A 144,179-nucleotide genomic window follows, 5' to 3' on the forward strand; every position below is an offset into this window, starting at 1 on the left:
AAAGAAAGAAAGAAAGAAAGACCGAGCCACAGGTGCCAGGCTACCATCAGGGAATGTGGTAGGGGGAGATAGGCTCCCAAATACAGAGTAGTTTGTATCTGATCAGAAGTGCAAAGAGCAATAAGTCCAATGAGAGCAGATTATGATGGTAACTTTAACCAAGAATCAGAAGATCCACTATGAGCAAGACTTGCTGATGATGGGAAGAAAGAACTCACTTTTAACAGGAAGAAACGTCAGGTGGAACCAGGCTGAGCCTTTGGCAGCCTAACTGAGGGACGGTTCAGGCAGAGCCCTTCAGCAAATAGGAATTATTAATCTATAAATGCATTCATTTTCAATATTTACATACCACATACAATTGTTTATACAGTTACAAATATACATGCATTTTAACAGTAAAATATGAGAGGATTTGTCTGAACAGTTACTGTTACCCAGAGCCGTTCAGTAAAATGAATTATCGTGCTTTAACTTCAACTTTCTGCATAAACACAACTAAAACTTTTATTCTCTATTTCTGAATTCAGACTCTGTATCTGCCATTGCTGTAAAAAAAAAAAAAAAAGATTGTCCATTTCAGTGAATCTGCTGTGTTTATATTTTTCCTAATCATAGCTCTTTAGCTAGCCATTACACAGTACGCTATCATATACCAGCTAGCTCAACTTCAGTAACCCTAAATGTTGCTGCTGTTTATTTTGTCTGCCTTTCTTTATGTCAGAACTGATACCAGAGCTGTACATTTAAAGTTTTCAGAAGTCCCTCAGTCAGAACATGGTGTATCATCTTCAGAGAGCTAACTAGAGAACTAAAGAGCTAACTTCATAAATCCTGTTTTTCATAGATGCCTGAATGTTAAACTTTATTATTACATCTGGTAGAGCAGCCACACTGATCATTTTGTTTTTATTTATGAAAGAATGTAGATGGTTTTAATTCTCAGGGATTTGTTTGAATTTTGGGAACTGACGCCAAACTTAAAAGGCGGCTAGAAATGACGTAACTCTTCCATTCAATGGGTCTTGGTTCAGGGTCACCTGATCCAGCCCTAACTATATGCTTTATCAAAAGGGAAAGTTGAACTCTAATCTTGAAAGTAGAGAGGGTGTCTGTCTCCTGAACACAAACTGTGAGCCACCAAGCTGTTCATTTTTTACCACAGAAAAGTACTGCATTAACTGTTCAGCCACTCAGAGATAAATATATATGTATAAATGTGTCTGTAATTCCTGAATAGTTAATGTGGTACTTTTCTTAAAATTGTAAGTCTGCACTTCAGTCTCAGCTTGATAGGCTGATTTCAAATGTGCTGCAGTGGTGTACAGAGGCATCCCCCCTACGGAAAACGTTATGGTCTAAGAATAGTGGAATTATACATTCTAACCACACGGTGGCTCTAATCTCCCAGTAGTGTAGCCAAACTATGTCATGCAACAGGTTTTTAACCTCATTGTTACAGGAGAATGCATTTTTAAGCTGATTTGGCTTTGTTTGTGGCCAACAGCGTGACACCTAGCACCTGCTAGCTGCACTGCACTCATGCTGGGCACTGATCAGCTTCACTACAACAGTTTGGACAAGGTGCCTTTTCTCAGGAATGAGAACTTGTTAACATTTGACACAGGAAACTACAGTAGCGTAGAGCTGCTATCCAGGCAAAAGAAAAATAGAGATATATTATGTTATAACATTAAAAGTTTATTGTTCTAACAATATACTTTCACATTTGAACAATATACAATCATGTTGGTACGATATACTTTTCACATTTGAACAACATAAAATCACTTTACAATATACATAATTATCACGTTATAACAAAAAACCTTTCACGTTCTTACATAGTAAGTAAATAAATATTAAATATTATATTGTACGAATGTGATAATTATGTATATTGTAATAACGTGATTTTATGTTGTTCAAACATGAAAAGTATATTGATGTGGTCAGTTAAGTATCAGAGGGCGTTGTTAGTCAGTTTCTACTGCTTTAGTGTTACTGACATGAATAACAGGTTTCGCCTCCATCCGTCTCTCTGCTTTGGTTTTCTTTCTCTCTCCTATGTCAGTTGTTATTGTCTGTGCTTGTGGGCGGGATTCATCCTGGATTTCCACCTCTGGCCCGATAGACCTGCAGTAATCACACACCTGTCTCCGATGATCTCATCAAGGCCACTTCGTCAGGCAATGGCTGGCAGCCAGTCTTTTCTAGAAGGTTGAGCTACTGTCAGTGAAACCCTGGTTGCATTGTTGCTATGTAGCCACACTGTTTCTGCGCTCCCTGGATACTCACCATGTGCTTCTTCTGTTAGGATTCCTGAATTCCCTTCCCTGGTGTGTTGCTGGAAAGAGAGTGTTAGTTGTGAATAACTGGATGTTTGGACTCCCTTCCTTCCTGGAGCAGTAGTCTCCGCTTTTGTGTTTTTTTATTAATAACCTCACTTTAAATAAACTGAACTGAACAGGTGCAGTAGAGGGGCAACAATGAGACAACCCCCAAAACAGAAATGGTTTTACAGGTGGAGGCCACCTGACATTTCTGCCCTCCATCTTTAAAGTGTCAATACCAGCACTAGTATAAGTAGTTCAGAGTAATACTAGATGCTAGATACATTGTTACTTTTTGTTTTTCCAAGTGCAGTATTTAGCCCAATGATTTGTGTTAATTAGTTGTTTTGGAAATGGAAAAATATACCTTCAAATATGCACTATGAGAAGTGTCTGAAGCTTAGTGTGTGGACTGTTATGTCTATATTTTCCTACAGTCCATTTAAAAAACAGAGGAGGATCCAAAGTGCTTTAAAGAGAGGCACATTTCCATTCCAGCTCTGCAAAAAAACAACAGTCTCAAGTTGCACAGAAAAACTGAAAAGTGTGCTCTTATTGTGTTATTGTAGAAAGTAAAAATCACAGTGAGTAAGTACTCGTTAAAATGTGTTGAGAAGCATGCATACATTTATATCTTAAGCTTGATAAAAGTGTTTTCCTATTCTGAGAAAGTGTTTTCCATTAATGTGGAAAATAAAACCAAAATGATAAATTATTTACATCAGTGATCACAAAAGAGGACGGCTATGGCTCTCATAATCCCATTCAACTGCAGCCAACAGTGAGATATGCTGTGTGTGTGTGTGTGTGTGTGTGTGTGTGTGTGTGTGTGTGTGTGTGTGTGTGTGTGTGTGTGTGTGTGTGTGTGTGTGTGTTGTGCTTCTGCGGTCAGACACATTTGCATAGCATTTGTGTTTTGTGCTGCCTTTTGAAAACTTGTTGACATTTTGCTTAAATGGCTCCAGTCAGGATGAATTTACCCTCAAATACTTCCTCTCCTAACAGTTCATTCTCTGGGATCACAGTAAGCCGCAAAAGCCACTGTCCCACTGCAGCCACAGCTGCGGAGCAACAGCTCGGCTCAGAATGGCAAAGGCAATGACTGCAGAGTAGGGCAAACAGTTTTGTCTTCAGAGTTTAAAAAAGAAAGGTAAAAACAAAATCATATGATCAGAAACTGCAGATATGAAACTAAAGTGTTTCCCATTTCCCAGTCTCTGCGGTAAACATTCCTGTCCTTCCCGCACATACTGAAGGTAAAATGATTCCGCACTGATACTTTGTGCCAAGAATGTTTCCTTCATTTCCTTCACTGCATGGTTTGGGTTGTGGTGTGAATCTTTCACATTGCATCCTCAAATGCCAAACCGTGATATTTACAAAACTCCTGCAACACATGGGATCAACGTCAGAAGCATTGATGAGTCGTTGTCGTGCATGTGTAAAGAAACAATGTGTTGAAATAGTGGAAGGAAGTAAATAGTCCTTCCCAACTGTAGTAGGTGTGGAGCAGTTATGTCCAAGTTTCAGCAAACACAAGCTGGTTAGTGCTGGTTACTAAAATAACAACTCTGAGTTTCACTCTGACCTACAGACCACCACAGATGCTCATACTGACCTATGTCTCAGACTTCATTACACAACACAATATAATAACCTGTTTTTTCCTTTAACAGTCTTGTGAAGTAGTGTTCACACATAGGCTACACATAGTATATTATACTGTTTTTAATGTCATTCTAATTTTTCCATTTTATCCCAGTGCTTACATTACATTACGGCTTTGCACATGTCTTTAATTGCTGGTGTTAATTGCTGCCCTCATTACTTACTTCCTGTGCTAGCTTTTTGCTCTTTATACATTACAGTGGCAGCCTGTTTGTTTGACCTGCCCTCTAACAACAGTGCTGTTACATTGTGACAAGTCACAGCAAATTTAAATACAACAGACATTAACAAAGTGCTACACTACAAGTAAATCTACCAGCAAACAGTGCTAAACAGAGCAGATAATTAGAGAATAAAAAATAATATAACAAGAAAAGATACAACCTGTTGAAATAAAGTAATAAAAGAGGCCTATTGGGGAAAAATGACACTGTCAGAACCTGAAAATGTTGGGACTTACATACTGTTAGTGAGGGAGATGATCTTTTCTGAAGAGGGAAGAGGTTTGGAGCTGAAAATGAGAATACCCGGTACAGGCAGTGTCAGGAATCTGCATTACTAAAAAATGCTGATCACCAGCAAATGTATGCAAGACTGGTTGAAAGTGGTCTCCAGCTGCTGCTTGTGAAGTTGACTTTGTGATTTCGTTGCCCTTGTTAAAGCATCTGACACAATATTGACGATGAGCCACAGCAGAGTGAGTGATTGAGTTCTTTTATTCTGTTACAGCTTGAGTCCTCGAAGAGTGTCAGAGACCGTGACTCTGTGAATATTATTACTATTCTTAATTTCTGTCAAACACTTTCTCTTGTGTATGGTATCAGAGATGAGTGTAATTAAATGTGTGCACTGTGCAGTCATCTTTATTTAAAAAAACAACAACAAAAAACACCCCTTTATTGCCAGCACTATTGAGACAGCTGAAAACTGTACTGGGTTGTTTAACATTATGTCAACACCGAGTTTCAGCTAAATTAAACAGGAAATGCTACATGTCTTTGTGGCACCTTGCAAACCAATGCACACATACTATAGGGAGACACTATCACAATATTTCACTTTGGTACTTCATTCTGTTCACATAATCTACTAAGTCTCCCAGAATTATACTCAGATCAGACGCGTTTGGGTCTACCAGTGCTACTTTTTGCACTTATTGCTAAGTTATGGCACTGGAAGGTCTGCTATCGTTCAAACGGCCCAAAAATTATGGGCCTGACATTCATAACAGCGTATGTTGTGTAGGTTAGATGTGGTCCCAAATGTCACAAGACATCTGAAATCACAAAGTTAACAGGAGGAGGTGGTGGTTGGGGTGTCAACATTCCATTAACCATTCCTCTCGCGGGAATGAAACATCGCGAAGTTTCCTGCTATGTAGTGTTTTGGTAGCAGCAAGGATCAGGCAATCGGAGTAGCAGCGAGCCGTGGAGGCAAGTCCAAGAAAGGTGGAGACTCCTGGGTAACGTCCTGCACTCAACTCTAGAAGCACTACCGAGAGACACAACCAGGGAGGCTGCTGCCGCTGCTGAAGCGAAGACGAATGGATATACCCCTCATCTGGCTTCTTTTTCATCAGTAACTCGACTAGAAAACTCTTGGCGGTTGGCCGTGCTCCTACCTGGTTAGTAGTTAGCTAGCAGCGAGGCTGCTGGACGACAGAATCCCAGCATTTGATCGCGAGGCGCCGAGAAGGACAGGAATGGGTGAGTTTCCATGATGTGGCGCTTGTGTGTGTCTGTTTGTGTTCATACGTTAACGGCTTTTTATTTCCCCACCCAGCCCGCAATCGTAACCCAGACTGAGCTTCAAATTAAGGGTCTTAAGTCACGCTGTCAGCGTCCCCCCTCCCCCCTTTTTTATACCAGCAGGGAGTTAAAGTTAGCCAGCCTTGGAAGCTAGCCTAGCCAGCTAGCTGACTGCCTGGCTGGATAACGCCACCTCCATCCCACCAACGGATTTGGCTGTGGTTGTAGCTAATGTTACCAGGAGCTTCGAGTGAGCTCAAGTCCACACGGCCTCCGCGAAAACACTCACTGTGCTGAAAATAGCGTAGCAGCTCGGAATTCCCATTTTATTCCCACCCGGCAGAGGTAATTATCCAAACTGAGGATAGAAGTACGCAGACTGGAAACTTGTGACGTGAACCTGGCGTCTTTGGCTCTGAAAGGGTATTAATAACTTCCTTTTCTGACGTTTGCTCTAAGCCTGATGTGATTTGGAAGTTTTCCGTGGCATACTCTCCTTGACTTCCCACACCCTAATGCATGCCATCCTCCAGTTTCCTCTGCTTCGTCTTGCGTGATCGTACACCAGGGTCTTTTTTTTTAAAGGTGGACTCAATATGATAGAAAAAATGAAGTGGATTCTTCCAGACTTAAACAACTGTGTAACTGCAGCTTTTGATGTTGCACACATCTCTGTCAAGGAGAGTGTGGTGCTGCTGTTGTGACCGTCATGCTGCTTTTGCTGTCAGCATGCAAAGCAAACCTCTGATGTGTGTGTGTGTGTGTGTGTGTGTGTGTGTGTGTGTGTGTGTGTGTGTGTGTATGTGTATGTGTACAGTGCAGACCTCCCCTGTTGTATCATCAGACTGCAGCTCTCTGTAGGCTGTGGTTAGTGTAGCGGTGTGCACTTGTTATCTCTGCGTGAAATTTTACTTATTTACTGTATGCTGTAAAACCGGTTTTAAGCTCAGGCTTTTGCAGCTTTGGGTGTCTGGGACTTTTTGGGATTTTCAAGTGACAGAGATGCTTAAAAAGACCCACAGCCACAGGGCTTTTAACTAGCTTAGAGTTACTGTGTCTGACTTTGCTATGCCTTTGATCAGGTAGCTCATTCATAGCTGCGTTTGAACATGTCCCAGCTATGTGAGTGAGCCCCCTCACTCACACTGTTTGCTTTCCCTTCTCTTAGTTTAGGCTACAAGCAGTCAGCCTCAAGGTGACAGATCTCCTGGTCTTTAACTTTTAGCTTTTTTATGACAAGAAAGAAAGGAAGATGGGTTGCCTGAGATGACAAAGAAAAAGCAGTCCCCAGATATCAGCATAGAACTTTTCATTACACACATAACTGGAGCAGCAGGATGTGAATACCACAGCAGAGCCTAAATCAGACTGGACATGGGCCAAACTGTTTGATTTAATATTAAACCCAATCTCTGCTGGCCTCAGCCAGTATTTAACAGTCTGTCGTCAGTGTTGACCTCCCACCCTGGCGTTGGTGGCGTTGGGAACGATCATTTCTCTAGAGCCGTGTCTAGATATGTTGCTGTTTTTGTCAGCCTTTGAAAACATCTAAAGACAGATGTAAATGCTGTCACCTGTCAGCTGATATCTGTCACAAGTAAGGGATTAAGGTAGACTGGATCATTCATGGCCATATGGAGAGCATTGACTATCAGTGCTCTTTAACAACCAGCTTCTAATCCAGTGTTGGGGGTTTCTGATAGAACAAGCTCTCCTACATTGTGTTTAAATAGTCCTTTTTCAGTATGTGTCACTTTAACATCAGTAGTTAGCATTGATGTAAGTAGGGCTGGGTATCGTCACTGATTTCTAGAATCGATTCAATTCCGATTCACAAGGTCCCGAATCGATTCGATCCACGATTCGATTTAATTCGATTCGATTCGATTTAAATCTGGGAAATTTTGACAGTCAGAGATATAATTCAGATCAGGACATTTACATATTTTTGTATCTATAAAAAGGAAGCTGACACTCTCAAGACTTTATCCAAGGTGTGAGCATCACAGCAGATGCCTTTGTGTCAAAGTAGCTGAAGATAAAACACAGAAAAACATGTAGGTGATTTTCCTGGCCTGGGATTTTATAAAAATATTCTGCAGTACATCAAAAACGAAAGAAAACCATTAATTAATGAACATTACCTCTGACGTTACAGCGGTTTTATTAGAGACATGGCTAAGCATTTTGCATTTTGAATAATTTTAAAAAGTTTCAATTTGTTCAGTATTGAACAGCAGAAATGAGGTTTTCTTTTCGGAAGAATGTAAAAGGGGAAAAAACAGCGGCCGACAGCGCTGTAAGCAACAGTAGACTTGTGTAACAAGCAAGCGAATAATGAAGAAAGCGAAACTGTTCGAGAGAGAGAGGGGGGGAGAGGGGGAGGGAGAGAGGGAGAGAGAGAGAGCTGCGCATCGCAATGGAAGCAAAACAGTAAAAGAGTGAATTCATGACGATGTTTATGTGAAGCGTTTGGATCTTCTTTTGCTGCTGATTCGGTCAATATTGTTTGGAGAGAGATCAAACTAACAGCTTTAGAATCAGCGCATAAAGGGCGTGAACACAAAGCGCGGACCCGGATCAGCGAGCTGTCGGCTTTCAGCCCCGACTGTGAGAAAGGCGACATCTAACTGATTCTGATCCGCGGGTCGCGCTGTGTGTTTAAGTCTATGTGCAGAATCCCTGTACCTGCTCTCATTTACTGTTTGGTGGTTCTTGAAATTTTGTGAGATGTCACCAGAGATTCTGGCATTTCGGACAAAATAAATTTATATTAAAAAATCGATTCAGGATTTTAATGAATCGATTTTACGTTATCCAAGCCAGAATCGATTTTAATCGATGAATCGATTATAAAAACCCACCCCTAGATGTAAGCCATCTCAGACTGCCGGGACCTGTTTGACACGCATACCTGCTGTTTGCTTATAAAGCTACTGGTTAAGTCCCTAGTAGAGCAGGACCTGTTTAAATATTAGCTTAAAATAGGGGTCCCACTGAAGGCGAGTTTGACTAGTTGACTGAAACTTAAACTCCATTTGTGTTTAATGTGTGTTAAGGCGTCAGTAAAACAACCTGTTAAGCTGTTAAATGGGGAGAGAATCCAGGCAGTGAGTGTCTTTTCTCCTAGCAGCACACTGCTCTTTGTATCAGCCACCTCTCAGATCAGGGGGGAAGGAATGCAGTTATGAGTTTCCTCCTTACTGATCGTGTGTGAGTGACTGAGTGAAGCACGCAGCCTGCCTGGCAGTCGGCTCGCTTGCGTGGCCTTGTGTACCCCCCAACACCCTTCGTTCCTTCCTTCCTTTCCCCCCTTTTCTCTCTCCCCTGTAACATCCTCCTCTCTGTCATCAGCTTATATAAGATCCCAAAGTCTTCACCTGCGCCGTGCAAGGCGAGTCAAACCAGTATAGCTCGTCTATTGATTGTGAGCTCACAGACAGGACATATGGTGGGAATTTGCTGCTCTTTGCATTTACGAATTTGATAGCTATGAGTGTAGTTGGGATATGTATATTTAGATTGAATAATATTTTTTCCCCAGCTGAGTTGAATCAGAATGCGCAATGACTAACCAGAGTTGCAGCAGAGGTGGACAGACACTTCACCTGGTCTGGGTTCTTTCCTCTTTTTTTTATTTTTTTTATTTTTATTTTTTTTAAATTGTTCTCTTGGCACAAAGACAATAATCATTCTGACACATGCACATGTGAAAACTATTCAGTCTGTTTTGGCTTCTCTAAAATATACAGGTAACAGTTATCACCTATGTTAAGTTTGGAGGGTTAAGGGATGATTTTCCTTATGTATGTTTTAAAACCTTGTAATGAATGCTTGAAAAAGTATAATGAAGTCGTGTGGTTTAATTTCAGTTAATTAATTTAGTTCAACTTCAAAAATTTTTTTTATCCTGCAAGTCAGTACTTTTACTTGGTAAGCAAAAGGTCACTGGTTCTATTCCAGCCGGAGATGGAAATCCCCTTTGGGGTTGCGTAAGGAAGAACATCCGCCATAAAAACTCTGTCAAACAAAACATGCAGACAATACCTGCTGTGGCCAGTAGCTGCTCCTTCTTCTATAACTGGGAAGAGGTAAAGCAAAATGGACAGCTTCCTGATTGAATAGAAAACAAATATCCTATCTGTGTTAGCTCATGCCATCTGCAGTGTGTCATGGTACAGTTAAATGCAGTTTATCCTACAGCGCTAGACTGGATTTATGGAAGTATTATTGTCATGTGGAGCTTGCAGCAGATCTTCAGAGTAGAATTGTTACTGTTGCCATAGACTTGAGTTGGAATTCATTTGACTGTCTTGATTATGATATTTTCGGGCATTTGCTGATCTGTTCGTCCAATGAACACCACTTTGTTTACCTAATAAAATATTGGTGATGGTAATACAGCCAATCACAAGTCTTCAAACATAGGGAAGATGGTTAAATATAGGCCTAAATGACAGTTGGATGTATCAGTGTCTAGTTCTATAGGCAACCACTTTACAACCAGTAGTAATTGCTTCAGTCATTTTCCTGTGTTGAAGAACTTGAGCTCTGAACCCACCTACTGTGCTTTGCTGCATTTCATTGATATTGCACGGCTCCTGGTTGCTAAATCTGCATTGGTCTGTTCCTGTGTGAACACTCCTTGATAACTTCAGAACACTTCACTGGGGTATCTGGACGTTTAAAGAGCAACACTGGACTAGCTTACAGGACTACTAGTTACTCAGAGCTGACTTGCTGGGACTAAATACTTTAAATGATCAGGCCAGTAACAAAGCAGCCATTCAGTTAGTCCATCAAGAAGTGTTGCTCTTGTCTCTTGATATGAGAAGATTTAAATAGAAGATAGAAACTTAGACATTTTAAAAATTTCTTGTTAACTGCAGTAAAATTCAAGGCCTTTAGATCATCATTGGATTCAGTTTTAAGGTGTCAATATTAGGGCTGCACGATTAATCGTTAGAAAATCGCGATCTCGATTCATACTTATGTGTGATCTCATTTCCAAATGACAACGATTTAAAAAAAAAAAAAAGAAAAGAAAGGGAAAAAAAGACGACGATTGTACCGCATTTTGATCCGGGACGTAATCTGCAAGAAAACAAGCGCTCACTCTTCCTGCTCAACAAATGACAAGGGCGGAGCCTTATACCACGTGATACAGAAGCTGTGCCGTGTGATGCTAAAATTAGCAGGGAAAAAACAACGGAGAACACGTCAGGGATGACGAGAAAGTGACAGGAGAAAATCCGTCCCGGTCAACCACCCAAACATCAATAACGGGAACCTTATACAGCGCTTCCCTATACCCGTCGAACTCCCGCAGGCACAAAGACATTACGGAGGCTATCACTTATCACCTGACCAAAGATATGGCTCCTATCAACACTGTGCAAAACGAGGGATTTAGGAAAATGATCAACACCCTAGACAAACGCTACACAGTGCCGTCCCACAACTATTTTTCTATTGTTGCACTACCTGCTCTATACACGCAGCGTCGAGCAACGGTGGAGACGGAATTTCAAGCAGTACAACATTTGGCAATGACAAAATGTGAGACATTTGTTGTTTTTATGTTTATTTATTGTTTTTATGTTCAGTTTCAACTGTTACGAAGTTGATGTGCAGTTAATAAGCGCAATAAATATTTATACTGGAAAGGAAAATCGTGAGAGAATCGGGATCTCAATTCTAAGCAAAAAAATCGTGATTCTCATTTTATGCAAAATCGTGCAGCCCTAGTCAATATCCATTAATGCCATTATGGTTGTCCTAAATTTGATCCTCTACATGGGACTGGAACTGAGCTTGGCATCTAGTGGCTATTGGCTCTGTAAACCCTGACCCACTTCAACACTTTGCTGTGCAGATGTACAATTTTTGCATTCCAGTATAACCTCTGAATACACATGACACACAAACAAGAAGCAGCTGTTTGAGTTAATATTCAGATTTTAAAAGAATACATGTTTGTTAATGCAAGTCTAGTTTTAGTGTCCAGCTGGATCAGTTGTTGTAGCAAATGACCCAAATACAGCGGAGCTACATTTGAATGAAGTGGAGTCGTTTCACGTATTAGTGAATATTTAAAGACCCAGATCAGAGCTGAATGCAGTGAATTATAAAGGGGACCTGCTGAGTCAGCGTTTCTTTTATATCGCAGTCCCAAACTCTGCCGTGTGCGTGTTTCCAAAGTGGATCAAGTCCTCAAACATAAGCCGTCTCCCTCTCTCACTAATGTCACAGCAGCAGCAAATATGTCAAGAATCCTTAAGTACCGCTCCACCACGCCTAGGTGTCATCACACTGTTACCGTCACTGTTACTGTTTTTTTTTTTCTTTTTTTTTAAATTTCTTTCCTAACATTATTTTTGCTAGTTTTTTCACACCCACATCAGAGACGGCTGACTTTGCTTTCCCTGTGTGGCCGTGCTCAGTAGTCAGTAGGGCAGCAGCATGGATGTGTGCATTGTATCCACTCAGAGATGTGGTTGCATCTCCATAGAAATGCCGTCTGTTGGCTGTGAGAGTGAGGCTCCGTGGGTCTGTTGTACAGCCAAGCAGCGTTAAGTGGTTTGTAAATGTTAATGTTTCCAGGCATTCCGTATCATGATCCATATCTATCAGAGACAAGAAAAGGCCTGAGGGAAAGGGGTTTATCACACATGTCCGTAAGCGCGGTGAGTCAGCAGCAGCTGGACCTGCTGTTTTGTCTTGGATTTACACCTGGCTTACCAAGTGCAGTCTGGCTCATTCAGACACATCCTGCTGCATTTACACACTTTGTTTTCACCCACCCAGATAACATACAGAATGCTGAGAGGTGGTGTGACAGTGTGCAGTTGCCCATATCAGTACACACATACAGTTTCCCACACGTAGACTATGCTCGTTGGTTGTCTGTTTTGGAGATGAAATGGATTTGTTTCTTATGGATTTTGATGTGCAGAATCCAAATACGACACTGGTATTGTGGTCACTTTGCAGGGCGTTTGGGATGGACACCCAATTAATGGAAACAGGTTAGGGTTATGGAAATGGTGGTTAAGAGGAGATGAACACTGTTATGAGCTGTGGCACCAAACAGGAGGTGCTCTCTGTCATCAGCTGGAGCTCCTCTGTTTTGACTATTCCTACCATTTAATTGCTGTGCTTCTGGGAGCTCTTGTCTCTCCGTTCCAGTTGTGCATTTAGAGCAAGACAGTAGAAGCACTCCTGCAGCAGGGATGTGGCTGCCGCTGGCCACATTATTGATGTATTCTAAAAACTTGAGGTGCTTTTACCCCCACCACTAGAGCAGGGCGATATGGCCAAAAATATTTATCACGATATATATTTGAAAATTTGCGATAACGATATAACTGACGATATAATTGATGCGAGACAAAATACAACTCCACAACATTACTAGCGCAAAAAGGCAACCTTCCATTTATTTTCACTTAAACAAGAAGCTGGTTTTTATGTACATTAAAGCTTTATAAAAATTTAACAGTGCAAATGCAAATTCCTTGCTGAAAGTTTAACCAAAAGGCATTTCCAGTAGAAATGGGCTGACATATCCTGAGCATAACCATGTATAATATCCACTGAAGTTAAAAAGAGGTGCTTTGCAACATTAAACTGCAGTGTGCAGTACGTATTTTTCGGACCATAAAGTGCACGGGATTATAAGGCACATTAAGCGAAACAAAGCAGTCAGATAAATCAAACTTTATTAAACGAATTCTTCTTGCTTCCTCCACTTCTGTACCATTGATTCATTAATGCTGTATTCTATCACAGCTGCTCTATTCCCATGTTGTTGCAGTATATTAATGACTAACCTCGTATTGTGGATGGATTATCTCAGTTGTTCTCCTGACTGAAGTTTGGTCCGTTTACAGCATCCTGCCATGCGATTGCATTTGTCTCTAACCATGAAGAACCTTCACGTTAACTTTTATCGAGTGGAAAAGTGTTAGTGTTCGTCCTCCAGCTTCACTGTTTATGTTATGCTAACATAGCTGTGTCGCTACCGATCAGGTAGCACATCATTATATACCAGCTAGCCCAACTTCAGTAACCCTATAAACGTCACTGCTGTTTAGTTTCCTGTCTTCATTTATGTTGGAAGTGATAGCAGAGCTGTACGTTTGATTTTTTTTCAGAAATCTCTATATCATGCTTAGGTAACTAGCGAAACTAGCGAGCTAACTTCCGCTAGCTTCCTGCTAACTTCTAACTCCGTTAAATGTAATACATTTTGTTTTCATGGATGCCTGGAAGTTAAACTTCATAGTTACACCTGGTAAAGCAGCAATGCTGATCGTTTTAATAAAGATGAAAGAATTTAGACAGTTTTTAACTCTCAGTGATGCTGCAGTGTTCATTTGACCTGAAGAATACGGAGTTTAGGACCCAGATTACTCCCAGATTTAAGAGCATCTTAGTCTGACAAATACGACAATAACGACGGCCGCTTGCATGTTCTGCAAAAAAAATGTGCTTTGCCGTGTATCTGACGGACAAACACCAAACCAGTTCCACATCACTGAAGTTGCACCATTTTTACAAACCAATTCTGGTTCATCTGTTTCACTCAACAATCGGCCATGTGCGTATGAAAACAAAGGCACTGCGCATGCGAGTTTTACTCATATTCTATCGCGATATTTCATTTTCCTATTGTTGCCTAACAGTATTACCGTGAACAGTATAATATGGCCCAGCCCTACCCACCACCACCACCATCGATACTGTGTTCACATTAGTTTGGTAAATGATTCAAACTAAGGTCCAGTTAATTTCACATCATTGATGCAGTAGGATAGCTGTGCACCAGTAACGGAGCCAATCTATTGTAGTCTGGTGTCACCTGGCCATGAAGGACTAGCAGACCTGCTGACCTACATCTACACAGCAATACAAAGATGGCGAGGCACCTGTAGGCCCGTCAGCTTCCTGCTTCGGTGCTGAAAGTTGTTTGTCAACGCCTAGCAAACAGTGAGTGTATGTTCAGATGTGCTGTATGGCAGAGCCCAGTTATGAGGTGTTATGAATATAAACTGTAAAGCAGTGTAGCTGTTTCTGGGGCAGAGGCCAGGACTAGAGAACTTGAGGATATGCCTTGTCTGTAGGGCTGCCATGATTAGTTGACTAGTCACGATTACGTCGACTATTAAAATCGTCGACGACCAATTTAATAGTTGATGCGCCGTTTGAAGCTTTGTAAGATCCTGAAAGACGCAGGAATAAGTAGTAGGATTTAAGAGTATAATAACGGACTGAAACAGAAGATGGCAGCACTGCATGTCCAGGGATGCCATCTGCCGTTAAACCCTGAAGAAGAAGAAGCAGTGTCCGGTTTCATAGCTGTGACCAGATTTAGCAGCCACATCCTTCGGAGGCTGCATTTGTAGGCGAATTACGTTACAGTGACACGGCGAAGCCTGTCCAAATTCAAAGACTCCCCCAAATGCGGCCGAAAAATGCGTCCTTCATTTCCCCAGATTTGAAGGATGGGTCGGGTGTATCCGTTGTGGCCCAACCTGTCTCAGAGTTCATAGCGCGGCCCAGCCAATTCCAGTTTTCAACAATGGCGGCAGCTACTTAGTTTTAATATTACTCTTATTTCTCTTTCTGGGTCACAAAATAAACTTGTAACATATTTTCAGGCGAGAATGTAGCTGTGTAAACCTCAAATATCTGCTCGGTTTAGCAAGACATCACATATTTGCAAAAGTGCTCCGACGTTTTCGGAGAACCACCAGCTCGATAGCTAGAGGGTTCAAGGCCCACTAGAGCTGGCGAGAACAGCGAACTCCCGGGGCACATCATTTTCAAACCCCCCGCGGTCTTTCACTACTCATGTTAAACATGATATATAAGTCACTCAGATAATTTAAAAATGTCAAAGGAGCTTGCAAAGAAAAGCGTCTGGACTTCTTTAAGTTGCTTGAAGACGTTTCACCTCTCATCCGAGAAGCTTCTTCAGTTCTAAGGTCAAATGGTGGAGAGTCCCAGATATAAACCTAGTGGGAGTGACCCCCCACGGAGGGACAAAAGGACCCCCTGATGATCCTCTAATCGCCTGAGCCAAGGTGGGGAAACTGGGCGTGGGTCCCAATCAGCCAGAGTTTCGGGTGTGTTCATTGTGAAACCTGGCCCCACCTTATCATGCGAATTCCTGAGGTCAGATGGCCCAGGATGTGAGTGGGCGTTAAGGCGTCTGGGAAGGGATCTCAAAACTGGATTATAGATGGCAGAGAGTTGGTGTCGTAAACCCCCGCCTCTGTTCAAAGATGGTCGCTCACAGTGGACATAGATGGCTTCTTTCACTCCTCTTTCAAACCATCTGTCCTCTCTGTCCAAAATGTGAACATTGGCATCCTCGAAAGAGTGTCCTTTATCCTTAAGATGCAGATGGACTGCTGAGTCTGGCTCAGGCGATTAGAGGATCATCAGGGGGTCCTTTTGTCCCCCCGTGGGGGGTCACTCCCATTTAGGGTGTCCGGTGCCATGATGGCACCGGTTCTGACATAAACGGTAGTAACCAGACCGAAAAGCAGCGCACATTTCGGTGCTTTATTTCGGTGCTTTTTTTTCCTGAGCTGTGATACACTTTAGATTCTAGCCAATCATTTTACGTTTCCGAGGATAGTAGGCGGGGCCAGGTACGTACGTTCTGTTAGAGCAGAGCTACAGATTAAAAATGTCCAAGGCAAAGCGGTCAAAAGTCTGGCTGTACTTCACAGCAAAGTATGCAAACTCAGCAGCCTGCAACAAGTGCTTTAAGCTGATACTGTGATACTGTCAAAGGAGGTAACACCTTAAATCCGACGAAACACCTGGCGACGCATAGCGTTTTTTTTAAAAGCCCAGAAATGCGCCGTATTTGATAGCTTGCTGCGAGACCTCACACCGAGCACATCTACTGCGGGTGGGTTGCCTGTTATGCAACATCCCCCAAAAACACGAAGAGGAGAGTCCTGGCCCCTAGCCCTGCCAGTGTAGCAGAAATGATGACGGATGATGGTGGCAGCAGCAGCCGTTCTTCTCTGCGTGAATAGCTAATTTACGTTGAGTAGGCTAACCACGTTATTACATTAATGCATGTAAGGTGAACTAGCAAACATCATCATAGCTACATGCGGCTGTCCTCTTGTTTGATGGCAGATACTCCCTTCACCCTGGCTAAAAAGGCTAAAATGACCAAAGAAAAAGTGGAAAACAGTTAAACATGAGAGGTTTAGGACAAAGTTTGTGTTTTTTCCATTGTTTAAGCACTGCTTCCAGCCAAGAGTGATACCATATATGCCCCATAGCTGCAGAAAAGGCTAACATTGTTATATTTTTACAAAAAACAGCTGAACATGAGAGGTTTTTGGACCAATTTTGTGTTCTCCATTCTTTAAGCACCGGTTTGAGCACCGTTTGAGCACCGGCACCGTTTCAAAAGTACCGATTTGGCACCGGTATCGGATAAAACCTAAACGATACCCATCCCTACTCCCATTAGGTTTATATCTGGGACTCTCCACCATTTGACCTTAGAACTGAAGAAGCTTCTCGGATGAGAGGTGAAACGTCTTCAAGCAACTTAAAGAAGTCCAGACGCTTTTCTTTGCAAGCTCCTTTGACTACGATGACCTGGATGACTGAGAACCTTCACAGACATAATTTAAAAATGTTATTGTTTGGCTTTTTTCAATGTTTTATTTGTTCCTCAGTAAATTGGTTTGGCTGAGATTAAAGTTACAGTTTTTACACAGCTGAATAAATGTCAAACAGAGAACTGATTAAACAGAAGTGTGAAATGGTAGAGAATTTACTCCAGTATCCTGTTGTTATATTTTACATTTGCATTTACAATCTGCAAATTTCATTAAAAGTTTAATAAACTATCATCTTGTCTTTATTTTTAGTTAGCACATACCTTAAACACTTCAAGCTGTAAGCTAATGATAGTTATATAAGAGCAGGCGCACGCTGGTGCGCTTTACGTCCAATGGATGCATGATCCGATTAGTCGACTAATCGCAAAAATAATCGGTGACTAGTCGACTATCAAAATATCGTTTGTGGCAGCCGTACTTGTCTGAAAGTTGCTGCTTGATCTGAGCTTGTCCAGCTTAGGCTATTAGGAGACTTTTCTTCACTTTCAGTTTTCAGGAAACTCTAACTTTCACCCTCAACGTTACTTCATAGGTTGCAGCTGTTTCAGCCTCAGTCTTGCTGCCCCGTGGCGTGACTCTAGTGACTAGGCAGGAAGTTTGCTGATGCCACGCACACACAGTACCTGTACGCCGTCTTTTAATGCGCCCATGCTTAACATATTTGGAAAGGCATTTCCTCCAAGGAACAAACCAAGAGGACTTTGTCCACTGCTACACCAACAACTAAACAAAAACGCATTCTAAAACAAAGAACCCCCCCCCCCCTCCCCCAGTCCCACACAGATCAACACAACCATCAAACATATTACAGGAATATATAGGGCTGTGCGATATGACCAAAATCTCATATCCCGATATTAAGACATCTATCGTCCGATAACGATATAAATCACAATGATGCAACATTTTCTGTAAATTCTGTGAATCTCAGGCAGTTCGACTTCTGTGAAGTGTTTCCAGCTGGGCGTCATAGACCTAGAGTCGAGTGTTTTAACTGATGCATGAAACTATACATTTTTAGACATAGGTTGTGACGGCTGCCGTTTTCTTTGTGAGTATTTATTATCATTATTATTATTATGTTTTAAGAAAAACATGACATCTTTAAGCCACCGGGAAATGGTAGGATATTTAACAGACTTCCAATGCAACAATATTAGACGTCTCGCTAATAGGGATGTGAAGGCTATAATATCCTTTTGTGTGGAATCAAGTGTAAGTGAGCGATCAGGAATCCCGACTACAGCAATCAGAGGACAAGGATGAAGAGTTACCCCAAGAACAGTTGACATAATAGCAAAATACCCTGTCCAGAAACCTTCTAGCTCAGGACACAGAAAAAAACATGTGGCTAAGGTGACAAGGAGAGCCATGGCATTTATCACATTTATTTTCCACTTCTGGATACAATTCAGAAAGTCTAGACTTAGAGAAATGCACCCTGTGTATGACCTTAAATTGAATAAGTCCAAGATGAGCACAGGAGGTGGAAGATCGTACCCTCGCTATAGCCTGTTCCCAAGACTCCTCATGTATTCGAATTCCTAGTTCTCCTTCCCATGTACACTTAAGCTTAACATTAGAGTCCTTACTAAAAGACAAGATAGCATCATAGAGTTTCGAAATGGTTCCTCTGTGATGAGGAATAAATGATAACGTCGTTTCTCACTGCTGTTCTGGAGGTAAAGAGGGGAAATTTGGGAAACACTTGGCAACAAAATTTCGAATTTGAAAATGGCGAAACAAATGGGTAATAGGGAGATTGTAACGAGAAGACAAATTGGGAAAACTATTGAAAACACCATCCACATATAAATGTTTGAACTGTTTTATACCCTTGTCACACCACACGTCTAAACTGAAACCAGATTTTGAGTGTGTTAAGAACCACCTAATTATCCAGAATACTTAAAACAGCAAGGAAGTCATCCGCATACAATGATACTTTATGTGCAATTTCATTACGGATGATTCCCCTGAATACAGAAGGAGGTCTCAATGTAATAGACAGAGGCTCGATGGCAATGGCAAAGAGTAAAGCTGACAGAGGGCAACCTTGACGACAACCACGACCCAGCGCAAAATAATCAGAGTAAACATCATTAGTTTGAACACTGGCTTTAGGGGACGAATAAAGAAGCCGAATCCAGGAAATAAATTTATCGCCAAAACCAAATTTCTCTAAAACTGCAAACAAGTACTCCCACTCCACCCTATCGAAAGCCTTTTCAGCATCTAAAGAAATCACAAGTTCAGGAAATTCAGATAGATGCTTTGAGTAAATAGCATTAAAGAGTGTACGGGTATTAAAAAACAATTGTCGTCTCTTTATAAAGCCATTCTGCTCTTCAGATATAATTCGAGGAAGCACATCCTCTAGGTGAGATGCAATTACTTTAGCCAATACCTTTGCATCGGCATTAAGCAGAGATAATGGCCTGTAGGAACCACAGGAGGTTGGGTCCTTGTCATTTTTGAGAAGGAGCGCTATGGTGGCTTGTGTGAAAGTAGGTGGTAATGAACCCGTTTCCAAGGATTCATTAAACACAGACAAAAGCAATGGTGCAAATTTACCAATAAATGTTTTATAAAATTCAATTGGAAACCCATCTGGGCCTGGAGCTTTATTAGGCTGCATAGATGTAATAGCTTTTAATACTTCTTCAACAGATAATGGGGAGTCCAATTGCCCGGCAATATTAGTACCAATAACAGGGTTTGAAAGATTATGAAAAAATTCATTCATTTTAGCTTTATCCGTGGGAAATTCGGACTTGCACAACAAAGAGTAAAATGTTTTAAAGGTAGAATTAATTTCCAAGGGATCTGTAGTGATATTGTCATAAGAGATTTTAATACTGGGTATCACACGTGAGGAGGCATGACGTCGTAACTGATGTGCCAACAAGCGACTAGCCTTGTCACCGTATTCATAATATGAACCACGACTGCGTAGTAATAAGTGCTCAGCCTCTTTGGTTGACATAAGATCAAATTCTGCTTGCAAATCAAGCCGCTGCTTCAGTAATTCTGGAGAAGGGTTCAGTGTATAACTTTGATCAAGGTTACTAATTGCAGCTATAAGTTCTTTAAGCCTGGCATTAATCTTTTTATTAGCACGAACAGAGTAAGAAATAATTTGACCTCTCAGGTAGCATTTAAGAGTCTCCCATAGCAGAGAATATCAAACAGAATCATTTTGATTTAAGGACAAGAACTCCTCAATAGAGCTTGAAATAAATTCACAACATTCTTTATCCGCCAGAAGGAGGGAGTTAAATCTCCAAAGTGGAGGACTACGTTTATAGGTAGAAAGTTGGATATCCAATAGCAGAGGTGAATGATCAGATATTATAATACCAGAATAGTCGGAAGAATTAACACACGAATTAAGAGTTCTGTCGATGAAAAAATAATCAATCCTGGAATAAGACTGGTGGACCTGGGAGAAAAACGAAAATTTTTTGATTGAAGGGTTGCGAAATCTCCATGGATCAACAAGATCATTCTGTTTCATAAAATCTGAGAATGTTTTAGACATAGATGATGGAGTCAAATTACGAGGAAGAGATCGATCCAAGATTGGATCAAAAACACAATTCAGATCACCACCAAGGATAAGCAAATGAGTATTCAGAAAGGGGATGTTACTCAACAAACTATTAGCGAATTCAGCACCATCAAAATTCGGGGCATAAACATTTACCAACAAAACCTTTTTCTGCATTAGGGTATCAGCAACAATGATAAATCTACCATTCCTATCAGCGATAACATTGGTCGAAGAGAATTGAACTTTCTTATTAATGAGAATGACCACTCCTCTAGCTTTCGAATTAAAATTTGAATGAAAGACCTGACCTACCCAAGGGCAATATGACCTATAATGATCCTTAATGTGAAGATGAGTCTCCTGTAAAAATGCTGTCAGAATTTAGACGTTTCAAGATCTCTTAATGGGGTTACCCATACATATTCCAACTAATGAATCTAAGAGGCATGCCTGACCCAGCAATGCTGGGGTCTATATTGCCATTAACCATTCATAAAAAGGAAGAAGAAAAGAACCAAACCAAAATGCCAGTGGCCATGAAGAGCTGAAATGGGACAGCCTCCCTCCCCAACCCTAAACACAAATACACCCCAAGTCTCCACAGAGCAGAACAAAGGAGACAGCAGTGTACCCCAAAGTAGCAAAAATGATTCACCAATGTGACTGGACTAATTGGAGTCCGAATAAAAATAAAAGCGAGAGAGGGGAAAAAAAAAAAAACAACCTCTCGCCAACTTCTCTACAGTATAACAGTGTGCGCGTAACATTAAACGTTTTTTTTTTGTTTATTTTTTTAAAAAAGGGAAAAAAGAAAAAGACCCCCCCCCCCCCCCCCACCCAAACAAACAAAAAAAAATCTCACAGTACAAAATATGATTTCCTCAGATGGAGAACTTTACAACACATCAAAAGTGCATAAAATTAAAAACAAAATTAATTAATTAAAAAAAAAAAAAACAACCAAAAAAAGATGACAGAAACAAAAAACAACCCAGTCCTGTGCAAATCAATGCAGCAAGCTTGGAGAAGATTGTGCTGGACTGGTCCGAAGTTCAAGAGTATATTATATGATTCAGTTTCATTATATAACAATGAAAATAAAAGGAACCAACACACCAACAGTACAATAACTAGCACAACGGCCTAAGAAAACAATGCACAGATGGCGTTAAACCTAACGAGAGTGTGAACCCTTATTAGCATTACAGCATCAAACTGAGGGGCTATCGAGGCTCACCCAGAGATCAAAGTTTTGACATAATCACTGGCCTCCTCTGCTGAAACAAAGTCCTTCTCGACACCCTTGTATGTGATGCGGAGTTGCGCTAGATGAAGCAGGCCATACCGAACACCTTCAATGCCACGGAGTTGCTGCCTGACAGTGTTGAATGCAGCACAAGCCCGTGCCACCCTGGCGGTATAGTCGGGGCAGACTGAGATGGTCCGGTCTCTAACTTTAATCTGTCGGCGTTCTCTAGCACGTTGTAAAATGTCAACACAGTCAGTGTGGTAATGAAACCTGCATACAATGGCTCGTGGACGGTCGCCAGGCTTCGGTGCGGGTTGGAGGGTCCTTTGCGAACGATCCAAAAGCGGCTCCTTCCCCAGATCAAATGCTTCTTTTAGCAAGGAGGCTACGGCAGCAGTGGTGCACGTGTCAAGGCCCTCCGGTACTCCCACTATCCTAACATTGTTGCGCCGCGACCTGGACTCCAAGTCTTCACACTTATTTTCCAGCTTGGCTACATGAGCTGTGAGGCCCTTGATAGTGTTTTTCATCTCAGCTATATCATCAGAGTAGACAGTAAGTGCGTGCTCCATCTCCTTGACCGTACCTTTTAGCTCGGACACGGTAGAGTCATTGGCAGCTTTATCGATCGCGTCTTCACCGCCTGCAGGTCGAACTTAATGGTAGACAAAGCATCACCCAGAGTGTCCTGAAGTTCCTTTTTAAAGATGTCGGCGATATCTTTCCTCAGCGAAGCCAACAGCTTGACCTTGAGAGCCTCAATATCAGGATTAGCTTGGCACGAGGGTCCATGGTAGTCCATGGTAATATTATGTTGAAGCACAGTACACAGTACGACGGCTCACTCGAGGTATTCAACATACCTCGAGTGAGCCGAGGTATGTTGAATACCTCAACATGGTCGCGGTTTGCAAACTAGGCCTCAGTTGTGTTTGAATCCGGTTGTTCAGTCTGACGTCACTAGCCGTGTCTGGGTCTAAACTCCGCTGCAGGTCCATATATCAAACGATCACTATGGCATTACTGAGAGTTGAAAAACTGTCTTTAGTCTTTCATCTTTAATAAAATGATCAGCGTTCTGCTCTACCAGGTGTAACAACTGAGTTTAACATCCAGGCATCCATGAAAATGGAATTTATGACATTTAACAGAGTTAGAAGTTAGCAGGAAGTTAGCTCGCTAGCTTCCATGTAAATACAATATAGCATGTCCTGACTGCGGGGTTTTGGAAACAAATTAAAACGTACAGCTCTGTTATCACTTCCAGCATAAATGAAGACAGAAAACTAAACAGCAGTGACGTTTGTAGGGTTACTGAAGTTGGGCTAGCTGGTATATAATGATGTGCTACGTGACCGCTAGCGACACAGCTATGTTAGCATAATATAAACAAGCTAACTTTTTTTCCACTCGATAAAAGTTACCGTGAGTGTTCTCGGTGGTCAGGAACAAATGTAATCGCATGGCAGGATGCTGTAAAAGGACCAAACTTCAGCCAGGAGAACAACTGAGATAATCCATCCATAATACGAGGTTAGTCATTCATATACTGCTGCATGGGCTGGGCTGTAGCTACATCCTAAGGTTTTAAAAACTGAGCTTAAATAAATGATTAGCGGTAATAAAAGCCGAGGGAGGTCAACGGTGATCACTGACTGTTTTAGGAGCTTTTTGAGATCAAATAGAAGAAAATACATAACATTAAACATGTTAACAACACAAAAGCCATATTAAACGCAGACTACTTTAGACCCGGAAGTAGGATTCGTCGCGTCATCACTGAACAACCGGATAGAAGTAGTTTTAACATTTTTTGCTGCCATTTTACGCAGGCCCGAGTAAAACTTCTCAACAAAACAATCAACAAACCAAAACAGGACTGGAAATATAGCCGAAAAGCGCGAATGAATAACAATTTAATCGAAATCGGCGGCAGCTCCCAGACTCGCGTCCTACTCCATCAAAGCTCTTCCGGAAGTCCATGGTAATATTATGTTGAAGCACAGTACATATTACTGCTCGAGGCTCTTGACTACGGTAGCCGTAATGCTCCGACAATCGTGGCTATCTGACGGACAAAAACCATACAAGTTCCACATCACTGAAGTTGCACCATTTTTACAAACCAATTCTGGTTCATCTGTTTCATTCGACGATCTGCTTTTGTCCTTCTCATTCTCTGTTGCCGCCATGCTTTTTCCGCCATGTGCCTAATAAAAACAAAGGCACTGCGCATGAGCGTTTTACCCATATTCTATCGCGATGTTTCATTTTTTTATCATTGCCTAACACTGTATTACTGTGAACGGTATAATATGGCCCAACCCTAGACGGTATATTTTAGAAATAGCTGTAATCTTGACTGCAGCGATAGTCCTCCACTATCCTATACTATAGCATTTATATAGATGATATCATTGCCATTTATATGTTGAATACTGCCCTACTTCTCCATCACACCATGTGCATTAGCTCTGAATTCACAGGCTTTAGCTCTAGTTTGTGATGACAGTCATCATTCTGCTGTGTAGTATGATCAACACCTGCTGCAGGGGGTGATCAGAACAAGAGCTAGTATCAGCTGTAGTCAGAGGTGGTGAAGATGGAGGCAGTCTGATTGTAGGATGGCGTCTTCGCTGTACGAGCAGTTGAATGATGGTGGACTGTGAGAAATGGGCTTTGTATTGAAATTTATTGTATTTATTTTATCTGTATTGAAATACAAGGTGGGCAGGGCTGCAGCTAGTTGGACATTAATGGATTAAATGGAATGGATTAAACCTTAGAAATAAAAGCAAGCAAACTGTAGACTAGTAAAACAGTCACACATGGACATTCTTAGACGGTTGGAGTAAATTCCTGTATATACTGACTTCAAATGCTGTTTGTGTGTGACTGTTTTGTTGTGTTACAGTTGTCTGACGAAAAAAGGAGTCGGTCTTCTGCGCAGGAAAAACCCTTTAAATTGGGACTCCTGCTGATATTTCCATACTGAGAGGATTCTCAGTGTTTTAGCAGTGCACAGGAACAGCTTGGAAGTGAGTGGTCATTGGTCATCACAGGCTAAATTTATGTTGTACGTGTTTGGTCATCTGACAGAAAAACTTGTATTCTGGGCTTAACTCACAACCTGATAGCCCTGTGTTTTGTTGATCTCACCCTACAGTAACACACATTTTAAAAGAAGATGCAAAATAAAACAGTTTCTTGGTTGCCTTCTCTCCACTGAAGACTATGAAAGCAATAATTATCTTAAGCTGACTTCCGTTGGCATATAAGTGGTGTTCAGAAGAGATTTGAGTCAGACTGATTGAGGAGCTGTGCTGCTCTAAGCCAGGGTCTATTTGTGTGATCTCTGAGGGGCTGTTTTAAAGTCCCTTTGCTCCACATCCAGTCTTGTGCCCTGTGTATTGAATTAACTGAGGGTAGGTTTCTGCCTATCGGAGCTCTCCATTGTTTGTTTACTACCGGAGTTCGTATCTCTTCCTGTGGTTACACAGACAGATATTCCTAAATTATGGTCTGGGGCCTCGGCTAAGCTGTTTATTTTTCTGTTGCTCGGCTTGTGCTTCTTTTATGCATTTAATGTGTTTAGACTGTCGTTTACAGTGTAAATGCAGACTAGATTTCTTATAGGCTTTTGTAAAATTACAAATGTTGATAAAAGCCAACACTGTGTGGTTTATTGTCTAGTTCCATGAAGAGGAAGGAATGTAATTAGCTAACATGTGTGGAAGGATATCAGTTGAATAGCCAACGGTAAACTGCATAAAGTCACAGTTGTGCCAGGGCTCTAGACTAACTTTTTGCCATGGTTGCACTGGTGCACCTAACGTTTTTTTTCTTAGGCACACCAGCACAAAAGTTAGGTGCACCCAAATTTTTCAGCCGCATCGCTTAACACCACAGTTTTATATGTTCACTTTTTTCGTTGTTTTTTTGGGGAGTAATTGCTGACCATACAGACAATATTGATTTGTAAATGATTAACAACACTAAGTTCTTTATTTGGAACCAGAGATGGGCTGTAATCTGATTACTTTTTTCAAGTAACAAGTAAAGTAAGGGATTACTATTGCAAAAACTGTAATTAGATTACCGTTACTTTCCCGTAGGAACGCTGCGTTACTGCGTTACTAAAACCGTGATTTTTTTTTTTTTTTTTTTTTTGCGAGAATGTCTCACGACAGTGACGTAAGCAAGTGCGACGTTTGTGACAACAGCTGTGTGCAGATCAACAATGGATAATATATCGAGTGCGGGAGAGAGTATGAGCATGCAGCGTTTAAAGCGTGGAAGTACTGACCTTCCTTTAAGTTTGATTCCATAAAACGTGACAAAAACATTAGCATCCATTGTGCGTGGGAAGAAAACTTCTTTTTACAGCGAACCCCCCCCCCCCCCCCCCCTAAACTTCCAAGCAAGCACCGAGTGCGCAACGACGTAATGGGAAATTCACGCGGTCAGTTCTTCAACTGACCGCGGCATACCTGCACCAGGGTAAACCTCCGCCTACCCTACTCCTGCTTTACAGGTGAAAATAGAGCAAAAGGACCGCTGAGTCTTTGATTTTATTTATTTTCTGCTGTGTTTTACTTGCATCTATTTGAAAGAGTGAGTGTAAACACACACACAAAAAAAATTATGTGCTGGAATATGCAGAAAATAGGTTTAAATATTAAACAAATTTCTTCCAGTCAGAGAATGTTGCATATAATTAAATTTTTGCTTGATGCATAAAGTTAAAAGATTAAAACTAATAAAACAAGTTTTAAAAAGGGACCTTTCCATTTGATTATGATGGATTATGTAGAAAAAGTAGAATTGGGCTGAAAGATCTATCGCTTTATCACCTATTCACGTTGTAAATCGTGTTTTTAAAAAGTAACTAAGTAATTAATTACTTTTGAAAATAAGTAATCAGTAAAGTAACGGGATTACTTTTTTGGGGAATTAATCAGTAATTAGTTACTGATTACTTTTTCAAGTAACTTGACCAAAACTGTTTGGAACACAGTTCTACAAGAAAGATAAGATCGGGCCTTAACATAAAAGTTATCAATCGTTCTTTTCATCTTTTCTCATTACACACAGCTACATCCACTTCTGCAGTTTTGCACAGTAAAATTTTTAAATAGCTTTAATGCACATAAGTATTTTGTCTCGCGCCAATTATATCGTCAGTTATATTGTTATCGCACATTTTCAAATATATGTCGTGATAAATATTTTTGGCCATATTGCCCTGCCCTAGTAGTTACCATTAACTTAGCTTGCAACACGCTGACAGAAACTCTATTCAGTGTAACTGCAATTACACTGAGTCATTATTGTATTTATAAGTAAACAGATTATTCAGTAAAGGTGGTATTTACTTTTAGCTATAGTGAGATGGATGAATATTTTCAAAAATAATGATCGGTGCCATATTGTTGCTTTTACGGGCAGTCTAAGGCTTTAGATTGTATTTTCTATTATAGCAGGATATGAAGCAGTAATTTTTCTGGTGTAGATTCTGGTTAGAGTAAACCAGTGCAGGCAGAGACAGTGCAGCTGGAGTATGGCAACCACAGTGAGAGATCCTACGTGTAACAGCTGAGTGACTTGAAAGCAATTTGGCCAATGAGCTGGCTAGAGGAAAGAACCCACAGAACATCTGAAATATCAAATTAAAAGGACAGGGATGGTCCCCTAGTAAGTCGTGGATGACGTCGTCGTCCTGAGTAGATTAAAAGATGCTAAAGTTAAAGATGCACATCAGTGTTTCCTGCTCAAGTAAGTTCTATGTGTGGAAAACGCTGATGTGACTCTGGTGTGAGGGTTGATGTTAATCACTCTGACATTTCGGAATGTGGCTTAAAAACTGTGCTGCCATGTAATACAGTGAGAGGTCAGCAGGCAATTGGGGCACTCTAAATGTACAGTAGAAGAATTGTAATGTCAGAAACTTATGATAACAATCCACATGGTTAATGCTGGTAGACACACTTTTGTTAGCCAGCCAATAGGAATGCAGCATGAAGTGATGTGGAAAAAGCAAAACAGACCCACAAGGGGTGCATGGTAGTAAACTATTTGGGTTTTAACAAAGCAGAAAATGCAGTGAGGTAACTGCAGCAGAAATTAGTTTGGGTGGTGTGGCCTACAGCTGTTCTTGTGACTAAATAAGATGTAGCATGGAGAGATACTGCAGTCTCATGAAACAAATCTCATCAGCCTTTCTAGTGTCATTCTAGCAGTGTCAGCAGAGCAGGCCTAACAGGAAATAAACTTCTTCTAACTGGGGATAGTGAACATAAATCTACCAGTATGGTCCCTGCTGTTTTTAGTCAAATCAGTAGGAGGCTGATGTGAATCTGGTATTTGTCTGACCATTTTCCATAACAGTAAATGGACAACCGAATCATATATGTTGGTGATCAGCCTTAAAAATTCCTGGTTAGGTTTCTGTGGTGCAATGTAAGTGTTTCCATCAGTGAGGCTGTCCAGCAGGCGTTTAAGGAGATCGTACCTACCTCATTGGTCCTCCTTTTCTCCTTGGTGTTTGATGCTGAGGGGAAAAGCTGCTGTGAGATCATTGGTCAGGAAACTCTACTTATTCTGCATGTTTTTGTTTCTGCTTGGTGCGAACTCAGCCATGTCAGCGGAGCCTTTCCGCTATGAGTCATGAGTTAAAAGGCCACCCTGTGTGGCTGGAATACCTCACAACCTGTCACTCCTCCTAAGACTGTTTATTGTCGGAAGCAGTTCAACCTGCTGTGCTGGATTCAGTCAGGCAGCCTCTCAGTATCTGTTTTTCTGACCTCCTTTTACTTATTGTGCATTTTCGTGTCAGTTTGTTGCTAAATACTGCAATTGGAGGGACCAGTCATAGCATGTACTTAAAAGATAAAAAAAATGTCTGTAACCACTGTGATATCCATCATTGGTTTCTGCAAGGAAACTTGGTATGTTAGTATTAGTGTTTTGGTTGCTGCCATATTGGCATTTTGGGGCCAGAGGTGACTGTATCTTGACAAAAGTTAAATTAGTGACAAGCTATGTCCAAAACTAATACAAAAGTATTGCATACAAACTGTAGAAGTGCTATACACAGACCCACATATCTGCTATTAAGGGCAGTGTAACCTCTTGTACAGTCTGTGCTGCACAGCAAGCCATAGTGTCTGCCATTAAGAGGTCTACTTCAGAGGCTGAAACTAACAGCAGCGTCAGAGTGGCCACACGTCTACCTTTAAACCTTACTGTACACTCATATTTTAATAGAACTTCATTAAAATTCAGTTGCTAGCCCTGGACCTGTTTTTGCCCCCTGGTTGGGTCACTGGCTGTGGTTTTTGTGTACCTGCGTCACTGACGATGTCCTCCTGTGTTCTGATGGACTTGGAGTGGCCCTTCAGCTTGTAGCAGATATCCAGAGGACTAATGTCTCCATCTAACTACTTTCATCACCATCTTTAGCAGATGATTGTGAAGTTGGAGTTAATCAAAGAAACTGAGCTAATTATTTTACTCAGATATTAAATGTTATATAGCCAATAAAATATTTGCGGAGGAGAAACATTAACTGTAACGGTTATGTATGACGTTTTGAACTGACTAGACTGTATATAAAAGATGGGCAAATCTGCATTCTTTCTGTGTGGCAAGAAAGGAGGAGATCCCCCCTGGTTATATAAAGAAGCCTGGTTACATATGAGTGATGGCCTTTGGCTGAGTTATAAATGGCAGGGATAGCTCAGTAGGTAGAGTGGTGGCCCCATGATTGGAAGGTCGGGGGTTCGATTCCCCTGAACAGCTACCCTGAGGTACCCCTGAGCAAGGTACTGTCCTTTCACACTGCTCCCCGGGCGCCCAATGGCTGCCCAATGCTTCACTGAGTGAATGGGTTAAAGGCAGAGAGGAATTTCCCCACGGGGATCAATAAAGTACACTTTCTTTCTTTCTTCTTCTTTCAATCCTGGGTAAATGTTCCTGATGAGTTCATGGGCTCAGTTGCTAGTTTCTGTTCTTAGTGGAAACATTGTGGTGTTTATTTAGTAAAACACAATCCTGTGAGAGTCAATAAGGGGGATGAAGCATTGTATGCTATAGTGGACATACAAGTTACTAAACTATGAGTGTAAAGTATGTCAGATCCACCCCATGAGTGTTGCATCTGCTCTGCTCAAGGCTTCACAACAAGACCTCACTAACCAAAGGGTGACAATGATTGTCTATTTAATCATCTGCCACAACTAGAATATACATCTGTGAAAAACTCTGTTAGCTTAGCTGTGCACAGATGTTGGAAGCTCAGTTGTCAGCACCATATTTCCCATATTTTTATTCCATATTATACAAAGTAATTGCTTTGTAAGGCAAGTTGTTAAAGGTCTTGGTTTTGACTATGAAAGAGCACTCTTTTCACTCAGTCAGTATAATCAAACATGTATTCATGTGTCAGCATGAGTGTGGTTTTTTTTAATTTATTTTTTAAATTTTTTTTATTTCAGTAAATACGCTTCAGTATACGGTAGAAGTCTGTACAGTCTGTGGCTATTGTTTTTTTTTTCCTTTGTCTTTTTTGTGGTGTGTGGAGCATATTTCATATATTTCAGTTTGGTCTCAGACTAAACTTTTTAATGTGTAGTATTTTTCTGTTGAAAAATCTTGCTTATCCTGCAATTACAGATGTAGATAGAAACATTGAAGTTGCATAAATCATTTAGTTTGCCAATTACACTGATTGTTGGTAGGACCAGACATTCATAGAATCACATTCTTTCTGAATTATTATGGAAGCCCATTTGTGCCAGTGTGGGTGTTTTGCTTTGTTTTTTCTTTTTTTGTTTGTTTGTTTGTTTGTCGCCCCCCCGCCCCCCCCCAATTGATGTAAAATCATGAACTTTGGACTCTTTTTTTTTTTTTTTTTTCCCTTTTCAAGTGAGAACATTTAGCTAATAATTGTGACTTTTACCATTTTATTTAAACGTTTAAAGAAAAAAAAAACAAGACTAGACTGTTAGCCATCGTTATTTTCGCCACATTTCTCAAAATAAGAATTTTAACTTTTGAGATTAAACGTTTTAGTGTGTGTGTGTGTGTGTGTGTGTGTGTGTGTGTGTGTGTGTGTGTGTGTGTGTGTGTTTTATGGGATAGTAGTGATATTTTTCTTTAAATCCTTTAAATGTATCAGTTAAATATTTCACTCAAGGGTGTTTAAGAGATTTATGTGTAATAAACAATTTTACAAAAGTATCGAATTTTCAATTTTTCATTAAATTTGGACTTCATCTTGGCTCATCCATTCCCCCCCTGCCTTTCCCCCCTCTTTATCATTTCATCATCCTTGTCTGGAGTAGAGGTTGTGGTGGAGTATGATTATGACGCGCTCCATGATGACGAGCTGACCCTGCGACCTGGCGACATCATCAAAAATGTGCGCTACGTAGAGGAGGATGGTTGGATGGAGGGGGACCTCAATGGGAAAAGGGGCCTCTTTCCCGACAACTTTGTCAAGGTGAGAGATAGATTAGTGTTCATCTATCAACTGGCTTATATCAAATTGCAGCTTGTTTGTTGGAGTAGAGCTAACCGTGTTGTCTATCACACTGTTAGTGATAATCCTATTGAAACTGGGAGCATTATCAGAGTATAGCAGTCTGCTACACAGAGGAATTTTTGTGCTTTATATTTGTGTGGATGCTTTAAGCATCCACACTATTGAGTTCCTCTTGGGACTTCCGTACACTTTTTGGCACTTAACTACTTCCACAATTTTCAGTCGATTTTCACCGTTCAAATTTTAAACTATTCTGCTATTTCTGCTAATGTGTGCTATGTCTTTTGGTATTTTTCACTATTATACTTTTTAAAATATTAAGCTTAATTTGTCCCATTGAAATGAATGGGAAACTTCTGCAATTCTGCTAAAATTTGCTTGTTTTCGAAACTTAACTACTTCCTCATATTTTCACGTAGAACAAGCATTCAAACTTTAAAATGTTCTCAAATTATTGGGCTATTCAGGTATAAATCAGCTTTTTCAAATCTTTTACCGTTTTACTTTTATGCCTCTTAAAGTTTTCAGTTGCAAAATTGTGATTTTTCACAAAATACATGCGTTGTTATGGTTGCTATGCACTTGGCTTCCAGTGTGCCACTGAAGGTTTTGCAGTCTTCTCTTCATGTCCGAACAACTTCTTGCTACTTGCTCAATTTTCACTCAACTTCCACAAATTATACATCAAAACGTAGGTATTTTTGCTGGCTTTCCGAAAATGTCACTATCATTGTTGTGGGATTTATAGAATTTTGGCAAATCTCCTCAGACCAACACAAAGTCGCAAAACTCTCCATAGAAAGTCAATGGAGAGCTTGTTCAAAATCACCGCTTGATTTCTGTAATGAGAGGCATATTCCAATCGTCATATCTCCTTAACGAAGCAAAGTTAAGACATAAGGCTTGTCCCAGTATATCTTCAGACACTCCTGACGCTCACAATTCAAGAATTTTTTTCTCACCTATTGCCGTTCTGAAATGAGTTAGACTTGTTTGAGAGTAGGAAATTTGTCCTTCGCTCATATCTTTTTAATGGATTTCCACAGAGACCTGAAAATTTCCATGATTGTTCACCAAAGCCTGCTGTCTCTTACGGTGAAAGAATGATATCGATACTCCAAATAGATTTAGAGTTAGAAAGCGTTGTTTGAGGGCAAGTCAAGGCAGTTTTTGCTTTGCTCTACTCAGTTATGGTGCATTAGAAGTCAAATATCTTTAATAATTCATATTTTAATGATAAATTGTCAACACGTTAAGATTCCCCCATCTCTTCTGAACAAAACGGTGTAAGAATGACCGTTCTAGCCCCTACGGTTAGGAAATTATGGTCATTTGTTTGAGGGGAGTCGTCATTACGAGAAATAGACTGCAAAAATCCTGTGTCTCTTTGTGCTGCGTGCACCTGTTTTGGCGGGAAAAAGTGCACAGGCTCTCTGATTGGTGGATTCAAATTGAGCAGCTCCCAGGCTGCTTGACTGAGCATGAAACTTGCTTCTCTCTCCCTGTGTGTGTGTGTGTGTGTGTGTGTGTGTGTGTGTGTGTGTGTGTGTGTGTGTGTGTGTGTGTGTGTGTGTGTGTGTGTGTGTGTGTGTGTGTGTGTGACAGAGAGAGAGAGAAAGCCTTTTTATGGGATGATCTCATTGTAAGATTCAAATTCAATATATTTAGACTGGTTGACTGAATTGGATCTTGTGTGTGTGTGTGAGAGAGAGAGAGAGAGAGAGAGAGACCCTCTTTAGGGCAGCATCTCATTGTTGGAAAAAATATAATATATTCAGACTGGTTGACTGGCATAGACCCTCTGTGTGTGTCTCTCTCTCTGTGCATTTGTGTATACATATTTGATTTTGTGTGTATCTGTTGGCTGTTCCTTCTTGTTTTTTAAATTTATTTTTATTTCTTTATTTTTTTTTCACAGGTGAATAACAATTAGTTTTGAGGGAACTTAACCATGTTCCGTTTTTTTTTTCAGCTTGTCATCTTACATTTTCCAGTATTTTCACTTAAGTTATTACTATTCTGTTCAATCATAGTATTTGTTCTAAATCATTGTTATTATGCTATATTGTAGTATTTCTGCTAAATCATACTATTTCTACTATACTATATTTTTCTTTCTAAATATAGCATTTCTGCTATATAATTGTATTTCTGCTATGTTATAATATTTGTGCTAAACCAGAGTATTTGTGCTGAAACATGGTATTTCTGCCAAATTATAGTATTTCTGTCAAATTATAGTATTTGTGCTGAAACATAGTATTGATTTAAAATTACAATATTCATAGTTCAACACAGTGTCTCTGGTAAATCACAGTATTTCTGCTCTGTTGTACTATTTTTCTAAATCATAGTGTTTCTGTAATGCTTAAGTATTTTTGGCTAAATACATTCTTTCTGTTATCTTATATTATTTCTCCTAAATTCTTGTATTTTTGAGAAGTTATCATGTTTCTGGTAAGTTACAATATTTCTGCTAAGTTCTGGTATGCTATTGTATTTCTGCCAAGTATTATGTTTCCTCTAAGATATTGCAGTTCTGCTAAGTTATTCCATTTTAGCAAAGTTCCTTTGCTTCTGCAAAGTTTTTACAATTTCTGCAACTTTTCAGCCTTTTCAGCTAGTTTTTGCATACAGCTTCAGCTTTAAAGCATCCACACTGCATTTTCGCAGGAAATGCTAATTTTTCTAGTTAATATTACTTTGATGAATGATGTAAACATTTTAGAATAGAAAGGATAGAACTAAAGATCAGAAAGTGTTTACAGAATTCCTTTTGCAAAGTTAGATTTGTGTTTTGGAAAAGCAGAACCTTTTTATTGGAATAAAGGTTTAAAGGGGTAACTTGACCTGGTATCATTTTGATGGATTATTTTAGAGACATGAGCAATGTTCCCTCTAATTTTTCATGTGTCTGAGCGAACACACAAACTCCCTGAGCGGTCCCTTGGACCACTGTGAGCAACAGCAGACATGTGCACTGTGGTCACGCCAGCATTGAATCCATCCAAGTTACGTGGTTTATTAAAATAATCAAATTACAGCATTTATGATAGACTACTTTTAATTAACTGCTTTAGCCCACTTACAATGAAAATTAAAAAAAAATCTTGTTCATGACCTGTGTAGTATGTTAACTAGTGGTGCAACGGATCAAAAATCTCTCGGTTCAGATCGGATCACGGTTTTAAGTCACGGATCGGATACATTTTTGGATCAGCGAAAAAAGACAAAAATTTAACATTTACTTATTTACTTATTGAAGTATTTTTTGCCTGTTAAAAACATTCAACTCAAGACTCATTCCACGCACTTATAAAAAAAAATAAATTATGGTACAATATAGGGCAGTACAGGTCTTTGTATCTACCACTCAATTCAATTCAATTTTATTTATAAAGCGCCAAATCACAACAACAGTCGCCTCTAGGCACTTTATATTGTAAGGTAGACCCTATAATAATACATACCGCTCATTATATCGCACTCTGCTGTGATATAATGAGTTGTCACGGTCACGTAGCTTTCCGTTGCCCTGGAGGTCCACCCATTTGTAGTAGTTGGGGCAACAGTAGATGCCTGGGACAGTTCAGCCACGACTTAAATCTTTTCTAGCTCATACATGCTTGGATCTTGCCACTAAAGTGGACGCGAACACAAACGCATGGCATAAGCACGTTCATCATAGCTTAAGCCCCTTGTTTTGCACAACGGAATACAGCCTTCCATCTGCAGCTAAACACCCCAATAGCTTTTGTAATAGCTTTAGCCCGGTCGGATTGGGCAGCAAAGGGCTGCTTAAATACCGCAAACGCCTCTGCTCCTCCACTTAGACCGCTAGCGCTGGCCATAACTATCGCTTGACAGACCCACCACACGCACCATACACATACTTTTTTTTCTTCTTTTTCGAATCTTCGGATCACGTGCGTACCGAACCGTGGAGTGGGATCGGTTCGGATTACGGATCAACCGTGATCCATTGCACCACTAATGTTAACACTATTGGAAGTTTAAAAAAAACAAAAAAACAAAAAAAAAAAACACTTCAACTCCAATTTTGAAAACACAACTTTCTTTCTTTTTTTTTCTTTTTTATAAAGCCCTGACTTGTATTATGAGTATGAGTCTGTGGTCTGGGAGAGCGTCATGTAACTCTGTAATAACCAATGTTGGGCAATTAATTATATAGTTACTTCTTCAACAAAGTAACTGAGTTATGCAAATTACGAAGTTTTTTTGCAGCTGTTTATCTAAAAATGCAGCCAAGGCGGTTTTTTAAATAAACATTTAAAACTATTTACAGAACAATCAGGTGTTCTGCATCAAATTTGATGCCACACAAATTATTTGTGCCACTTCAAAAATAATTTCTGTCCACTATGAGATAAAGGAGAACAACCTGATACCTGCAGGCCTGACAACAGGAGATGTATCACTCCTGTAACACCTGTAATATTCAGTAGTCGCCTCATTGTTCTGACACACACAACAAAACTATTGACCACACTACACACTAACAACACAAGATTTGCGCTAAACGTCGTAAATCGCTCACATCTCAAAACACCGCCGTCACTCCTAAAACTCCCCCCCTTTCCTAAACAACTAAATGCCATGTTGGCATATCATTTTTTGATTGGGCGACATGATACATTTTTCGACCAATAGGAAAGGGTGGGGGTTTTTTGGTTTTGTTTTTGCTCACAGGCGGCGAGTGCTTTCAAGCGCTTTCAAGCGCTTTCCTTATAAAACGCTGTTTTTACTGTTTCTTCCCGCAAATATAAACAACGATAGTATTCAGGAAGCAAACCAAACATTGCATATATTTTTATCATAACTCTGGTTTTACGTAGCCTATCAACACAATTTAAAAACTGGTATAAAGTCCACACTTTTTCCGTCAGTTGTTCCGTCTGTCCTGCTCACATATCTAATGGTTGTACACGTTGTCATTAACGTGGCTTCACTTCACATCAGCCACACTGCTTTGCTAGCTAAAACACTGGTGTCGGCACATAAGGACGCTGTAATAGCTTGTCAACGACGTTGATTAGCTGCATATATACGAATGTGAATCGCATTATTGCCTGGACTATGGGATAAGTTGGCATCGTTGTTATCCCATACGGGAGCAGCCAGTCACTTACTGACTAACACTGCAAAACAGAATTGTTTAAGTTTTTAATTTCAATTCAGGTTAAAAAAAATTTTTTTCTTTTTTTTTTGTGCGCAATGCAGATTTTCTGTGCGCAGAGACCGTGCCAGCAGTGTGCAATTGCGCACGTGCACAGCTTAGAGGGAACATTGGATGTGAGGTATCTTGTATTTAAAAGCACCTCTGTCCTCTCGTGTTACTTCTCTGTCTCTTATGTTAAGCACTTTGGTATACCGCTGGTTTTTAAATGTGCTCTATAAAAAAGTTTGTTGTTGTTGTACCTTATGTGTCTGGCCTTAGCCTCTAAGGAACAGATACCACTGAGCTGAAAGCATTGGTATCGACACTGCAATACTAATTTAAAGATTTGTAACCCTTACAAAGGTTCCTTTTTAGATGAAAAGATAAAAATAAGACTGAGTAGTACTTCAGTCTGTCACCAAACAATCTGATATAGAAACAAATGCAGAGGAGCAGTATCGGGATTGGGGTGTTGACTTTTTTTTTCCTTTTCTGGAGTGAAACTGGTTATTAAACTGTCGTCTGCAGAGCTGTGTCCGGTCTATGATGACCTTTCTTTGAGAGATAATTTTGTGCTGCTTTAACAGTGAAATGTAGGAACTGCCAATTGCAAAGTCATTCTTAAAGCGTAAACACTACTTCAAATCTAAAGCACACACTGATAACACAGTATAACCTGTATATAAAAGATACAATGTAACCAGTTTTTTCAGCCTCAACCATTTTCCAAACCGTTTCTGTAACACAACAATACTTGTCTGTTAATTAGTGGTGTTTATCAGATAGTTGTAATACTGCAATATAAAATAGTATGTAGCCATAATATTTCTAAGATATTGCCAATGGGTCGAACACAGTTAAGTTGTCTAGTGAACAGCTAACTGTTATCTGGGCCTCCACTAGCAATCCTGTAACTCTAAACGGCTCTCCCTTGCCTTTAAGCCTTTTGACAGGATCAAAATTATCTTAAGGTAAATAATAAATTACAAAATGTACCCATCATACAACTGCTAATGGGGCCAGGGACTCTCCATGGAGGCTAAAACTTGGCTATAAAGATGCTTCGTAATGCAGTAAAACTAGACATTTTAATATAGAAATAAAGCAAAAGTGCTACATAGATAGCTTAAACAAATTGCCACATAATGATCTTACATTTTTTTTGACTTGGGTTTTCACAGTGTAGTGTCTGGAAAGTTCCACTAATGTTAATTTATTACATTAATGTCGCATGATAATAGTAAAGCTCACTGAGTATTTCTCCAGTGGTCGGGTAAATCATTCCCACAGTTTGAATGAGCCAATGAATTTACAGCCACCAATAAACAAGTGCTGCTTAGTGCATTTGATAGCACAGCAACTTTCTGGCATTTTGGCAAAGATAAACTCAGAGGCGTTTAAAGAATGGTTGGAGAGCCAAGAGTATTGTTTTCTGCCCACCTACTATGTATTGGGATAACTTGCTTTTTGAGCCAATTTTTGGCACACTTTACATTGCTGAATCAAATTAGGGTGATCAGCCCGGATACAGTTGGTTTCCAATAGAGAATTTCCTATTGTGGCTTGTCATTATGAATGAGCTTGGACTGTGAACGATGAAAGTGGCCTCTGATTTAGCGAGGGCTTAAATTGGTTGATTAATGCTAGTGGTCAACCTTTTGCTGTTGGATTTGGGTGATGCTGCTACTAGTAGTAAATGGCCTGTATTTGTATAGCACTTTACTTAGTCCCTATGGACCCCAAAGCGCTTTACACTACATTCAGTCATTCACACATTCACACACAGCTAATTCACAGCTGTGGATTAGCCGTCAGTCAGCTCTGTGGTTTTAATGTAGCTCACTCACCTTTTATTACTTATTCGTGCTGTCTGCATCTGACTGCTTCTCCTTCTGCACAGCTAATGCACTGAAAATGAGTCCCTGAACTGCTGCCCTCTTCTCTCCTCTCCCCACCATCACACAATCCTATGTAGTGTAGAGCTGGGCGATATGAGATTTTTTTCATATCACGATATGTTTTTTTCATTTCAGGCGATAACAATATATACCACGATATAAGCCAAATAACTATATTTGTAAGATTTAAATGTGCCATTGCTCACAAGTAAAATGTGAAATAATCAGCAGCTTGTTTTTATTTAAATATTTATTTCCCATAATAAGTTCAACAGGGTAGATGTACTTAAGGAACATGAGACTTTTTCAGATAAATAAAGGCAAATATTGCAAACTACACAAAAGGCAGCCGCTAAAGCGTTTAAGTTTCAAAATAGAACAAACGAAACAGACTAAACTGTCAATTCCACTTAGAAACAAAATATTAATTCTAAAAATAAATCTTAGTTTGTTTTACAGAAGAACAGACAAAACTGACTTTTGTCAATATCAAATAAACTGAGAACTAAAAGCAAATTCTCAATCTCTCCTTGCTGTATAGCTTAGCTTTTCAAACTGTTTTAACAGTTACTTCAGTCTGACAAAAGCCGAATGACGAATTAGCGCTTCCAGTCAGAGACTGAGGCTACGTACACGGGTATTTTTGAAAACGGAGATTTTTTGTTTTCGTTTTAAAAAATAATCCCGTCCACACATAAAGGCAGAAATGAAGGAAAACGCTGCTATGAACATGCCAAAGCAGCAGGTGGAGCTGGATTCCTAACCGTGCAGAAATGTTGGCCAATCAGAAGTCTAGAAGCCTCGGTGGGAAAAAGCAAACAAAGCTGGGGCATAGAAGCAGAACAGAGTCGTATGTGTGGAGGGACAGTAACTGTGTGTATATGTAAGCATTTAAACACTGCAGAGAGTAGAATTAACAGTAACAGTATTGTAGAAATTCATTTCACCGAAACAATAACGTGGCGCACAGTGTGACGCATGCACCAGTTTATTGTATTTCCAGACTTGCTTTCGGCACAATTTACAGTGCACGCTACTCTGTTTTTTGTCAGACATGAAATAGCCGAAATACCTTCACACTACGGAACTTCTTTGGCTCTTCCGTTCGACAATCTCTCCGGCATTGGAACCATCATCTGTTTTCTCTTCGGTCACGCTCGGTTGATTTTTCTAGTCGGCACACTCATTTCCTCCATTACGCGCTGGCTCCATTACCCGCTGGCTGCTTTCCAAACAAACACACGTGCGGCTTGGCACTTGTGCTGTACGTAACAAGTCATGCGACGTGACGCTGCGGCTGTGATTGTTTCGGCTCTGCGCTACTTAATTTGGATTGGCTGACCTTTTTTAATTTTTTAATTTTATTTTTTTAAGAGGACAAGAGCAGCGAGGTCTATCGCGATACATATCGTTATCGTTCTATCGCCCAGCTCTAATGTAGTGATAGGTAATCTGCTAATCAGCCTGGTCTAGTCACTGTGCTCAGGTATTTAATCCTCTATGGAGCCTGCTGGCTGTTGAACTTTGCTCCTTATGCCATAACAGTGGTATGACTTATTGCATTTCTTCTTCCTCCTCCCTTTAATTGGAGTCATACTTGTGTGATCGGAGGGATGTGAAACTGAGGCATGGTAAGGAAGTTGGCTAAATGAAAGACTCTCACAATAATGGGAATGCTTTAAGGAATTTTGTAATTGATCATTTTTTGTGTATGGGTAGTGAAGGGTTTGGAAGCTTCTCTCTTCCAGTTATTCACTTTCTCCTGGTTTTACTGGTTTAAATGTTTCAGGCTCTGAAAGTGTTTGTGTTTTTGTAAATGGAATACAACTGTATGGTCTCAGACTTTTAGGTTACATTGTACTAGCTAGCTGATACCTATCTGTTGGCAGCTTCTCGCAGTATTAACTTTTTTGAAACTCATTGTCTTCATTGGGAAGGACTTATTGACAGTCAATTATGGTCACAAGTGTCTGTAACATTTACTGATAGCAATGGTTTCATTTTGGATAAATGCGTTAAGACTGTCTGATAATGAGCTGAAAGTCATTTAAATTCAGCTCATAGATTAAAAACACTGTTTTCCTGACACAAAAACGATTACTTACAACAAATAGACTCATTGATTCCTTTTTTTTCTTTTTAAAATGTTACCATAATCTATGAATTTCACAATCAGGAAATTCTTTTCTAGTTAAAATCAATCTATGCATTATTTTTGTTTTTAAGTCAATTGTATAAGGAAATGTAAAATATTTGTTGACAGTCTACAGCTGAGAATTAAAGTTCAAAATTCTATGTACACTCATCACAGGCATGAATGCCATGGAAATTTTGGGCTTTCAATGACCTTCGCAGTGGGTTCACAGCTTAGAATTTATTTATTGCAGAGGGTCAAATATATACTTAAATCCCAGTAATATTTGGTTTAATGTCCCTTTGCAAGTTGCAACTTGATCAGATGCCATCGACAAGCTTTTGACACAATGCTGGTTGGATATTTGACTACACGTTTTGGGAAAAATTAACGCAGTTCATTTAAATTGGTTGGTTTGGTGGCATAGGAATATTCAATAGGATTGAGGTTGGGGCTTTTGGACAGCCATTTCAAAGGCATTTTCTAACAACTGCAAGATTATCCGTTGGACACAACTGGACATAAGTAAATGTTTGTTTGGGTCTTCTTGTTGACTTTGGAAAACTGTCATCCTCAGATGAGAGGAAATTGGTTTGCATATTGAGTAAGCTTTTCATAGCCATGGGCTGAGGGTTGCCATCCAGGAAGGAAGACTCTACTCCAAAATCAACAATTTGCAATTTCCCACATAGACAGACAAATGCCTTCTCGAGAAATGTTTTATATTCAGACAGGACAAAGATTGAGCTATTTGGAAACAATGATAGGAGGGTTTCAGACCTAAGAACACTGTACTTACTGTCAAGCATGGAGGTGGTAGGATTATGCTCTCGGACTGTTTTGCTTTGCACAGAGTGGATGGAATAATGGAGGACTACCTTCCAATTCTTCAACTTTGCTTGAAATTAACAGAGGGGTGGTTGAAACTTGTACATAACTGGGACATTCCAACACATCAATGATTCCAAACGCATGTCAAAACTGGTTTCTGGAATCATCTTCCCAAGGCCCCAACCTCAACCTTTTTCAACATTTGCGTCCTATACTTACAAATTGGGGTCCAGGCCTCCAATTTAATTGAGTGCAGCCAAGGAGAGTGCTCAGATATCCAGCCAGAATTGTGTCAGAAACTTGATGCTTAGCAAAAGCCTTTGGTCAAACTAAATATTTGTGTGGATGTATGCATATTACCAAATCTATGTATAATGTTGAATGGACTGTACTTTTATAGCACTTTTCTACTCTCTACTCGATTTCTGCTACATGCTTCATTCACCCATTCACACATTTATACCAGCACTTCCTTTTAAGCCCGGATGTGTCCTTGAATTGACACATGCACTCACACAATGATTGATTGGGACAACCTAGGGTTTAGTATTTTGAAGTATACTTGGCCATGCAAGACTATGGGAGCCGGAGATCAAACCATCGACCTTCTGATTTGATTGTCTACCTCCTGAGCCACAGCCACCCAATAATTGTGACCCTTTGTGGATTAGAAAAAATCCTAAATAAATTCAAACTTGTGCACTCAGTGCAGCATCTGTAAGAGTTGTTGAGTAGACGAAAGTGCACAGAGACGGCTGCTTGGATGGCTGATTTTGCTGGAGGAAGATGTTTGTTCATACAGTGAATGTAAAAAAAAAAAACCCCTCAAATTAATACTCTGGCTGTGTGAGGTCAAATATTTTAAGTTCTCAGCAGAGGTCAGAGGAGAGGTGTTGTTGAAGCAGCGTACATCGTGTTCATTTCTTCCATTTGTCATATCTCAGCTTGCTGGAGCTGAAACTTTTTTAAAAATGTATATATATTTTGAGGCAGACACACAGCTGGGCTTCCTCTTCTGCAGAATAGTAAAGTGAGTGTCTGTGCACCAGGAAGCATGTGGTGAACTGTTCACTCTTTAACCAGCACAGCTTTAAAGTCCTGTGGGGTGGCGGTCTCCAGATCAGTCCCACCAAGGACAGTCCAAACTCCTCCGAACAGTTAAGTTGCTTTCATTTATGTTAAATGTGGGAAGTTGGTGCATTGAAGCTTTGATGAACTTTAAAAGTGTGATCACACTTAAGCTTCTGTTGCGGGGGTTTTTCTGTGAAAGACTCATTGGTTCAAATTTAAGCACCAAGAGAGAAGAGGAAAAACAGAATTGTTTTCATCAACCGCAGCGCAGAGTCAAATTTTGCAATAATTTAGTCCTCTGTTTGTATTTGCTGCACAATCAACTGGCCTGACATACTTCATGCACAGACTCGATTATATAGAGAAGCTGTGACTGGTGCCCTGCTTTTTAATGCTTTAAAGTTTTAACTTTACTAAGTGTTTGGGAATTGAGCTGCTTTTGGATCCGCTACCTCCTCTCTGCGTTTCTATGCTGGCTTCAGTTTTAAGGCCCAGATGCTGTCATTTGAAATAATGCCACCTGTACACACACTAAGAGGTGGATCAGAGATTCAGTATGCTTTAGTAAAACAAAAGTCTTTGTTGGTGCATTTGTTGTTGGTGTAGTAGTAGTTGTTTGGTGATGATCTGCAGTTGTTGTTAAAACGTTCTGACTCGTTACCAGTTTACACCTCAGTACTTCTTGCGATAAATGGTACAATACATTGAAAACTCTAAGCAATGTTACTCAGCATGCTGGCTAGTGTCCCTTCATCTGTGCACTCGTGACAGTATTTAGTGAAGGTGTGACCGGGACTTCGTGCTGTTGTCAGGGAATTTCCCAGGCAGGCAGAATGTGGCAGCTGTTTTATAGCCCGACTGTGTGGCGTGGTTGGGATCATTAGCAATTGCTACATTCAGCTGTAAGTAGTACAGTCTTACTTTGCAGGCTGATACTGGTTTCCATACTTATGGTTTCACGTTGAACATTTTAGATTACGTTTCAGTTCCCCTTATGTTGTGTGAAACTGACACACTGTTTTTTGTTTGTTTTTTTTCTTCTTTTATTTCCACCTAATGGAACCTAATGTCTTATTGTCCCTTTCGGTGACACTGGAACTGTCTCAGCCGCTTTCATCCTGCGTGGCTCACATCCATGGGTTCTGTATGTTGAGAGTTTTTCAGAACACATTCAGAAGCTGTTTAAATGGCCAAACTGTGATATTTTTTTTTTTTTTTTTTTATTTATTTATTTATTTTTGCTGCAGTAAGAAGGAGAAGAAAAGAAATTAAGAGAATTCCATTGAGTTCAGATTTTAAACTTCTATTTTAGTAAATAAAATCTTGGCCATGAGTACATTTCCATTTGATTCTCTCTCTCTCTCTCTCTCTCTCTTTCTCTCTCTCTCTCTCTCTCTCTTTCTCTCTCTCTCTCTCTCTCTCTCAAAATCGTTTGAAGCTTTGTAAAATCACATAAGATGCAGGAATAAGTAGTAGGATTTAAGAGTGTAATAATGGACTGAAACAGAAGATGGCAGCATATATTACTGCATAATATTTATGCATACAAATAACCAAACATCAAGGCAAGCTGTGTAGCCACACAATGCACAATTGCATCAAACTGACATTGAGGTATGTCAATTTGTAGTGTTGCTCCATGGTGCAGCCACGACACCGTAGCAAAGTTTACACACTATGTCTACTTAATCCACGTCTGACTCTGCAAACCCATAATGTTTCCACACCACTGAAGTCGTTTTATCTCTCTTTTCAACCAACGGCATTCTTTCTTTAGCAGCCATTATCCTATTCTCTCTAAATAACTTCTACTTAGCTTTCCGAGCTTCCCTCGAGTCCTCTTTATTGTTGTGATGTGTGTTCGAAACGCAGAGAGGCGTGCTTGATTTGCCACACGGAGCAGCGCGAGAGTAAAGCACGAGGGAGGTGCTAATAATCGGCTCAGTCATTTTTAATGATCGTTGAAAGCCGAGATCGTAATTTAGATTAAAATTTGATTAATTGAGCAGCCCTACTTCCTTCATATTTTTTTTTCCTGATGGCTGCTCCTTGTAAAGTTGTAAACTGATTTGAATAGAACATGGGTGGCACATCTGTGAGGAGATCATATTAGCAATGCCTGCTTCCAATAGCAGGAAAAAAAACTGTGTGAAACTATGTGTTTGACCTGAGGTCTTGTCTCACAGGATTTACTTGTTCATATGCGGACCTCATTATTTGAAACTTTGGCCATCTACAACAACAATGTCTACCAACGTAACAACATTTATGTAACAGGAAATGAAGAAAAGCTCAAGAAGTTCCGTTTAATAAACAGTGGATTGTTGTAAAATTCATAAGCAGACACCTACAAAATGGCTTCAGTTTGTTGATCTCTAAGTAGTGAAGTACTAGATTATTGCTTAAACTTGGTGTGAAGAAATGCTTCCCACTTACTACCAGCTGCCTGGTGTGTGATTGTTACTCATTTATGTATATATGTATGTATGTATGTGTTTGTATATGTATTCATAGGAACTGAAAAAGGACCCTAAAGAGGGCAGTCAAACAGCAGATGAGCCAAAGGAAGAGCAGCCTCAGAAGAGAGAGAAGGTGGGGAACGTGGCCGGCCTGGTCCAGAGAATAAGCACTCTTGGCATCCCGACCGGTGCCTTCCAGCCACCAGTGCCCGCAGCTTCAAAGAGTAAGGAGCCCGAGTTTGGTGTTTGAATGTTTGGAGGGAATGAGACTTTAAAGTGCTTGGTGTCCAGGACGTGGACTTCTGGTAAAACTTGTTCATGTAGCATCTGGCAGGTTAAGAGAAGTTGATGCTTCCTTTTATTATTTCAGCTGTACGTTCCACATCTTCACCGTGTCTCATTTCGCTCAGAGGTCTTTAACTGAATACAGATCTTTGTCTTCTGCATGTATCTATCTATTCTTCTGAGTGGAGAGCTCAAAGTGTCCATGTTACAGTAGAGCTGGGCGATATGAGATTTTTTCATATCACGATATGTTTTTTTCATTTCAGGCGATAACGATATCTATCACGATATAAGCCAAATAACTATATTTGTAAGATTTAAATGTGCCGTTGCTCACAAGTAAAATGTGAAATAATCAGCAGCTTGTTTTTATTTAAATATTTATTTCCCATAATAAGTTCAACAGGGTAGATGTACTTAAGGAACATGAGACTTTTTCAGATAAATAAAGGCAAATATTGCAAACTACACAAAAGGCAGCCGCTAAAGCGTTTAAGTTTCAAAATAGAACAAATGAAACAGACTACTAAATTGTCAATTCCACTTAGAAACAAAGTATTAATTCTAAAAATAAATCTTAGTTTGTTTTGCAGAAGAACAGACAAAACTGACTAACTTTTGTCAGTATCAAATAAACTGAGAACTAAAAGGAAATTCTCAATCTCTCCTTGTTGTATAGCTTAGTTTTTCAAACAGTTTTAACTGTTACTTTAGTCTGACAAAAGCCGAATGACGAATTAGCGCTTCCAGTCAGAGACTGAGGCTACGTCCACACGTACACGGGTATTTTTGAAAACGGAGATTTTCCGTTTTTGTTTTAAAAAATAATCCCGTCCACACATAAAGGCAGAAATGAAGGAAAACGCTGCTATGAACATGCCAAAGCAGCAGGTGGCGCTAGGTTCCTAACCGTGCAGAAATGTTGGCCAATCAGAAGTCTAGAAGCCTCGGTGGGAAAAAGTAAACAAAGCTGGGGCATAGAAGCAGAACAGAGTCGTATGTGTGGAGGGACAGTAACTGTGTGTATATGTAAGCATTTAAACACTGCAGAGAGTAGAATTAACAGTAACAGTATTGTAGAAATTCATTTCACCGAAACAATAACGTGGCGCACAGTGTGACGCATGCACCAGTTTATTGTATTTCCAGACTTGCTTTCGGCACAATTTACAGTGCACGCTACTCTGTTTTTTGTCAGACATGAAATAGCCGAAATACCTTCACACTACGGAACTTCTTTGGCTCTTCCGTTCGACAATCTCTCCGGCATTGGAACCATCATCTGTTTTCTCTTCGGTCACGCTCGGTTGATTTTTCTAGTCGGCACACTCATTTCCTCCATTACGTGCTGGCTCCATTACCCGCTGGCTGCTTCCCAAACAAACACACGTGCGGCTTGGCACTTGTGCTGTACGTAACAAGTCAGGCGACGTGACGCTGATGGTTCGGCTCTGCGCTACTTAATTTGGATCGGCTGACCTTTTTTTTTAAGAGGACAAGAGCGGCGAGGTCTATCGCGATAGCTTAATTTCTCTATCGAGTAAAAGTCATATCGCGATACATATCGTTATCGTTCTATCGCCCAGCTCTATGTTACAGGCAGGTAAAGGCAGCCTCAGAGCACTAAGAAGAGACTGCGTCGATGCATCCACCTGTTTAGGTCATTCTTTCAAAAAGGCTCTGAGACACTGATATTGAAAACCTTGAAGTAGTTTAAGTAAAGCTGAAATGCTTGTGCCAGCTGACCCATCAAGGTTTCATTTACTGAGTGGTGAATTAAAATGAATTAGAAACAAGCGTAGAGCTCAATCTATTTCCACTTTTTTGTTCTTATTCCGATTTTGATTTATTATAAATTGAAAAACTGTAATAGAAAATAAATCTGTATTCTTTGGGTTCTTTTTGTGACAGAGGGTTGTTTATGTTGTTGGAGTTTATATTGTGCTGCTTGTAGTCCTTGTCCTGCTCTGCAACCACAGTGAACTCAGTGTAACGACATATGAGCCAGAGGGAGATGGCATGCATGGCCTAACTGAATTCATGATATTATTCAGTGTCCAACCACATCGAGCTACACAGAGCAGGCAGGGAGAGCACGAGGTCAGAAAGTAATGTGGTAGAGAATAGGATAGACCCACCTTCTGATTGAGTTGACTAGCTGAGTGTGCCATATCCTTTGGGTTCTCAGTTCTCAGTATGATCCTCCCCTTGTCACGCCTGGAGAAGATGGAGAAGGCTCCAGCTTTAAAAAATAAAACCCAGTGTGTGAGGTCACAGTTGCTACATTGTCTTTGATATACAGTCTTTGGGCTTTATAGTTTTGATACTTTTTGTGATGCCAAGAACACAAATTCATATGAGCTTGACTGATTTCTTTATCCATGGTTGGTTGTTATTAGCCAATATTGGCTGTTTGCTGAGCCGCATTTATAACATATAAATGATGTCACAAACACAGAAGACAGTTGGGCAAGAGTGTAAACAAGTAAATAAAAGCAGAACAAACAAATACAACCGTTATGAGGATAGTCTCATATAAAATATTGGCCAATGTACTGGACTATTTGAATCAATGATTACTTGGTATCTTAAAAGACAGTTAAATGTGTAATCATAAACGGTAATTTAAACTCTAAAATGTTGCATACTGTCAGTAAGTTGGTTAAACCATTCGTTTATTAAATAAAGGCTAATGCTACTAGCAGCACCTTTCTATTAGAAGTGATATTTTCTAGGAAAAAAATGAGAATTCTAAGGTTGATTAAAAACATTTCACTAAATGACCTATGTGAATATCCATATTCTTTGAATATTCTGCACAGCTCTGCTTGATCAATAGGGCGGGGCTACTTCATGCTGTATGATCACCTTGTAGAAGAGTTTCTTATGAGCGAGCTTTTCATTAAAGGCCATCCCACTGGCTGGATCCATGCCTTTGTTGCTTTCCTGCATCGCTTACTTTTACGTTGCAGACATGCAGGTTTACAAACAGCAAACGCAGGTCTGCTTTTTTTCTTCTTCTTCTCAGAGCCTAAGAAGAGACAGTGCAAGGTGCTATTTGAGTATCAACCGCAGAACGAAGACGAGCTGGAGCTGAAAGTTGGAAACATCGTAGAGATCACTGAAGAGGTACTGTGAAAAACCAGGCCCCATTGTCAAAGGAGCTTGCAAAGAAAAGCGTCTGGACTTCTTTAAGTTACTTGAAGACGTTTCACCTCTCATCCGAGAAGCTTCTTCAGTTCTAAGGTCAAATGATGGAGAGTCCCAGATATAAACCTAGTGGGAGTATCCCCCCACAGAGGGACAAAAGGACCCCCTGATGATCCTCTAATCGCCTGAGCCAAGGTGTGAAACTGGGTGTGGGTCCCAATCAGCCAGAGTTTCGGGTGAGTTCATTGTGAAACCTGGCCCCACCTTATCATGCGAATTCCTGGGATCAGATGGCCCAGGATGTGAGTGGGCGTTAAGGCGTCTGGGAAGGGATCTCAAAACTGGATTATAGATGGCAGAGAGTTGGTGTCGTAAACCACCGCCTCTGTTCAAAGATGGTTGCTCACAGTGGCCATCTATGTCCAATGAGAGGTGAAACGTCTTCAAGTAACTTAAAGAAGTCCAGACGCTTTTCTTTGCAAGCTCCTTTGACTACGAGGACCTGGATGACTGAGAACCTTCACAGACACCAGGCCCCATTGAAGATATTTTTTAGTCTAACTGCTTCCTTGTGTATAGGTGTAGTGTTACATGAATGTTATGGTTTTGCAGTGCAGACACGTTTTGGCAAGTGAGAGATGTCAGTGGTTGTGCTGTGGGAAAAGTTTTTCACTTTTCCTTTGGACCTTTCTTGTTGCCCTCATGGCATCAGAATGTTCTGACTGAACCTCTCAATCTCTCTACACAATCAGGACTGATTGCTTTATTTGACATGTGCACAGGTAGAAGAGGGCTGGTGGAGCGGCACCTTGAACGGTAAATCAGGCATTTTTCCCTCCAACTTTGTCAAAGAGCTGGAGCCCATGGGAGACATCGGAGAGTCCAATGACACCAGCAGAGCAGATGACACTGGTAAAAATTTTAAAAAAGGGTGCAGCTGAATTTAAAAACATTTGGATTTGAATTTACTAACTTTGTGTAATTTGTCTTTAGTCAGTGTGCTAATCATTTAATAAACCATAAATACCACTTATACAATAGTGTTTATGGAGAAATACCTCAGAGCTGTGGAGGTAGGAGTGTGATATGATTTTAACCACAATAAAATGATCAGAGAAAGTTGGAAGCAACAGGAGATCACTCGGTTTTCACTGTTTTGCACACTGCTACACAGCAAAACACACCGAAGTGTAATGATCCCAGCAGTGAATGAAGGGGCCGTAAAGAAACCAACCAAACAGCTGGCCATCAGCAAACATTCATCAGACACAGTGAACACTGCTAGTTATTTTCTAAATCTAGAGCTTGTTAGTTAAGCTGTGTTGTTTCTGTATTTAAAGGTCATTACTCCATTGTTAGTAGAATTAAGTGCAGTTAATGAAGCCGTTCAGTTTAGAATGCAGTCCGTCTGAAACAAGCCTCAACAAGCCAGTAGGCTAAGTTGTTTAGTCTACAGCTGCATGTTTTTAAGCCTTCTGCCCGGTTCTTCTATGACTGAGAGATACAGAAGCTCTTTAAAAAAAAGTCAATTTAGGATCCACAGATTGATGGCAGTCAGTAGTAAACAAGTATTTCATATGAGAGCGTATTGGAGGAAAGTTCTATCAGTCAGAGTGTGTGTGTGTGTGTGTGTGTGTGTGTGTGTGTGTACTGTAGGACAATGAGAGCAGAGTCAACACGTTTTTTATGAAACTATAAAAGCCAGATATGTTGTGTAGCTAAACCACAGCTAGCTGGGTGACTACCTTTTATGTTGATTGTCACTGTGAAAGGTAAATCTTTGCATTACTGACAGAGCTGCTTAGCTCAACTATCAACACCATTTCATATTGTACAGAATTTAGTAACATGGATCATGTTAGCTGCTGAAGTAATTTGGCAAGCTGATAAACTAGCATTTCTACCGGGATATGACTTTGCTAGTGATAACGTTAGCAATGAAGCCGAACAAATGACTATCCAGCTAGCTATGACTGATCTACACTGCATGCAATTGTTAGATTTGTGACCAGAGAACAGAGAAGAGGTCAGGACCAGTTTTAATCTGAACACTTCCTAAATGAATCATGCTCAGCTGAGACTGATTTTAATCTTCCCTGGCTTTGGATTAGACCATTGATGGATATTTTTGTTTTTATGGTACCGCTTGTCATAGGTGCTTAATTCACTATGAAAGTTGAATGAAAACAGCATTTCCTTGACTTTGTAACTAAGAATTTCACTTTAAAAGTATTATTATTGTGATGGTCAAGCAGAAGCCCCACTATGATTTGAGATGGAATACCCTGTTTAAGAAGTAAATCACAGTTGCAGCACTGACTGTCGGCTGAAAACAGACTCTTCTGGTGTCTTATAAAGTACTACAGTAATAGTAAAATGAACCCCTGTTAACTCAAACTCTGTCTCAATCAGATGGAAATGGAGCGGAAAGCATTGGCACACCCACCTCACCATTGCCCACTCCGGGGAACGGAGGCATTGCCCAGCCCAAGAAGATCAAAGGAGTCGGCTTCGGAGATATTTTCAAAGATGCTTCTTACAAAAAACGGCACTCAGTGCAAACCCCTGACAAAGAGGAGAAGAACGAAAACGTAAGTGCGATTTACACCACAGTAATGGCAGACATCAGGCAAAAGCTCCTTGCCATAAATCGAGCTGCCACACGTTTCTCCCCCCCATTTTTCCTGCAGTTATAGAAATCACGATATTGTGGATTTCCTTGTATCAAGCATCACAGAATGAGTGTTTGATTAATACCATGCATTACTGAGGGCAGTGTGTCATAATATTATTGTGACATGACAGGATTGTATCTAAGTGGTTTAGTTTTGTATCCTTATGTTATTTGACTTCGTTCTGGTAACCATATCGTAACAACATCAAATCCTTATATTACTGCGATAATATCACATCTTGATATTGTGACAGTATTGTACTGTAATAGTATCATGTCTTATTGTGATAGTATCATGTTGTCACAATATTCTATCCTAAAAGTATCACATTGCGAAAATATTGTGTCATATCTTGACAACATCAGGCCATGATAGGATTATATTAGGACAGTATTATTACATGATCTTAGTGTGCTGTATGTTTCTGTTGGTTGACACCCCATGTGTGATTCAAGTCATATCTGTAATGATTATTTTTATGTTAGCTTGTCAGCTCTTCTGTTCAGTCTGACACTCATGAGGCTCATATATTACTGTGGACACTGAAGGACCATACCTACATTAATGTTTATTTTAATGAACACACTTGTTGCTATCATCACAGTAAGTCCAAGCCGGAACTTTCACCTTCACCTGTCAAGTATAATTTTCTCAAATATGGAAAGAGTAAATCCCAGCCTGCTCCTGATAAACAACTCGATGCATAAGCTCAGTGAATAATTAGTATAGCGTTTATTGTTTTTCTGAAACTTTGCCTCTCTCTCTCTCTTCTTCACAACAGCTTTCACACTCTGTCTTTATCACTAGCTCAGCTTCCCCCACTCTCCTCCACTCCTTACATACCACCACATTTCACATGTTCTCCCACAGTCTTCTTCACAGCTTCAGGTATCTTCATGTGACCTTCATCATCCCTCAAACACTACTGTCTGACTTTGACTTATTGCACCTTTTAGGGACGACCCCCCCCCCCCCCCGACCCGACCCGACCCGACTCAAATAAACCCCCAAAACCTTAAAAACTGATTCATACCTATTCCTTTTAGCACCTCATTGTTGCTGGCATTCAAACATTTCTCAGGATTCTTTATCCTCATGCTCTGTTTTTCTTGCCTGTGACTGAAGCACTTGTCATTCTTCTTTCCTGCTGCGTCCTATGATCCGTAACTATTAATCTCATAATTAGCAACACAGTCTATCCGATGTCCTTTAAAAAAAAAAAAGAAAAAAAAAGAAAGAAAGCTGTTTGGATTATTCCACTCATTTCAGTTCAGACACACTGTTCAACAGACAACGCGCCTCCAAACACTGTCCACTCATGTCTGATAAATCATTCCCATCTGTATGGTTTGCTTCATTTTAGCCAATCCCATCAATACCCCTTGCTGCAAAGCCCGCCCCTCCCAACACGACAGATTCACAGAAAGCAGATGGAGACAGCAAAGCCAAAGGTAACACACTACAAACATACTTCAGGTGCATTAGTGTAATTTCTGTCACCAGTCTATAGATCTGTATGAGAGTGATGTTTGTCTTTTTGTTTATCTTTTTGTGAGATTTATTGATTTTAAATACTGAAAACCTTGGTTCAAAACAGTCTACAGAGTGGAATTGCAAGCCTTAAAATGTACTGTAAAATCTGAAGTGTGATCTACATGCATCCCTTTTCTGCTAAGGGGTATTGATTATGGAGGAGTATGGAGCAGCACTGACCAATTAGCTGCCACCATGCAAAAAAGAGTCACCTGTGCGTGTTTATATTAATGAACCTAAATGAAGCATTAGTGCATTACTGGTGATGTTGTTAAAGCGTTCAGCATATCGGTGAGCTACTGATATTTTGGTGGATCTGATGCAGCTTTGCATTTGTTGACAAGATGTAGTTGGAACTATTTCCCACATGCAGTAACCCTCTGTAGATTATTTCAGAAAATTAACAAGCAGCAAACCTGCAACAAATCTGGTAGAGGTGAGTTTTTCTCGGTGGCAGTGGGTTCTTAACTTTCTACAAAAAGGACTATGTGAAATGAATCTAAGTGTACATCATTAAGCCCAGAGTAAACCTGGCCACGTGCAGTACCTGATAGATGTATTAGTCTGCCCCCCAGTGTAGTATTTAGGCCACAGCTGTCCCACATTAACAGTATTGGTAAGAAATCCCTTTTATGCTTCTGTCATGGTCAATCCACCAGTATGCACAGGTGCTTTCATCTGAATTTTTTTAATGCTAAAATATAATAATAAGTATTAGTATTATTATTATCCATGAATTTACAGAGTAAATAATGAAGCACATGATTATTTTTTGATTCAGATGCCAAATTAGCTATTTGCTTGCATTCTTGGACAGAAAGTATAGCCTTTTTGTTTGAATATTCTGTTTGATTAAATGTACTGAAGCTTTAAGTACTAGACACAGAAGGATCAGATCAGTTGTCGGTTCATATAACAATAAGACAATGACCCAAGCAGGCTTCAAAGCTGTGCAGAGACCCAGAAGAAGGAATCTGGAGTGCTGGAACTGATGGGCCAACCAGGTCAAAGTCCGGACTATTAAACAAATCTGGAATTTAGTGGATTCAAAGATAATCAGACAGCTAACCTATGGGATCTAATAAAAGAAACTGTCAAAGTGCATAAAAACAATGCCAGAATACCAGATGTTATCAAGGCCAGAGGAGGTTGCATGAAAATATTTCTATGGTCACACTGTGTGAATAAGGACCATGTTAATTGCCCAAAAATGTCAAAATAGTGTCTATAGTTTTAAACACGTTTTTGGCATTTTTCTAAAATATTTGTGTGTCTAATAAACGTGTTAAATGGTAAATAGTCATGTTGTTTTACAACACTCAAAGCACATTCTATAACATTCATAAGCACTTTTTCTACATGTCAGTGCTTTCTGTCCAATGTTCACACATTTACACTTGGTAGTTTAAGAATATAATCCACCCACTGTTATCATCTTCAATGCCCTGTACCAACATAGAGCAGAGCAGCTATCTGAATACTACTCCAACAGAGGTCGATTATTTTGTTAATAATTTTACCTCCTCACTACGTACGACTAACTCCTAAGCTGAAGAGGAAATGGCGTATCACAAATTTAGAGGATCATCATTTAGCCTGGAGAAATAGTTTGTTGCTTTATAAGAAAGCCCTCCGCAAAGCCAGAACATCTTACTATTTGTCACTGATTGAAGAAAATAAGAACAACCCCAGGTTTCTCTTCAGCACTGTAGCCAGGCTGACAAAAAGTCAGAGCTCTTTTGAGCCAACCATCCCTTTAACGTTAACTAGTAATGACTTCATGAACTTCTTCACAAATAAAATTTTTATCATTAGAGAAAAAAAATTACCAATAATCATCCCACAGATGTAATATTATCTACAGCTACTCTTAGTATCATTGATGTTAAGTTAGACACTTTTTCTCCAATTGATCTTTCTGAGTTAACTTCAATAATTACTTCCTCCAAACCATCGTGTCTTTTAGACCCCATTCCTACAAAACTGCTCAAAGAAGTCCTGCCATTAATTAATTCTTCGATCTTAAATATGATCAACCTATCTCTAATAATCGGCTATGTACCACAGGCCTTCAAGCTAGCTGTAGTTAAACCTTTACTCAAAAAGCCATCTCTAGACCCAGCAGTCTTAGCTAATTATAGGCCAATCTCCAACCTTCCTTTCATATCAAAAATCCTTGAAAGAGTAGTTGTCAAACAGCTAACTGATCATCTGGCTTATTTGAAGAGTTTCAGTCAGGTTTCAGAGTTCATCACAGCACAGAAACAGCTTTAGTGAAGGTTACAAATGATCTTCTTATGGCCTCTGACAGTGGACTCGTCTAGCAGGACAAGCACAGAGATCTTAGTGCAGCATTCGATACTGTCGACCATAATATCCTATTAGAGAGATTAGAACATGCTGTAGGTATTACAGGTACTGTGCTGCAGTGGTTTGTATCATATCTATCTAATAGACTCCAATTTGTGCATGTAAATGGAGAGTCCTCTTCACACACTGAGGTTAATTATGGAGTTCCACAGGGTTCAGTGCTAGGACCAATTCTGTTTACACTATACAGTGGGGCAAAAAAGTATTTAGTCAGCCACCGATTGTGCAAGTTCCCCCACCTAAAATGATGACAGAGGTCAGTAATTTGCACCAGAGGTACACTTCAATTGTGAGAGACAAAATGTGAACAAAAATCCATGAATCCACATGGTAGGATTTGTAAAGAATTTATTCGTAAATCAGGGTGGAAAATAAGTATTTGGTCAATAACAAAAATACAACTCAATACTTTGTAACATAACCTTTGTTGGCAATAACAGAGGTCAAACGTTTACTATAGGTCTTTACCAGGTTTGCACACACAGTAGCTGGTATTTTGGCCCATTCCTCCATGCAGATCTTCTCGAGAGCAGTGATGTTTTGGGGCTGTCGCCGAGCAACACGGACTTTCAACTCCCGCCACAGATTTTCTATGGGGTTGAGGTCTGGAGACTGGCTAGGCCACTCCAGGACTTTCAAATGCTTCTTACGGAGCCACTCCTTTGTTGCCCGGGCGGTGTGTTTTGGATCATTGTCATGTTGGAAGACCCAGCCTCGTTTCATCTTCAAAGTTCTCACTGATGGAAGGAGGTTTTGGCTCAAAATCTCACGATACATGGCCCCATTCATTCTGTCCTTAACAAGGATCAGTCGTTCTGTCCCCTTGGCAGAAAAACAGCCCCATAGCATGATGTTTCCACCCCCATGCTTCACAGTAGGTATGGTGTTCTTGGGATGCAACTCAGTATTCTTCTTCCTCCAAACACGACGAGTTGAGTTTATACCAAAAAGTTCTACTTTGGTTTCATCTGACCACATGACATTCTCCCAATCCTCTGCTGTATCATCCATGTGCTCTCTGGCAAACTTCAGACGGGCCTGGACATGCACTGGCTTCAGCAGCGGAACACGTCTGGCACTGCGGGATTTGATTCCCTGCCGTTGTAGTGTGTTACTGATGGTGACCTTTGTTACTTTGGTCCCAGCTCTCTGCAGGTCATTCACCAGGTCCCCCCGTGTGGTTCTGGGATCTTTGCTCACCGTTCTCATGATCATTTTGACCCCACGGGATGAGATCTTGCTTGGAGCCCCAGATCGAGGGAGATTATCAGTGGTCTTGTATGTCTTCCATTTTCTGATGATTGCTCCCACAGTTGATTTTTTCACACCAAGCTGCTTGCCTATTGTAGATTCACTCTTCCCAGTCTGGTGCAGGTCTACAATACTTTTCCTGGTGTCCTTCGAAAGCTCTTTGGTCTTGGCCATGGCGGAGTTTGGAGTCTGACTGTTTGAGGCTGTGGACAGGTGTCTTTTATACAGATGATGAGTTCAAACAGGTGCCATTCATACAGGTAACGAGTGGGGGACAGAAAAGCTTCTTACAGAAGACGTTACAGGTCTGTGAGAGCCAGAGATTTTCCTTGTTTGAGGTGACCAAATACTTATTTTCCACCCTAATTTACGAATAAATTCTTTACAAATCCTACCATATGAATTCATGGATTTTTTTTTCACATTCTGTCTCTCACAGTTGAAGTGTACCTCTGGTGCAAATTACTGACCTCTGTCATCATTTTAAGTGGGGGAACTTGCACAATCGGTGGCTGACTAAATACTTTTTTGCCCCACTGTACATGCTTCCCCTAGGCAGCATCATTAGAAGACATAAAGCATAAATTTTCACTGCTATGCAGATGACACCCAGCTCTATCTGTCCATGAAGCCAGATAAAACACAACAATTAGTTAAACTGCAGGAATGTCTTAAAGACATAAAGACCTGGATGGCCGCTAACTTTCTGCTTCTTAATTCAGATAAAACTGAGGTTATTGTACTCGGCCTTGAAAATCTTAGAAATATGGTATCTAACCAGATTCTTACTCTGGATGGCATTACCTTGGCCTCCAGTAATACTGTGAGGAACCTTGGAGTCATTTTTGACCAGGATATGTCCTTCAACGCACATATTAAACAAATATGTAAGACTGCGTTCTTCCATTTGCGCAACATCTCTAAAGTTAGAAATATCCTGTCTCAGAGTGACGCTGAAAAACTAGTTCATGCATTTATTACTTCCAGGCTGGACTACTGTAATTCATTATTATCAGGATGTCCAAAAAACTCGCTGAAAAGTCTTCAGCTAATCCAAAATGCTGCAGCAAGAGTCCTGACAGGGACTAGAAAGAGAGCATATTTCTCCTGTTTTGGCTTCCCTTCACTGGCTTCCTGTTAAATCCAGAATTGAATTCAAAATCCTGCTCCTCACATACAAGATCTTAAATAATCAGGCCCCGTCATATCGTAATGACCTTGTAGTACCATATCACCCTATTAGAGCACTTCGCTCTCGCACTGCAGGCCTACTTGTTGTTCCTAGAGTATTTAAAAGTAGAATGGGAGGGAGAGCCTTCAGTTTTCAGGCCCCTCTTCTGTAGAACCAGCTTCCAGTTTGGATTCGGGAGACAGACACTATCTCTACTTTTAAGATTAGGCTTAAAACTTTCCTTTTTGCTAAAGCATATAGTTAGGGCTGGACCAGGTGACCCTGAATCCTCCCTTAGTTATGCTGCAATAGACGTAGGCTGCCGGGGATTCCCATGATGCATTGAGTTTTTCCTTTCCAGTCACCTTTTTCACTCACTATGTGTTAATAGACCTCTTTGCATTGAATCATATCTGTTATTAACCTCTGTCTCTCTTCCACAGCATGTCTTTTATCCTGTCTTCCTTCTCTCACCCCAACCGGTCGCAGCAGATGGCCGCCCCTCCCTGAGCCTGGTTCTGCCGGAGGTTTCTTCCTGTTAAAAGGGAGTTTTTCCTTCCCACTGTCGCCAAAGTGCTTGCTCATAGGGGGTCATATGATTGTTGGGTTTTTCTCTGTATCTATGAAGCACCTTGACGCAACTTTTGTTGTGATTTGGCGCTATATAAATAAAATTGAATTGAATTGAATTGAATAGTACTCGGCCTTGTCATACACTGCTTTGAAAGTAACAGTAACAGTATTGCTAGTAGCTGCTTGGCCCATTCAGCGTTCTAGTCACTTAGCAATCCTACCAGGTATTCCCCCTGTCATTCAAGTACAAGTTACTGAGTTTCATTGAGGTTCTGTGCTCTCTGCTGTTTTTGTTTTTGTTTTTTCTCTTATTTTGAATGATCTTTAATAGGCTTAAAAGGTGAGCAGGACAGTGACCCTAAATATCTAAGTAAGAGCACTGAATGACATCACCGACAACCTTCGCCGATCGAGGCGATTCAGTTGGAGCCCAAACCCTGTAGAGATCCTCTGGATTGATCTCAGTAGCTGTTTACACTTGATATCCTGAGAATGTGACTGAGCTGAAACAGTTCTTCCAAGAATGGGCTAAACTTCCTTTTCGAGGTTTCTGCTTGCCTGATCTGTAGATCAGGCAAGCAGAAAGCAAATTCCCAGGCAAGCTGCTGGGAATTTGTTTGTGCTACAGAAAATGGTTGACAGCTCATTAAAGCCGAGCATCCTTTTACCGTCGGCACTGGGAATGTTTAACGAGTGTGTCCAATAAATGCAGGAATGATTAGAATCCCATTGTTGAAGAAATAAAGGTAAAAAGAGACTTGCACAAAACCTGAGAAAAGTCCTGCCAAAGGTGATGAATCTCAAATTCAGCTGTTTGTCTTGGCCTGGTCATTCATATACAGCAGACAGGTGCTGGCTTGAGGTCATGGATAAAAGAAGCAGAAATGAGCTTTTTCTGAATTGTGGCTAGGCTCTGCTTTCCTGATGGGCGGCGATCTTGGTCTTTCAGGAGGGGCTTGGAGTGGAGCTGCTACTCCTCCACGTCAAAAAAGAGTGGGATGGGATGGAATGGGATGGGATGGGATGGACGCCTCCAGGCCGAGGTGTTATCCTGCAGGGAGGAGGTCCTAGGACAAACTACAGAGGTTGTAACTATCAGCTGGCCTGTTAATGTCTGAAAGTTGGAGGAAGCAGGTGGAGAAAGGGAGGTCACTGCTCATCCTTCTGCCCCTGCAGACCTGCCCCAGATATTGTCATAGATTGATTGATGAATGATTAAAAGTCGATTGCCTTTTGGGTGAAGGGTTAGCATATTTGTTGGTCTGAATAAGTGTAAATGAGATTATTGAAAGTTTTTATGTGCTCCTTTTTTACCTTTACGTATTCAACATGTATTCAACATGATGTTTGCTTAGCACCTCACTTTGAATAATATATGAACAAAAATTGACAGTTATTGTTTGCTACTAGCCAATGCATGTTGCTTTTGTTTATAGGTTTATATTTTTTTGTTTTATATGTAACTCACTAGGAGTTAGAAATTGAGTGAGAAATTGATGTAGAACACTGGGCAGGCTCCCCATGCTTCTCACATCACACTATCTGGCTGAGAAACATGAAAACATCCCCGAGGTTGCTCTTTAAATATAGATACTGTTTAATATTTTTCGTCTTTTAGTAAAGAGACAAATGTGGTGACAAGTTGAATAAAGTAGTGTATTGGTGATTTTTATTTGTGTCTTCAATCTATAATAGAAGCCAATGTTTTGGTTTCCACAGCTAAAGAGTACTGTAAGGTGGCGTACGCTTACAAAGCCACAAACGAGGACGAGCTCACCCTGAATGAAGGCGATATTGTACACGTGCTGAGCAAGGTAAGCCTCCAGGTGACTCATGCTGTAAACTTGTGTAATGAAATACCTTTTCGTCAGTGTCACAACCCAACATGTGAAGCAGAAGAACAGGTGAAGAACAAGGGAACTTTAGCAAAAAGGAAATGTGCAATCCTGTTATATGTCTGTGTGCACCAACTCTTCTCACATGATCAGGAGTTGAGCAGCTAAATGTGTATCATCTGATATCATAATGTTGCCTAGCAGCAATTTAGCAACAGGCTAAAATAGCTTGTGCTTAGCACTTAGGCACATATAACACTATATAAAAGCATTATATCACTGTAATTTAGCAATAATAACATTTCATTTCTGCTTGTTGTATGATGATACTGTTATGTTGCCTGGCAAAAAACAAACTGTTCTTTGCTTTTGTTTTCAGCACCTCATACAAGTTATTGCTTCACAGCAACATTATAAAATCATCATGCTGCCTGAAATCACCCATTTTTACCATTTATGCATCTACAACATGAACATTGCTGCTTTCATTTTGCAGCCAACCGCACAAACAATACTGTAGCATGGACTTGTACCAAACCAGTTACACTCTTATAACCTAGCTCTCAGAACTGGATGTAATTATTTATGTGTGGGGAGTTCATAGCAGCCCTATAGCTGCATTGCAAGAGAGAAAAGTGGAAGCAACACGTGGTTTCTTGTAATTCTTGGGAAGCTGCCTCCATCTAGTGGTGAAACGAGAAAAGTGCATTCAAATGAAAACAAGTTTTGACATATTAGTAGAGGGAGTTAAGTTTTGTTTTGTTTTTTAAGCTGGTCTTTTTGTTTTTCCCTGTCCTGTTTTACATATTTTCTTTGACTCCTTTATTGCCAAGACCCCTGATAGCGTAGGGTCAGGGTTCAGGCTATGTAGTTTTCAAAGTAATAAAAAACTTTCTTTCTTTTTTTTTTTTTCAAAAAGGAGATTACATTAGTTTTAAATAAAGAAAAAACAACAGCCTTATTGGACATACGTGTGATGTCATGCTAGCCTCCGCTCATTGTTTTCTGTTGCCTCTGTCACAGGACACAGGAGAGCCGGGCTGGTGGCGAGGCGAAGTCGGAGGCAAAGAAGGCGTCTTCCCTGACAACTTCGTTGTCATGATTTCTGAAGCAGAGAAAGAGGTGGGATTGGAAAAAGAACAGAATGAACTCATTATGGTCTACAGTCAACGTTCCCAGTCATTCGTTACTAGATCATCTGTTATAGGTTCTTTAAGTTAACCGAGGGATTCGTGAGACTCAGGAGGGTGTGGCGGGTGGTGTTCATGGTGTAAAATATGAGAGTAAATAGATACAAGGATATGTTCTTTATATTTGCAGTGATGCAAAATTTAGAAACATCCAGAGTGATCCTTAGAGGCTTACTTCCTTCACTTCATGCTGGAGCAGTTAACACTTAGCTATCCCTTAGTAATGCTGCTATTGGCTTAGACTGCTGGGGGACTTCCCATGATGCACTCAGTCCTTTTGCTGAGCTTCCCCATGTGTTTATATACTACTATAAAATCATCTTTCCATTCCCCTCATCCATTAACCAGTCACAGTGGATATACTGTGCGTATAAATTAAAACCAAACGTCAATAAATTAATTCAGTTTTTTAACCTGAACTCAATTTGATTTGGACCAATGAAAAAGAAATTATGCAGTACTATGTTTTAGTCCTGATTTGTTTTCTGTTCACACGGACCAATCAGGAGGAGTAAATATGATGTCATTCAAACTCTCATCTCTTCATCAGCTTATCAGGACACTTAGGAAAATCACATTCTGGTGACTGACAGCACGTTAATGCTGCGCATGAGAATGAGCCCCACAGGGATGTAGCACTGTGGTGGTCTCCGTATCATTTGAGGTAATCTCCATGTGCAACTCTAAAACTGTTTTTAGCTCTTGTGTCCTGAAGTCTTGTTCAGTTCCTTTGCAAAGTCACTATGATGGTTAGATGTATAGATTAAGTCATCTAAACTCCTCTTAAGGAAAACATTGCAGTTTGGTTTCATCCTTTGGATGCTTTCAGTGGACTCCAGGAGACTTTCCAAAGTGAATTGTTTAATCCACACACATTCTTTTTTTTCTTTTTCTTTTTTATAAATTTCCTGGCTTCTAGTTCCTGTTGCTGTGTTTTAATTCTTGCCCTCATCTGCTCAGTTCAGCTTGATGTAGCCTGGGGTAAAACAAAAACTTTGCACTATTTATGCTTCGATTCCTGTACAAACCTACCTTTCAGGCAATCACCACTCCACCTATGCGTAACATCACCACTCTGGCGTTCCACATTGTGTTTCCCACATCTGTCTCTGCATGTCAAAAAATCTCCTGAATGTGCAGTTCAGGATTTGCTCTTTCTACACAGTTTGATCCCCAGCTGTGTAGTAAACTCTGCAGCGTTCTTACATTTTATTTAGTTTTTAGTGTGAAAATCTTTTGGTCTTTCCTACCCATGAAATTAAACGCAGAGGTTTAGATAAGGACTCCCTGCTTCACACTGCTCACTCAATCCCAGTTTTGACATATGGCGTACTGTATCTTACATCTACCAATTAGTTTTATGGAGCTCAAAGTCGGATTAAATTTCCCATGTCCCAAATGCAGCAAGTAACTGTTGGTGTCGTCCAAATGCTTTTTACAGTACAAAGGAGCCTTTTGAGATCAGTGGAGCAGTTTTTAAACAGTCCGTCAGGTTGTGTAAAATAGTGTGAAAGTCTGACTGATTGATCTCATCAGAGAAAGCTGTTGGAGTGACTTTCTAGCAGATTTCTGTTCTTGTTCAGGCTCCCACATCAATAGGGTCCATCAAATCATCACCAAAGCCAGAGGCAGAAGAGGTAAGCATCCAGAGTACCCGAACTATTCACAAGCACTTCTTTTCATCCTTAGCTGCCTGTATGTAAAGGATGGGTGCAGCTATCATAGTTCCTGTGATGGAAAACAGGATTATGTTCCTCCTTTTCTCTTAACTTTCCTCTCACCGTCCCAAACAGTGGCAGCAGGTGACTACTACTGGTCTCTTCTTGTTGAAAGGGTGGTCTTCCTCCCCACTGTTGACAGTCCTTGCTGATGAGAGATTTTTAGATCTGTGTTTCTGTCAAATACTGCAGGGATCAACATTCTGAGATACACTTTCTTGAGGAATTCACATCAAATTTTCTGTTGTTGTGAAAGGATGCTATTTAAGTTACACTACAGGGAGTGCAGAATTATTAGGCAAGTTGTATTTTTGAGGAATAATTTTATTACTGAACAATAACCATGTTCTCAATGAATCCAAAAAACTCATTAATATCAAAGCTGAATGTTTTTGGAAGTAGTTTTTAGTTTGTTTTTAGTTTTAGCTATTTTAGGGGGATATCTGTGTGTGCAGGTGACTATTACTGTGCATAATTATTAGGCAACTTAACAAAAAACAAATATATACCCATTTCAATTATTTATTTTTACCAGTGAAACCAATATAACATCTCCACATTCACAAATATACATTTCTGACATTCAAAAACAAAACAAAAACAAATCAGCGACCAATATAGCCACCTTTCTTTGCAAGGACACTCAAAAGCCTGCCATCCATGGATTCTGTCAGTGTTTTGATCTGTTCACCATCAACATTGCGTGCAGCAGCAACCACAGCCTCCCAGACACTGTTCAGAGAGGTGTACTGTTTTCCCTCCTTGTAAATCTCACATTTGATGATGGACCACAGGTTCTCAATGGGGTTCAGATCAGGTGAACAAGGAGGCCATGTCATTAGTTTTTCTTCTTTTATACCCTTTCTTGCCAGCCATGCTGTGGAGTACTTGGACGCGTGTGATGGAGCATTGTCCTGCATGAAAATCATGTTCATCTTGAAGGATGCAGACTTCTTCCTGTACCACTGCTTGAAGAAGGTGTCTTCTAGAAACTGGCAGTAGGACTGGGAGTTGAGCTTGACTCCATCCTCAACCCGAAAAGGCCCCACAAGCTCATCTTTGATGATACCAGCCCAAACCAGTACTCCACCTCACCTTGCTGGCGTCTGAGTCGGACTGGAGCTCTCTGCCCTTTACCAATCCAGCCACGGGCCCATCCATCTGGCCCATCAAGACTCACTCTCATTTCATCAGTCCATAAAACCTTAGAAAAATCAGTCTTGAGATATTTCTTGGCCCAGTCTTGACGTTTCAGCTTGTGTGTCTTGTTCAGTGGTGGTTGTCTTTCAGCCTTTCTTACCTTGGCCATGAGTATTGCACACCTTGTGCTTTTGGGCACTCCAGTGATGTTGCAGCTCTGAAATATGGCCAAACTGGTGGCAAGTGGCATCTTGCGGCCCTGTTGACTATTTTGAATGAAATGCTTGATTGTTCGATGATCACGCTTCAGAAGCTTTGCAATTTTGAGACTGCTGCATCCCTCTGCAAGATATCTCACTATTTTTGACTTTTCTGAGCCTGTCAAGTCCTTCTTTTGACCCATTTTGCCAAAGGAAAGGACGTTGCCTAATAATTATGCACACCTGATATAGGGTGTTGATGTCATTAGACCACACCCCTTCTCATTACAGAGATGCACATCACCTAATATGCTTAATTGGTAGTAGGCTTTCGAGCCTTTACAGCTTGGAGTAAGACAACATGCATGAAGAGGATGATGTGGACAAAATACTAATTTGCCTAATAATTCTGTACCCCCTGTATGCTTATCATCCATGGCCACATTCAGTGATTACTATAGGAGATCAATCGGTGCAAATTTGATTTGTTTTGAGTCATTTGATTTAATTTTTGCTTTCAGTTTTGGTGTTTTCTCGCTCACAGGTCTGCTGCTCACCTTTATTATTTAATTTTAATTCCTTGTTATTTACGGGTTTCAACTTTTGGCTTTTATTATTCTTTACTGTTTTATTCTTGTATTTTGGTGCTCATTGGTGTTTTGTTGATTTACATTATGCCCTTACATTTTGTGGCCCCACCTTCTGGCTCCTGCTTTGTGGAGCACATTTTAAATTCAAAGTCCCCGCACAACTATTCAAATCTTGAATCGCAGAAACAGAGGAAAGCAGAAGTGAAATAGCAGAACTGCACTGATATATTTAAAACTATTTCTGTTTTACATTTCAAACTGTTGCTGTGTGCTGCTTGTTGCTGCATGATCTGTACCACAAAGCCTGTTTGCTCGGTACAAGTGAAAATGCATATATGCACAGGAAAAAGTCATTGCTATGCGTTGTTGCATTAAAATGACATCTTTACCTTTTTTGTTCACATGAACAACGTTGATCTATAAAAAGATAGACTAGGTTTGTTTGCTTGTTCTTGCAGTCCGGATTTTTTCCCCCACTTAATAGATTATTTTATTGCACTTATGACTCGTGTTTTGTTTTTTGTTTTTTTGTTTTTGTTTTTTGTTTTATTTTTATTTTTTTTTAATGACATCAGAAACAGCAGTATGCGACATTACGTGATGGCAGAGCTTCAGTTCATCCTTTGTCATTTTTTTTTTTTTTTTTTAATAAATAGGACAGGGGGAATGAATGAGAGAAAGAGGGGGAGAGAAAGAAAGAAAACCAAAGGGGAGAAGAGACGGTGAGAAGAGGGGGGAAGAGAGAGAGAAAAAAAAAAAAGAACTCCTGGGTCACCTGTATGGAGAGAAAAAAAAAACAAACAAACAAAAAAAAACAAACAGAGGAGACAGCAAACAACAAAGAGCAACATAATAATAGAGAAAACAAAGCACCATCACAATAAACTAGCTAGTCATAGATATCAATATTTACTAAATAATAAACGATATTGTGCAGCACGCAAGATAGACAGCGCACAGTGTGCTTTGAGGCAGCAACCAAGAAAGCTTTAGTCCGCGTCTGTGAATACCCATGTGTGCATACCTGTGTGGATCAGCATGCTTGCATTCCAAAGGTTTCTCCATGTAATGATCTGCTAGGGAGTGTGGGGGGGCCACAGCCCCGTCCTCCAGGGTGTGAAGCGGGTATGGAGGAGATCAAAACTCTAGACATCCAGAGGCCCCCAGAACACAAGAGACCATGGAAGACCAACAGAGGGGCAGCCGCGCCACTGTTCCAGTAAGAGCTGAGGAGAGTCCCAGATGAGGGCTCGCCCAGCAGCCGCGGAGCAGAAGTCAGGGGGAGTTGCAGTGACGCGCCCGTGAGCTCCGCCGGCCCCCAGCTGTGCCTGAGTGACCGAGCCCCAGGCCGAGAGGCCGGGGGCACCCCACCTCCAAAGGGGCCCGAGCGAGCCCCAGGCCCCGACAAGCGGCCGCCAAGGAGTGAGCCGGTGTGTACCCGGACGCCCACCCCCAGACACAAAGAACCACCAACACACCGACACCTGAGGGAGTCCGCCACCGGCAGGGGAAGTGGTGGTGGGTGGAGATAGGCCTCCAAACCTTGGAGGGCCTGAGGTGTCCCCAGAGAGGTGGCGTCTGATACCCAACCTGACATATAGACACAGACATACAGGCACACACAGACACAAACATCCATTCCCACCCTCATGCTCTCATATGCACTCACTCCACACTCAACCAACGTGGAGACAGACATAAAGAGACGCTGTACACACAATCACACTCCCCAAGCGTACTCTACAAACCGGGTCTAGGTACCCTTGCCCCTGGAGGGGGGAATTGCACCCAGACCCAGGTGGTGTTACCCTTTTCCCTGCGGTGGGGAGAGGCAGACCACCCCGACTCCGCAGCAGCAGGGAGGCCCCACACCCCAGACCGCAGTCGGACGGCCAACTCCTCCTACTAGCCCTCCCGCTCCAGCAGGCCGCAGAGAATGGGGGTGGGAGAAGACTCCAAACCTCCCTCCACCCGCTCATTGTAGTGTTGATGCATATGTGTTCTAAGGTGCAATTAAAACCCAGGAGGGCATGGAGCTACCTGCCAAGGAGCAGCAGGTAAGCGCATAGTCCCTCCTGCTGGCCCTCAATGACTAAGTGTATTTAAAATTGAGAGGTGGGCAACGACGTCAGGGGTGAGGTATACACCCTGATGGTAATTTGGACTCCGTGATTGTGCCCACCCCCAAGATCCTATATGTATGTGTAATGAGAGTGTGAATAATGTGAATGTCTAAGTTGTGGGATAAAATTGAGGCAGAGGCAGCCAGGTGACATACCCCCACTCCAAGGCCCTGCATGTGTGGGTGGTTGTGGAGGAGCGGGAAGAGGGAGGCAGCTGGAGATGGGGAGGGAAGGAAGGGAGGGGCAGGTAACCCCTCCCTGGGGCCAGCTCCCCCGCTGACCCCAGTAGGCACTCCCACCCTTCGCGACCCGCCAGGGAAGGGGGGCCCAGGCCCATCAGACCGGGGCCCAGTGCAGTAGCGCCCTCCGGCTCCACAGAGCCCTGGACAGTCCACCCAACCCCACCACAGAGAAAACTGCACCCACCCCACCATCCACACATCTTCCAGACTACATAAGACGGTAAACGCCCAGGCTGAGATCTTCCTCCACCTCTCCTGTATCTCCCCCTTCTGCAGAGAGTTCCTGAAGAGAAGAAAGCTCCTGCAAGATGTGACCATCCCCCCCACCAGTTGAAGAGCCCCCCAGGCGGCTCGACGCACCGGCGGCACCCTGCTCCAGGGCCGGGCCCCCATGCACCCACCCGCCCACAACCCCGGCAACACACCAACCAGGACCCAAGCCCCCGAGGCCCGGCCCGGGCCCCAGCCCAGAGACGGAGCGCCCCCAGAACCTCACGCCCATCCCGGACCCACCCAGGGGCAGCCAGGTTGCCAGGTCAGTAACCCACGTCCGTCAGCACAGACCCTCCCCTAGCCCCGCTGCACGCAGCCGCGAGGAAACAGTCACCTGAGAGCCAACAGAGCCCCCAACCGGACGTGACCGCTACCCCGGGTTGAGCCCCCCAAGGAAGATGCCTCCGGGGAACCCCCCGACGCCCTAAGCCTGTCCCTACCCCCTCACCAATCACAACAGTGAAGGCGGGACCAAACTATGACCCCCCACCCCCACTAGGTGATGGAGCTGATAAAAGGGGCCCAGAGCAATTGATCTAATGTGGTGGCAGAGGCTGTGTCAAGACTAATGTAATCTAATAGATAATTTCTGTATTGGTTAGAATTAAGATTATTTTTATTTTTCCAGTTCATGAGGACTGTTTTCTTGGCTATGCATAGGGCAGTGAAGATCATATGGGCTATATTCTTTTCTGAAGTGACATTATCTAAGCTGCCCAGTAGACACACTAAGGGGGAAGTTGGAATGTTACATTTCAGACACTTTGATAAGTATTCACATATCTCGCGCCAAAACTTTTGCACTGGTGGACAGAACCAAAGAGCGTGGATGTAATTGTCTGGTGTATTGCCTTGACAGTGTGAGCAGTTGTTGGAAGATGTAAAGCCCATCTTGAACATCCGATGACCTGTATAGTGCACTCTATGAAGTATTTTGTATTGTATTAATTGCAGACTGGGATTTTTAATTAATTTAAAAGTTTTTAAGCAAATCTGAGACCAGAAGTTTTGGTCTAGGTTGACTGATAAATCTGCTTCCCACTTTGCAGTAGGAAGGGATATTGATTCATCTAATTTAGAGAGTGTTCTGTATATTTTAGATAATAATTTGGGGGATTTAAGAGTAAGAAAATGTGCCGCACTTAGTGGTGTTTGTAATTCAACTTGACTGAGGTTAAATTTCTTTTTTACTATGGATTTAATTTGTTGATATTCTAAAAACCTTGTCTTGTTGATCCCATATTGTTCAACTAGTCTGTCAAATGGAATAAATTCTGTTCCCTCTAATATATGTTCTAAGTATTTAATTCCTTTACAACTCCATTCTGGGAAATTAATCATATTATTGTTTTGTAATATGTCAGGGTTATTCCAGATAGGTGTACGTTTGCATGGGATTAATGAAGACTCCGTTATTTTTAGAAACTCCCACCATGCTGTTAGAGAAAAGCTGATGTTGATACTTTTAAAGCATTCATGTCTTTTGATGTTTGAGCTAATAAATGGTAGGTCTGAAATCTCTAGATCCTTGCATAGTGCCTGTTCAACATCTAGCCAGGGCTCAACTAAGAAGGTATGTTTTAACCATTCTGAGATGAACTGAAGCCTGTTGGCTAAGAAGTATTGGTGAAAATTAGGCAGATCTAATCCTCCTCTATCCTTGGTTCTTTGTAGCGTTTTTAAGCTAATACGCGGGGGTTTATCTTTCCAAAGGAATTTGGAAATATATGAATCCAGAGATCTGAACCAATCTTGTGATGGTTTGTTAGGGATCATCAAAAATAAGTAATTTATTTTTGGCAAGATCATCATTTTTATAGTGGCGACCCTTCCCATGAGTGATATGGGTAAAGATTTCCATCTAGTCAGATCGCCTTCTACTTTCTTTAGAAGTGGGATGTGGTTTAGTTTAGTTAAGTCTGAAAGCTTAGGAGAGACATTAATACCTAAATATTTAATATTTCCGGATTGCAGTGGGGCAGAGGAAGAATTATGGAAGGAGCAGTTAATGGGGAGAACTGTAGATTTTGGCCAGTTAATTGAATAGTCACGGCTTTTAAAAACAAATTCCGTGTGCGACAGCTTCCCCCAGCCATATTTTCTAGCTTTGAGGTGCAGTTACTTGAGTTGAACTGCTCCTCCCCGATCCTCTGTGCGGTGGTATATCGCCCACCAAAAGTCAATAAGGATTTTATTCATGAGTTCGCTGACTTTTTAGGAAACCTCTTGGTTAATTATGACTGTACTCTCATTACTGGTGATTTCAATATTCATGTCTGTTGTGAGTTGGACCCACTGGTCAAGGACTTTCTTGCTCTTATAGACTCTTTTAACCTTACTCAGTGGGTCAGTAAACCAACCCATATTAAAGGCCACACGCTTGATTTGGTACTATCCTACGGTTTGGACATTTGCATTACGGACATTTATAATCCTGGGATATCGGACCATTTCCCGGTTTTGTTTAATGTCAATGTGTGCAATATGGAGCTGAAACGTGAGGGTCCTGTGCAAAATATACGCATGATTAACTCAGAGACTATTGCTCAGTTTTCTATGGCTCTGACCAACACTGCCTTCTGCGAAATTAACTGGGATACAGCTACACCGGTTAATGATCTCGCTAACTCCTTCATCGCCACCTGTACTTCTATTTTAGACACTGTAGCTCCCTTAAAGACCAAACGCCTTAAACCATTCCGTCAACCGTGGATGAATGACTATACTCGTACCCTCCGACGGGATTGCCGCCAAGCGGAGAGGAGATGGAAGAAAGACAAACTCCAGATCTCCTTTGACATTCTCCACAATTGTCTGAAGAAATATCAGAAGGCTGTTAAAACTGCAAAAGCCTCCTTCCTTTCGGAGATCATTGCGACTAATAGTCATAAGCCGCAGGTCCTTTTTGGCATTTTTAATTCGTTAATAAATCCACTCTCCACTCAGACCGAGACCTCCCAAGCTTTATGTGAAAAATTCCTAAACTATTTTTCAGATAAAACTATAGCACTAAGATCCACATATCTACCCATTGAGGACACATCTTTAACATCCGAACCCTCGTCGGTACTAGAACAGTTTGAATTTGTTTCCTTTCCGACCCTTAAGGAAATAATAGCTCAAACGAAAAATTCCAATTCCCGTCATGATGTGCTCCCTTCTCGCATTATCAAAAACGCCCTGAATATTGTAGGACCCTGGATTTTACTTATAATGAATTCATCACTACTATCAGGCTGCGTCCCTGCCGTGTTCAAACATGCAGTTATCCAACCTGTAATCAAGAAAAGTAATCTTGATCCTAATGTCCTCTCAAACTATAGGCCGGTATCGAAACTCCCTTTTATGGCTAAAGTCTTAGAGAAAACTGTTCTCAAGCAATTGCAATCTTTCTTAGAGGCAAATGGAATCAATGAAAAATTCCAATCTGGTTTTAAACCTCACCACAGTACCGAGACAGCTTTACTGAGAGTTTTTAACGATCTCCTCGTAACTGTTGATACAGGGCGCCCTGTGGTTTTAGTTCTTTTAGACTTGTCCTCTGCTTTTGATACGGTCGACCATGATATTCTCCTTTCAAGACTTGAACATGTAGTTGGCCTTAAAGGCAAAGTACTCTCATGGTTTAAATCATACCTATCCGAGCGGTTTTTCTCTGTCTCTATGGGAAATCACTCCTCTTCCCCCGCACCCCTTCGTTGCGGTGTTCCCCAGGGGTCTGTGTTAAGTCCCACGTTGTTCTCTCTCTATCTGTTACCCCTGGGAAAAATCTTTAGAAATCACAATATCTCTTTTCACTGCTATGCGGATGATATCCAAATCTATTTCCCTTTGGATTTGGATCTTCAATCCCCGCTATTGCCGTTGCTTAATTGCCTGTGTGACGTCAGAGACTGGCTACTGCATAATTCGCTCACCCTCAATGAAAACAAAACAGAAATTATCGTCTTTGGTAGCCACATGCCGTTGAAACAGCTTTCGGAGACTTTAGGTTCCTATGCCAGCCACTTATCGCCCACTGTCAGAAATCTCGGAGTAATGCTGGACAGCTCCCTCAAATTAGATAAGCAAGTGGCTGCAGTGGTAAAAACCAGCTTCTACCAACTACGCCAAATTTCGAAGGCAATGCCTTACCTACGACATAAAGACCTTGAAAGGCTCATTCATGCTTTTATAACCTCTAGACTGGACTACTGTAATTCTCTTTACTTAGGCCTCCAACTCTCTCTTATTCAACGCCTACAATTAGTCCAGAATGCCGCAGCACGCCTTTTAAGCGGCGCTAGAAGACAGGATCATATTACTCCCATTCTAGCTGACCTCCACTGGCTTCCTGTCAAATACCGTATTGTTTTTAAAATTCTTTTATATACTTTTAAAATCTTAAATAACTTGGCACCCAGTTATTTGATTGACCTTCTTAATCTATATATCCCTACAAGGGCACTCAGATCCTCTAATCAGGGGCTTCTAATGCAACCAATGTCTCGATTAAAGACGAAGGGGGATCGGGCCTTTGCTTTCGCTGCACCAAAACTCTGGAACAGCCTACCGGTTGATGTCCGTGTGTCGGAAACTATCCAATCTTTTAAATCTCGGTTAAAAACCCATCTGTTTAAGCTCGCTTTTCAAACTACTTAGCTTAATTTTCCCTGATTCATGTCTGTTCTTATATTATTATTTTATAATTTTATTCTTTGTTAACTGTTTTCTCCTGTTGTAAATTGCAAGTATGGTTCGTTTGTGAAGCACTTTGTTGTACTTGTGACTTTTAAATGTGCTATAGAAATAAAATTGAAATTGAAATTGAAATTGAAATAATCTGAAACTCTTGAAAACCAGTTTATTAAAGTAATTACCTCAGAGAGGTTGGTTTGTGTGTTTTGCAGAAAAAGCAACACATCATCCGCATAGAGACTGATTTTATGTTCTATGTTCTTACATTTTATGCCCTTAATTGTTGTAGCCTGTCTAAATGCTGCTGCTAGAGGTTCGATAAAAATTGCAAAAAGTGAAGGGGAGAGTGGGCATCCCTGTCTGGTGCCCCTCAGGAGACAGAAGCTGGAGGATGTCTGGTCATTTGTTCTGATACGAGCCGTTGGGGAATTGTATAATATTCTTATCCAGTTTATGAAAGAGTTTCCAAAACCAAATTTGTGTAAAGTTGCGAATAAAAATTTCCAATTAACTCTGTCAAATGCTTTTTCTGCATCTAGAGATAATATTATGGTTTCGATGTTTTTATCGTATGAGTAGTCTATTAAATTAAGTAATCTACGAGTGTTTGTTGAGGAGTGCCGACCTTTTATGAAACCAGTTTGGTCAGGATGAATTAAGAGGGGGGTCATTTTCTCTAATCTCTTTGAGAGAGCTTTGCAGATTATTTTAAGGTCTACATTTAAAAGAGAAATTGGACGATAGCTTGAGGGAAATAAAGGGTCTTTGCCTGGTTTTAGCAGGAGACTAATGTTGGCAGAATTCATATTTGGTGGTAGTCTGCCCTTTTCCTCGATTTCCTGCAACATGCTGTGGAATACTGGTGCCAAAATTGTCCAGAATTCTTTGTAGAATTCTGCAGGGAAGCCGTCTGGACCTGGAGCCTTATTATTGGGCATACTTATCAGGGCTTCCTGGAGTTCACTTGGCGTCAGTGGCGAATCCAGTTCCATTGCTTGACTGTCTAGTAATTTTGGAAGAGTTACGTTGTCAAGAAACAGATCAATTTCATTTTTAGATGGGTTTATTTGTGGTGAGTATAAAGTTTCATAGAAATCCCTAAAAATGTTGTTTATTCTTCCAGGATCATATATTGTGTTCCCCGATAAATCTTTAGCAGCACATATAGTTGTTTTTTCTTTATTTATTTTTAGCTGGTTAGCTAGAAATCGACCTGATTTGTTACTGTGTTCAAAATTCTGCAAGCGAAGTCTTTGTATAAGGAATTGTGTTTTTTTTATTAATAGTTTCATTTAATTCTAGTTTTGTTTTTCTTAAATACACATAAAGGTGAGTTATAATCATGGATCATGCTGATGATTGAACCATATCTTTAGATATACAGTCATGTGAAACAAGAGTGACCAAGAATTACAGCTCAGACTCTACAGGCCTCTGTTACACCTGATTTATGCTTCAGCAGCAAACCTATGACACACACACACCAAGAAATGTAATTACATATCGGGTCAACGCAGCCTGCAACAATTAAAAAGATTCCCTAAATCTAAATCAGGCCTTAATGTGTTAAATATTCATGAATGAGTGAGTGAAGTCATCTGACAATTAAAGCTTTGCTTTGCACAGGAACAATAATCCCAAGCACAGCAGCAAATCTATAATGGAAAGGAAAGACTCCAGGTGTTGCAGTGGCCCAAAGTCCAGACCTCAATCTGACTGAAATGCTCAGGGTGAGGTTGTGGGTGTGTGTGTCTTCTTTCTTTTTTTTAACATGACTGTATTATAAATCAGACACACACATAAAAGCCTGTTACGTTCACTGAATCTATAAAAATCTTGGGAAAAGAGCCACTGTGTGACTTTTATCATTGACATGTAACATGCGTGCCCTCAAATCCCTCCATAATCCCTTCTCCGCTTCCATATTTGACTCTTACTTTAGATGTGAATTGCTGGGATGAAATCAGTTTTTATTTAATTTGTGGGAGGTAGAATCGTCTTTAACTGCACATGTTGAAATAACACAACAAGAGAAGTCCTGAACATATTTCAGCCACCCGCTCTCACACTTTAATGTCAACTGGAACAATACAATACATATATACACCTTTGTATATAAGATTTACTGTAATGCTGATGAGTAATTAAAAGTGTTTTCCAGAGATGTTGGTGTGTATTTGCAAAAAAAAAAAGAAAGCGGGGAAAAAAAGATATATACCCCATTCATTTTGAGAACTGCTTTTGTGTTTGTCATGTTAGGGTTATATAACATGACTGGACAGTAAATAACTCACTCAATGAATGCTGTAAGCCCATCACTGCTGACCATAATATTTTTATGGAAATAGATTTTATTAATGGGTATTAGGGTACCAGTGCCTAAGCTATTAAATGTCACAAAGCGGCAGTCTAACTAATGCAGCACAAGTCAGCTGGCGAATCTTGTACTGAAATATTGCCCGTACAGGCATTATTGTCATAATTATGCCAAAGTTTATTGTTGGGAACAGTTAGATGAGAGACACAGTATTAATATAAAGAGAAACCTTTTTAAGTCTGTGTCTGTAAACACCAATAACCTTTAGCATTTTGAAAGTAGCAGCCAACACCTACATGTCTGAGCAAGTAAACCTGCTAAGTGCTAAATGCGTCCAGTGTGATACTCCAGTGCCCGGGTTGGTTTCGGGTGACACTCGCTGTACTTTGCCTCTCCTCCCACCCTATTTCACCCCGTTTCATAGCAGATGGAACCTCGTCATTTTTTTTTATTTTATTTTTTTTTAATTAGTGAAATACTTTGTGTACGTCTGTTAATAATGGTTGAAACCAGCATTGTAAGGCCTTTAAAATGTAGGTCTTATATATTGACTTGTGTTGGCGTTAATCATGTTAGACAGTCAGACTCGTGGTTAATCTTCATTGAATTAATATATTGAGTTGTAATCGAAGAGGGCTGTGCTGTAAAATGACAAAATATTTAAACTGCCTGTGTTGCTCTCCTAATATAAGAAGACAATCACAACATTTCACTGCAGGACTGAATCTAGTGCAACAAATTTAATCTTTGTTTAGACCAAACCGAATTTGTACCTTTCTCCTTAACTCCTGCTTTTTTTTTTTTTTGCTTTTTTTTTTTTTAAATAAAGTTAATCACTTTGTTGTGTCATCCTCACACTAACATTTATTAACTCTCTACTTTTGTCTTCCTGTCAGAAACCGAAGAAACCGCCTCCACCATCTAAAAGCACGGGTAAGGAGCAGTTTAACCTCTTTGTCTTATTATCTGCTCTCAAGTCAGTGGGAAGTGTGAAAACGGGCTTCTTACTTTAAATGTCTTGCTATTGAGCAGCTCATTTCTTAAGTAGAATTAGTAGGTGTTTACATTTATTCTACACCGCCTCAAAAATATAAAGTGCATTAATATTACTGTTTGGAAAAAATATATAGATTATTGTTAGAATAATCTGTTAATTCTTTGGTTTCAATCCTTCTTTATAGCCAGCGTCTGTGCTGTTTCATTGCTGAAATATCATCAAGGACGCAAAAGAAACAGCTGTGTACTCAGGATATTTCCATCATCATGTCCCATTGAGTGCACCTGTGTACATGCTGGGATCCTGTAACTGTAGCAACTCATAAAAAAAAGAAGTGTATATATACACATGGTAGAAAGTAGATTAAAATCCAAAAAGGATTGGCTCCTCTGCCATGTACTCTTTGTTTACGTTTAACTGATTGAGGAAACATTCATCAAAGCCCAAAGTGTGTGATCTACTTCTACTTCAAGTAGAAGGCTGTGTGGTGACTGAGTTTGGGTATAGAGACAGCAGTCCCTGGTATCAGCAGCAACATCTACAGTTTGCAAAATGCACATTTGCATAATTTTTTTTACCACAGGGTTTGCATTCATATCCTGCTAGGACTGCGTGTGTGTGTGTGTGTGTGTGTGTGTGTGTGCGCGCGCATGAGTTCCTGTCAGTGTAGAGATTTTTTTTTTCTTAATGTGTAGATGTTAAACATAACCAAACCACACTGGTGTGCACCCACCAATACATACACAGTGTAATAGTCATCTGGCAATTCTGTGCTAATTTCATACCCGCCTGGAAGTGTCTGGTAGAGGATAGTGTATTTGTGTCAGTGCTTTGTTGTGTTTACTTGAGAAAGTGTCTTCCTATCTGTTGTGTGAGTCTCAAGTCAGTCGCGTCAGACAGACGAGGTGACTCTTGTGCGGACCATGTTTCGTTTTTCAGCTCTTAAGCCGGAGATCCCGAGTGCTGACAAGAAGCCTCATCTGGTCAGGCCAGAGGACAGAGGTACGGTTGCACTCCGTCTTTGCTCGCATCCTTCTTTATGTTCCCATTTCTCCACATTGCTCACAGCTTTGCTCCACATATCAAAATACTTTTTTTTTTTTTTTGGACATTTCCCTCCAAATTTGGCACTGAACACAGATCTCCATCCGATATTACTTTCCTGTTATGGCCTTTTCACTCGGTGCATAAATCCATCCTACTTCTGCCACATGGCATTTTACTCAGCATACTGTTGGATAAGCAGCCTTCCTCTCTGCTTGGTTTAAATTGAAGAAAACACAAGTTAACAGAGGATTTATGAAGTAAGAAGCTAATGTTACTAGGTATGCCTGAGACAGCACCTCACTGTCACCAGCTCCTTCTAGCTCACTTCACTTTGCTGAAAATGTTGGGTAGACTGGAACACAGTCAATAAAAGCTTTAACCACAGGTTTAACTTTAGTGTTCAAAAGTTTAGAAGACATTGATTCATATTCTGATGGCTTTTATGGAAAATTCTAAAAGACAAAAGTCTGAGTTTGTGTCTACCTGAAGCGCCTCTTGTGGTTCCTTCGTCTGTTTTGTTGTTGCTGTTTTTGTCTCGAGTCTTCACTTTCTTCAAAGCCTTTGTTCTCTGACTTAGTGGGGTCTTCTATATTGTGTCTCCCTTCTACGTTTCGCTTACTTTTTTGTTCATTTGAATGTTTTTCCTTCATCGATGGAAATTAGGTTTCAAAATACACTGGTTCTTTTTGTTTTTGTTTTCCCTTCCAAAAAGTACTGCTTCTAGAAAAGGCTAAAACACTTGCACTATTTGAAGATAAACAGAAAGCACTGATTTGCATTTAATATAAATAAAAACTGCCATACACAAAAAAAACCCAATATGGGTCCAGATTCATTAGGATGTGTATGTAGGTGGAAAACTGTCCCACAGGCTAAAAAAACAACAACAACAAAACAACACTTTCTCGGTTTAATGTCTCTTTTAAATAATATTCAGGTAAGGTTTATAAGATTTTCAAACTTAAATACGTTTATAGTAAAAAATTAGCCAGCTTCACAACTTGTGGGGGAGATGGATGCATTTAATGAGTTTACTTGTGTGGTGGCTGCTGTACACCTGAGGTCAGTTTATTTTTATGGTATAATCACAGCACATGTTGAAGCAAGCTCTAGTGCTGTCAACGCAGTTTCTCTTGCTGAGCCGAATGCAAGGGGTGTGTGTGTGTGCGTGTGTGTGCGTGCGTGCGTGTGTGTGTGTGTGTGCGTCCCTGCTAGAAGCTGCCCGTACTGCTGAGTTGGTGTCTGTCTTATGTAATCATTTTAGATGTAATTAATTCGGTGTTCAGGATTAAAGCTTTATGGATAGAAGATAATCTTCATTGTGATTGTGTAGAGATTCCAAAATCTGTAATAAAAACCCCAAAGCAAATGCAGTTGGATCTGGAAATGTCTGGATACACATATTAGCTCATTTGGCCTCAGGCATGTTGGTACATTCTCTAAATAAAGAGTGGAATAGTAGAGGACAATAGTGGTAGATGATCACTGGATCCTTTCCATAATAAAGGGAAAAATAGCCTCTAAGGTCCATAGTACATCATCAGTTCAACATGGTAAGGCTTCTTTGGCTTTGTAGCATGCCTCTCAGGAGGTAGACGTCAAAGACAAGTGATACCAAAAGTTAATAATTAATGAATTGTTATGCAATTCTGTTTATATAGACTTGAAGGGCTTTATCTGCAGTACAAGCGGTAAAATGATGCCGACTGAAGTTTCAGCTTCATGTGTGCTAGAAGTATTTATACGATTTTTATCAGTGTGTGACTGAATAACAGCAACAATGATATAAGGGGGTCAGCAGGATCAGCAGTACCTCCTGCTGTCATTTTTTTCAAACTTCTGCATATTTAAATTTCTTCCTCAAATCTTCACTTCACAAAGTATGTGTCTGCTCACTCTAGGTTACTTTCTATGTCTCAAATCCCCCCCTCCCCACACACACACACACACACACACACACACACACACACACACACACACACACACACACACACAAGTTGTAACACTAATCTCTTTTTCCCTCGACATTATTGTCTTTCATCCTAGTGCTTCTTCGTATTTGTTTCTTTTTGTTTTCTTCTCTCCATTTGTGTCCTAGGAGGTCCTTCATGGGAGGTAAAGGAAAAATCTAAGAATCACACAGGGTTATTTATGTTCATAGTAAAGGAACCAGCAGACAAACAGGAAAAGAATGAATCACAGTAGCTGTTGTGGAAGTAAAGCTAATTGGTCTTCCAGAAAACATTGCCGCTTGACAATACAGCTGATACTTTCAATTATGTTGCATTGTCACAGATGATTGCTCACGCAATAAATGCTTTTCCTGGTTAATAGGTAGGTAACATGACACACAATCACATCACTGTTTTCTAATCAGTATGACAACAGATCTGTGGAAAGCAATAACGACAGATCAGGACACATGTCGTGCTATGTGTATTACATTATTTGCCCATCTTTCTATCTGTTATCTATCTGTGTATGTAATCTAGTCTGGTCTATCTTGTGCTTCCCATGTTAGGGTGTTGGGTATGGGCAGAAATCTGTGCCATCAGAAACTGAATTTGAATAAGTTCAATTTGAATTTGAATTGCTCAGATTGAATCTGAATTGTAACTTGAATAAATGCTTTTGAAAACTGAATTTGAATTAGTCTAATTTGAAGTTGAATTTATGGTTTGAAAATGATCATCACTAAATTGAAATTGCATTTTATATTTTGAAAATGAATTCATTTGCTTTGAAACTGCATTTTATCCTTTAAAAATTCAGCTCTCGAATAATTTCAGTTTCACTTCTCACCATTCAGTTTCAGTTCTACAATTCAATTTCAGTTCCAAAATTCAGTTTTTTGGAACTTACATCCGGTTCCGGTTCAAGCGCAGATTAATAGAACTACGTTTTACTAGCGGACCAAAAGTGTTACTGACGGGAATCTACAGCGTCTTGAGCTGAATTAAGACTTCAGAAGTCATTCGTCATGTCGAATGACCAGCGGATAAACTCTCAGGTTGGTAATAAATGTACTACATGTATAAGAACAAGCGTCATGTTAACAAATGATAGCCGTACAGTAGCTGTTATGCTTATTGTAGCTGCTAGCTAAAAACGCTAATTTAGCGTAGTTTGCCCTGAATTCAGCTTTGACAAACAAATATGATCGACTGTTTCTAGTAGAATTCCAAAGTTGTCATCTTGGACCCTCTCAGAGTACCCCCTCTGCATGCTTGCAGAGACCCCTACAGTAGCGAAACATGCAAAACGGTGCCCAAACCTTTGTATTTTAGCTTTATTTATGTCTTACACAGCATCCCAACTCTTTAGCTAACTTAATAACTTTAGCTAAAGTGAATAGTTAGTCTAATTCATTAGTGCAGCATTACTGGATCACCTCTGTTTGAAATGATATAATGTGATATACAACTATCACTGTGTTTAACTACCATAATAATTCTTAGGGTACTGAGTGCATGCTTAATTGGGTTTTTTTTTTGTTGTTTTTTTTTGTTTTTTTAAAGCATACTGCTCCATTACTATGTTTGACAGGCTGAAGTTGTCGGGTCACCTCCTAAATCGACCATCTTTTACAGGTGTTTTGTGCCAGAAATGGAGTGTCCACTGAAGACTGAAGATACTGAATCTCTACGCCTTGCCATTGATCCCTCTTGTGCCTTCATCTAGACAAGAGACATTAACTTAACCACTCTCATATGCTCTGTACCTACATCACCTTCCCTGACAGTTGTAGCTTGGCTCATCTTGGTGTTCATCTGAACAATAGACTGGACTGGACTCATAACTCAGACGCCCTCTACAGGAAAGGGCAGAGCAGGCTGTACCTGCTGCGGAGACTCAGGTCGTTTGGAGTGGAGGGCCCACTCCTGAAGAAATTCTATGACTCTGTTGTGGCTTCTGCTATCTTTTATGGCGTGGTCTGCTGGGGCGGCAGCATCTCTGCTGGGGACAGGAAGAGACTGAACAGGGTGATCCGAAGGGCCAGCTCTGTTCTAGGATGCCCTCTGGACCCAGTGGAGGTGGTGAGTGACAGGAGAACGGCGGCTAAGCTGTCATCCCTGATGGACAACATCTCCCACCCCATGCAGCAGACTGTGACAGCACTGAGCAGCTCCTTCAGTGGGAGACTGCGGCACCCACGGTGTGGGACGGAGAGATTTCGCAGGTCTTTCCTCCCCACTGCTGTCAGACTCCATAATAAAGACTTTAACTGATCAAGCACACACATCCATACATATGCAATAATACTAAGTGCAATAATCCTTTCTGTCATCGTTGTATTTTTACTCAGTTGTATATAGTATTTGTATTCTATTTTTATCTTATTGTATATTTATTTTATTTTATTCTACTGTATATAGTATTTTATTTTATTCTATTCTGTACAGTTGTGTACTGTATTTATTCTTATTGTATTCTAATTTTTGCCTCATAACTTTTGCACTGTCCACTTCCTGCTGTGACAAAACAAATTTCCCACGTGTGGGACTAATAAAGGTTATCTTATCTTATCTTATCTTATCTTATCTTATCTTATCTGAGGGTGAAATTATAAGAATGTGTTATTTTGCAAAGTGCTCTCTAGGGTTCCTAAATAAAATATGGCATTGAGGTCATTTTTTTAAAATTAATCCCTTCTTCTGAAATATAAGAACCTCTCCTGGTTTTAATGGCACTTTGGATTTCCTTACTTTCTGTTCCACTTCCAAACCCAAATAGATGCTGGCAAGCTGACACAGTAACATGGAAGAGGGAAAGACGTTGGAAAGGACTACTACAAATAAACCTAATGCCTAACAATGAAAAGTGTAAAATAAGAACAATAATAATAATAATAATAATAAGGATAAAAGATGAAGTAACAAGTTGTTAGTTTTTTGTTTATTCCAAATGATCATCCAGATGTCTGTGACATGTGATGACAAACACCATAATGGAAGGCCTTAGTCATCACATGCATGGAAAAGTTGCATGACACTTTGACCGATGAGGACTGGAGTTTGAGACCCCTGTCATACGGAATATGACAGGTGTGGTTGAACTGCATGAAGACTCTGAAGTTTCTCTTCTCTTCTGGCAGGACAGGAATGTGGCCTTGTCCTGTGAGCCACCGTAAGAATGTACTTAGAGTAGAACTGGACTGTCACCGGCCTCAGGCTCTTCACCCTTTTCAAAGACAAAGCAGTCATTTAGATAAAATATTAGATATTGTTTACCTGTAAATGCACAAAGTAAATTTAGAAATGTTATTATTGTCAAGCGTGAACAAGCACTGATAGTGTAATCTACAGCTTTGGCCAAATGTTTAAAGAATGAGAAGTGTTGTTTGCTTATTTACAAAGTTTGCTGTTTCAGTGATAGTTGTATATCACATTATATCATTTCAAACAGAGGTGATCCAGCAATGCTGCACTAATGAATTAGACTAACTATTCACTTTAGCTAAAGTTATTAAGTTAGCTAAAGAGTTGGGATGCTGTGTAAGACATGGATAAAGCTAAAATACAAAGGTTTGGGAACCGTTTTGCATGTTTCCCTACTGTAGGGGTCTCTGCAAGCATGCAGAGGGGGTACTCTGAGAGGGTCCAAGATGACAACTTTGGAAATCTACTAGAAACAGTCGATCATATTTGTTTGTCAAAGCTGAATTCAGGGCAAACTACGCTAAATTAGCGTTTTTAGCTAGCAGCTACAATAAGCATAACAGTTACTGTACGGCTATCATTTGTTAACATGACGCTTGTTCTTATACATGTAGTACATTTATTACCAACCTGAGAGTTTATCCGCTGGTCATTCGACATGACGAATGACTTCTGAAGTCTTAATTCAGCTCAAGACGCTGTAGATTCCCGTCAGTAACACTTTTGGTCCGCTAGTAAAACATAGTTCTATTAATCTGCGCTTGAACCGGAACCGGATGTAAGTTCCAAAAAACTGAATTTTGGAACTGAAATTGAATTGTAGAACTGAAACTGAATGGTGAGAAGTGAAACTGAAATTATTCGAGAGCTGAATTTTTAAAGGATAAAATGTAGTTTCAAAGCAAATCAATTCATTTTCAAAATATAAAATTCAATTTCAATTTAGTGATGATCATTTTCAAACCATAAATTCAATTTCAAATTAGACTAATTCAAATTCAGTTTTCAAAAGCATTTATTCAAGTTACAATTCAGATTCAATCTGAGCAATTCAAATTCAAATTGAACTTATTCAGATTCACTTTCTGATGGCACATGCCCAACTATGGGCAGAAATGCCCATAGTTGGGCAGTTTAAAGTTTCTGTCATCAGCATGTTAAAGTTCAGCTGAGGGCAAACAGAATCAGCTGATGAACTGCTGTACACCATTTTGTCCTGCTTCCCAGAAGAACGAGGCTTGAATTTCAATCAGTTACTCTCAGTTACAGTGTGTAATTGTAGAATAGGCAGCATAACATGATGGTAAAATAGTTCATTCAGCCAGTAAATGATCTTTTTTCCCCTCTTGTTTTTTTTCTCTGTCCATTTCCTTTCTTTTTGGTTCATATTTCCTGTTTCTAACATCTACCTGACCCCTTCTTTCTCACCAGTTGACAAACCCATACCAGATCTTAAACCTAAACCAGCTGCGCCCTTAGTCCCGCCCAAGAAGCCGGTCCCTCCTCCAGGGAAAGGCCGACCAGGAATGATCCCACCAAAGAGACCTGAGAAGCCTCTTGCTTCCTCACCCAGCTTCAAGTAAGTATCTGTTCATCATTTGACCACCACTGATAAACTCCACTGCAGCTTTGGGTTAAAAAAAAAAGACAATTCGGTTTAATTTACAGTGCTTTATGTCGATACTGAGCAGCATATTGACACCAAATGTAATTTACTAGGATGTAATTGTGTGGATGCCCTCAAAGGCATCCACACTATTGAGTTCCTGTTTCTCTTTATTCTTTATCTTTATTATTCTGCTAGTTGCTTCCGTACGTTTTTTGGACGTTAACTACTCCCTCAGTTTTCAGCCGATTTTCTCAGTTCAAACTTGAAAAAATTCTGCTCTTTCTGCTAATGAGTGCTATGACTTTTGGTGCTCATAACTTCTATACTTTTTGAGATATTGAATTTTTGCAATATTTTTTGCCCATTTCTGCCATATTATCAGTGGCCTCACTGATTTTCCTTGCCGGGTTGACCTGTGTTTTAGCTCAGTGAGATGAGCATCCGTTCTCAGACTGGGAGGCCTGGGTTCAAATCCCGCTTATGGCAAAATTTCTTTCAGTTAACAGTAAAACTTTTTTAACTCTTTTCAACACAAATTTCAGCTTTTTCAACCCTTTTCAGCAGAATTTTCTGTTTTTTCACCACTTTTCAGCACAAATCCAAGCTTTTTCAACTGTTTTCAGCAAAACCCTCTTTTCAGCAGAATTCTGCTCATTCAACGCTTTTCAGCAGAATTCTGCTCATTCAACTGTTTTCAGCAGAAATTCTGCTGATTGAACTCTTTTCAGCAGAATTTTCAGTTTTTTCTGCTGTTTTCAGAAAAAAACTCTTCAGCAGAAATTCTGCTCATTCACCTCTTTTCAGCAGAAATTCTGCTGATTGAATTCTTTTCAGCAGAATTTTCAGTTTTTTCTGCTGTTTTCAGAAAAAAAACTTTTCAGCAGAAATTCTGCTCATTCACCTCTTTTCAGCAGAATTTTCAGAATTTTCACCTCTTTTCTGCCCAAATTCTGCTTATTCACCTCTTCTGAAAAATTTTCAGCCTTTTCACCTCTTATCAGCACAATTCTCAGCAGCTTCCGCTCATTTCAGCAGAATTGTCAGTCTCTCCACCTCTTCTTTGTGAGAATGAGTTTGGCTCAGTGAGATGAGTAGCCGCCTTGAGACCAGAAGGGCCATGTTCGAATCCTGCTCAGGGCAACTTTTTTTCAACTTTTTCAGCTTTTTTCAGCAGAAATCTTCAGCGTTAAGGCATCTACACAGCATTTTCGCAGGAAATGCAAATTTTTCTAGTTGTATCTAGTCTTTTCATAGGTATGTGCTTAACCACAGTTTTAGTTTAGTTACTCTAAGTCCAATGCTTGTTTATTTTTTCTTTTCTTTTCCAAGTTGTGTTGTTTTTTTGAGGGATTTTAACCCTCTGGGTTTGTTCAAAATCAATACCCTTTCAGCTTGTTTCGTGGCCAAAAGTGGCCACCGACAGATTAGGTCTGTAATTTTTATTTTTTTGGGGGGTTTTTTGGGTTTGTTTTCTTTTTTTTGTTTTTTGTTTTTTTTTACCATTTTTTCTGCATAAAGCTTTTAACTAACTTCAGTTCTTTTCATAAATATAAAATAGTTATTACTTTTTACATTTTTAACCCTTTAAACACCAGTTTGTTTGTCCACTGCACTAGCTGTAAAACAACCTCAAATTTCACAATTTTATATAATTACAGTTCTACTGGAATTTCTTGTATTATTAATAGTGGAGTCTGGGGCATGTAATTGATTCACATCAACACTGATTATAATGCATTGTTATTTTTGTGCAGGGAGAGCCAAAACATAAAAACTTCCTCTCAGCTTGTTCGTGGCCAAAAAATGGCCTATAAAGACACATCTCCTGGATGCACTGGTACGCATCTTCAGTGATGTATCCTAGGGTCATCAGGTGTTTCGGGTCTCACAACATTATACACCCTCGCCCAGGCCCCGACTTGCGTACCAGTAGCTACCAACGGATCAGCCCTCTTGATCCACAGCCACCTTGTGGCTTTCTCTGCCGCTTCACTCACAGCCTGGATGGCCCTCTTCTTGGCTGCCCCCGCCACGCCCAGTCGGCCTAGGACTTTGCAGAGTGATCGTCCTGCAAAGCCCCTACAACCCACTTCTATGGGCTCATAGAAAGTCTTCTAGCCCCTTCCCCTGCACTCCTGCACTAGTTCCTGGTACTTTCCTCGTTTCCTTTCATTGGCCTCCTCAATCCGTTCTTCCCAGGGCACTGTAAGTTCCAGCATGATCAGCTGTTTTGAGGCCTCAGAAATAATTATCATGTCTGGCCGGAGTGATGTTTTTGCAATGTTCTGAGGGAACTTTAGTTGTTTACCCAGGTAAGCCTGTAGCTGCCAATCAGAGGCTGTATTGAGGAGGCCAGTTGTCAAATGTGGGCGCACCTGGGGTTTCTCTCCAGCCTTAATAAAAGAGATTGCCTTCCTTGGAGCCTGAAGATGCTTGCTGGTGCTGATTGCTGAGACAATCTTTTCAGCAACTACTCTGAGCACCTGGTCGTGCCGCCAACGATACCGACCATCGGCCAGGGCCCTTGGGCAGCTGCTAAGGAGGTGTCCTAGGGTCCCTCTTCCAGAGCACAGGGGACAGGCAGGTGTCTCGCTCTTTCCCCACAGATGGAGGTTTGCTGGGCTTGGCAGAGTGTCGTATACTGCCTGCACTAGGAATCGGATCCGGTGGAAGTCTGCCTGCATGAGGTTTGCCCAGGTGACCTTGCGCTGCAAGGTGCTCTCCCACCTTGTCCATGCTCCCTGCCGCTTAAGGCCTACAGCTCTACTTACTCGCTCCTCCTCCACACCTGCTCGGACCTCTTCCTGGAGTAGCTGGTGTCTCTCCTTTCCCTGTGCCCTGCTGACCTGGGCCTTTGGGAAGTACCCCAAGCCTGCTCCCCCTGTTGCTAAGACCCCCATCAGTGTTTTCTGCCTTAGGCGTGACTCCGCCACCTCAACTGCCTTCTCAGCCTTCCACTTTCTTCCTGTCCTTACCTCAATACCTGCTGATGCCACCTTGCAGTCTTTAGAATCTCTGTACTGTAGGGCTTCTCGTGTGCAAGCCACCTTGAACTCTTCTGTGAGACCACTGAAGGGTAACTGCACGCTGTTGCTTGCCCCATACAAGGCAGCGCTGGTGAGACTGCGGGGAAGTCCCAGCCACTTACGAAGAAAGCCACTGATCTTTCTTTCAAGGGATTCCACAGTAGTTATTGGAACTGTATAGACAAGCAAGGGCCACAGGATTCGGGGCAGGATGGAATGCTGGTAGATCCAGGCTTTAAATCTTCCAGGCAGGCCGGACTTATCCACCTTAATGAGCCACGCTCCCAGCTCCTCATTTGCCTTCTGAATAGCAGTAGAGTCTTTCAGGCTGGAGTCAGAGAGTTTCCCCAAGCTCTTAACTGGTTGTTCCGTTATGGATGGAATAATGGTTCCTGAAATTGAGAACCGGAACATGTCCGTCACCTTGCCCTTCTTCACTACCATCGATCTTGATTTAGAAGGTTTAAAACTCATCCTTGCCCATGAGATGAGTCTCTCAAGACCTTGCAAGATCCACCTACACCAGGGAACTGATGATGTCGTAATGGTGAGGTCATCTATATAGGCTCTGATAGGGGGCTGACGAACACCTGACCTTGTCAACGGCCCTCTGCACTCCACCTCCGCACCATGTTCATTGCCAGGGCAAAGAGCGTAACTGAGATGGTACAGCCTGTTATTATAACTTTCCCGAGTCGGTGCCAGTCTGAAGTAACTGTCCTAGAAGGGACCCTAAGCCTGAAATTGGCGTAATAGTTCAGGATCAGGTCCTTGATCTTGCTGGGGACATGGTGGAAGTGTAAAGCATGCTCAACCAGTTTGTGTGGGATCGACCCATACGATCATTGATATAACATTGATTATAATGCATTGTTATTTTTGTGCAGGGAGAGCCAAAACATAAAAACTTCCTCTCAGCTTGTTCGTGGCCAAAAAATGGCCACCCCTTGTTTACATTTACAAAATGCTATAAAATATATATATATTAAAACATTTTTCTTCTTTCATTGACTTGATTTTTTTAAATTAGTATCAGTGCTGCTCATCCAGACTAAAATTTCATTCAAATTCAGAATTTTAACCCTTTAAATACCAGTTAAATCACATAATTGTAATGATTTACATAGGGATAAAAGCATAAAGTCCCTTTTTTTTTTTTTTTTTAAATAATACATGCAAATTGATTTATTATCTAACCATGATGGAGGTTAGATACATAGCAATAATTAAAAGTATCAATGAGTTTTATGTATCTTTGTTTTTTTTGTGCAGTGACAGACAAACAAAAAATCTCCCCCTCAGCTTGTTCGTGGCCAGAAAGGGCCACCCCCTGTTTATGTTTACAAAATGCTATAAAATTCTACTTTCATTGACTTGGTTTTTTAAATTCCTACTCATGAAAACCAAAATATAATTCAAAATCAGAAATTATACCCTTTGAATACCAGATTATTAGGGGTGCAACGATATTCGTATCGATATTGAACCGTTCGATACAGTGCTTTCGGTTCGGTACGCATATGTATCGAACAATACAAAATTTTTAATTTATTTTATCTGAGCGTTCGACTACTCCGCCTAGGCTCGACAATGCAGCCTAGGCGGAGTAGTCGAACGCAGATTCACTGAGCGCTCAACACAGACAGCATCGTCAGAAGGAAGAGCGCAGGGCAAGCTAGCGAGACAGAAGTTAAGCTCTCCTTGCAACATGGACCTTCCCCACCCTCATTCAGATCTGGCGTTTAGAATTATTTTGGTTTTCATGTGACGTATGACCCTGAAGGTAAGCGAGTCATGGACTAAAGTAAAACAGTATGTTGGATGTGCCATGCAATGCTCAATTACATGGGTGGGAGCTAGTGTGTTAGCGCAGTTAGCTCGTTAACGTGTTGGCCGTCTAGCCCCATGCACGGGGCAATCGGCGGTAGCTCGTTAACGGAGATTTGCCGTGTTGTGGCGTTAAGGTCATTTCAACGAGATTAACCTGAAAGCACTAGTGGGAACACAACGAATATGACTGCACATTTACGCCGACATCATCCTAGTGCAAAGACAAGTGGAAGCAGAAAAAAAACAAGCAAGCATGCTACTAACTTTAGCCGAGTCATTTAGACAGCTGTTAGCACATGATTCTCCTTATGTGTTTAATATGCTGCTGAGAATATAGCCCAGAAGAAGCGGATAGTATAGCTTTTATTTTGGAAAGAGACATTTCACTGTAATAAACTCTCTTTTCCAAAGATGAGTGATGAGTGATGATCAATCAGATACAGGGCTCACAATATCGCTAGCCCGACGTCCCGGGGCTAGCGATATTTTCAGTCGGGCTACCAAAATCTATCTCTGCCCTGCCCGTCGGGCTATTGTAGGAAGGAAAAATATATGTCAATGCTTTTGCATTCTTTCAGAAATGTAGCTGGGTAATTATGTCATTGGCATCGGTGAGCCATTATCAATATGTGACATATTGAAATCGCGTTTGAATTTGCGCTTGTTTTTTTGCTTTCACTTTGCAATCGCGCGAACTGTGTATAGAGAGCGACAGCACTGATCTGTGAGTGATGATAATTTGTGCACCAATTCCTCTGACATCGTCTTATTAATCGGTAGCTTACTATGCAAACATGACAAGTGAAATCTCCGGCAGCAAGCTTAAACATGTGAGAGGTTGATCGTGCAGAGAATCGCTGAGCTTATGTGAGTGCGTGTGTAAAAGCAGCAGGATTTATATTTGACTACGATGACCTGGATGACTGAGGACACCAAAGTATCGAACCGAACCGTGAATTTTGGGTATCGTTGCACCCCTACAGATTATGTATTATTACTACGCTTTTGGGGGAAAATAGCAATAAAGTTAACATTTTTTAGAATATGAAAGATGAAACCTAATTTTTTTTTAATCATCATTGCAGGCACCAATAACAGTAACAATGATTTATTTTTACTTTATTTTATTTTTGGGGGGGGGTGAATGGCCAAAAAGAAAATCACACATGGTGTGTTAGTGGCCAGAAAGGCCATTTAATGACCAAATAACCACTGAAATGACCACAAAAATGATCAAATTTTATATTACAGTGTGTGTGCTTCTGTGTGCATCCTCATTAGCAGAAAGATTTGCTAACCACAGTAGAGTGGTTTTTGTAGGCACACTTTCTACACCCGGTGCAAAGGGCTGCTGTTCCAATCCTGGAGGTGCGCCACCCACACTGTGGTTCAGACTACTGTATCTTGAGATCAATGGCAGAAGTGGCTGAGAATCAGGGACAAGGGTGTCTTGCAGTTGTTGAGGTCACCAGCATGTGCCCCAGCTCTTCCAGGATCACTCTTCATTTGTAGGTTGTAGAGGACTCCCCCACTTCAGTGAAGTTGTTTCCGGCGGGCGGGACAAAGGCATCGTATCTCAAGACATCCAGGAGATTGGAGAAAAGAGCCAGCAGCCATCAGTTAGTTTGCCTTCAACAACTCCTCTCTAAGTTATCCAAGCTGTATTTGTGCCTATTGTAGTGCAGGATTGTTTCTTGCTTCCAGGCGTCCTCTATTCCCCATCACTGACTGCTGGTTCCCTGTGAGTTGCTGTCAAAAGAAGCACATTCCTCCGTTGTTTTGGCATGTGGGATATCGGCGTGGTGGTTTAGGTGAAGCCAAAGACAGACAACAAAATCTTCCTCTGTTGCAACTGGAGGAGCTGGGGAGGGAGCTCTGGGTTGTTTCCCCTGTGCCAGTTTTCATGTGAGGGGTTCCTCTGCCAAGGTGACCGAAGGAAAGATGTTGTCCTCGGAGCTCCTCCATCAGCTGGAGTCTGATCTCATGCCATTTTTTTTACTTCCTGATACTTCCAGTGTTGTCATCCAACATGCTATGTATTGCTTTATCCTGTTGTTGGCTCACATCTCCACTTCATCTATAATCCTCCAATCCTCACACCTTCACCTCCCGTGCAGGTTTGTAAGGGTGCACAGATCTCCTTTGTTATAAAAATGTCGAAAGTAGATCTCAGACTGCTAATGCAGGGATCTCCATACAGGGTGAGCCCTGGTTTGATACCAGTGGGTACTGGATTGTAGAGCAGTCTCTCTTCAGTAGTGGGACCCACATGGTTTTCCTTTCATGAGGGATCCACTTAGTTGCCTGCTCCTTGGTCTCAGAAAATGCTCCTATGTTGTTTTCCATCAGCTGCTCGGCCTCCACCTCCATGCCCCCCAACCCCAATCCTCCCCCAAAGAAGAGGATTCAGGCACTGGCTAGTACTCTTCATCAGTGGTGACGCAGTCAGCTTCTTTGGAGATTGTCCCCTCATCTTCTGGAGAGGAAGTTTCTTCATCTTGGGCAGGTGTCTTTTCTTCAAGGGCAGAGGACTGCTTGCTGTCCTTGCTCTCTGACCAGATCATATAGACAGTGCTTGAAGCAGTGATGACTTTATTGCCATATTGCCTGAATAAATTATCTGGAAGCTGTTAGGCTTACTTACAGCAGTAGTAGGGTAAAAGTGCTTTTAGCATGTGCTTCAAAGCTAAGTTTGACTGGGAACCTCAAAGCTCAATAGCCTGCATCGACAGAAATTCACTGCAGCCTATGTAATATTTGATGTGTCATTATTTATTTCAGTCTATCTTGCAAATACATGTTTGTGCTGCAATGTCATACACAAACACAAACTATTAGATCCTTAAGATCAAACCTATGTAATAATAATAATAGTAGTAATGGATTGCATTTATATAGCGCTTTTCGAGACCCTCAAAGCGCTTTACAATTCCACTATTCATTCACTCTCACATTCACACACTGGTGGAGGCAAGCTACAGCTGTAGCCACAGAAGCGAGGCTGCCATATCGGCCCCTCTGGTCATCACCAGTAGGCGGTAGGTGAAGTATCTTGCCCAAGGACACAACGACCAAGACTGTCCGAGCCAGGGCTCGACCTGGCAACCTTCTGATTACAAGACGAACTCTTGAGCCACGATCGCCCCTATATCAAAATTGTTTCATTATTTTGGTCCATTGGAGTGTGGTAAGCCGCTACTAGAAACTAGGAATATTACATGAAATTGCTTGTTTGGCCAAAAATGGGTAAATTTGGTAAAGAACATGAAAAACTACAATTTTCATGTGTTGAGTTTAGAATGAAAGCAATTTTACCTAAATCGCATGATATAGTTCTGTCAATAAATAGGAATCAAAAAAAGGTGGTTATAATGGGTTTCAATTGGCCAAAAATGGCCACGATAGAGCCAAGAGGAACAATTTTTTTTTTTTAAACGTATGTTTATTTGTTTTTGTTTTTTGAACAGTATCAACACCAACATAAAATGAACGTATGGCAGTCATTAAAATAATAATAATAACAACAGTAATAATAATAATAATAATAATAATAGTAATAACGATAATTGAAGTGTTAATCCTAAAAGATTCCAAAGAAATGCATAAATGCATAGTTAAATAAATTAAGACAGAAACCATACAAATAAATATAATTTAAAAAAAAAATCATAATATAGATTGCACAGTATATTCCCAACAGCAAGTCAGACATTATTCATTATCTAGTTGTCTTATTCACTCACCCCCCCCCCCCCCCCCACATCCCCACTCCTCAGTAGATCCAAAAATATCTTCCAGATGTTGTACAATTCAGAAGCCTTCTTTCTAACAATATAGTTCAGTTTCTCAAGAGCTAAACTCGATGTTAAGTTATTTAACCAGTGGTTAAAAGAGGGGCAACCAACATTCTTCCAGCATAAGGCGATACAGCGTTTGGCCTGTAGCAAACAAAGATCGACCATTTTTCTTTCCTCACACGACAGAGTACAGTCATCTGGATACAAGCCTAAAATGCATAACTTAGGGCAAAGCGGTACAGGAGAAGTTGTGATCTGAGAGATATATTTTAACACAGAGCTCCAAAATTTTTGGATCTCTTCACATTTCCACAGGCAGTGATATAGTGTACCCTGATGCCTATTACACTTATAGCATAGATCAATTATATTAGGATCAAATTTATTTAATTGTACAGGGGATATGTATGTTCGCATTATCCAATTAAATTGTATCATTCTCAAATGAGTGTTAATGGTTTGAGTGTGTGTTTTTGAACATATTTTACCCCATTCAGTATATGAAATATCTTCTTGTAAGTCACTAATCCACTCCCGTCTTTTACTATCAGAGTTATCCTTATGGTTTTCAACTAAAAGGCTATAAAACTGGGACACCAGTCTTTTACCAAAACAGTTTTTTGTAACATGAGTTTCTAGGATGGAGAGTGGGGGTTGGTGCACTGAATTGTTTAAGTGTGCCAGAATAAAACTTCTAAGTTGCAGATACTTAAAAAAGTGTTTCTGCGGTAAATCAAACTTTGCCCTTAATTCACTGAATGACATTAGAGAATATTCCTCATATACGTCCTGTAGTTTCGCAATGCCCTTGTTCAGCCAAGCTTTAAAGCCCATGTCATTCTTAGCCGGGGCAAAGAGTTCATTACCCCAAATTGGGGAGAAACAGGACAACCCAGGAGAGTCATTCAACATTTTTTGTACTTCATGCCAAACAACAACAGTGTTTTTTACAAAGGGATTAGTAGTAATTTTCTTTAAAGTTTTAAAGGGTGCTGAGTATAAATAGCTATTTAACGACAGACCCTTTGAGGACATTCTTTCAGTTGCTAACCAGGGAAGGGAAATATCGTTTGAAAACCAAAACATAGTGGTCCTCAGCTGAGCAGCCCAATAGTACCATTTTAAATTTGGAAACTGTAGTCCTCCCCTATCATATGGTAAATACAAGAGGGAGAGTCTGAGTCTTGGCTTCCTATTGTTCCAGATGAAATTAGAAAGAAGTTTGCTGGTCTTGGAAAAAAAAGGAGGAGGAGGGGCCAGCAGAATTGACTGAAAGATATATAGGAATTTAGGTAATATAGTCATCTTTACTATGTTTATTCTTCCCAGTAAAGAAAGAGGCAATGATATTAATCTAGTGATCTCATCCGACAACCCTTCCACCAAGGGCTCATAATTGGCTGAACTAAGATTGCTTATCGTTGGGGTTACTCTGATGCCTAAATATTTAAATCCCTCTGCGGCATTCACAAATGGGTGGGATACAACTGGTTTCAACCTCTCGTTCATATTTAAAAACATAATGGATGATTTTTCTTCGTTCACTTTGAACCCAGAGAAACTGCTAAATTGATCGAATAGCTTCAGGAGAGATGGTATTGATTCTGCAAGGTGTGATAGAAACACAACAGTATCGTCAGCGTACATTTCAATTTTGTGTAGCATCTCCCCAATTTTAATACCATGGATCAAGGGATGTGATCTAATTGCTATCGCTAAAGGTTCCATGGCTAGTACAAAAAGCACAGGTGAAATCGGAGACCCTTGCCTGGTGCCTCGAGATGGCTCAAAAGGACTAGAGATGAGATTATTGGTAGATACCATTGCAACCGAATCAGCAAGTAAAATTTCAATCCATCGGCAGAAGTGATCACCAAATCCAAAAAGCTTAAGCACCTCAATTAGACAGGGCCATTCAACTCGATCGAACGCCTTCTCCGCGTCGAGTGATAGTATTGCAGTATCAGGTGACTCTTCACATTCGTGGATTATATTGAGAACTCTCCTCACGTTGTGGAACCCCTGGCGATTTTGAACGAAACCATTTTGATCTCCGTGTATAATGACTGGAAGAGCCCTCTCCAGCCTCATAGCCAGAGCTTTAGCTATGATTTTGGAGTCAGAATTTAACAGCGATATGGGTCTGTAAGAACCGCTTTCGGCTGGCGCTTTGCTCGGTTTTAGAATGAGAGTGATCAGGGCACTACGAAATGTAGCAGGGAGGCGACCTGTTTCATAGGATTCCAAATAAACATCTAATAATGGGGGAATTAATTTTGCTTTAAATAGCTTGTAAATATCTATCGGAAGCCCATCAGGACCCGAAGCCTTACCACCTCTCATGTTCGTAATTGCATCAGAAACGTCATTGAAATTTATTTCTCTCTCCAATTCATTTTTCATATCCTCAGAAATACAGGGAAAGATCAATCTATCCAAGAAAGCATTTTGGCTTACCAGGTCCAGTGGGCTGTCAGATTTATATAGGGTTTTAAGTTTCTTTATCTGCCAAGCTTAGTAGTCTACCCAGCTTTTCACCCTGATCATAAAACGTCTGTTTCAATCTTATTAAACCATCTTCAGCTTTAAGCATAGACAGCTCCTCGTATTTAAGCTTTAAGGTTAATCTATTCGGGAGTGGGATTTAAATACTGCTGAATAGCATGAGAATCCCCTTTTATTGGGGTTTTGAATTCTCCATGGATCAGAGGTTCAGATCTTTCAAATATTGTTGTATTTTTTTTCTTGTTTGAGAGTGTGAAGTGTCTATCCCTGATGAGCGGTCAAGCTTCGGGTCCAGAGTACAATTTAAGTCACCTGCCAATATTATCCTACCAGGAAGGGTAGCTATCAATAGTAATAAATTCTCAAAAAATAAAGGGTTATCATCATTAGGGCCATAAACATTAACTAAATTGAAATTCTCTTTCAAGAGAGTTCCTTGAACCACCAAAAATCTGCCAGCTTTATCATAAATAGTGTTATTTACTTGGAAAGGCACTGAATTATGAATTAACACCATAACCCCTCTCGCGTGCGAAGGGCAACAGGATGCTAGCACTTTGCCTGGCCATCTCCTACGTACTTTCACCAGATCCTCTCTGAGTAAATGGGTCTCTTGGATAAACGCTATTGATGACTCAAGTTGTTTAAGCCTGGTAATAACCTGTTTTAGTTTAACCACTTTTACCATTCCTCTCACATTCCAAGAAGTAAATTTAAAAGTCTTATATGAAGTCATCTATTCTTATTAATACAACAGATTGTGCAACATAGTATCTTCATTTGGTTGTTGGTAAACCTTTCAGTATCTCTAACTGTTGTGCTGGGAGTAAACCAGTAAAAAGCAACACGTTGTGAAAAATACAAAAACACAAAGAAATAACACAAAATCTGCCATAAATGAACCCCCTTAGCTGTCAACCTGAACCGGACAGCCCCTCGCCCTACCCCGCCCTCCCCCTGACCTTGGGGTGCAGTTAAGTGCACACGCTGATCCAATGTAAACAAGGGAGCAGCTAGACCAAACCGAGCTGACATGGTCAAACAAAACCAAACCACCTGGACAATTGCGTCTCCTGACGAAAATGTATATCCTACATGAACAAGTATGTATACAATGATCATTACAAACTTTCTTGTAGCATAACTCTCATCCCGGAGAGCCGACTGTATGTCGAACAACCAGTACTCCAAGACACAAATGAAAGCCCAATCAACGAGTGGGCGTGGCTAGTTATCTATAAGGGATAAATAAAATGCCCAATACAACTGAGGAGAACGAAGGAACGGTAAACCAAAGTAAATACAAAAAAGAAAAATACTCTCCCCAAAAAATTCAACAGTAAGGATGAGCGATATTGACCATTAAATCCAACAATTTCAAACTACAGTTGTTATGGGCAGATAGTGAAGGATTCGGCAGTCCCCATCAGATATTCTGCTAGTCCTCTGTATTCTGCAAACCTCGGATGAACTTTTCCGCATCTGCTGGGGTCTCAAAGACATGCGTATGTCCACCAGATGACACTCGTAGCTTCGCCGGGTAAATTAATCCGTAACGTACGTTCATCGCCCTGAGCTGCTGTTTCACCCGGTCGAAGCCCCTCCTCCGTCGGTGGAGATCTGTAGAAAGATCCGGGAAGAACATGACCTCTTGACCCCCGCAAATAACTTTCCCTTTGGCCATAGCCGCCCCCAACACCCGAACCTTGTCTTGGAAGTTTAAAAACTTCACGATGAGGACTCTCGGTGAGGGTGGTCGGTTGGGTTGCGTCCAGCCGGGCAACCGGTGAGCTCTTTCGGTGAGAGGTTGTCTCGGGAATGTTGCTGGTCCCAGCGCTTCGGGGAGCCACTTCTCTAGGAACGCCACCGCGTCATTTCCTTCTATTTTCTCCGGCAAATTAACTAGTCGTAGGTTGGAATGACGAGAGCGATTTTCGAGGTCCTCGAGTTTGTTCGTGAGGAGAGCCACTTGTTTAACTAGCGCATCTATCTTGCCTTTCTCTGAGTTAACGGCGTCCTCCACGCTGCTAATGCGCATCTCTGCCCCATCCATGCGCACCGAAAAGTCCTGCACATCTCTTTTAACATCTTGGATCGCTGACAGGACCACATCAAGTTTTGTGGAAAAGTCATTTCTGATTCCGTCGAGTATTTGAATAACATCCATGTTATGGGCCATTCCAGTACCCACGTCCAGGAGACTCCCAGGGCTAGCATCACCTGCAGAGTTAGCTTGACTGCTAGCGTCAGAGATGTCGTCTTCCACACTCAGAGAAGAGTGTGCCTTAGATTTATTTTGTGCTTTCTTAGCCGGCATAATGTCGCGGATATACGATAATAACTCGTTACAAGCAATAGTTATCACTGTTGACGCAGTTAAAGGACAGTTTTCAGGAACTTACTAAAATATCACCAGGAGCTCACAAAAATATGTGTGCCTAGTTCAGCGCCATAACCACGCCCCCCAAGAGGAACAATTTCATGTATAGTGTATACAGTGGCTTGCAAAAGCATTCGGCCCCTACATTTTGTCACATTACCACCACAAACATGAATCAATTTTATTGGAATTCCACGTGAAAGACCAATACAAAGTGGTGTACACTTGAGAAGTGGAACGAAAATCATACATGAGTCCAAACATTTTCTACAAATAAATAACTGCAAAGTGGGGTGTGCGTAATTATTCAGCCCCCTTTGGTCTGAGTGCAGTCAGTTGCCCATAGACATTGCCTGATGAGTGCTAATGACTAAATAGAGTGCACCTGTGTGTAATCTAATGTCAGTACAAATATAGCTGCTCTGTGACGGCCTCAAAGGTTGTCTAAGAGAATATTGGGTGGCTGTGGCTCAGGTGGTAGAGCAGATCAGCTACTGATCGAAAGGTTAGTGGTTCAATTTTAGGCTTCGCCAGTCTGCATGTCAAGTGTCCTTGGGCAAGATACTAACCCCAAATTGCCCTTCGATGCGTTCATCGGAGTGTGAATGTGTGTGAATGTAGATTAGGTTTGCACTTGCGTTTAGAAGTGCTTGCATGAGTGGGTGTGAATGGGTGAATGAGGCATGTTGTATAGAGCGCTTTGAGTACTCCGGGAGAGTAGAGAACCGCTATATAAGAATCAGTCTGTTACCAATCCGTAGTCCGTAACAACACACCAGACAGGTCAGAGATAAAATTATTGAGAAATTTAAAGCAGGTTTAGGCTACAAAAAGATTTCCCAAGCCTTGAACATCCCACGGAGCACTGTTTAAGTCATCATTCAGAAATGGAAGTGTTTCTGTATGGCACAACTGTAAACCTACCAAGACAAGGCCGTCCACCTAAACTCACAGGCCGAACTAGGAGAGCGCTGATCAGAAATGCAGCCAAGAGGCCCATGGTGACTCTGGACGAGCTGCAGAGATTTACAGCTCAGGTGGGGGAATCTGTCCATAGGACAACTATTAGTCGTGCACTGCACAAAGTTGGCCTTTATGGAAGAGTGGCAAGAAGAAAGCCATTGTTAACAGAAAACCATAAGAAGTCCCGTTTGCAGTTTTCCACAAGCCATGTGGGGGACACAGCAAACATGTGGAAGAAGGTGCTCTGGTCAGATGAGACCAAAATAAGGTTCACCTTCCAGCAGGACAATGACCCTAAACTTAAAGCCAGGGCAACAATGGAATGGTTTAAAACAAAACATATCCATGTGTTAGAATGGCCCAGTCAAAGTCCAGATCTAAATCCAATCGAGAATCTGTGGCAAGATCTGAAAACTGCTGTTCACAAACGCTGACCATCTAATCTGACTTAGCTGGAGCTGTTTTGCAAAGAAGAATGGGCAAGGATTTCAGTCTCTAGATGTGCAAAGCTGGTAGAGACATACCCTAAAAGACTGGCAGCTGTAATTGCAGCAAAAGGTGGTTCTACAAAGTATTTACTCAGGGGGGCTGAATAATTATACACACCCCACTTTGCAGTCATTTATTTTTAAAAAATGTTTGGAATCATGTATGATTTTTGTTCAACTTCTCACGTGTACACCACTTTGTATTGGTCTTTCACGTGGAATTCCAATAAAATTGATTCATGTCTCTGTCAGTGCGCCCCAGGGTGGCTGTGGCTACAATGTAGCTTGCCATCACCAGAGTGTGAATGTGTGTGTGAATGGGTGGATGACTGGATATGTAAAGCGCTTTGGGGTCCTTAGGGACTAGTAAAGCGCTATATAAATACAGGCCATTTACCATGTTTGTGGCTGTAATGTGACAAAATGTGGAAAAGTTCAAGGGGGCCGAATACTTTTGCAAGTCACTGTATTATTGGCATTATTAAGGAGCTGGTGTTGAAAATTAAAAACTCTGGAAAAAATACACACCTTTGGGAAGTTTCATTCCATTTGCATTAACAGAACAAAAATGGTTGAAAAAACAAAAGTGAAGTGGCCACAAATGGCCAGGATAGAGCTACTACTTTTCATGGCTGTTTTGATATCGCTCTCTCTCTCTTAACTGATCAAATCTCGCTGTGGTAACAGCTTTAAACTCGGTATGACCCAGGTTGATAGAGGGTGCCCAGTCTGGATCGCATTCCAACATTTTGAAGGCTGGTTTTCCTACAAAACACAACAAACATTAGCCCGCAAAGGCACAGTAAACAAATTCAATTCAAATCAATATAAGACTTATTTGTAACCTACATCAACTATTATTATGTTATGATAAATTACTTAACCACAACAAAAGACTTACCTTTGTGGACATGCTTGGAGCAGACTAACATGTGAGCTGGAGTGTGCTGAAATATTTAGTCTTCGAATAGCTGCAATCCAGACCATCCATCGGCTCTTTGTTACTTCGGAAACATGGCTTGAACAGTTTCTCTTCCACGATGGAATCCAATAAAAACCGATCTGTTTACCCGTCAGCTTCCCGTGGCTGTCATGCGAAAGGCTATTGCATACAACAGCTTCTTGCCATTATTTGTGTTTCTTTTTATCGCTGTGTGACTGTTTTCTTGTGAAAGCCTGCATGCGCTAGTACCACTTGCCACTCGTACCTACAATCCTTTGCGGTTTTGATGTCACATTTTCAATCTGTATAAGACTTTTAGAAATCCGATGGGATGATGAGAACAATTAATTTTGTTATTCGTTTAATATAAAATGTAAAATATCAGCTAAATTGTCGCTGATATTGCTAAAGTGAAGTTTTTCTCTTTTAACCACAGGCACAATGGAGAGGTGCCATCCACACGACCAAAGTCTGACTCCGAGCCATTACCTCTCACCAAACCGGTGTCTGCAGACTCTGTGGAGAAGTCGGGTACAGGTATGTCCATACTACTACATGCATGTCAGATTGCTACGATCATAACCCCTGGTATCAAATTATTTCCACTGTAGCCACATTAAAAAAACATTAAAGTGTATCTATAGTTTTTTTTTCCTACTTTAATTATTGTCGGTTGCTTATAAGAAGTCAATAAATGACTTCACCAGAAGATTTTTGCTTTGACAGTAAGTCTTTTTTGTGACCGTGGTAAATAACATTTCTGAACACAGATTTATTTATTTTTTTTTAAACGTATGTTTATTTGTTTTTTCAACAGTATCAACACCAACATAAAATGAACGTATGGCAGTCATTAAAATAATAGTAATAATAATAACAACACTAATAATAATAATAATAATAATAATATTAGTAATAGTAATAACGATAATTGAAGTGTTAATCCTAAAAGGTTCCAAATAAATGCATAGTTAAATAAATTAAATTAAACCATACAAATAAATACAATTAAAAATAAATAAATAAATAAATCATAATATAGGTTACATAGTATATTCCCAACAGCAAGTCAGACATTATTCATTATCTAGTTGGCTTATTCACTCACCCCCCCACATCCCCACTCCTCAGTAGATCCAAAAATATCTTCCAGATGTTGTACAATTCAGAAGCCTTCTTTCTAACAATATAGTTCAGTTTCTCAAGAGCTAAACTCGGTGTTAAGTTATTTAACCAGTGGTTAAAAGAGGGGCAACCAACATTCTTCCAGCATAAGGCGATACAGCGTTTGGCCTGTAGCAAACAATATCGACCATTTTTCTTTCCTCACAAGACAGAGTACAGTCATCTGGATACAAGCCTAAAATGCATAACTTAGGGCAAAGCGGTACAGGAGAAGTTGTGATCTGAGAGATATATTTTAACACAGAGCTTCAAAATTTTTGGATCTCTTCACATTTCCACAGGCAGTGATATAGTGTACCCTGATGCCTATTACACTTATAGCATAGATCAATTATATTAGGATCAAATTTATTTAATTGTACAGGGGATATGTATGTTCGCATTATCCAATTAAATTGTATCTTTCTCAAACGAGTGTTAATGGTTTGAGTGTGTGTTTTTGAACATATTTTACCCCATTCAGTATATGAAATATCTTCATGTAAGTCACTAATCCACTCCCGTCTTTTACTATCAGAGTTATCCTTATGGTTTTCAACTAAAAGGCTATAAAACTGGGACACCAGTCTTTTACCAAAACAGTTTTTTGTAACATGAGTTTCTAGGATGGAGAGTGGGGGTTGGTGCACTGAATTGTTTAAGTGTGCCAGAATAAAACTTCTAAGTTGCAGATACTTAAAGTGTTTCTGCGGTAAATCAAACTTTGCCCATAATTCACTGAATGACATTAGAGAATATTCCTCATATACGTCCTGTAGTTTCGCAATGCCCTTGTTCAGCCAAGCTTTAAAGCCCATGTCATTCTTAGCCGGGGCAAAGAGTTCATTACCCCAAATTGGGGAGAAACAGGACAACCCAGGAGAGTCATTCAACATTTTTTGTACTTCATGCCAAACAACAACAGTGTTTTTTACAAAGGGATTAGTAGTAATTTTCTTTAAAGTTTTAAAGGGTGCTGAGTATAAATAGCTATTTAACGACAGACCCTTTGAGGACATTCTTTCAGTTGCTAACCAGGGAAGGGAAATATCGTTTGAAAACCAAAACATAGTGGTCCTCAGCTGAGCAGCCCAATAGTACCATTTTAAATTTGGAAACTGTAGTCCTCCCCTATCATATATGGTAAATACAAGAGGGAGAGTCTGAGTCTTGGCTTCCTATTGTTCCAGATGAAATTAGAAAGAAGCTTTCTGATCTTGGAAAAAAAAGGAGGAGGGGCCAGCGGAATTGACTGAAAGATATATAGGAATTTAGGTAATATAGTCATCTTTACTATGTTTATTCTTCCCACTAAAGAAAGAGGCAATGATATTAATCTAGTGATCTCATCCGACAACCCTACCACCAGGGGCTCATAATTGGCTGAACTAAGATTGCTTATCGTTGGTGTTACTCTGATGCCTAAATATTTAAATCCCTCTGCGGCATTCACAAATGGGTGGGATACAACTGGTTTCAACCTCTCGTTCATATTTAAAAACATAATGGATGATTTTTCTTCGTTCACTTTGAACCCAGAGAAACTGCTAAATTGATCGAATAGCTTCAGGAGAGATGGTATTGATTCTGCAAGGTGTGATAGAAACACAACAGTATCGTCAGCGTACATTGCAATTTTGTGTAGCATCTCCCCGATTTTAATACCATGGATCGAGGGATGTGATCTAATTGCTATCGCTAAAGGTTCCATGGCTAGTACAAAAAGCACAGGTGAAATCGGAGACCCTTGCCTGGTGCCTCGAGATAGCTCAAAAGGACTAGAGATGAGATTATTGGTAGATACCATTGCATCCGAATCAGCAAGTAAAATTTCAATCCATCGGCGGAAGTGATCACCAAATCCAAAACGCTTAAGCACCTCAATTAGATAGGGCCATTCAACTCGATCGAACGCCTTCTCCGCGTCGAGTGATAGTATTGCAGTATCAGGTAACTCTTCACATTCGTGGATTATATTGAGAACTCTCCTCACATTGTGGAACCCCTGGCGATTTTGAACGAAACCATTTTGATCTCCGTGTATAATGACTGGAAGAGCCCTCTCCAGCCTCATAGCCAAAGCCTTAGCTATGATTTTGGAGTCAGAATTTAACAGCGATATGGGTCTGTAAGAACCGCTTTCGGCTGGCGCTTTGCTCGGTTTTAGAATGAGAGTGATCAGGGCACTACGAAATGTAGCAGGGAGGCGACCTGTTTCATAGGATTCCAAATAAACATCTAATAATGGGGGAATTAATTTTGCTTTAAATAGCTTGTAAATATCTATCGGAAGCCCATCAGGACCCGAAGCCTTACCACCTCTCATGTTCGTAATTGCATCAGAAACGTCATTGAAATTTATTTCTCTCTCCAATTCATTTTTCACATCCTCAGAAATACAGGGAAAGATCAATCTATCCAAGAAAGCATTTTGGCTTACCAGGTCCAGTGGGCTGTCAGATTTATATAGGGTTTTATAATACGAGACAAAGGTGTTATTAATTTCTGTGGGATCTGTGGATAATTCCCCTTGATCGTTCCTAATTATATTAATGGCTCTGTCAGATTCAAGTTTCTTTATCTGCCAAGCTAGTAGTCTACCCGGCTTTTCACCCTGATCATAAAACGTCTGTTTCAATCTTATTAAACCATCTTCAGCTTTAAGCATAGACAGCTCCTCATATTTAGCTTTAAGGGTCAATAACTCCTGTTTTTTCTGTGTTGAATCATCTATGTTAACTTCTCTCTCTAATTCTCTAATTTTATTGTCTAATTCGTTCATTGTCTGTTTGAATTTGTTAAATTTAGAACTGGTGAAACTTATCATTTGTCCACTAATATATGCCTTAAAAGCTTCCCACCTAACGGCTGCTGTTGTTTGAATTGTATTAATTGAGAAGTAGAGATCAATGTGTTCTCCTACAAATTTCATAAAGTCAGAATCATGTATCCATTTAGGGTGCAAGCGCCACTTGTTTGAGCGGCTATTCACTTGTTCTACCTCATAAAATAGTGATGTTGGGGCATGATCTGACAACACAATGCTGTCATATATACACTTAGTTATATTGGGTAGCAAAGATGAGGAAATTAAAAAATAATCTATTCGGGAGTGGGATTTAAATACTGCTGAATAGCATGAGAATTCCCTTTTATTGGGGTTTTGAATTCTCCATGGATCAGAGGTTCAGATCTTTCAAATATTGTTGTATTTTTTTTCTTGTTTGAGAGTGTGAAGTGTCTATCCCTGATGAGCGGTCAAGCTTCGGGTCCAGAGTACAATTTAAGTCACCTGCCAATATTATCCTACCAGGAAGGGTAGCTATCAATAGTAATAAATTCTCAAAAAATAAAGGGTTATCATCATTAGGGCCATAAACATTAACTAAATTGAAATTCTCTTTCAAGAGAGTTCCTTGAACCACCAAAAATCTGCCAGCTTTATCATAAATAGTGTTATTTACTTGGAAAGGCACTGAATTATGAATTAACACCATAACCCCTCTCGCGTGCGAAGGGCAACAGGATGCTAGCACTTTGCCTGGCCATCTCCTACGTACTTTCACCAGATCCTCTCTGAGTAAATGGGTCTCTTGGATAAACGCTATTGATGACTCAAGTTGTTTAAGCCTGGTAATAACCTGTTTTAGTTTAACCACTTTTACCATTCCTCTCACATTCCAAGAAGTAAATTTAAAAGTCTTATATGAAGTCATCTATTCTTATTAATACAACAGATTGTGCAACATAGTATCTTCATTTGGTTGTTGGTAAACCTTTCAGTATCTCTAACTGTTGTGCTGGGAGTAAACCAGTAAAAAGCAACACGTTGTGAAAAATACAAAAACACAAAGAAATAACACAAAATCTGCCATAAATGAACCCCCTTAGCTGTCAACCTGAACCGGACAGCCCCTCGCCCTACCCCGCCCTCCCCCTGACCTTGGGGTGCAGTTAAGTGCACACGCTGATCCAATGTAAACAAGGGAGCAGCTAGACCAAACCGAGCTGACATGGTCAAACAAAACCAAACCACCTGGACAATTGCGTCTCCTGACGAAAATGTATATCCTACATGAACAAGTATGTATACAATGATCATTACAAACTTTCTTGTAGCATAACTCTCATCCCGGAGAGCCGACTGTATGTCGAACAACCAGTACTCCAAGACACAAATGAAAGCCCAATCAACGAGTGGGCGTGGCTAGTTATCTATAAGGGATAAATAAAATGCCCAATACAACTGAGGAGAACGAAGGAACGGTAAACCAAAGTAAATACAAAAAAGAAAAATACTCTCCCCAAAAAATTCAACAGTAAGGATGAGCGATATTGACCATTAAATCCAACAATTTCAAACTACAGTTGTTATGGGCAGATAGTGAAGGATTCGGCAGTCCCCATCAGATATTCTGCTAGTCCTCTGTATTCTGCAAACCTCGGATGAACTTTTCCGCATCTGCTGGGGTCTCAAAGACATGCGTATGTCCACCAGATGACACTCGTAGCTTCGCCGGGTAAATTAATCCGTAACGTACGTTCATCGCCCTGAGCTGCTGTTTCACCCGGTCGAAGCCCCTCCTCCGTCGGTGGAGATCTGTAGAAAGATCCGGGAAGAACATGACCTCTTGACCCCCGCAGATAACTTTCCCTTTGGCCATAGCCGCCCATATCACCCGAACCTTGTCTTGGAAGTTTAAAAACTTCATGATGAGGACTCTCGGTGAGGGTGGTCGGTTGGGTTGCGTCCGGCCGGGCAACCGGTGAGCTCTTTCGATGAGAGGTTGTCTCGGGAATGTTGCTGGTCCCAGCGCTTCGGGGAGCCACTTCTCTAGGAAAGCCACCGCGTCATGTCCTTCTATTTTCTCCGGCACATTAACTAGTCGTAGTTTGGAACGACGAGAGCGATTTTCGAGGTCCTCGAGTTTGTTCGTGAGGAGAGCCACTTGTTTAACTAGCGCATCTATCTTGCCTTTCTCTGAGTTAACGGCGTCCTCCACGCTGCTAATGCGCATCTCTGCCCCATCCATGCGCACCGAAAAGTCCTGCACATCTCTTTTAACATCTTGGATCGCTGACAGGACCACATCAAGTTTTGTGGAAAAGTCATTTCTGATTCCGTCGAGTATTTGAATAACATCCATGTTATGGGCCATTCCAGTACTCACGTCCAGGAGACTCCCAGGGCTAGCATCACCTGCAGAGTTAGCTTGACTGCTAGCATCAGAGACGTCGTCTTCCTCACTCAGAGAAGAGTGTGCCTTAGATTTATTTTGTGCTTTCTTAGCCGGCATAATGTCGCGGATACACGATAATAACTCGTTACAAGCAATAGTTATCACTGTTGACGCAGTTAAAGGACAGTTTTCAGGAACTTACTAAAATATCGCCAGGAGCTCACAAAAATACGTGTGCCTAGTTCAGCGCCATAACCACGCCCCTCTGAACACAGATTTTAAATTTTTGGTCAGAAAATCACGACTAATTCGTGAAGAGCACCAAAAAAGTGTCACCAAAATACCAACACCATTTATTAAACCAAAGAAAAATAATAATTTAATTTCAGTTCATTTCTGATTTGTTAGTATAGTGCAAAATTGTAACTATAGATGATAATTTTCTCATGTATGGCATGTGTACCTAATTAGCTTAAGCTTGTTAGTCTGTATAAGACTTGAATGCTAGGAGGCCAGTCATAAAGGTTTTCTGTTTTGCTTGCTTTTTCCAGGCTATATATTACCTTTATGAGCTATTTGCCAATATATTGGCCAACCCATAAAAATGTAAAAAAAGAAAAAAGATGAGACTGAAGAAACACCCTTCAGTCACATTCTCTGTGTTGATATTCCATAGTGAATCCGCCAGAGGATGCCTTGCAACAATCAGCTGATCTTAGCAATGTTGGGGAGAGCTTAAACAAGTAATCCACGACTTGCTGTCAGAACAAAATAAGCTTATTTTTAGACTGGGTTGTCCTAGCGTTTTAGTAAGAACTCATAAATACCTGTATATTTCTTGTGTCACATGGGTTAGACATTCACTTGGCAAGGAAAAGGTTGCTGATTCACTTTCAGCCAGAGGCGCAAACGTTCTGTGGAGTAGTAGCAGGAAGGACATCCAGCGTAAAACTGCTAGATCAAACATGCACAGCTACCCACTGTGGTGACCCCCTTGTAGCAAAGCAGCAGCTGAAAGTAGCTTTGATCTAATCAGAGGCTTTTAATCTAAAAACAATTCTTCAGGTCGTTTAGTGACTGCAGCTAAGCAGATCTGGAAACAAAAAAAAAAAGAACACAACACAAACAATGATCTTACAAGCAGTTTTATCAGTAAAAGCCTGATATCCATTTTTAACTGCACGTGTATGTTAACTTGACATGAGGTTGTTTACATACAACACAATGAACTACAGGCCAGGAAGAATGGAGTTATTGCTGCATTTAAAGTGAACGGTGAAAAACAGTGAGTACTGTGTAACAGCACTTTGCACCTACTCAGCGGTAAACTGCTGGCTTGAATTGCAGCTGAGATTGAACTTTCATGTTTCATGGGTGTGCGTGACAGACTGGCTTCTGGAGACTTGTCGACTTTTAGCACCTCAGCTGTAGCAAACAGTACCCCTGAGTGAAAGCCATTCAGGTCTGCTCTATTAAATCTATTTCAGGAGTCCTTTCTCTGAGACCTTTCAGCTTCCCTCACGGTTCCTCTGTTTTAAGGTCAATATTGTGTCAAGCACCCCACGTGTTTCTCCAGGGGCCAGACAGGAGGATCAAACAGGAGTTACTTCATCATCCAAAAATATGAAAGCTGCCCCTTGTGTCAGTAGATTTAAGTGTTTAAAGAAGAAATTTTTTACTGTTTTTATTAGTGCTGTCAAAATTAATGCGTTAACGCACATTAATTTGCTATCACGGTCAACGCAATTACAATTTTTAACGCAATTAACACATCTGGAGTGTAGACTGACTCTAAATCCCTGAAATGCTTCTGTCAACGCATTTCGGGCTGTTTGTCCAAGTAGAGTTACTTTCTCACATGCGCAAATGGACAGTTGATCTGGTAGTGATGGGTAGCTGAACCAATCAACTCAGTTTGGAAGATGATAAACACACATTGGCCCTCTGATGGGAAATTTGAGTATTCCAAAAATAACAAGACAGAACAGTCGACCGACAAAGTATTATGCACATTGTGCAAGAAGGAATTTTCTTTTCACCGAAGCACTTCCAGCTTAAAATGTCACATTGACGCAAAGCATGCGTTAGTCGGGGATGCTGCTAGGACTTTGGCTAACGCGTCACCGAGCTTGCGACAAACCGTTTGTTGCCAAGTGGACTGCAACAAACTGCAGACCTATTAATATCGTTGAGAACGCGCTTTACATAGCTTTGGTTCCTCGTTTCAAGGACTTGAAGTGCCTCCCCAAGAGTAACAGAGAGAGGGTGGATAAACGTTTACAGAGTTTTTTGTTAACATGAATGTTCAAGATGTTCAGTAAACATGTTAATTGCGTATATTTTCCCTTTTTTCTCGAGTCTGTTTGCTAAAGCAAAATGAATTGTGGTTAATATAGAATAAAAATAAATTATATTTAATCGTGATTAATCAAAATTAATCCACAGTAACCCTGTGATGAATCTGATTAAACATTTTAATTGTTTGACAGCTCTTATATATATTATATAAAAGTGTATACTTACCTATTAGTATATAGGTTTTTTAAAAAGTTGTACGTCACATCAGAAAACCTTTAAAAGATTGAAGAAAACTATTCAAATTATCTGAATATAAGCATACATTATTTGTGTTTATTCTGAATTTACTTCATTATATTGCATAAATGTCAGTTACAAGCTTAAATATAAAGTCCAGGCTATTGATCAAGTATTACGATTAATCGCGATTAATTCCAGAAAATTGTGAGATTAATTAAAATTAAATTTTTTAATCTATTGACAGCACTAGTTTTTATATATTCTTTTTATATTTTAGTTGTTTGTTTACCCTTGTGCCTGTGTTTGGCTGATTTCCTGCTTCTGTGTGTGTATTAATGTTGTTAATGAGGCAGAAAATAAACCAAAAGCCAAACTGTTTGTGAGCAGTTACAGTGCATTCAAAGTGAATCAAAGGAAATTATTGAAAGTGTCAGTTCGCTTGTGGATGTTGGGTTTAATCATAGCTGAAATGTTTTGCTAAAAAATAATTCTATTATTTCTCTCGCCTCTTTCTCTCTCATCTGGCTTCAACAGATCTGATGAGTTTTGATGACTTGTCGTCTACCTCGGAGAAGCTCTCTCACCTCACGACCAACCGACCAAAGATGACTGGAAGGAGGCTGCCCACGCAGTTTGGCGGAGGACAATTGGTGAGGATGTGCTCTAGCGCTAACAATCCCCCGCTCCCTTTAAGTTGACACTGACCTTTTTTCTTTTGATTGTTATTATGAGGAGCTGTCTCTCTTACTATCATCATTCTTACCATCTCATGTTAAAAGTTAGGCTGACGTCTGGTAATATAGTTTCTGCAAGTTGGTCTCTATATTTGTTCCTACGTATTATTTATGTGACAGAAGAAATCTCTTCTTTTCTCTGACAACTTTAGTATACAAGCCTTCACCTGATAGTTAAAGAGATTTCATGAAAACAAAGACAAATGGCTTTAGAACAGCAGTCCTTGTTTTTGCTCAAAGCTGGTGCCTTACAAAGCAAACTGCTGTAGATAGCAGGTGTTTGGCTTTTCCCACATTTGGACCACATTCTTGAATGCAACCAAATACTGTTATCATTAAATTGCCATCAAGGTCTTTATATCAGTTTATTTTGATTTCGGGTGTACATTTGTATCATAGGTTTGGCGTCTTTTCTTTTAAAAATCTAACTTCTTTATACCTGCAGACTCCTTGCAAATCCTACCATGACACTAGAGCTAATAGTGTAGCTGTTAACTGTCATTGACAGATGCAATCGTTTCAGGACTCTGCAGCTTTTCCTGTTTTCCCTGTTTTCCCTGTCACGAGCAGCACATTTTATCCCAACATGATTCCACAGTTTCCATTACAGCCCAACAAGGAAGTGAGTGTGGAGAAAACCTTTAAGATTGATGAAGAAGATGCCAAACCAAAGCTAACAGAAACCAGAAAGGTAATTTAATTTCATGTCTGTTTAGAGGAAACCTTTAGTTTAGTTACAGGTGCCCGCTTAGTGACATAACTGCCTCATGAAATGAAGCAAATAATGAATGGTCTTAGCAGATCTTTGGGTATAAACCTGTGGAAGTGATGGCAGCTGTTGCCAGCGGCGTTGCTGATGGTAGCACAGCAGTGATGGTTTGTGTTGTGTGAATCTGGTAGGAACTAAACAGTATAGCACACTGCCTGCTTATGTTGAAATCAAGTCAGCATGGTACTCCAGTCCACATTGAGGCTTCTAATGTGACATTGTGGACATTGGTCAAAAGTTGTCCGCCATATTGGATGCGATGCAACTGCTGGTTGTTAGGGAAGCAAGTCGTCGCCATCTCATTGGCAGTAGTTTGAGGTTGCTGAGTAAATCAGTTGCAGAGAAGATGCTGCACCAAAAATGAAATGAAAAGGGATTGTCTTTTTCTTTCTTTAGCTGTTTCATTTTTTAAGGCAGACTGTCTCCGTTCTTGGTTTGTGTCACACTTTTCAGTTTCCCTATACCTCAGAGAGCAGGTGGATAATGTTTATGGACAAATCAAAGACGTCTAATCAAACCACAGCTGCAACAAGATTCTAGGGTCCAAAGCAATCATAAGGAGCTTTCTATATATTTTTCCCTAGGAACTGGTGGTGACCACTCTGTAGGCTTTGGTGACTAGCCTTTTATTCACTATGTTGTCACCATGAATGTCACACATCCAAACTAGCAGATAAGCCAACATCACATGGTTAATGCTGACATGCAAAACCATAACACGGCTCTTTCAGCCTGGTACAAAAAGGTGTTTTTCGATGCATCCTATAAACCTTCATACCAAATGGACCTCTCAGTCATGTTTGTGGTATTTGGTTTCTTAGTTCATAGATGCTGCTTCACAATCAAGGTTGCAAACATTAGTTGATAACTTGGAACTCCACTCTGGTCTTGCTCCATTACTGATGCCAGTGTTGAATTAATAATCTGCACCTCTCACTGTGAGTAAGAGAATTGAATGTGTCAGGAATCCTCACAGCTTTGTGTACTTTGTTAGTGTTAGTGAAGTGATAAATGAAAACAGGCCCAGAATAAATACAGTAAAATAAATTTAATGTTTTTCACTTTTCCTGTTTGCACACAGATGTGCAGCTGGCAGTAAAGAGCTGAAGTGAATGATATTCAGTCACAGTGTATTACTATGTGTTATTATTGCTTCTAGCTTCTCAAATAAGGTCTCTGACCGAGCATGAGAGTGAAAGCAATCAAGTGCACAATCAAAAGGAAGTGGAACATCATTGTTGTTGGCCCTTTTCAGTCATGTTGGCTCACTTTGACCACAGTTTGCAGTTAGATAAAAAACTTTGGGGGGAAAAAAACGAGTTGAAGCTGTTTGTGATTGGACCGTGGATCGGCTTGTCGTCACCAATACCCAGTCCAGCTTTTGTGGCTCAGTATCTGACCAATACCCAATGCATGCCTCACATCAGCACATCTGGAGTACATAGCTACATACAGATTCTTTTAAGTGTAACAGTAAAAACAATGTCTTGATTGTATGGTCAGAATAAACCACCATAGTGGAAGTTGTCACACCCGTGTCAAACAAGCTGTTGCTCAGCCCCTGCTACTCCTATTTCTCACCATCACACATTTACAGTTCACATACTCCGATTATTTCCTGACACATTACCTACAGTCTGTTTGTTCATCTTGAGACTTCCATCTGTTTGGTTCCTTTCAAGTCCTCTGCTTTCAGATTTGTCTAATTAAAAGCTAAAGTTATCCCCAAGTTGGCTTTTTAGGGAAAGTTTGGCATGTCACACAATCCTTTTAGCATTACATCACTTTTTCTGAAAACGCTCACTGAATACAAGTAGCTACAAAAAACAGCACTTTGTTATTTTGCTTTAAGTCAGTGTTGTTTACCTACACGAAGACACGAAGTGCGATGGGGTGATAAAGACTGAATATCCCCCTTCACTGGAAAACACATTGTGTAAATCAGCCCCGTGTTTTTCTTCCTACACTGTAGCATTGGATTTAAATTCCTCATCTGCTCTGCTGTCACAGTGGATTTAATTTGAGAGCCTCACCATTAAATTTGCATCACAGATACTTTTCCCTGAGGGTGCAGGTATTATAATGACAAGATAAAAACATCCAATTAAATTTAGTTTTAGATTGGAGGTCAAAACAGACACACAAAAAAGAATTATTGCAGAAAATTCTTGTCTTACATTTTTCTCCTCTCATGTCTTAATAGCCTTCCACAAACACCTTATTGTCACCGTCATTCCACAAGCCTGACTTTGGAGACTTCGGAGCCTCTCTGGGCAGCAAGGCGAAGGTGGAGCATGAGGAGTCGAGCTCCCAGCTGGAGGAGCTGAGGAGCCAGATGAAGGAGCTGCAGCTCACGGTGGAACTGCTCAAGTCCCAGCAAATGTAAGGACACATGAGCCTGATAAGGTTTGAGGGCAGGACAGGAATGGAAAGCTAAAATTGTTCTTCAAGGTTCTGACCTTATAAAATAATAAAACATTATTATAAATAAAACATACATAAATATATGATTTACATCAAATTATTACGCCACTGCCAAACCCAATACCACTGAAATGGTAATGCGTACTCCTGTATCTCTGAATTAGCAATAGCTACCGTTTCTGTCGAGCTGATTTATCGCCTCAAGCATTTTCCAACCATCATTCTCTTTAAAACCATCCTGGCTTTTTATAATAAGTATTATAATATGTGTCTTTTGGATTCTGACGACATTAACTCAAAGTTCATTTGAGGCACTGAAACTGGTTCTGAGGTGTGTTTAAAGGAAGAAAGTGTTTAGATATTTATGATATTCGCTGCTAAGGTAGCCACATGCTAAGGTTGCACATCTCTGTTCGTTTATTTCCAGGAAAGAGATCACTGAGCTTCGAGGAGAGCTGGATGACGAAAGGCAAAAGCGTGTGTCCCTGCAGGTAGTATAGCTCGCAACTGAAACACAGGCTGAGCTGTCCACATTCATTAGACCCATTAGTTTAGACAAATATTGATGCTTTTTGTGCACACGTGAACAGCATCCAGCTCTGTACACTAGTGACTTTCTACTGACTCAGTAATAGAAGTTCTATGTGATCACAGCTGGGACCGTCTAAATGTAACTTATTACATCCACTAAATAATGAGTGAACACATGAATGCATGCAATAATTAGTCATTGTTCATTAATGTCAAGACCTGCTGACAGCAAAACACCAAAGCACTCCAGTCCGTCCGTCTTCATTAAACTCTTCTCATCTGCTGACATCAGTACCAATTGAATATTTTTGCTCAAAGCACATACTGCCTCAGGGTTGAAAGTGCAAAAACAGCATTGTTTCATTTCGCAGTCTATGCGTTGGCATGTGTTGAGTGTCCTTAGTTTATTACCAGCAGCAGATTATTTCCTCTTCCTTCCTGGTCAACACTCACACGTTAATGAAAATCAAAACAATAATAAAAAAATAAAAAAAAACTGGCTGCATTTACGAGTTTTAAAGATTTCATCCCCACAGCATCATGCACACATGAAGCCTTCGGTTTTTTCCCTTTACACATGTAAAGAAATGTAACTGTTTAATAACACATTAAGCCCTTAACACTAGGAAGGCCCAGAGCCCAGCCATTTGGCTTTTCTACCTATAAAACCCGGAGAGTTGCCAAATGGCTTTTAGCTAGGCTTTAGCTTCAGCCAAGTGGAAGCTAAATTGGCTAGTCATTCATATGTAAATTGGGTTGTTACCTGGGAATTCTGGAGGGAGGGGAGTGGGGGTGTGTGATTGAGGGGGTGGGGGAGCTGCTAAAAGCTGTGCACAGTCACCAACTTGGAGTGTTTCAGTTTGATGCATTCTCAATCATCCAGGGAAATAAATCTCCAAAAGTCACCAACTTGGAGTGTTTCAGTTTGCCATCTTAGGGAGAAATCAACACACATGGGTGTATGTCCTTTGTTGCTGAGATTTATTGATAAAAACGGTACAAAAAACCAACCATTTGTACACATTTTTACAAATAATAATAAAAAGTGAGTGAGTACATTCCAACATTTTCAGCAATCACTCACAATCCTGGCACTGCCGTGGTATCTGTAGTCTGCATTTACCACATGTGTATCTGTTGCAGTGAACACATCGCACAGTGGCATGATTGTTCTTGCAATTGTGTTTGACCTGACACATGGCTCTTTTTCCAGGGCTCGGTGTGGAGGGTTGTGTCCGAAGCAACTGTTCTTTTCTTGCCTTCTTCGCAGCTACATGAGAGTGAGCCAACTCTCTTGCAAGCTCCACCAGGAAGTCCACCCGTCTTTCCTTCGTCCCGGTGCATGCTTGATACAGCACATGTGCATTCAGTGCTGCCATGTCAATCATGTTATAAAACACGGCAACTGGCCAGCGCCGTGTTCCTTTGCGGACAGTGTACTCCCGAACCATCTGGTCCATCACATCCACGCCACACTTTGTTTTGTTGTAAAGGGTGACCGTGTTTGGCTTCCTTTTGGTAGTGTTATCAGTCTGAACCACGCTGTGCATGCTGCTAAGAATATAGACTGTCTTCTTCCGTTTGGCCGCATACGCCGTCAACGTGGCAGCAGAGGTTGAAAACACCTAAGAAATAAGATAAATTGTTATTTCCATAGCCCTTTTACACACAATGAAACACATAAACATAGAACCACAAAAGACCTGCAACATACCTGAGTGGTGAATTCACTGCGATCTGTCTGTCTAGTGGATTGAGGAATTTCCCTGCGAATCTTGTTGACTGTGCTGAGGATGGTGGTTTTCCGTCCAAGAAGTTTTTGCGCAAGTGAAAGCGATGTGAAGAAATTGTCCATGGTAACATTTCTGCCCTTGTCTAGGAATGGTTCCATCAGCCTCATTACTACATTTTCAGAAAGTCTCTCCCCAGTGGGACGATTGGGGTCCTTGCCAAGATATGGGAAGACATTGCAAATGTACTTGGATTTTAGGTCGCAGGCCACCCAAAACTTGATGGGAAAAGGGTGTGATCACATTGATGCCACAATGGACGACTGATCAAGCCCTGTCACCCTTTACAACAAAACAAGGTGTGATCACATTGATGCCACAATGGACGATGCCACAATGGACGACTGATCAAGCCCTGTCATCCTTTACAACAAAACAGGGTGTGATCACAGGGCTTGGCTTCCTTTTGGTAGTGGACAATTGATCAGGAAGCCAAGCCAAGGTAAATGCAGACTACAGATACCATGGCAGTGCCAGGATTGTGAGTGATTGCTGAAAATGTTGGAATGTACTCTCACTTTTTATTATTATTTGTAAAAATGTCCTCCCTAAGACGGCAAACTGAAACACTCCAAGTTGGTGACTGTGCACAGCTTTTAGCAGCTCCCCCACGCCCTCAATCACACACCCCCACTCCCCTCCCTCCAGAATTCCCAGGTAACAACCTAATATACATATGAATGACTAGCCAATTTAGCTTCCACTTGGCTGAAGCTAAAGCTTAGCTAAAAGCCTACCAGCCATTTGGCTGGTGGCGGGTTTTAAAGGTAGAAAGGTAGAAGCCTGGGCCTTCCTAGTGTTAAGGGACACACTGCACCAGCTATACACATAACGGTTACTGTCTGTCCTGAGTTGTCCCATCAGCTCATAAAAGCATGAGTGTTGTGCAATGTGTTTGCTAACTCTAAGCTCAGATTATTCAGAGTTGTGTTTATGATTCTTCTCAGCTCCAGTTTGAGCTTCAGATAATGAAAGTAAAGGAGTTTGGGATGGATCAGCATTATTTGGGCCTTTTTTTTTTCCTGTGCTAATGACAAAAAGCACCTACAATGGACAATGTTTATCGTTAAAACAGGGCGGTTATTCAGCGAACATGTTTAAGTTGCATCGTAGGAACTGTGGGATCCAGGGTTTTGGAGGTGAAAAGAGAACTGTAGTATAACATCTGTGGTGTTTAATCCCACATATTGTGGAATTAAACACCACAGGAATTCTGGGTTTTTCCCCGATCCTGTCAGGAATTCTGCCTTAAACAGACAGGCTCTCTGAGCATGATGTCTGTGAGAGAGACATTAGTAGAGAGGGTTTTTCTGTTAGCTGGTTTCGTTATAAATTTCAGGCTGATGTTTCACCAGGTGAGCAGCTACCTGATGGATCCTTTTTTTTCTTTCTTAAAAATCAAGTTCTGTGCAGAACGTCAAGAATGAATATTTAAATCATTCACTTAAAATTAAAGAAAGAAAACTGATGACCGAGGATACGCCTCTAGGCTAACTACACTCCCTGACTGTTGAGAACACATTCAGCGTCCATGTGCTGCTCATGTTAAACTGAGAGATTGAAGGTTTATAATTTACACTTTCTTTTGAGGATTTTTTTTTTTACTGCCTCTTTCTCCAACAGTACAAACATTGTGCTACATTTGTAGCCTTGATAACATGTTTTTGGCCTCGTTGGAGAGGTGTGCACAGTGTTGTTCCGTTGTTCCTCTCTCTGCATAGCCAAACAGCTACTTCATTGGACACAGTGTAGCTCCATGCATCCCCACCCTACACACCAACTGTAAGAAGTTTATTTTTTCTTCACAGATGGAGATCGAGAAGCTAAAGCGAACCATCCACTCGACGTGAAACTCCTTGATCTAATCAACGGCAGTCCTCGGGGTCAGCTGCTGGCCTGCCCGTCGATCAACAGGAGAGCAGGAGGGCAGCGATGTATGGATGGTCAAATGGAGGGAGAGAGGGTGGAGAAATCCACCCACCTCAAGCACAATCCTTGTTCAGTGATCTACAAAAACAAACAAACTCACTCTCCATATTTGTAAGATTTACATTTTGCACATAAGATTTTTTTCAAGCTAGGTGTAAGTTACAGATGTATATGTTCCTCTCGCTCTCTTTTCTTTCTTTTTTTTTTTTTTTTAAACTTTTGCCAATACAAAAAGAAAAAAAACCCGAGGCCTTACTTCAAACTACTGCGCTGGACTCACAACTCTGCTGCTCTGGCTCTTTTCCAATCACTCTGGCGTTCCTTGAACTCCTCAGGGATGCTCCCAGTACTACTGACTTTGTGTAAAGCAGAGGGTGCTCGTTTTCCTTGCCTAATTTCTTTTTGATTTTTATAATGCACAAAAATTTATTTTAAACAGATTTGATTATTTGAGTTTTCATCTTCAGATTAAAATGCGTTTTTCTTTCTTGCACGGCGCCTGTCAGCACAGCACCACCACATGGCTGCAGCGTGTCAGAGCAAGCTCTCGCGTTTCTTTTTTGTTGTCTTTTGATGTTTTCTAGCATTCCTACCCAGAATAACACTACTGTGCCTGTTTCAGAAAAAAACAAACAAAAAAACAATCTATTAAATGTTTGTAATGGGATCTGGAATATTTGCAGCATGATATTGTATATCTATATTTTTAAATCTACTGACACGCTTAGTCAAATATTATATAGAGGGCCTCTTCTATGCTGGCTCTTCTATTTTTGTGAGAAAAACACAAAAAACTTAGCCAGAGTCATAAAATGCAAGAAAGGCACGAGGAAGGAGGGACTACATTCTTCTGAAAAGGCAGCCTCATTACGATCATCTCTGCTACTCGCTTGTCTATTCATAGCTCTCTCCCATCCCTGTCATTTCTACCTCCGCCTTCCTTACTCTCATCCATCTTTGTTTCCTGCTAAATCGTCTGGTGTCTTTTTGCTCAGCCGACTACCCCCTCCCTCTTATGTTTAATCTACAACTCCACATTCCAGACACATGGGTTAAACTAACTGGAAGAACATGATGAAGCGGCGAAATTCACTCACGTCCTTTTTTTTTTCTTCCCCCTTTTAATCGTCTGATGATAAAACACTGCTGAAGAATGAGATTATCCTGGTGGAAACTGGTGCGATATGGGTCAACTAGTGTGTTTTTAGCCATGTTAGCATGGATGATGGGTATAAGTGTCATGCAGCTTGATCCGTAATGTTTCAGCAGACTTAAAGTTACATGCATACATACATCCACCAGATTTGCACTACCATGATTTGAACTAGTAGTTGGTTTGTCATGTTTGTCAGTGTATAGTTACAGCACACTGCGCTGCCACACCCTAGGCTAAATTTTGTGTTTCCACATTTCCACTTCAAATGCCTGCACAACTTGCCACAGCCATGTTTATCATGCACCAATTAGCCATAACATTAAAACCATTTTCCCAATATTGTGTCACTTCTGCCTGTGCCACCAAAGTGACACAGAAGAGCTCAGGAGGAGCTCCAGGAAAGACCTGTGGCATCTGGGAGTTGGCGGTGTTCAACGGGTTTCAGATTGGAGAAGTACTTTGAGCACCTCTCATGTGTTTGGTCTATTACAGTAATGATGCCAGAAATCCAACATTTCTTCATAACATGATGGTCAGTGTCGTTCACTTCACCCAGTAGTGGTTTCAATGCAGTGGCTGATTGCTGTATGAGGCATCAAATGAATCAGTCAATTAACTGACTGATGATTAAATTAAGCTTTATAAAGTGAGCAGGGCTGACCACTAGGAGTCTACAATCTGAAAAATTACACATTAGGGGTTTTAAGATGGAGTTAAATAAAGATTAGAAGTTACTGCTTTTTACTGGACATTGAGCAAACAACTGTCGTTAAATCTCAGGCAGTTTCTATAGCTGGAAGTACTGCTACAGTTAAGAAAGGTAACTGGATTTTTCTCACTTGTCATGATGTTTAGGGGTACAGAAATGTAGAGCATGGTATCACTAACGCAGAAGGCCAAACTCAGTCAGTTCTAACTGGAAGCTGAATATATTTGTTCATAGGAGTATATTTCTGCCATAATTTGGGTCCACTTGTTCCTGCAGGGATCATTATAACAAAACATTTTTGTGGAGTTGGGAGGTGCACCATCCATAGTTTCCATGATTCACTGTATGTTTGAGTACACAAATCATCTGAAACCTTTGCACACAGTGTGAAATGGAAATTAAAAACAAAATGTAGAAGAGCGCAAAAACAGCATCAAATGTTGAAACTGAGAACCTTTTTTAAAAGCACTTTATGTCCATGAGTACTTCTTGTAGTTTTGCCTCTGTACACTATCACAGTGGGTTTTAAATCAAACAATGATTTTTTTTTAACAAGAGTTTTGGATTATTTGGAATTTCTATGAAGTAAAATTTACATATACAGCTACTAGCCATGCCAGCTCCCATAAACTGTGCACTGATCAAAGAAGAAGAGGTAATGCAACCTAGTAACAAACATGGCCCTTTCTCAGCTTATTTATAATTCATTGCTGGTATCAAATTTAAAAGGAGCTTGTAATTTAAAAAAACAAAACAAAAAACAGATTTCTCAGTTTTAACATTTCACGTATTATATTGTTTCAACAGTTTGCAGCTGATTGCAAATTGGCTGGGATAAATATTGGCACCTTCAAAGATGGATGCAATGGTTCTCAGCTGGAAAAGGTGGAGGATGTCCAGCTCCAGTTTGGGAATGAATGTGCCTCTGTAATGTATTCATGAATGGAGATTAATAAGTTAGTTGGGATGAGGAGCTCAATCATTTGAGAGGGTGCACTGCTCCAAGTAGAAAGGAGGCAGTTGAGGTGTTTTGAGCAGTCGGGCTGATGTCTGTCTTCATACTGCTTACGCTCTAGCTCCATTCTGTAGCCCTGACTCTCACAATGTTCAACAGCTTAACTGAGAAACTGAGAGCAGCACAGTACCAAGTGCATCCACCTCTGGCTTCACTGCAAGTTACAGGGATGTTTAAATTCTGACACTCATAAGTTTTGTTTCCAGGTTAGATGTTCCACATTGTGCTACCACAAGGACAAAAACCTGTTACTGTTGTTTGTATCTTTGTCTTAATGTTGTTGTACATATCTCACAAATGTCTTAAAAAAAAAACCATCTCTTTGTACTTTGAAGTCTTTGCCGGGCCTGATTCTGTGTGCAAATGCTCGACTGGAACTGTCCATGATTGTGTTGGAGAAGAATCTAAGCCCCACAGTGGCCACTTTGATGCTTTGTGATCTGACCTGAGTGGTCATGCACTCACACAATACATGGATTTCTGGCTTTGAACAAGTGTGGCTCTTAATGCAGTGTGGCCAGGCAATAGGCTAATGTGGGAAACAAGAGAGGGGACGTTTTAGGTGATGGCTATTTACGGAACATCTGTAATATGACTTTTGCATATTTTACATTCCAGATTTTGACACCAAGAAAATAAGAAATGTGTGCACATTTATAACATATTTTCAAGTGATTTTGTTTACAAGAGCTGTATCCTTGCATGAGCTGAGATTCTTTGCAAAAATGAATAAACATCATCTTTATTTACTGTCACAGATGCTTCCTTTTTCTTTTTTGTCTCTGCTTTTGAAATTGTATTTCACTTAAAGGTTTGCATGGACCCACAACAATCCTGAGACCTTTTCATGCTTGAGTTCTTTAAAACATTCAGGGAAATATTGAGTGGAAAATATTGACCGCTGACTGAGAGAGAGTCAGTGAGTTTTCTGAGGAAATGCAGCTCCCAGTGAACTTATCCTCAGCTGACAGATTCTGTCTATAATAGTACGTCTGCTCGTGAGTATGTGCGTTTAAATATGCAAGTGTGAACCTGGTGGGTTTAAATAATAGGATATTGTAGACACAAGTGTGGAGTTTTAGAGACGCAGGATAAAAATTTACATTTCTAATGTTGCCTCAAGACATAGACATGAACTTGTGCCGGAGTTCAGAGTCTATGTTAGTTTACGGCTGCTGTCCTTTTGCTGTTGCGAAAATCTAGAAATCCAGGTGCACACAAACTGACTGTCTTTAATTTATTAAGGCCAGCTTGATTCAGAAAAGTACCAGAAGCTCAAACATTTCCATTACATTTCTTATTTTTGTTCATCCATCCAATCTGACACCAGTATATCACATTTGTCACACAATCATCAGACCAAAACAACAAAAAGGTTTAATTCAGGCCTAGTTTGGTTTGCATTCTTCACACTTCTCCTATATCAGGGCTTATTTGGCCATATTATCTAAGTGGTGATATCTATCATACAGGAGAACACTGCAGTGGCTTCCTGCACCTTAATGACGGATATACATACAAGTAACTGACAAGGTTGCAGTGGTGAGCAAAGCAACCATTATGGCTGGTATACTGGCACCTTTAGTCCATCGCACCTTACTGCAGTATTGCCCTAGAGGTGTCTAGTGGCTGGAACTTGGAGTATGAGGATCAGCACTCCTTTCTGGGTTAATAGAGCAGGTCACCTCCTAATCAGAAGGTTAGTGGTTCAATCCCAGTCTGCATGCAAAATATCTTTGGCCAAGATAATAGCCCGAAGTTGCTCTCCGATGTATTTATTGGAGTATTAAGGTGTGTGAATATTAGATAGAAAGCACTTAGAGCATAGATGAAAGTGGTTATGTTAATTGGAAAATGAGGCAAGTTATGTAAAGCGCTATATAAGAACCAGTCCATTTAACATTCACCGCTGAAACAACAAGGCTGATGTGATATTTTCCTCCCAAACCTGGTGTTTAGTGGAGCAAAGCGATTTTACTTCATCCACCCTTGCTAATGGAATACATTGACAACAACTTGCATGCACCCACGTTTCCCTTTTTGCACTGTCACCACTGTGTGTGCCATTAGAGACACCTGGAATAGGCCGCTCCATTGTTTGCTTCCTCAGCAGGTTGCTAACCACCAGGCAGTCTCCTGGTTTGAAGTCGTGCAGTGCGTGGTCAGCTGGAGCAGCGTGTGCATCCTTCACTTGAACCTTTTGAAAGTGCCCAAAACAGCCAGACTCAATAAGCATTTACATCAAAGCCTCAGCCAAGTTGTGACAAGAAATTTTATAAAACTCAAACTCAGAATCACTGTTTTATTTTTTTCTCAAAATAAGGTTTTTATATCTATTTTTTAAAAGTAAGGAGTTGGAAATAACCCACCCTTTTGTCAACAAGAAAGGTGATTTTCTGGCCATGCACTGTTAGGTCACATTCAACCATTTTCAAAATGGCATCAGCATGATACGTACCCGCAGTGTATGAATTTATCTTCAAAATAGAAAATCACTATGTGAGCGTAGGCTGTGCACTATTATGTGTACTGTAGGTGTGATACCTTCAACCTCAGCAGTCAGAAGGACCTCTCCTGCAAGGTATTACCCATCACCCAGTTATGTTGTCCTTGTTGGGGTGCTCTCTAGTCCAGCGCCCCCTTTGATTGCATGGACTACAAATGTTTGAATTATATTGTCATATTCTGGAGCTACCTCTCCCTCTGCCTGTGTGATTGCATCTTCCGGTGTTTGGGCATCTTCTTCCTGCAGCAAGAACTTGATACATGGTTGCCAGGTGGAATCTATTTGTTGATTTCATTGTTCAGATTCACAGGGCAGTCGGTGCCACTGATGAATATGCCAGTCAAACATTCATAATGTATTTCTGGTTAGACGTATAATCCATGCAGCGTCACTATGTGGAAGAAAAGCCTCCAACTCATTAGGGCCGTTATGGTTTCCTTGTATATCTGACTGTTAACATCTTGATCATAATTTTTTTATGAACCTCTCATGTAGGATATTTCCCAGTAACTTTTGCCATGCTGGTGCTAAAGTTTTACCCTTAATTTTAGCACCAGGCACCCTATTTTTGCCATGACTCTCAGTGTGGTTCGTTGGAATCCAAAAGCCTTAGAAATGGCTTTGACTGATAGATGTCAGTGACTTTGTTTCTCATCTATTCTTGAATTTCTTTATATTGTAAAGAATATAACAATATAGCGTTTGTTATATTCTTACCAAACAATATAACGCTAGAGCTATTGTTACTTTTTTTTGCCAACTGTTGTTGTCAGAAGTTTTTATACATTTAATGTATATATTGAAAATATATATATTGTGGTAATTTTTTACACTTTTAATGATTTCTCTGAGCATACATATACATATAGTCTCAAACATATACATATATACATACTCCCCCACTAACATTTAGTTAAATGTCCCTAAGCAAATTGCACATCAGCGAGTCGCTTTTGGTAGCTATCATTAAGATTATATTATAATTCTCGCTGCATAGTTGACCTGTTAAATTGGCAGAATTGTTAAAATTTATTTAAACTGGTTTCCTGGTGTAGAGTCAGTTTAGTCCTAAAATTTTCAATTGGGTTGAAGACAGGGGTTTGGGAAGACTATTCTAGAAGCTTAATGTTAGCCTGCTTTATCTATTCCAGAACAAGTTGTGATTAGGAATCACGGTCCTGTTGGGTCTTGTGTATAACTGTACACAACAATTGTGTATAAATTGTGTATAATAATCTAGCTGTTGCTTTGAGATTAAATGGAAGAATCTGAAGATTGTCGTCCTGTTTTATTATTCACCACATTTTGTGCAAAGTACCAGCACCCTGGTAGCAAAACAGCCTAGAGCATGATGCTACCGCATCCGTGCGTGACAGCTGGACAGTGTTGGGAAGGTTACTTTTGAAATGTATTACACTACAGATTAAAAAATACATGCCCCAAAATATATTTTGTAACGCATTCCGTTATGTTACTCAATGAGAGTAACGTATTTTGAATACTTTGGATTACTTAATATATTGTCATGCTTTTTACAACAACCTGAATGTACTATTGCTGTGTGATTTATTTCTATTACTGAAGGCTATTCGCCATAGCAATACCAACTAGATTTTTAAAGCTTAATATAAAATGAGTAACAGTAGGGTGGACATTGAGTAAGGATGCACTTTTTGCAGTTTAGAAAACTATTCTGCGCGTATATAAAACAGGTCAGTGGCTCCGAACTATAGTAAAGGGACTTACTAGCAACTTTGGTAGTGAGAGACAGAGAAAGGTGTTGAAAGGCTGCTCCAATGGAACTTATTGTTTCGGAAGAAAACGTGAACACAGTGTACAGTCGAGTCTTAATAGCTTACTTACAACTGGGCTCGTCAGGCACTCTTTTTGGCTGCAGTGGTTATTATTATATTTACATGCTTCCATCTCCCGCTTCAGGTCGGTCATTTTTTGAAAAATGATTTTTAAGAAATATTTCTTTACGTCATTATGCGGCTGCAAGTAGAGGTGACATGGGCTGTGAGATTGAGAAACAGACATTAGAGTGTGTGAATGTGTTGATTTAGGAGTGGGGGCTTAGAAAACCCAAGGATATTTGGCATGCAGACTAGAGCAGACTGGGATTGAAACAACAACCTTTTGGTTAGTAGGTGACCCGGTTTACTAGCTGAGCTACAGACACCCCGCTCCATGTTTTGTAACCATTTATAGTAATCTGCCTTAGCTAACATAGCAACAAATGTTATGAATATTCGTGAGTGTAAACAATAAAAGCAGCTTGCAAAAGGAAGGAACTTGAAGTGGGTTGGAGGCAACTGCTTCCCTTTCGTGAGAGAAAACTTGAGCTCTTTGTGATCTCATTCCTGAGTGAGTTTTTGTTTATCCAGCAGTATCAGAGGTGAAACTCTGACATTGTCCAAGCCTGTGACCTGGTGGGGCATCACTGTCAGCAGTTATGCAATCCAATAATTTAAGGACAGTTTTAAACATTTTGCTTATAAACCCTAAGTCATATAAAGTCAGTGAAGTCTTCTATACACTTAACTAAATTGAGTCGCTGATTGTATGACAGTAAAAGTACGTAAAGTCTGGGTCACTTCAGAAATTCAGCTGGGAACTGATGATTTATAAATATTCCAGGATCTCTCTCTGGAAAGATTTAAATACTTACGTACAGCATGTAAATTGTTACATTTGTGACCCCTGGTTACACCAGATGGCTAAAAAGGATGTGCCTGTATTTATGTAAAACCATGACCCAAGCTGAGATCACAGGATACAAATCCATTATGCCTTACTTGATGCATCAGTTGATCCTATTTTAGAACAAAGAACAGTGTTCTACTTGTTTGTACATTCAGTGTCATAAATGAGCAGACAATCACTTGAGGCAGCTCGGCATCTACAAAGAGCTTCTTAGAATAAATGTTCTTTGGACTAGCTTTAATTCTTCAGAGGAAGAAAGGTGGTTGATGATGGTTCGATCACGTGTGATTGTTTCCTTGGCAGGAATTGTTGTCCCTTAAACTCAAAAAGAAATCAATTATATCTTTGATATATAAACAACTTATGGAATTAGATGTCCATTGCATTCAGTGGTTAAAATTAGGTTGGTTTGGGAGCGGGAGTTAGGAGTAATCTTTTCAGATCAACAATGGGAGAAAGCAGTATCCAATGTCCGTTATAGTATGTCCTGTGCTAGGTTACAACTTATCCAGTTCAAGGAGGACTAGAACTGCCTAACTTTCAGCACTACTTCTTAGCCAACAGGCTTCAGTTTATCTCAGGATGGCTAAAACACACCCTCTTAGATGAACCTTGGCTAGATGTAGAACAAGCACTCTGCAATAATCTAGAGATCTCAGACCTACCATTTATCAGCTCAAACATCCAACGACATGAATGCTTTAAAAGCATCAACATCAGCTCTTCTCTGACAGCATGGTGGGAGTTTCTAAAATTGACGGCGTCTTCATTAATCCCATGCAAACGTACACCTATTTGGAACAACCCTGACATATTACAAAACAATAATATGATAAACTTTTCAGATTGGAGTGATAAAGGAATCAAATATTTAGAACATATACTAGAAGGAACAGAATTTATTTCATTTGACGGACTAGTTACACAATATGGGATCAACAAGAAAAGATTTTTAGAATATCAACAAATTAAATCCATAGTAAAAAAGAAATTTAAACCGGGTCAAGTTGAACTACAAACACCACCAAGTGTGGTTCAATTTCTTACTCTTAAACCCCCCAAATTACTATCCAAAATATACAGAATGCTTTCTAAAACAGATGAATCAATATCACTTCCTATTGCAAAATGGGAAGCGGATTTATCAGTTAACTTAGACCTAAACTTCTGGTCTCAGATTTGCTTAAAAACCTTTCATCTAATTAGAAATCCCAGTCTTCAATTAATTCAATACAAAATATTACATAGAGTACACTATACAGGTCATCGGATGTTCAAGATGGGCTTTACGTCTACCAACAACTGCTCACACTGCCAAACCAATTCACCGGACAATTATATCCACGCTCTTTGGTTCTGTCCACCAGTTCAGAAGTTTTGGCGCGAGATATGTGAATACTTATCGAAGTGTCTGAAATGTAACATTCCAACTTCCCCCTTAGTGTGTTTGTTGGGCAGCTTAGATAATGTCACTTCAGAAAAGAATATAGCCCATATGGTTTTCACTGCCCTATGCATAGCCAAGAAAACAGTCCTCATGAACTGGAAAAATAAAAATAATCTTAATTCTAACCAATATAGAAATTATCTATTAGATTACATTAGTCTTGATACAGCCTCTGCCACCACATCAGATCAATTGCTCTGGGCTCCTTTGATCAGCTCCATCACCTAGTGGGGGTGGGGGGTCATAGTTTGGTCCCGCCTTCACTGTTGTGATTGGTGTGGGGGTAGGGACAGGCTTAGGGCGTCGGGGGGTTCCCCGGAGGCATCTTCCTTGGGGGGCTCAACCCGGGGTAGCGGTCATGTCCGGTTAGGGGCTCTGTTGGCTCTCAGGTAACTGTTTCCTCGCGGTTGCGTGCAGCGGGGCTAGGGGAGGGTCTGTGCTGACGGACGTGGGTGACTGCGGTCTGGAGTGTGGAGCCTTCCTGCTGCTGCGGAGTCGGGGTGGTCTGCCTCCCCCCACCACAGGGAAAAGGGAAACACCACCTGGGTCTGGGTGCAGTTCCCCCCTCCAGGGGCGGGGGCACCTAGACCCGGTTTGTAGAGTACGCTTGGGGAGTGTGATCGTGTGTACAACGTCTCTTTATGTCTGTCTCCACGTTGGTTGAGTGTGGAGTAAGTGCATATGAGAGCATGAGGGTGGGAATGGATGTTTGTATCTGTGTGTGCCTGTATGTCTGTGTCTATATGTCAGGTTGGGTGTCAGGCGCCACCTCTCTGGGGACATCTCAGGCCCTCCAAGGTTTGGAGGCCTATCTCCCCCTACCACCACTTCCCCTGCCAGTGGCGGACCCCCTCAGACATCGGTGCGTTGGTGGTTCTTTGTGTCCGGGGATGGGCGTCCAGGTACACACCGGCTCACTCCTTGGCGGCCGCTTATCGGGGCCTGGAGCCTGGGGCTCGCTCGGGCCACTTCGGAGGTGGGGTGCCCCCGGCCTCTCGGCCTGGGGCTCGGTCACTCAGGCGCAGCTGGCTGCCGGCGGAGCTCACGGGCGCGTCACTGCAACTCCCCCTGGCTTCTGCTCCGCGGCTGCTGAGTGAGCCCTCATCTGGGACTCTCCTCAGCTCTTTCCGGGACAGTGGCGCAGCTGCCCCTCTGTTGGTCTTCCTTGGTCTCTTGTGTTCTGGGGGCCTCTGGATGTCTGGAGTTTTGATCTCCTCCACACCTGCTTCATGCCCTGGAGGACGGGGCTGTGGCCCCCCCCACACCCTCTAGCAGATTATTACATGAAGGAACCTTTTAAAAAACAAAAAACAAGCGCGTCCATGCTCACAGGTGTACACACGGGTGATCACACCCACAAACTACACCCTTTTTGCCTCCTACCTCAAAGCACACTGTGTTCTGTTGATCTTATGTGCTGCACAATAATGTTTAATATTTAGTATTTACTGTCATATTCCCATATATCATTGTGATGTTGTTTATTCTATTACTCTTGTTCTCTTCTGCTTGCTTTCTTTTTTCTTTCTCAGCAGGTGATCCAGGTGATTGATATATGCATTTTTTTCTCCCCCGTCCCTCTTCTCAGCTGTTTCTCTTTCCCTCTTTCTTTCTCCCCTTCTTTCCCCCAGTCAAGTCTGTCCCGTATTCAGTAAGTGAAAATAAAATAAACAATAAAAGGTGAATCAAATGGACCATTACGGCAAGGCTGGGATGGTCAGTTTGGTAAAGTAAATCCGTTGGGCATCTTTCTTTGCCTTTAGACAACAATTCTGATGGCAAAGAGCCAAACGGGACAGGCCAAAAAAAAAAAAAAAAACTTATCCAGTTCAAGGCATTGTACAGGGTTTAATATTCGAAGTCTCGTCTGTCTGAGATTTACCCACAAGTGGTGGATCAGTGTGAGAGATGTCATGCAACCCCATGTGACCTGAGTCACATGTTTTTTCTTTGACCTAGACTCCGTGGCTTCTAGAGTCAGTACGGTACTCAGTTATTCTTTCCAAGGCTCTTGGGACTCAGGTCTGCATGGACCCTTTTTTGGCTATTTTGGGGCTTCCAGTTAATACTGGTCTAACTAACCCTACACACTTCAAAATATTAGCCTTTACATCACTTTTTGGCCAGATGTTGTATCTTGCTCCTTTGGAAATCTTCAAAGCCACCTTCAGTTTCTTTTGGGTTTTGAGATGTGATGTCATTTCTTAAATTGAAAAAGATAGGCCTAGCGACAAAGGCCAAATATGGAGAATTTTATCGAATCTGGGGCCCCTTGTAAACCATTGCAAGTCATTAAACGTTTTACCAGCTGATTGATATTATCACCCCCCCCCCCTTTTTTTAATATTTTTTTTGTTTTGTCTTGTTTTGTTTTGGGTTTTTTGTTTTTTAATTTTATTTAAGTGTGTGTGTGTGTGTGTGTGTGTGTGTGTGTGTGTGTGTGTGTGTGTGTGTTTTCCTGATCCTTCTTTTTATTGATTAAACATTCATGATAATATAGATTTAGGTTTAAATGACCTCATTTACATTAAGTTGCACAGGAGGACTGTTATGCAACATTAATAACAACATAGTGCACATTTGCTTTGTAAACCTGGCTTACAGCTACAGAATAAATTGTATGCCATCAGGATTAAAATGCAACTTCCTGAAAAGATGATCCAATCTGCAACCAGAATGATCCATGAGGGATTCCCACCAAGATTTTTTTTTTTTTTTTACCAAGAAGCCACAAAACACATAGCATTTCAGTTCAAAGTGTCTAGACATTTTAGTTATGCTCTGCCACATGTTTCTATTCACTCTTTAGAAATAAACCGTGAAGTGTAAACACCTGTTGATAACATGGACAGAAAGAGATCCATTAGTCAGTATTGGTGAACTGTCATTCTGGATCATGAGCACTACGGGTCCTGGCTGAAGAAAAGCAGTCAATCCATGTAGCACTTTTTAGTGCCTCTGTTGTATTTAAAAGTATGGTCTACAAAGATTAGTGCTTATAAACATTATTAATTGCATACCAGAGACAATGCCATTCGATTATACCATGAAAATAACATTTTAATTGAGAAACTGGGGGTTTGTATTTACTAGAATACATGTATCAGGTAATAATTATGATAATCCATATAATTATGTTGATAGCTACCAGCTGTAGGATGCAAGCCTGATTAGAAGCTGCAGGAGTGAACCAAAACAGTAAATGGTGAAAGCAAGCTTGGAAACATTCCTTTTATATAGGAATACAACCAGTTGGCAACCAGTTGAGCCAAGTCCAGATTGCAGATTGCCTCCCACCAGGCAACATGTGCAACTGGGTTGTGATCAAAAGTGATGTATTTGGTCGCTGAAGGCAACAAATTAAAAAACAGTGGAATCACTGGATAACCAACAATTTTCTATTAGTTGCAAGGAGGTTGGCATCTTATTTTTTACTATGTGACAGTGCCATTAGGTTTGGTTAACTATTAAAACCTTAATGAACATGTCTGAAGTGGTTTATTGGTTGGAAAATTAGCACCAGCTGTATATCTTAATGTAAAATCGATCTGCCTTTAAAAGCAGGGTTAGATTGACCCTAACTTTTACAATGCTGCCTTCTTGACATTAAACAGTGGATGTCTTTAAATGTTCTAAAGTTAAATGAAAATAAAACTGAAGTTGTCATTTTCGGCAATGTTGACAACGCTCTGGGCCCCCTATCCTCCTACTGCAAGACACGTAGGAAACCTCGGTATCTACCTTGATGGTTCCTTTAAATTAAGTAGGCAGGTGAGGGCAGTAGTCCAATCCTGCTTTTTTTAGTTAAGACAGCTAGCTAAGGCAAAGCCATAACTCCCGACTAACGTCTTCAAAAGTGTCATTCACCTTTTCCATACTTGCAGATTGGACTACTGCAATTCATTGTATTTTGGTCTTGTTACGAACTTGCATTTTCATGTGTTTGTTCTGTGCAGGTAATGTATCTGTTTATGTTAATTCAGCTGTGCCAGGGCCCTGCTCCGATTGGTGCGTGGATATACAGCCCCGTCGTGACTGGTTCCAGCTGGAGGACCCGCCCATTAGAAGGAGGCTGGAGTGCCATGGTGGGAGAGGTCCTCGCGTTTCTCCTCATGACCCAGCAGTGTACCTGTGACAGCCGCTGGCTGCAGTGCTGTTTGAAAGTTGTGGAAGTGGAGTGGGTAGGGGTGAGCTGCCGTTTCTTTTGATCACCAGTTTTCTCCTGTTTTGAATTAGTTAAGGAGGTCAGACTCTGTCTTTATTTTTGGACTTTGTTTTGGGAAGGTCGGGGGTGCGGGATTTGTGTAGATTTTATTTTTGTTTATTATTTTGGCCTTGGCTCACCCTGAAGTGTTGACACTCCCATTTCGTTGTTCCTCTTTTTTCCACTTTATAAATAAATCACATTATTAAGAACAGATTTGTTTCCTGTGGCTGCTTGGGTCTTGGGGGGGGGGGAGCGAGTGCCTCACTCATGTTATTGCCTGGCCCTAGACGGGTCGTAACAGTCTCGACCAGGCCTCCATTTATTGTCTTCAGATGGTCCAAAATGCAGCTGCTCATCTGCTAGAGAGGATATAACCCCAGTTCTATCTTCTCTACACTGGCTTTCTGTTTCCTACAGGATCCAATACAAACTTTTACTTTTTGTTTTTAAGTCACTCAATGCCCGAGCCCCTTCATACCTGTCTGTGCTCCTATCTGTTTATGCTCCAGGAAAAAACCACGAGGTCCAGCTCAAAATCAATGCTATCCATTCCTCAGACTACACTCATATCTCGTGGTGATAGAGCCTTCTCTGTGGTAGGCCCCAGACTTTGAAATAGTCTTCTCCTAAATATTAGGTCTGCACAAACACTTTTCACTTTTGTTTGGGTTTCCACTGGTGTGGAATTACCAAAAATAGAGAGGGCAGAGCCTAACATATGAAACATGATAAGACCGCCGTGTAATCCCTTTATTTCAACAAAGTAACTGTATTCTGAATACCACCTTTTTAAACGGTAACTGTAACGGAATACAGTTACTCATATTTTGTATTTTAAATACGTTATGCTGGTACATGTATTCCGTTACTCCCCAACACTGTTTGACCTTGACCTTTTTTTTTTTGTTGCCTGTCCCGTTTGGCTCTTTTGCCATCAGAATTATTGTCTAAAGGCAAAGAAAGATGCCCAACGGATTTACTTTACCAAATTGACCATCCCAGCCTTGCCGTAATGGTCCATTTGATTCACCTTTTATTGTTTATTTTATTTTCACTTGCTGAATACGGGACAGACTTGACTGGGGGAAAGAAGGGGAGAAAGAAAGAGGGAAAGAGAAACAGCTGAGAAGAGGGACGGGGGAGAAGGGCAAAAAAAAAAAACCCAACAGAATGAGCAGAAAAAAAAAGAAAAAAAAAGCATATATCAATCACCTGGATCACCTGCTGAGAAAGAAAAAAGAAAACAAGCAGAAGAGAACAAGAGTAATAGAATAAACAACATCACAATGATATATGGGAATATGACAGTAAATACTAAATATTAAACATTATTGTGCAGCACATAAGATCAACAGAACACAGTGTGCTTTGAGGTAGGAGGCAAAAAGGGTGTAGTTTGTGGGTGTGATCACCCATGTGTACACCTGTGAGCATGGACGCGCTTGTTTTTTTTAAAAGGTTCCTTCATGTAATGATCTGCTAGAGGGTGTGGGGGGGGCCACAGCCCCGTCCTCCAGGGCATGAAGCAGGTATGGAGGAGATCAAGACTTCAGACATCCAGATTTCATGATTTTTATGAACAGAATTTTTAGACATAACCAAGTGGCAGAAGGCATCCACCTGGGTGGTGTCAGAATCTCATCTCTGCTTTTTGGAGATGATGTGGTTCTGTTGGCTTCATCAGGTGATGGCCTCCAGCTTGCACTGGAACAGTTTGCAGCCAAGTTTGGAGTGGTGGAAATGACACTCAGCACCTCCAAATCTGAGACCATGGTCCTCAAACAGGAAAAAGGTGGAATGCCCACTCCGGGTGAGGGACAAGTTTCTGCTCCAAGATGAGAAGTTTAGCTTTGGATAGTGACCGAAAGAAAAAGATCACAGACACAAGTGGCAGAAAAGAGCTTCCTTTGAAGGGTGGAAGCTTAGAGCTATCTCTAAGGAGTTCGGCCATCTGGGAGGGGCTCAGAGTAGAGCTGGTGCTCCTCCACATCAAAAGGAGCCAGTTGAGGTGGTTTGGGCATCCAATAAGGATGCCTCCTGGGTACCTTCTAGGTGAGGCATGTCCCACCGGGACGAGGCTGACCCAGGACACGCTGGTGAGATTATATCTCTTGGTTGCTTTCACTGCAACCCAGGCCCAAATAAGCAGAAGAAGATGGATGGATAATTGGATAGCTTGCAGCTAGTCTGCCCTGTTTGAGAAGATCTCACCTACAGATAGGTGCAGTGCATAACACGCAGGGTGTTATGCATGTCTCTTTAATGGTACTGGGAAAGTTAATGTGAGTACAAGAAAATAATTATTATAATATGATGTGTTAAATTTGTTTAGATCGCAGGAATAAGGAAGGATTGGTCTGTGTTTTAGTTTGGCTTAGCAGTAGCCTGAGAGTGTGTGTAATTGTTCAGAGAGAAAGGAATTTATGGACACTGGGGGTCTGGTGTCATAAAAGGAGTCAGGAAGCTACAGTTGGGGGTTGCTGATGCTGATGCTTATACCTTTAATAAAAGTTCATAATTGCCATAACTTAGAAGTAGGTTTGCAGGAGACTCTCCACATGCTTATCTGTAAATGTAAAACTACAAGAGGCCAATGGCCCAGTGAATGCAGAGTGGGGGTCTCAGTGTTTGTAATATGTTAACTCTGTTTTCTATGTTGTGTAGAGGAATTTGGTTTAGCTTGGGTGAGGAGATTACTTTTATGACCCCCAGGAAGTCACGTATACAGCGACACACACAGGGCTTTAACTGTTACGACACACCCACACCTACATGCACACGCACTCACGTAGACTCACTTCTATAAAGCTGGCTGTAACTAACAAAGAGGTGGAAGATCTGCAGAGGGACACCGGCCTGGCACATCTCCCCTTCTAGAAGATGCATGCTTAAATGAAGATGAATAAAGATGAATAAAGGTTTTGTGAAATAACTACTTTTGAGTTCCGGTGCCGTCTCTGGATGCCCGAGGAATAAAAGAACTGGGGTGAAACTGATTTCGCAACATTAACCAAACATGAAACTATAAAAAAAGAAAACCTGTCTTGAAACATGCTTTTGGTAAATGCATTGGTTCTTATATAGCACATTTCTACTCGAGTACTCAAACCACTCTATACAACGTGCCTCATTCAACTAAACACTTCACCCCCCCCATAGCTAAGTACTTCCTATCCAACATTTATATTCTGACCAACAGTTCAATATGTTGCCCAAGGATGCTTTGGAATACAGACTGAAGTAGCCAGGGATCAAACCACCAACCTTCCGATTAGTAGATGACCCATGACCTGTTCTACCTCCTGAGCTACAACCACCCAGGGGTGGGTTTAAGAGACTCCAAATCAATTTTAATATGAATAATGCGATATTCATTCATTAAATACCGTAATCATTTTTTAAATATAAATGTATTTTGCCAGAATCTTAACTTAAAGCTTACAAAACTATTTCAAGAACAGCCAAACAGCTAAAACAGCAAATGATTGAAGAGCAGTTTGATGATTGCAAAGAGCAGGTTTTCACAAGAAGATTTGGTTTCATCACTCCCCGACCAAAATTCACTGAACCAGCACCAAAAGAATATCAAAACTACGCTTCATGTTTGAAAAAACATTGTCATCAATTCCCTCATACCTTTGCTGTTTTGCTTCCACTACAATAAAATCACACTTCCTGCACAGCTCTCTCTCAATGTACTTCAATACCACTTTACCATCTCTATTTTCTGCATTATTCGCTTGCACCAGTCCACTGTTGTGTACAGTGTTGTTGGCTGCCAGGTTTTTTTTCTCTAAAAATGACCTTCGACAGCAAATGCTAATACTGAAGAAATTTCAGCTTTTGCAAATTACAAAACACTTGGCTGTGTCAAAGGAGCTTGCAAAGAAAAGCGTCTGGACTTCTTTAAGTTGCTTGAAGACGTTTCACCTCTCATCCGAGAAGCTTCTTCAGTTCTAAGGTCAACAATGTGGTGTATGCTGTACAGTGCAGCGAGGAATGCTCAGACCTCTACATTGGAGAGACCAAACAGCCACTTCACAAGCGCATGGCACAACACAGAAGAGCCACCTCCACAGGACAAGACTCAGCAGTCCATCTGCATCTTAAGGATAAAGGACACTCTTTCGAGGATGCCAATGTTCACATTTTGGACAGAGAGGACAGATGGTTTGAAAGAGGAGTGAAAGAAGCCATCTATGTCCACTGTGAGCGACCATCTTTGAACAGAGGCGGGGGTTTACGACACCAACTCTCTGCCATCTATAATCCAGTTTTGAGATCCCTTCCCAGACGCCTTAACGCCCACTCACATCCTGGGCCATCTGACCTCAGGAATTCGCATGATAAAGTGGGGCCAGGTTTCACAATGAACACACCCGAAACTCTGGCTGATTTGGACCCACGCCCAGTTTCACACCTTGGCTCAGGCGACTAGAGGATCATCAGGGGGTCCTTTTGTCCCTCTGTGGGGGGTTACTCCCACTAGGTTTATATCTGGGACTCTCCACCATTTGACCTTAGAACTGAAGAAGCTTCTCGGATGAGAGGTGAAACGTCTTCAAGCAACTTAAAGAAGTCCAGACGCTTTTCTTTGCAAGCTCCTTTGACTACGATGACCTGGATGACTGAGAACCTTCACAGACACTTGGCTGTGTCTCCAATAAAACCTGCTTCACTTCAGCAGCATCAGGTAATGTTCATATGCTGAGTGATGTTTATGATCTACTGCAGAATAAGGGAATAAGGGGGTTATATGCAATAAAAGACCAGGGCAGGAAAATCTCCTTCATATTTTTCTGTTTTATCATCAGTTACTTTGACACAAAGGCATCTGCTGTGATGCTTTCCCATGTAATGAAGTTTCAGAAGAGTCAGCTTTGTTTTTATACATAGATATAAAAATATGGATATGCACTGACAAATAATTATAATTATAATATTTCTGGCTGTCTGAGTCAAAGTTGAATTGAATCAGTTGTAGTAATTAATGACGATACCCAGCCCTACAACCATCCCATTTGATTTTTGTCGATTGCTGAAGTTTATTTTATGTTATTAGTTTCCAAGGATAAAACAAATACATTCTGGATAAGTTTGCAAAAGGTATTTCTTAAACATGATGATCAGTTGGGTTAAGATCTTTGCAGCACCTTCAGAGACCCTCACTGGGTGCTTTTAGGCACATATTTAAAGTCAATGTATTGTTGGAAGAGAGATGACCTGTGACAGAGGAAGAGTATGACACACACAACACAGAGCTGATGCAACTCATCTTTCATTTTATTTAGTCTGTCTAAAGGATACACTAAAATTGTCTAAAGGATTACACTAAAATTATTTGCTTTGCCAATGTGCGTTTTAGTAAACTCCATGATCCTGAGTCTTCTTTAATGCAGCTCACTTTAAATAAAAAAAACCTAGGTTTTACATGACTACTTGAGTGGTGGGTAGGCTCAAACTCTTCTGAAGTTTCCTTTTTAAACCCCCCTAACCACAGTCACATCTGGGGCCAGTTTTTTTATTGTGGCCAACTTGGAGATGATGATGTTTGACACATGTTGTCTTCCCTTCATTGATGGACATTTCTTTTGCAGTCGTTCTCTTGTCCATGATTACTATGATGGACTTGAGGATATGAAACAATGCTATTCAAATGGAATGGATGCCTGATGGCTCTTTGCACAACATTACAAATAGTCAGGAACACTATAGTCAAATTGATGTAATTTCATATTTGGCAGCATCACTGTTCTGGGACCTCCGAAGAGCAGGAGCAGAATCCAACACAGAACAAACCAGGCATCAGTGACAAGAGATGTGACATTAAATCTACCCAGAATTAAAAGAGAAGTTGGGGTCGAGGAAAATCACAAAGCAGCTTGTATAATGCACAACTGCCATGGCAGACTAATGCAGTTTAATGCTCTGAGGTAAATGGTAAATGGACTGGTTCTTATATAGCGCTTTTCTACTCAGGTCTCTGCAAGTCACTCCCAAAGCATAATGAGTGCACATTTGGGTGTACTAGGTCTGTGCTCAGTGATCAGTTGGCAGCTCAGCTCCTCTTTACCAAAGGATCCAAGGCTGCATGCTGTAATGCAACAATGAAACAATTACAAAAATGATCATCAACCTATAACCTAGCGTCACCCTTATGCTTAAATATGGTGTTTGTTATGGAGAAACTATGGTTAGCACAGAAGTCCAACAACATTACTCTTTTGCAGACTGGGCAGGCTGCTCCTCCCAGTTACACCCCTTGAGGTCACAGTCATTGCCCATGTGAGTGTCGATGTCCCCCAAAAGAACAACTGAGCTCCTGGTCGTCTCTGTCAAACACCATGCCGAGTGATTCCAAGAAAGCTTAGTACCCTGAACTATCACTCAGCACATAAGCATAAACAAAGTTGTCACTGCTTCTCAAACTGAAGCACTAACTCCAAATACAAACATCAACTAGAGAGTTACAGATTGCTCTATAGTGGAAAACTATGCAATATCAACAATCATACTATTTAAAAATTTCATGTATCAGCTGTTATAAATTCCAATACTGAACTATGAGCAAATAGCTAATATGAACTCTAATTACAATAATAACTTATAATAACATAATTGTTATGAGTTATTAGTGAGCAAGTTGTAATGAATTTGGGGACTCTAGTAACTGTGTCTTGAGCAGGAAACCCTTAGATTCAATTTCATTAATGTTTTTTTTCCCCTTTAAAACTCTTTTAATCTGGCCCCTCACCCAGAACCAATTTAGCCTAGGCTACTCTACTAGGGGGAAACTGCTCATGACAGCATGGCTCCAGTGATCACAGAGGCACACACACTCACTCGATATGGTTAATGGAGAGGAACCTGAAAATAATGAATTCCAAGAATCCAGCTCAGAATAATAATAAAAATAATAGAGATATTGCACAGACAGTGTTGGGGAGTAACGGAATGCATGTACCGGCGTTACGTAGTTAAAATACAAAGTATAAGTAACTGTATTCCATTACAGTTACTGTTTAAAAAGGTCATATTCAGAATACAGTTAATATGTTGAAATAAATGGATTACACTGCGGTCTTTTCTTGTTTCATATGTATGGTTATGCCCTATCTACTTTTGGCAGTTCCACGCCGGTGGCCAATAGCCTTTTCTCAGTGTCATTTAAATTAATGCCTAAATGCCTAAATATTAAATATTTAGGTATTAATGTTTCTCCTAAGCTTTCAGACTTAACTAAATTAAACCACATCCCACTTCTAAAGAAAGTAGAAGGCGATCTGACTAGATGGAAATCTTTACCCATATCACTCATGGGAAGGGTCGCCACTATAAAAATGATGATCTTGCCAAAAATAAATTACTTATTTTTGATGATCCCTAACAAACCATAACAAGAATGGTTCAGATCTCTGGATTCATATATTTCCAAATTCCTTTGGAAAGATAAACCCCCGCGTATTAGCTTAAAAACGCTACAAAGAACCAAGGATAGAGGAGGATTAGATCTGCCTAATTTTCACCAATACTTCTTAGCCAACAGGCTTCAGTTCATCTCAGAATGGTTAAAACATACCTTCTTAGTTGAGCCCTGGCTAGATGTTGAACAGGCACTATGCAAGGATCTAGAGATTTCAGACCTACCATTTATTAGCTCAAACATCAAAAGACATGAATGCTTTAAAAGCATCAACATCAGCTTCTCTCTGACAGCATGGTGGGAGTTTCTAAGAATAACGGAGTCTTCATTAATCCCATGCAAACGTACACCTATCTGGAATAACCCTGACATATTACAAAACAATAATATGATTAATTTCCCAGAATGGAGTTGTAAAGGAATTAAATACTTAGAACATATATTAGAGGGAACAGAATTTATTCCATTTGACAGACTAGTTGCACAATATGGGATCAACAAGAAAAGATTTTTAGAATATCAACAAATTAAATCCATAGTAAAAAAGAAATTTAACCTCAGTCAAGTTGAATTACAAACACCACCAAGTGCGGCACATTTTCTTACTCTTAAATCCCCCAAATTATTATCTAAAATATACAGAACACTTTCTAAATTAGATGAATCAATATCCCTTCCTATTGCAAAGTGGGAAGCAGATTTATCAGTCAGTTTAGACCAAAACTTCTGGTCTCAGGTATGCTTAAAAACCTTTAAATTGATTAAAAATCCCAGTCTGCAATTAATACAATACAAAATATTACATAGAGTGCACTATACAGGTTATCGGATGTTCAAGATGGGCTTTACATTTTCCAACAACTGCTCACACTGTCAAGGCAATACACCAGACAATTACATTCACGCTCTTTGGTTCTGTCCACCAGTGCAGAAGTTTTGGCGCGAGATATGTGAAGACTTATCAAAGTGTCTGAAATGTAACATTCCAACTTCCCCCTTAGTGTGTTTGTTGGGCAGCTTAGATAATGTCACTTCAGAAAAGAATATAGCCCATATGGTTTTCACTGCCCTATGCATAGCCAAGAAAACTGTCCTCATGAACTGGAAAAATAAAAACAAACTTAATTCTAACCAATATAGAAATTATCTATTAGATTACATTAGTCTTGATACAGCCTCTGCCACCACATCAGATCAATTGCTCTTGGCTCCTTTGATCAGCTCCATCACCTAGTGGGGGGTCATAGTTTGGTCCCGCCTTCACTGTTGTGATTGGTGTGGGGGTAGGGACAGGCTTAGGGCGTCGGGGGGTTCCCCGGAGGCATCTTCCTTGGGGGGCTCAACCCGGGGTAGCGGTCATGTCCGGTTGGGGGCTCTTTTGGCTCTCGGGTGACTGTTTCCTCGTGGCTGCGTGCAGCGGGGTTAGGGGAGGGTCTGTGCTGACGGACGTGGGTTACTGACCTGGTAGCCTGTCTGCCCCTGGGTGGGTCCGGGATGGGCGTGAGGTTCTGGGGGCGCTCCGTCTCTGGGCTGGGGCCCTGGCCGGGCCTCGGGGCCTTGGGTCCTGGTTGGTGTGTTGCCGGGGTTGTGGGCGGGTGGGTGCATGGGGGCCCATCCCTGGTGCAGGGTGCCGCCGGTGCATCGAGCCACCTGGGGGGCTCTTCAACTGGTGGGGGAGATTGTCACACCTTACAGGAGCTTTCCTCTCCTCAGGAACTCCCTGCAGGAGGGGGAGATACAGGAGAGGTGGAGGAAGATCTCAGCCTGGGCGTCTATTGTGTCACGGATTGCCGGGGCAAGCCGTGTGGAGTAGTAGAAAGGACCCAAAAGGTGGCAGCTCTGGTGCAGGTGAATATTTATTTACAAGGGTGGGTACAAACAGCAATGGTGGGAAAACATGAAACCGGAAACCTAAACTGGGTAAACTAACAACACAAACCAGAAATGAAGATGCAGGGAGAATACATACGGAGAGACGCAGGGAGACCGAGGGGAAACAACACAGACAAACCAGCAACTACCATGACAGAAGACACAACTTAAATACACTCAGAGAACACAGGGAGATTACACACAGGTGGGGAACACAGCTGGGAGTGATTACGTGACGAGAGTAGGGAGACAAACTGAAAACACTCACATAAGACGCAGACCTTCACAATAAAACAGGAAACACATACACGCAATGACATAACACACCAACTTAACACAGACTGGGGGACACAGAACATAGGAACATGAACCATGAAACAGAAGAGTATAAACACCCAAGGTAACCAAAACTACAGAATACTAATAAACTAAACATAAACACGGAGTCGCAGACTCCGGATCATGACATATTGTCTCATGTAGTCTGGAAGATGAGTGGATGGTGGGGTGGGTGCAGTTTTCTCTGTGGTGGGGTTGGGTGGACTGTCCTGGGCTCTGTGGGGCCGGGGGGCGCCGCTGCGCTGGCCCCCGGTCTGGATGGGCCTGGGCCCCCTTTCCCTGGCGGGTCGCGGAGTATGGGAGTGCCTACTGGGGTCAGCGGGGGAGCTGGCCCCAGGGAGGGGTCACCTGCCCCTCCCTTCCTTCCCTCCCCATCTCCAGCTGCCTCCCTCTTCCTGCTCCACCACAACCACCCACACATGCAGGGCCTTGGAGTAGGGGTATGTCACCAGGGTGCAGAGGAGGCTATCCCCCCCTCTGTCCCCTTCTGGCTGCCTCTGCCTCAATTTTATCCCACAACTTAGACATTCACATTACTCACACTCTCATTACACATACATATAGGATCTTGGGGGTGGGCACGATACACGGAGTCCAAATTACCATCAGGGTGTACACCTCACCCCTGGCGTCGTTGCCCACCTCTCAATACACGTAGACATTGAGGGCTAGCAGGAGGGACTATGCGCTTACCTGCTGCTCTCTGGCAGGTAGCTCCATGCCCTCCTGGGTTTTAAATGCACCTTAGAACACACATGCATCAACACTACAATGAGCGGGTGGAGGGAGGTTTGGAGTCTTCTCTCACCCCCTTTCTCTGCGGCCTGCTGGAGCAGGGGGGGCTAGGAGGAGTTGGCCGTCCGACTGCGGTCTGGAGTGTGGGGCCTCCCTGCTGCTGCGGAGTCGGGGCGGTCTGCCTCTCCCCACCGCAGGGAAAAGGGTAACACCACCTGGGTCTGGGTGCAGTTTCCCCCTCCAGGGGCAAGGGTACCTAGACCCGGTTCGTAGAGTATGCTTGGGGAGTGTGATCGTGTGTACAGCGTCTCTTTATGTCTGTCTCCACGTTGGTTGAGTGTGGAGTGAGTGCATATGAGAGCATGAGGGTGTGAATGGATGTTTGTGTCTGTGTGTGCCTGTATGTCTGTGTCTATATGTCAGGTTGGGTATCAGACGCCACCTCTCTGGGGACATCCAAGGTTTGGAGGCCTATCTCCACCCACCACCACTTCCCCTGCCAGTGGCGGACTCCCTCAGGTGTCGGTGCGTTGGTGGTTCTTTGTGTCTGGGGGTGGGCATCCGGGTACACACCGGCTCACTCCTTGGCCGCCGCTTATTGGGGCCTGGAGCCTGGGGCTCGCTCGGGCCACTTCGGAGGTGGGGTGCCCCCGGCCTCTCGGCCTGGGGCTCGGTCACTCAGGCACAGCTGGCTGCCGGCGGAGCTCACGGGCGCGTCACTGCAACTCCCCCTGGCTTCTGCTCCGCAGCTGCTGAGTGAGCCCTCATCTGGGACTCTCCTCAGCTCTTACTGGGACAGTGGCGCGGCTGCCCCTCTGTTGGTCTTCCTTGGTCTCTTGTGTTCTGGGGGCCTCTGGATGTCTGGAGTTTTGATCTCCTCCATACCTGCTTCATACCCTGGAGGACGGGGCTGTGGCTCCCCACACTCCCTAGCAGATCGTTACATGGAGAAACCTTTGGAATGCAAACATGCTGATCCACACAGGTATGCACACAGGTGTACACACGGGTATTCACAGACGCGGACTACAGCTTTCTTGGCTGCTGCCTCAAAGCACATTGTGCGCTGTCTATCTTGCGTGCTGCACAATATCGTTTATTATTTAGTATCTACTGATATCTACTGCTAGCTAGTTTATTGTGATGGTGCTGTTTTTTTTTTATTATGTTGCTCTTTGTTGCTTGCTTTCTCTTCTGTTTTTTTTTTCCATACAGGTGACCCAGGTGTTTTGTTTTTTTGTTTGTTTGTTTTTTTCTTTCTTCCCCCCCTTCTCACCGTCTCTTCTCCCCTTTGGTTTTCTTTCTCTCCTTCTCTTTCTTTCATTCTTTCTCCCTGTCCTATCCCCCAGTCATGTCTGTCCCATTTGTAGCAACTGAAAATAAAATAAATTCATAATTATAATAAAGGTCAATCAAATGGACCAATATGGCAAGGCCATGATGATCCACTTGGTAAAATAAATCCGCTTGGCATCTTTCTTGGCCTTAAGACAACAATTCTGATGGCTAAAGATCCAAACGGGACACCAAAAAAAATAAAATAAAATAAAATAAAATATTTGAGTATATTTATACATTTGAGCCTGTATGTATACCATGTGTGGACTATAGAAAATCCCAAATAAATGTAAAATTGTACCGTCAAAAAAATAAAAATAAAAAATAAAAAAAATTAATGCCTAAATGGACAAATGTAAAATATTGCGTGGAGCATTGTTTATACATTAAGAAGATAATATAATATAACTATATTTCATATTTCAGCGTCTTTTAACCTCCTAACACCCACCAAGTCAATTGGGGTAAGGTTGCTATCCACTTTTGTAATTTAAGGGCAATAGTTGGGAAATCTTATAACAGAGAAAGTCAACTTGTAAAAGCTAATATCCTCCTTTTATTTTAAATATGGCAAATTTACAGGAAAAATTATGTAAGTAAGGCACTACTGCTCAAAAAGCAGTGTCCATAAGAACAAAGAAGTGTCCAAAAGTTGATTCTGTTGATTCTGGACGTAGCTTTTTCAGTGGGAGAAACGTTTCGTCACTCATCCAAGTGACTTCTTCAGTCTCAGCTGACTGCAGTTTTCCCCAATCTTATAAACAGTTGAGACACATTTTTTCTAAACACTGGGTCTCTGTGGCTTTTAAACCCCAAAACACGCTGCGGCAAAAATTGGTCCACCCCAAGGATCGGGTCCCCTGACACAAACTGAGTAACATAGTGTATGCTGTTAAATGCCAGGAGGATTGCCAGGACTTATACATCGGGGAAACCAAACACCCTTTAGTGAAGGGGATGGCACAACACAGAAGAGCTACCTCGTCAGGCCAGGACTCTGCAGTCTATTCACACCTACAGGCCAGTGGACACTCTTTCAATGATGAGGATGTACACATCCTGGACAGGGAGGAACGCTGGTTTGAGCGCGGTGTCGAGGAGGCCATTTACGTGAAAAGGGAAATAATAATAATAATGGATTGGATTTATATAGCGCTTTTCAAGGCACCCAAAGCGCTTTACAATGCCACTATTCATTCACTCTCACATTCACACACTGGTAGAGGCAAGCTATGGTTGTAGCTACAGCTGCCCTGGGGCAGACTGACAGAAGCAAGGCTGCCATATCACACCATCGGCCCCTCTGGCCAACACCAGTAGGCGGAAGGGTAAAGTGTCTTGCCCAAGGACACAACGACCAGGACAGAGAGCCTGGGGATCGAACCGGCGACCTTCCGGTTACAGATACGCTTCCCAACCCCCTGAGCCACAGTTGCCGAAAAGGCCACCTCTGAATAGAGGAGGGCACCTAAGGGTACATCTTTCGCCATCTTACAATGCTGTGATTGGAGCCATTCCCCAACTCTCTGTGAATGGTACTAATGGCCATTTATCAGTGGTCGTGATTAGTGGTTGTTGATCAATGGTCATGAGAAATTACATAATTATGATGAAGGAACTGACCTTCCAGCCCGTTGTTCCTTCACTGGGCTGGTTTCCGTCATTATGCAATGTACTGTTTATAAGACTGGGGAAACCTGCAGTCAGCTGAGACTGAAGAAGTCACTTGGATGAGTGACGAAATGTTTCTTCCACTGAAAAGGCTACATCCAGATGAACAGAATCAACTTTTGGAAATTTACTTAACTGGATGATTGAGCATGCATCAAGGCGAACAAAGAACTGGTTAAAAACAGTAGGGGTTGGCATTTGGTTAAAAGTTGGAGTTCAACGTGTTTGTAATTATCCTCATTTGTGTGCAGGGAGGGCAAATGGTTTCCTTTCTCACTCTCTCAAGGGCTGCAGCTCCTGCACACTTGTAGTTCGATAAACTGTCAAGACAAACACAGAGACTCACAATACACAGGAAATACTACTCCTCTTCAAAATAACATTTTAGTGCCTCTTGAGAAGTGACTGCAATCAATGGTTTTCCTTATTTTTACTATCATAGAACAGTAGTGAAGGTGTCAGACTATTAACATGTGTGAAATTACATCAAAAAATGAACAAAAACAAAACAAAAATTTAAATTTGAGGAGCAGCTTATTTCATCAAGTAGCAATTAAAGACCCTGGTGAACTGTTTAGAGCGGGGGTCGGCAACCCTGGGCACAGTGCA

General features: G+C 41.0%; 1 protein-coding gene and 1 long non-coding RNA gene across 4 annotated transcripts; one reads left to right on the top strand and one right to left on the bottom strand.

The window, feature by feature from the left end:
- Positions 1-1,680: 1,680 nt before the first annotated feature.
- On the bottom strand, positions 1,681-5,373 carry LOC145420595 (uncharacterized). The gene is made up of 2 exons (XR_013901923.1): positions 2,299-5,373; positions 1,681-2,213 (listed from the first exon to the last, which is right to left on the bottom strand). It is a non-coding gene; the product is annotated as an uncharacterized LOC145420595 (long non-coding RNA).
- On the top strand, positions 5,337-120,081 carry cd2ap (CD2-associated protein). Of its 3 annotated transcripts, none has more exons than XM_026143288.2 (19): positions 5,337-5,707; positions 31,559-31,716; positions 45,386-45,554; positions 48,644-48,744; positions 49,548-49,677; positions 51,178-51,356; positions 52,804-52,891; positions 60,058-60,152; positions 61,197-61,295; positions 62,947-63,000; positions 75,540-75,576; positions 76,580-76,642; positions 83,278-83,425; positions 99,824-99,924; positions 108,804-108,919; positions 109,602-109,694; positions 111,976-112,154; positions 112,624-112,687; positions 116,326-120,081. In XM_026143288.2, exons 1-19 carry the CDS (start codon positions 5,704-5,706, stop codon positions 116,365-116,367), a joined length of 1,920 nt encoding a protein of 639 aa, XP_025999073.1. In that variant the 5' UTR covers positions 5,337-5,703; the 3' UTR covers positions 116,368-120,081. The 3 variants fall into 3 exon arrangements, with proteins under 3 accessions (XP_025999073.1, XP_025999074.1, XP_025999075.1); XM_026143289.2 differs by having other exon boundaries at positions 109,614-109,694; XM_026143290.2 differs by lacking the exon at positions 62,947-63,000.
- Positions 120,082-144,179: the final 24,098 nt, after the last annotated feature.

This window comes from Astatotilapia calliptera, chromosome 15 (assembly GCF_964374335.1).
Source record: "Astatotilapia calliptera chromosome 15, fAstCal68.1, whole genome shotgun sequence".
Taxonomy (NCBI): domain Eukaryota; kingdom Metazoa; phylum Chordata; class Actinopteri; order Cichliformes; family Cichlidae; genus Astatotilapia; species Astatotilapia calliptera.

What these genes read in the sequence shown, in the direction of transcription:
- cd2ap (XM_026143288.2), top strand. An exon ending in AAGAGGAGAAGAACGAAAAC is followed by an intron (nt 51,357 to 52,803) that starts GTAAGTGCGATT and finishes GCTTCATTTTAG; the next exon opens with CCAATCCCATCAATACCCCT. An exon ending in AAAAGCGTGTGTCCCTGCAG is followed by an intron (nt 112,688 to 116,325) that starts GTAGTATAGCTC and finishes TTTTCTTCACAG; the next exon opens with ATGGAGATCGAGAAGCTAAA.